Consider the following 127,375-nt stretch of genomic DNA (forward strand, 5'->3'; position numbering starts at 1 on the left):
CCTCTGTGTTTTCTTTCTTCCCCAGTGTGTATATGCTTGTCAGTCTATCTGTCTGCCTTTCTGTGCATGTGTCTGTGTTCGTGTTTAGCTTTGTGTCTGTTTCTGATATAGGATTCTGCCTGAATGTCTGATTATTATGCATAATTATATGTTTAAGTTTGCCGTCTGCAGCTGCTCCCGATGCCAAAGATTTCTTGTCTGAAGTACAAATTATTTTATTTTATATCTCTGTCGTCTTTTACTATGAGAGGAAGACGTTTTATCTTCAATATGGCACAAAGTTAATTTTTACTTAAACCTAATCCTCTAAACCTTGTCTTGTCTGTTTCAGGCACGTTACCACTGCCACCACCCACCTTCCCCCCGCCCCCACCCCCGCCCATTGAAGACATTCCTCAGCGCAGCCCGGCGCCGCTCCGACAGTACTCCTTCGGTCCTTCCATGAGGGGAAACTACACGGAGGCCGAGTTCCGGAGAATGGGGCACCCCCTGTCGGACGGCGAGGTGGAGATGGAGAACCCCTACATGGTGCAGAACAACCCGGGCAGCGCTTTCACGCAGGCCGGTGAGTACGACTTAATGCATATACTATACCAACACATGCACCACCTAGCGGTGCCTTTGCATGTAAAAGCTAAGGTGAACGGATGCCGCTGTCACAAGATCGTTCAATTGCTATTCTATTTTCTGAAACAAAATTGAAAGACCCTAACAAAAATTGGCTATCTTAAAAAAAAAGAGCATCTTACTAGAAATGCGAAACTGTATCTTGTTCGGGGACAGAGAATGTTCCCCTTTTTCTTGGGGGTTTTCCCTTCAGGATGTGGGCGAAGAATCCTGTTTGGTTCAGAGGGATCAGGGTGGTAAATGTTTGTTTAAATATTATTGTGGCCTTGTCTGTTGGAAGCATAATAGGAGCGAAACAAGTAATTTATAGAGTGTTATTTAGCTCAATCCTGCCCCCCTACCCCTCTCGCTGCCCCTCTCCTACTTAGTAACTAAGCTAACTTCAAGCGACGATTTGGTATAAGTTGTTTCTTTTCAAGCTGCTTTTAGCAGCATGGAGCAAGAACCTTCTGTTGTGCTGCACCACCACTCTGGAACTCTCTTCCTTTCTCTGTCAGACACTGCACCTCTCTCAGCTCTTTCAAACAACAGTTGAAAACTTTCTTTTTCACACAATATTACACCAACCCGGCCTAATGTCTTTTCCATTCCATTTCTGCACGTACTCCTCTCCCACAAAGTTGGCATTATTGTTGAAAGTGTTCGCTGGGTATGTGTGTATATCAGGCATGGGAATTGTCCGCCGAAAGGCACATTTCCGCCGAATTTTTTTTCCGCCGAAAAAGCAAAAGTCTCCGCCGAAAAAATAAATGGGGGAGACAAAAATGGTTCTAAAAACTTAATATAATGGCAAACTTAGAGCTAAGATGACACCAAATTACACCAGTTGGGTTCTTTGGAGAAACAAAAATTCCGCCCAAAATGCCCCCAAACCCCCCTAGCAGGGCTAGGCGCTTCGCGCCGTCGACTTTGCTATTACTTACAAATGTTCAGCCTTTTTTACTTTTTTCAATTCTCATGCCTGGTATATATAATGTATATCCCATGACCTCCCTTCTTTGTCTCTGTTACTTCAGTATGGGTATATATGTTGTATTTTTATAGCTCAATAAATACATCATGGACTCCAAAAAATATATGATAGTGCAGATTCCGATTTGGGCAAAGGACTACTTTCCTCCCGACCTTTGACCTCGCGCCGAACAATGTGACACATTTGTATGAAGTTCTAAAATCGTATTGCACGGCTCAGAAAACCATATCAGTTGCACGCAAAAATGAATCTCAGAACTGATCTGATGTATGAGATGCAATAAGCAAAAGTTTCTTTCATTATGAAAGCAATGCATGTCGAAAAAATCGAACATTCAACTTACAAGATAACCAGATGCTAGCGAACCAAAACAAAAACACGAGTGCCCTCCCTTGCATCGTTAGCAGACGACTTTCATGAGAATCTGTCGGTAGTGTGTTTTGGTGTGCGCCTTCAGCTATCAAACATCGGCTGTTTCACGTGTTTTGCGAGGAAGTCTACTCTTTTGCCTGGCTCTGCAGTAAGTCCACATATTTTTCCGTAATCCAGTCATATTCCTTCAAAATGCAATCAATCGGCGGTGACAGACGTGTCGGTCGCGTTTTCCTCACACCCATACCAGTTTAAGTTCATCCATGCAAACACACTCGCAAAACAGTTTATCACGTAGATACATTTCAAATAGGGAGCAAATGGTTAAATCTAAACCTACATATTTGTTCCCTAAAATTTGCTTCTCTGTCAATAAGCCTAATTACACACGTTCGAGAAAAACAACGTGGAATCGATTCTGAATCGAGTAAGCCAAATGGGACCCAAACCCGTTTCGCCCGTTCTGCCGACCTGAAACGCAAAACAAAAGAATTGTGCGCTTCAACTAAATTAATTTCTATTCGACTTCATTACTTTCTTGCAACTTATGAACCTTTACTTAAAGCTTTTAAATGGTCTGAAAGTAGTGTTACCGCGTACTTATCGATGCACTCATTCGTTTTATTTTTTCAGCGACGGTCACTTAGTTTAAAGGTTGCAAAAGGGCTAAGTCTCGCTGGCAACAGTTTTACCCTGCACAGATCGCAACAGTGCCGCTAGTAGTCTACACTTTGTGTTTGATGGTAGAATGGGATATACAGATTACAACACGAGTGGTTTTTTATATGGCTTGTATTTCAGTCAAGACCCAGCGGGAATATCAATCGAGAGCCACTCGCCAGAGGCTCGTGTCTCCCGATGATATTCATCCGCTGGGTCTTGACTGAAATACAAGCCATATAAAAAACCACTCGTGTTGTAACCTATACGTATAGCTTATATGAATTTTGTGAGCAGTACATGTGGTGATTTTTGTCCGTATGGTTAATTGTTTTATGTAGGTTGTACTTTTTATTGTTCTATTCTGTATATGTTCTTTTGTAAAGGGCCTGGAGCCATAGGTTAGACACTTAAATATGTACAGTTATTATTATTATTATTATTATATTTATTGTCCAAGGAAACCAGAAGACTGGTTACGCATTACTCTAGAGGGATAACGGAAATGTTTAGGTATTTCTCCGGTTAAAATCTAGAAACAATGGAAAATACCGGAAACGAAAGGGTCAACCGGTCAGTGCTACCGATTCTTGTGTGTGTTGACAGGTGTTTTTGTGGGGTTTTACTCATGTTTTTCTCCTATAAATTAAACTGAATCAATAATCGAGTTGATATCCTTGTTTCACTTGTCACTGGAAGTGAATAACCGCAATTGTTTACAGCCAGGTTCTGTAGTTGTTCGGCAACTTTTCACCGGTTTGTAAAATTGCTAGCGCGCAATCACTGGCTCTCAGATTACTATTTTCCTAGGTTTTGCGCGCTTACATCCCTTTATCGTTTGATTCTTGATGTGATGCCAGGGTGAATAAAAGAGACAAAGGCCTTCTCATACAGCCCTAATTGATTTACTGACAGACAAGGCCGTAATTTTGTTTTGATAGACTGAAACTGCATGGAAACGCCAGGCTGGCATTTCGATAAGTTATTAACAAAATAAACTGAGCAGGTAGTTTGCGTGTTTGTCTTGTGAAAGCATTGCTCTGCGGTCCTCCATAGAATTGTTACAGTTGCGCTTCATTGGTGACGAAGACATGGCTGCGGTTGGTTGTTAACACAGTGTGAATATTTCATGGTGGCTGGCTTTTCAAAAGCATAGATTCAGTGTTAGATGCCCCCCCCCCCCCCCCCCCCCCCCCCTCCAACAAGTCTAGTTGCCGTGAATAGATTGTTGTTTTAACTTTTGCTGGCTTTCGTCAATAAATCATTTGACAGGCACGAGTGAGGCTAAATAAGTTAGGTTGTGCAAGCGCTGCGTCTTGTGTTGCGTATCTCCATTGTTTCCAAAATGTCAGCTGCATGGAGAGAAGAAGTAGAATGGTGATAAAAGTTCGAATAATGGAATTGCACTTCAGCTCAGACATGAGTAGATTCAGTCCGGTCTAGTGGAATTATAAAACGATACGGTGTTAAAGTTCTGCCTCAGTGTGTTTTCCATTTGTCCCTTTCAGTTTGGAAAAGAAGGTTGAATTCTGAATACGTTCCTTTGCCCTATGGACCATACATTGTCATGATAAGCGTACATTTGAGGTTTTTATTCTGTCCAAAAACCACACCACCCTCTGATCCCCTCCCTTTCTCTCTGTCTCTCTCTGTCTCTGCCTCTCTCTGTCTGTCTGTCTGTCTCTGTCTGTCTGTCTGTCTGTCTCTCTCTCTCTCTCTCTCTCTCTCTCTCTCTCTCTCTCTCTCGCACACATACATAGATACATACATAGACACACACACACACACACACATACACACACACACACACACACACACACACACACACACACACACACACACACACACACACTGTTACTGCCCAACGCCACCCATTTTCATTCATTTATAGAAATGTGAAAACATATTTATATAAGTAGCAGTTGACCTAGGGTTTGAGCTGGTGCGCCGGAGGAAGTTGAGGAAACGTGACGCTGGTAGGGACAGATTGTAGGAAACGTGACGCTGGTAGGGACAGATTGTAGGAAACGTGACGCTGGTAGGGACAGATTGTAGGAAACGTGACGCTGGTAGGGACAGATTGTAGGAAACGTGACGCTGGTAGGGACAGATTGTAGGAAACGTGACGCTGGTAGGGACAGATTGTAGGAAACGTGACGCTGGTAGGGACAGATTGTAGGAAACGTGACGCTGGTAGGGACAGATTGTAGGAAACGTGACGCTGGTAGGGACAGATTGTAGGAAACGTGACGCTGGTAGGGACAGATTGTAGGAAACGTGACGCTGGTAGGGACAGATTGTAGGAAACGTGACGCTGGTAGGGACAGATTGTAGGAAACGTGACGCTGGTAGGGACAGATTGTAGGAAACGTGACGCTGGTAGGGAAAGATTGTAGGAAACGTGACGCTGGTAGGGACAGATTGTAGGAAACGTGACGCTGGTAGGGACAGATTGTAGGAAACGTGACGCTGGTAGGGACAGATTGTAGGAAACGTGACGCTGGTAGGGACAGATTGTAGTAAACGTGACGCTGGTAGGGACAGATTGTAGGAAACGTGACGTTGGTAGGGACAGATTGTAGGAAACGTGACGCTGGTAGGGACAGATTGTAGGGAAACGTGACGCTGGTAGAGACAGATTGTATGGGAAGGGGAAGCGGACAGAATTGTGTTACCGACAAAACCATGAAGATCTACGTCGACAAAAAACAGTTTTCCGCAACAGATAAAACGAGATGTAATATTGCTTCTACACTATTAAAAAAATAAAAGGCAAAATGTCGTACTTAATAATTTTTATTTATTTTATTTATTTACGAGGATTTATATCGCGCACGTATCTCACCACACAAGGCGACTCAAGGCGCATGTTACCTATTAATGCCGTGTGAGATGGAATTATTTACACAATATAATCACGCATTCACATCGGCCATTAGATCGACTGCCTTTAGGCGCTGCATCCACCTTCCACGGCCTATTATTCCAGGTCACACGGGTATTTTGGTGGACATTTTTATCTACGCCAATACAATTTTGCCAGGAAAGACCCTTTTGTCAATCGTGGGATCTTTAACGTGCATACCCCAATGTAGTGTACACGAAGGGACCTCGGTTTATCGTCTCATCCGAAAGACTAGCACTTGAACCCACCACCTAGGTTAGGAAAGGGGGGGAGAAAATTGCTAACGCCCTGACCCAGGGTCGAACACGCAACCTCTCGCTTCCGAGCGCAAGTGCGTTACCACTCGGCCACCCAGACCACTAATGATGACGTAACCTGATGCTGTGCTGCTGTCACAGGATCTTCCAATTGCTATTCAATTTTCTGAAATTAAATCGAAAGACCCTCAAAATTGGGCCATCTTACCAAAAAATTATAAAATAAAAGCATCTTATTAGAAATGCAAAACTGTATCTTGTGCGGGGACAAAGAATCTTCCGTTAAAATCTTTCTTCCAGTTAAACTCTACTACAAGGAAGGCTGTTTACCTCACGTGTCCGCAGAACATGAGAGGTTGGCAGGACGCAACAAAATGAGTTTGCTCTTTTATTTCACAAGAGACCCTTTTTGCACCGCGGTGTTTATTTTCGTTTATTTTATTAAATTCTACAAAGATGGCTTTGGGTTTTTAGCATTATTCCTTTTGCCATGTTTTATATCTCCTTTTTAATTCAATGTTGCTCCCTTTTGAACGACGTTGCAGATTTTGCGTTCGGAGTGTCCCTTCCCTCTCACCGTATAAAAGACAGCTCTGTTTCCCCATGTCTCTCAGAGCAGACAGGATATTGGTGCCGACCACGTGACGTCCTGCCCTTGCGGGATTGGCTCGTTGACACATTGACACGTGATCACGCGTCACACTGACATCCGGTCCCTGGAGGTCACATCCGGGGCATTGTGGCGAGTCTAGTCGGCACCAGAACGGACGTGAAACAATTCGTGCAAACTCAGCGTTGTCGTGCGATGCTGGCATGCCATTTTTGTTTTTGAAGGCATTGTCCATATATAGATTCACTTACGCAAGCTGATGAGTTGTAATATTAAAGGCAAACATCCGTCTCCAGAATTCCAAGTCTTTTCACAGTAGAAAGCCACAGAGCTAAACTAAGCGTTACCAGCACGAGAAACTAAAGCTAGATCTGCTGATGTTAGCCTCTAATGACCAGAACAAAACTATCTTTCATAATCCTCTTGACCCAGGTTTTACTGTGCATTCTACAAGTTTAAAGTTTGGAAAAGTTGTCCCCTAAACACTCCTCTGTCAGGAAATCATTATGCATCGTTAGCGTTTAAATCATGACAGTAATTGAAGACGGGGATCAGACGCTTGTGGCAACAGGAATCAAAAATATCGCGCGACATCGGAGTTGTGTATGCAGCATTTCATCACAACAACCGTGACAGTCACGTTGCTTTGATGCAAATATTGACTTGTATGCGTGGGGGATTTTCTGGCTTAAACTGGAGCTTCTTGTTTGATTTTGACTGCTGCAACTTGGAACTTTCTCTGTCTCTGTATGTCTGCCTCCCTGCCTCCCCCCCTCTCTTTCTCTCCCTTTCTCTCTCATCATCAACATCATCATCATAATTATGTTTGTTTTTTCTCACCTTTTTTTTTTTTTTTTTTTTTTTTGCGTCTCTAGGACAGATTGTAAGAAAAGGCCTAGCCTTTAATCTTACTCCTAGTAAAATAAAGTTCAATTTAATTCTCTCTCTCTCTCTCTCTCGCACTCTCTCTCTCTGTCTCTCTCTCTCTCTGTCTCTCTCTCTCTCTGTCTCTCTGTCTCTGTCTCTCTATGTCTCTCTATCTCTTTGTCTCTCTCTTTCTCTCTCTTTCTCTCTCACTCTCTCTCACTCTCACTCTCACTCACTCTCACTCTCACTCTCACATAACACATCGTTACTCTTGTTTGTGGTGGATGCATATTTCTCTGCGGCGATGTTTATCCACGGACTCCAGTGCACAAAACGCAAATTCGCAGCGACTGTAGCTTCAAGCCATGACGAATCTGTTTGCCCTCTCTTCAGGATGCGTTCATGCCACTTTTTCCCGTCGGTGATCGAGCGATTTCGCTGGTTAGCGCACTGGTCTTTACCTTTTGGATTCTGCAAGTAATCGATACATTTCGTGCAATTCCGCCCATATACTGTACGTCTACATCGTGCGTTTCCGTCAGTGATTGACTGGTTTCGTGTTAATCCGTACATGTACGATATGTTTGAATCCTAATCTGACTGAACGAGTCTGTCTGTTTACGTACTGAATCACATGTGTTCCGTGAGGGTGATGGTTTAAAGGTCCTTGTCTACATTTTTAAACCGAAATCGCCATTTTACCATTAAAATGCAGAGTCTATTATCTACAAATATCAACAATACACCTCCTTTCGATCAGGAAAGACAAAGCCAGTGTAGCCGTTTGAAAATTCATTGTAGTATTCCAGCGCAGTACTCATAGTAGGATATCCTTATTTGGAAAATGCCAAGCGCAAAACTCCTCTCAAATCCCGTGCATTTCGTGCGTTTAAAAAAAAGCGTGGACAGCGCTCCAGTGTCAAACTGTTGCTGCACTTGTTTGGGCGTGGCTATAAGCATAGTGACATGAATTTGATTGGTCAGTATTTTTAGGCAAAGCACATGTTCTCAGCAAACAAAAAACAAAATATTGGAAGCGTGAGTCACGCTACCCAAAAATAAAATCTTTTTGTACATATATTTTTTGTCTATAACTTTTTTCCCCATGGTTCATTCATCATCTGACATAACTTTTTAGCGAAATCTAACCATAAGATTATTGAAAAAAAAGCAAAAATGTAGACGACCACCTTTAAAGTCTGGGATCGTCTTACAAGTATCGGCTGTTTGAGTCTAGACATCGTGGAACTTTTAGGATGACGAATGATGTTGTATTGTGTGTGTTTGTGCCTCTGCATGTCTGGGCGTCTTTTTGACATTTTGCCTCTGTCTTCATGCGTGTATATAATTATATCTAGGTTTATCTGTTGTGAAAACGTTATGCACGGGGGGTTGGGGGGGGGGGGGTGGCGGGTTGGTAGGGAAAAGATAATGAAGAAGAAACAAGTCGCGTAAGGCGAAATTACTACATTTAGTCAAGCTGTGGAACTCACAGAATGAAACTGAACGTTGTCCGCCGCTAGTGCAAAAGGCAATTTTCAGAGCTTGTTTTTAATCCAAATATAACATATGTATATGTTTTTGGAATCAGAAAATGACGAAGAATAAGATGAAATTGTTTTTGGGTCGTTTAATAAAAAAAATAATTTTAATTACAAGTTTCCGATTTTTAATGACCAAACTCAATTACTAGTTTTTAAGCCACCAAGCTGAAATGCAATACCAAACCCCGGGCTTCGTCGAAGATTGCTTTGCCAAAATTTCAATCAATTTAATGGAAAAATGAGGGTGTGACAGTGCCGCCTCAACTTTTACAAAAAGCCGGATATGACGTCATCAAAGATATTTATCGAAAAAAAGAAAAAAACGTCCGGGGATATCATACCCAGGAACTCTCATGTCAAATTTCATAAAGATCGGCCCAGTAGTTTAGTCTGAATCGCTCTACACACACACAGACAGACACACACACACACGCACATACACCACGACCCTCGTCTCGATTCCCCCCTCTACGTTAAAACATTTAGTCAAAACTTGACTAAATGTAAAAAGGGGGAACAAGAGAAGAAGGAGAAAAAGAGAGAGAAAACCTCTTCGTGTTCCGATGCTTATTGGCCAGAAGAAAAAAATAAACACCACGTTGCACATATTTACTGGTTTATCTTTTTGTATGACGGCCTTTCAGCCAATCTCGGAAGCCTAGACCTACTTTTAATTTTTCAAAGAATGGACGCATTATTATGTCTTCGGAGATTTTTTTCCTGGTCAGAACCTTAAGTCTTCGCCTCCTTGCGCGGTTACTGTCACACCAGAATAATTATCTTTATCAGGACTTGTTTGTTCGTTCATGGGCTGAAACTCCCACGGCTTTTACGTGTATGACCGTTTTTACCCCGCCATTTAGGCAGCCATACGCCGCTTTCGGAGGAAGCATGCTGGGTATTTTCGTGTTTCTATAACCCACCGAACTCTGACATGGATTACAGGATCTTTTTCGTCCGCACTTGGTCTTGTGCTTGCGTGTACACACGGGTGTGTTCGGACACCGAGGAGAGTCTGCACACAAAGTTGACTCTGAGAAATAAATCTCTCGCCGAACGTGGGGACGAACTCACGCTGACAGCGGCCAACTGGATACAAATCCAGCGCGCTACGGACTGAGCTACATTCCCGCCTTTATCAGGACTGATATGGAAAACCTTACTCGCACTCATTTGCCTTGGGACTGGTACACTGCCTTACGTTTGTATTGATTGTCATATCCGATGTGGATACCCGTTTCTTGATTTCTGACTTTAAAACTACTAAATAGTTGTGATAAAACAAAATGATGAATTTTTTTGGGTGTGTATCAGGAAAAGATTGCAAGTGAAGTAGGCAGTTTTATTAAAGAAAAAAACGTCATTGTCTTTCGGTCTGTCTGTCTGTCTTTCTTTCTTTTCTCTTTCTTTCTTTCTGTCTTTCTGTCTTTCTTTCTCTCTTTCTTTTCTTTTTCTTTTTCTTTTTTTCTTTCTTCCTTGCTTTCTTTTTTTCTGGCAGTTTCTCTTCTTCCCTTCCTTGCGTCCTTTATTTCTGTTCTTCTTCTTCTTTTTGTTCTTTATTTCTGTTCTTCTTCTTCTTTTCGTTCTTTATTTCCGTTCTTCTTCTTCTTTTCGTTCTTTATTTCTGTTCTTCTTCTTCTTTTCGTTCTTTATTTCCGTTCTTTTTCTTTTTTCTTTTTTTATTTCCGTTCTTTTTCTTCTTTTCGTTCTTTATTTCTGTTCTTTCTCTTTGTTCTTTATTTCCGTTCTTCTTTGTATTCTTTATTCCTGAATTCTTTCTTTATGTCTTTCCTTTCCTTGCAAGACGGGTTCATTAAAAGTGGACGAGACCAGACAACGTCAGGGTTGGTTGAAGCTTCATTGATGTTGTCCCCAGCGCTTGCGTCATTTTCACCCACTGAAACATCAGATTAACTGAACACTAATCCACTCTCAGGCTTGTTCGTTTCCAATTTGTGACGGTCTAGATACCGCCCCGGAGCAAAGGGAGATAAGACGGGAAAGGTTCTGGCGGGATCACGGCAACGAGAAAGGATGGTGGTTATGGGAGGGGATGCAGAACTAAATTAACTTTCCAACTTTGAAGATTATCAAGACATCTGAGACGTACGGTGAATTCACTTTTTTTTTTAAAGAGGGGAGGGGCGAGATGGTTTTTTGTGTTATTCACATTTTGGTTTGTTAGATTTGTTAACCGTAGTTTCTGATTGTAAAATAGAGGATTTTGCACTGAAAAGGCTACATTGTGTTTGTCTGTCTGTCGGCCGGTCTTGTTGGCGGCTGTGCAAAGTTTTGGTTCCAGTGTGCGTACTTGCTGCGGAAAACGAGGGGGTGTGGGTCGGGGGAGATATTCTGTGTATGTGTGTGTGTGTAGGGGGAAGGGTGTGTGTGTGTGTGTGTGTGTGTGTGTGTGTGTGTGTGTGATTCGTACATGGAATTGTTCAACGGAAATTGTAGAGACGCGCACACCACATGTTTGGGGGGAAGGCTGAGGAATGGGATGAGGAAGGGACATTTCTTCCAGTCCAAAAGACGGGAGGAGAGGTAGGAGGGCAATGGGGGGGGGGGGGGGGGCTGTTGGGAAAAGATAACTTCATTAAATACGGACACTTTTACTTTTCTGCCAATCTGATTATCCCGCCGAACACACGTCTGGGGGGAATAGCACAACCCTCACCCCTTTAGCTCTCCGGTGTCACGATTTCATCTTTCGCCTGTGTACATATTTCCCCCTCGACATATACTCAAGACTGAAATGTTGTTTCCTGGTAAAATTAAGAAGTGAAATTATTTATGGACGAAAAGCATGTCAGTTTCTTGCATGTGAAGAAAAGTGGTGGTAACATTTAATAGATTTCACCCCGAAAATCGAATTCTTCGAAAACGTGTACTGAGTGGTTACGTCCCTTGAGTAAGAAGGAAAACATTTTAGGATGAATCAAATTTCTAAGTTAAATAAAACAAATTGGTTGGACAAATTTGGCCCCATGAATGTAAGGTACACAAGGTCGCTCATCAGTACTATCGAAGGGTGTTTTTTTGTTCAGTGTAAAGTTTATACTAGATCAACGAGGCCGAGAAGCGAAATATCAACACGGCGAAAGATGAAAACGTCACACCGGCCCTCCTGTCGGGTCTAGGCTCCCGAGAATCACTGAAAGGCCGTCACGCAAAAAGATAAACCAGTAAATATGTGCAACGTGGTTTTTATTTTTTCTTCTTCTGGCCAATAATAAGCAATGGAACACGAAGAAGTTTTTTTCTTGTTTTCATTCTTTCCTTTTTCCCCTCTTTTTCTTTTTCTCTATTTTCTTCATGAGGAGTTAAACCAGTCAGAGCTGTGAACTGTATCACTGTGTGATAGCTTGATAATCTTGTTGCTTCAAATGAAGCTTGCAGAGAGTATCTCCATTTTTTTATTTTTTTTTATTTGTGTATGTGTGTATTTGCAAAGAGCTAAATCAATCAGAGTTGTCCATTTTTTCAGCTTCTTGATTGAATTACTTCTAGATCTGTCACGTTGTCAGTTATCTTAATCCTGTCAGAGTCTGTTTATGTTTTCGTTGTGTACAGGGCTCGGTCTTGATTTCTTCTGACGCCGTCTTGCACTTATCTCTGTATCTGAGTTACGCCATGTTTTTCCAACTTTAAGAGAGTTGACAAAACAAATAATTTGTATAGTTGTATTGCCATGGGTGTGGGTTTTTTCTTTACTACTCGTCCATTTAATTTGTTTAAAAAACTGTGGATTTGTCTAAGTTTGGGATGTTTTTTCGCAAATCTTTGTTGTAGACAAGATGACAAACTTTCCTTAAATCTGCCTTTTCCTGAAGTGGTTATGGAGAGGAGGGGCAAAGTGTCTATTTGCTTCAAAGAAGAGATCGATGCAGAGCCCGAAGTTGTGATGGGCCCACTGGGGCAGGCCCTAGTTGGGAAGACATGCTGATGAATCCACGTCCCCCGTAACTTGTAGCCGTGACTGTGCAACAACTGATTGTTTTAGACGGGAGCCAAATGGGAAGAGAAGATCCTTGTGTTGATGGAGCAAATATGGCAGCTTATAGTTATCATGCTAAGCATGCGCCGCCAAAACTCGCGAGAACTCGCGAGACTCTTGGGCGCTGACGGGAAAAAAGGTTGATTTGGGGAGAAAACCAACATGGTCGTCTGAGCAGACGTGAGCGCGCAATGCTAAGGAGGCGAGGCGGGACGGGAAATGAGTATTTACTCATTCTAATTTGAATTCCAATATTCTTTTACCGCTGAGGTGTTGATCGAGAGAGGCTGTGAAGTTAGGAGTTTGGAGAGATGTGAGCTTGGTGTTTTTCTGGCAAAATGAAAGTTTGGACTACTGTGAAGTAGAAGTTTCGTGAGAGACTGAAGTCAAAAGTACTTGCTGTGATGATTTTGAAGGCTTTTTGACTCACATGCGAAGCAAAAGTGAGTCTATGTACTCACCCGAGTCGTCCGTCCGTCCGTCCCCCCCGTCCGTCCGGACGTCCGTCCGGACGTCCGTCCGGAAAACTTTAACGTTGGATATTTCTTGGACACTATTCAGTCTATCAGTACCAAATTTGGCAAGATGGTGTATGATGACAAGGCCCCAAAAACCATACATAGCATCTTGACCTTGCTTCAAGGTCAAGGTCGCAGGGGCCATAAATGTTGTCTAAAAAACAGCTATTTTTCACATTTTCCCCATTTTCTCTGAAGTTTTTGAGATTCAATACCTCACCTATATATGATATATAGGGCAAAGTAAGCCCCATCTTTTGATACCAGTTTGGTTTACCTTGCTTCAAGGTCAAGGTCACAGGAGCTCTTCAAAGTTGGATTGTATACATATTTTGAAGTGACCTTGACCCTGAACTATGGAAGATAACTGTTTCAAACTTAAAAATTATGTGGGGCACATGTTATGCTTTCATCATGAGACACATTTGGTCACATATGATCAAGGTCAAGGTCACTTTGACCCTTATGAAATGTGACCAAAATAAGGTAGTGAACCACTAAAAGTGACCATATCTTATGCTTGAAAGAGCCAATAAGCACCATTGTACTTCCTATGTCTTGAATTAACAGCTTTGTGTTGCATGACCTTGGATGACCTTGACCTTGGGTCAAGGTCACATGTATTTTGGTAGGAAAAATGTGTAAAGCAGTTCTTAGTGTATGATGTCATTGCTAGGTTTAGTTATTTGACCTTGACCCTGAAGGTCAAGGTCATGTAAAGGTCAAAGTCAAGCATGTGAGTCGTATGGGCTTTGCCCTTCTTGTTTGAAATTGTTTGACCAGTTTTAAACCATATTGATGGAGAGTGCGGGATAAAAGCAAACGGGGGGAGGTGGGGGGGAGGAAGCGAGAGGCGGTGGTCCAAGGACAGGCTGTTGACGTGTCAAAGAAATTCTAATTATCGAAATATATTGGGGCATTGTAATGATAAGCGTAAGTGTGGAACAGCTAGTCGTCGCGATCATATCTGATTGTATCACCCGTTTCCTTGGTTACAGTGAAATCAAATTACCGGCGTCTAGCCTGCCAACAAGGTCATGTAAGAAAATGAGACCGTGGTGAGGCTGACCGACCTGACCCCTTTATCCTATTTTATTGAATATCCTCATTATAATGAAATAATTAGGGGTAAGATGATTATAGTCATGCGGTGTTTATTGCTCATGTCCAATCCGTTCGTAGTTCTGTTCAGTTCAGTTCGTTGGCATCATTCATTGCGGTTTTTGGTCGGACCAAAGTTATTCGACTGCTAGGCGTCCTTTGTCGGTAGTCTCAGCTTACGTGGAAGAAATAATGCGAAGAAAATAAGGTCAATAGAATCAGATACAATTGCTTAAATTGTTCATATTTTATTAAAAGTTTCTGTCGAAAAAAATCAAGAATAATTTTTTTTAAACGAATAGACTTATTTTGTGAGACAATTAATAATTTCTTTGAAACATGAACTTACTCATTTTCACACAAGTTAAGGTATCGATAGTAAAGGTCTTCTTGGAGAGAACAGTTCTGATTCATGCCTAGAAAGGGAGAGGGAGGAGGTACTCGGTGGTATTGAAGTGGTTTTTATCGGCATACGAAGATTATTGGCATGTGTGTTCTGTGATTGCTTTGATGTTAACCGCATGACTGACTACACTAATAGACCTGAGCTCCCCTGACACAACATACATGAGGAGAGGGGAGGGGGGTGACGGGAAAGGGCGAGGGAGAAGAGAGAAGAGGGGAGGGGGAAGGAGGAAGAGGGAGGAGAGGGGATGGGAGGAAGAAGAGGAGTGGGGGAAGAGGGAACCCGGAAGGAAGAAGAGGAGATCGAGAGAGGATGAAGAAGAGGGGGAAGGGGAAGGATGGTGAGGGAAGATTGGGAAGGAGGGTAGGGGAAACTGATTGCTGCACAGAATGAGCTGTCATGTGGACGGTGTGCACGAGCAGCTCGGCGCTGTGACAGGGCAACAGACCATGCGGGTGTTCCATGTATTGCCAGTGCGTCACTGCCCGTCAATGCTCACGGTAGCGTGAACTACTACGACGTTGTTTGGACATGGAACAGATTGATTTAGGTGGGATGGGAAAGGAGGCGGAGGAGGGGGAGACAATTAGGGATATAATAAGGGATATAATAAGGGATCATTCTCTCTTATTATCACTGTACGAAACCAAGGGCATTGTCCAAGATACCCGGGGAAAACTACAGTAGCATAATACATGATGTGTTGTGAGTCGGTCTTAGTAATAATATCCTTTCAACAAAAAAAGACACTTAAACGCTATCCATTCATCACCCTTTATTTGACAAAAATGTGTAAAGTAAATCCTCACCTCAAATAGCACACATCTCGCGCTCGTAATCAACATACGCAACATATCATTTCGTATGTTCATCGGGCTATACGACACGCCCCTTTCACATGGAATAGCCACGCCCACTGTTTTAACTCTTTCTTTCAAAACCTGACTCACAAAAACTGTAGGCTCTAGCTTGCAAAGATGTGAGTTTGCAACCATAGTCAAGTCGACAAAATGACTCTGTTTAAACATTTACTGAACATCAGATCAAGGAATAAGCACATCAAGGATACGGTTTTCAAAACCTCAGATATACGATATGCCCAAATGCAGGTGTTAAGCAAAACATGCCACGCCTTAAAATTGATGTTTACCAAGACACAGACCACGCATTCAAATTAATGTTTACCAAGTCACAGGCCCCGCCTGCAAATGGATGATTACAAGTATAAGGCAACACCCCATATTGATGTCTACTGAGACGTTGGTCACGCTTTTTGATGGATGTTTACCAAGACATAGGATTAGGCCACGCCTTCAACCAGATGTTTACCTGTACACATACTACGCCCCGAACAGAGTTTCACGGAGACAGGCCATACCTTTACACGGTGGTTTACGAAGACTCAGGCCACACCTTCAAACGGATGTTTACCAAGACACAGGCCAAGCTCCAAGCGATGTTGACCGAGACACAAGGCACGCCCCAAGTGGTGTTTACCGAGACCACCAGGACACGCCCCTTGGAAACAGCAGACAAACAAAGGCCGCGTCACCCCGCCTTCATCAGCCCGGCTCTGTGTTTTACCAGAGCTAATGAGCAAAGACGAAAATCGTGTAGAGCGGCCTTGCGGGGCCCCTGTCCCAACAACGGCCAGTGTGCAGGTGTCAACAGCCGTGTGTGTGGAACCGGTGCACGTGCGTGACTGCTGGTAATTGAGGTCGCCTCCCCTGGACCTTGGGCCCGTGTTCGTGTTCAATATTTAAACTGATAAGGGCCCCGTGCGTCTGAAAGGCCTTTGGAATCAATTGCCTATTGGAGTTTAATTGCCAGGCATTGATTTGTGACGGGGCATCTCCCGATTTCCTGGCCGGACTGGTAGCGGTAGTCATTGTGCTGGTTGTCATGTCAGCCTGTCTCACCTGACCGCAAATTGATAGATGGGGGGAGGGGTGAGAGGGGGGAGGGAGGCACAGAAGAGGGAAACGTGTGTCTGTGAATTGTGTTTGTCCAGGTTTTTTGTTGTTCCTGTCGCGGATGTGGTAGTGCGGAAGTAGATAGGGCTGGACAGTTGGAAGGACGTGCGCATGCATGGGATGAGGCTAGATACCCCCCGCGGGTTAGGGGGAAGAATTTACCCGATGCTCCCCAGCATGTCGTAAGAGGCGACTAACGGATTCTGTTTCTCCTTTTACCCTTGTTAAGTGTTTCTTGTATAGAATATAGTCAATGTTTGTAAAGATTTTAGTCAAGCAGTATGTAAGAAATGTTAAGTCCTTTGTACTGGAAACTTGCATTCTCCCAGTAAGGTATATTGTACTACGTTGCAAGCCCCTGGAGCAATTTTTTGATTAGTGCTTTTGTGAACAAGAAACAATTAACAAGTGGCTCTATCCCATTTCCCCCCTTTCCCCGTCGCGATATAACCTTCGTGGTTGAAAACGACGTTAAACACCAAATAAAGAAAGAAAGGATGAGGCTAGATAATTTGAGTGCTTACATGTTTTATGTTTAAACTAAAAATCACATATGAAAAAAGTGAGCTCCGACGAATCAGTCGCCATTTTCAAATTGAAAGATCCCTCTCCGACACACTTTCCTCCTCGTCTTCTTCTTTCTTTATTCCTCTTCGTTTCAATCTTTCTTCCTTTTTACCTGCCTTACCTCTCTTCTTTCTTTCGTCTTTTTCTGCTTCATCTCTAGCCATATCCTTTCTCTACTTCTATCTATCTCAATGACAATGAACAGAAAAAGAACTTCGCTCAGCTGTGCGTTATCTGGTTCTGCGTTGTCTGTTCGATCTCAAGGATGGCGAGAGTCCCTGCGTTTCTAGGTTTTCCTTCTTACAATATCGACATCCAAAAAAACAAGAAAGGTAGGTTGTTGGAACGTTTGTTATTGACAAAACAATACATTCACAAATATATCGACCCAACGGTCTTTTAAGTGCACAGACAAACAATTAATAACAAAAACTTATCTGGCTGATTGTTTCTTCCGCCTGCCACGAAGCCGCAAGCGAATGAATAATAATACATTCTTACAATAGTTACAAGGACCTTTCAGTTCTCACGACGAATCAATGACCTCACCCTCAGATCATACAACTAAGTATGCCATGTTTTTTGTGTTGCAGGTTTCCCCCGCACAGTGCCAAGGTCAGGGTCAGTGCCGTCATGTCGCGGGCTGGCCATTGACCACATGGGCAGTGTCCACAGCGCGGGCTACAACTCGGACACCTACCCCTACCACTGTCCGAACAACCCGGACCACCCCATGCTGGTCCATCCCGGCAGTGTAGACAGGTGAGCCAGAATTAAATTAAACACAATACAATGTGATACAATCAATCAATCAATCAATATGAGGCTTATATCGCGCGTATTCCGTGGGTACAGTTCTAAGCGCAGGGATTTTTTAATTTTTTTTTTATGCAATTTATATTGCGCACATATTCAAGGCGCAGGGATTTATTTATACAATACAAAATGATACAATACAATGCGATACAATACAATGCAATGCAATGCAATACATTCCAATGCAAAACTGTATCACTTTTTTATTGTCGGATTGTTGATGCAAAACGCATTGTTGTTTTTTTCTTGTTTGTTTTTAGTTCGTTATCTTTTGTTGCCTTCTTTCATCAAGTTGAAGTCCATATTCTACATAAAGTTGTCATGGGTTCAATTAAAGGGTTAAAATACTATTTTTCTTTGTCATGGTGCATGCAATTCTGTGATCTTGTGGCGTGTCGTGTTTTGTCTGGTATCGTCTTTTCTCGTCTCGTCTCGTCTCGTCTTTTCTTGTCTTGTCTTGTCTTGTCTTGTCTTGTCTTGTCTTGCCCGTCTAAGACATTCGTAGTTCTCAAGTTCGAAGAACTGTCTTATTTTGCCTTACTTTCCGATGAAGCAGCAAACGATAAGAAAAAATAATGTCTTTTTAGTGCCATATTCGATTTTAAACAAGAGACCATAGTGGATCAGTTGGATTCAAAGTTCACAAAAAGACTTCTTTCTGCCTTGAACGCAAAACTGTAAATAGATCTCCCACAGACTAAAATGTCGTTTCTGCCAGCAGATGAATTTTGCAAAGTCAGTGTTGTCTTAGTCAGGGGACACCAAGAAGTGTTCAGTTTTGTTTTGGTCACGAAATATCACAAAGTGTTTACAGTCACCATTGTCTAAGTCACGGAACATCACGAAATGTGTGGGTACAATTTTGTCTTTGTCAGGAAAAAAATCACGAAGTGTTTTTCGAACTGCTTCTGTAAATTCATGCCAGCATCGGCTGGTGCGAAAACTGATCCCCAACACCACGCTTCATGCGGGAAATGAATCGCTCGTGAGTCAAAAGGCTAACCCCACACGAAGGAGGGAAGGAATCTTCCTTGCCCCAAAAAGTCCCAAACATCCTAATTTCCGAGAGACATTTTTGTGTCAAGGAGAAAAAAAGTAAGGAATTCTCCAAAAGGATGATGAGAATATTAGAAGACTGGACAAAAATGAATGAAGAAGCAAGGGAGGAGGTGGTGGGATCATGGGGAGGATAGGGGAGGTGGGAGTAATTAGCCAAAGAGACAGCGAGTGGGAGTATTATTGAGCCATAGGAAGTAATAACGCCACGCACACTTCTCTCCACACGACGATAGAGTTCCTCTGGCCGTTTCAACAACCCCTGACCCTGAAGCGTGCGCCTTTGGGAACCGCAGATCTTTGTGTTCTTGGTGGAGATCTTTGTGATTCTGAACCGAGGTCTTTGTGCGAGTGACGGAGACGTTCTGCAGGTTCCGCCTGGCTGGACATAAAAGGCTTGAGAAAAAAGACTTTCCCCGTCGTCTTCTGTAGACCCCTGGTCTTGGCGCGCGTGCTTGCACAGAGAGCTAACTTGCGGGGTGAGTGAGGCTTTGGATCTGCGTGTGCGAGGGGTCAGCAAGCGAGTCGATGTTCATGAATTGAGAGAACCCGAGTCGTCTCAATAGTCGGGGATTATAAAGCTTTCACCGCTCTTTCTCTTCATCTTCTTGTTCTTTCTTTGCCTGTTGACTGGGTGCCTTTTGTGCCTTTTGTCTCGAGAATTGTCGCGAGGAATGAAGAGATCTTGCGGTGACGAGGAGAGCTTTTGAAATGTCCTCTGTCGTCAGAACAGCACTTCAGCCCAGCTGTGTTTGGTCAGAATGAAACTGCAGCATTGTCAGACACTGTCCGTTAACCTGCTTGCAAACTTTGAACAGATCCAGAAATTTCAAGATTTTTTTTTTTACATTTATTTTATCGCTTTTGGTGTAATTTGATCAAACATTGTTGATAGGAATCGAACGTTAGCTATAGCTTTAAAATAGTCATGAAACAAAACTCGATTCTGGCGGATTCTCCGGTAATGAGGGCCTTAAAACAGTTGGTGACCATTGTGACACGTTCGTAAAAGAAGTCGTCTAAACAAGGCATGGACTTGACTGAGAGGGGAAGCAACAGCCTTTCGAAGGAGAGAGAGAGTTTTACAGGGTTAGCTTCAACGAAAGGAGATATTTGTGAAAGACAGAGAGTGAGAAAAAAAAATAACTTTGGCTTTGCTCCTCTTTTCCTGTGTTTTCTGGAAGTAATGACATTTTAGGGAATATTTTTGCCCGCCTCTGCTGGGCGCGAGTGTCTGTCCCGTGTCCAATCTGGTCGCCGCTTTCTGTAATTGGATCCCGATTTCGGTCGAAAGAGGCAAGTAGAAGAAAAGACAAGCGCGCCGCCATTTTTGTGTGTGGCGTTGGCAAGGGGAGAGAAGTTTCAGGGAGCAAAATCAATCTCGCAAAAGCGGGAGACACGGTTTTAATTTCGCTGCTTTGACAGTTTGGGGTATAGAGATTGGAGCCAATAAAACGATGTGCGGGGCCCATGGAATGAAGGTTTGCACTTTGCACAAGAACGACGGAAAGAAAGCGAGGAAGAGACCGGCAGCAGAAGGACACGAAGAAGGACAAGAAGAAGAAGAAGAAAACGGGGACTAACAACTCTGGTGCGGCAGCTGATTAAGTTTACAGTGGCGAGGAGTAAAGGAAGTAAAGGGAAAAAATCACTTTGATGTTGGCCGGTCTGACGTGACGATGAGACGGCGTGTGTGGACACAGGCACACAAGCCAAGGAAATATTGACGCCTGCAAGAAAAACTCAGCAGTGAGCAAGGAGGACGAAGAAACAGAAAGAAGACGACGATTAAAAAAAAAATCAACTATAAGAACAATAATAAAAGCCACCAGAGAAGACGAGGCAGACCAGAACAACAAAACCCTTCAGTAGAGGAGAACCCTACCAGCGACGACAACGATGATGATGATGACGATGACGATGATGATGATGATGATGCCAGAGAAGAAGGCTGAAAACGATGAACATGAATGGATAGCAGAGAAAAAGAAAAAGAACAACAAAAAGAATCAAAAGAAGAAGAGAGAATCTCCACAAAAACGGATCCAGTCTAGTACCCCCCAAAAGAGAAGTCGAAGAAACAGAAGATGATGACCAGTTCCAATCAGAAGTAGAAGACACTCGCTTTGGGATGCAGATGAAGATGCCCAGCAAGACTGGCCTTTATACACAAACCCCAGGGCCGCCAAGACGATTGTTTGCTCACGGTTCAGCGAAGATGTCAAATTCGTACGGAGCTTCGTGGCTGAAAAGCGAGGGGGATCCTCGGTAAATATAACACCTACTGGCTGCCGCCGACTCTGCGAGTTCGATATCATGTTGGCCAGATCCATCATTTCCTTCTCTTGGAAGAAATGAGGGAGAGAGAGGGTTGGGTGAACAGAGAAAGGCTGGATGAGACTGAAGGGTGGGGACGGGAAGGGGCAGGAGGAAGTCGTAGGAAGATAGACTGAGAGGAGGACATGGAAGAATAAGAGCCAAGAAACGGATGTGAAGAGATAGAGAGAATGGGGGAGGGGAGGGGAAGAGGATTTAAGGAGGAAGAGCAGAGGGACGTATAGAGGATGGAGGGAGTGGGGGAGGCAGATGAAGTTGAAAGAGTGGAGAAGTCATAAGGAAGAATGAAAGACGTAAAGAGAGGAAGAGAACATGTGTGTGTCTGAGTGTGTAGCCTAGGTGTACGTGCAAGGGAGAAAATCGACCCCCAGCTCCACCCCTTCACCAGCTCCTCCCTCCACCTCCAAAAGAAAAGTTGATAAACAAACTCACCAAGAAGTGATCGCCACTAAAACACCAGGATTTTGTAGGATTAAATACTTGAGCGAAGTGGCCGACCGGAGCACGACTCTCGAAGCGAAGGAGATTTCTCTACAAGCCTCTACCACTTATCTGACAGACTGGCTTTGGAAGGACTTAGTATCGTATACTTGAAACTGTCTGGTCACCATCAGCCATGGCCACACTCGTCCGACAAAAATGCTTCCGTGTCTGAGTGCTGTCCGAGAGAGGAAACTTTTATAGGGCGAGGACGAACGCCAAGAGGAAAGTCTGAAAACCGCCCAGTATTAGTTGTAGTATCGAGACAGAAATGGTCTGTATGACGTAAAGCAAAAGCTGATGGGAGAGAAATGCGAAGAAGGGGAGAAACTGGTCAGCGAAAGTTTGTGTTGGGGGGATAATTGGGGATGTGCCGATTACAGCGAACAAGATCAATGGTTTAAAAGTGGTAGTTTACTCACATGTTAAAGTAAATACATCTCAAATTTCGTACAACTGCCATTATTTGTTTCTGTTGGTTCGAGGTTTCTGTGTCTTTCAACGTTCGCAGCCTGACTTTTAGATTTTGACCAATTGAATAAGTGATATTTTTAAAGTTGAAAATCAAGGTTAAAAACCAAGAACCAAAGCAAAATGGAAAGGTCTGGGTTTGGGAGACGCCAAAAACAAAACTGATTAAAAAAAAGTAAGCAAACAAAAAAAAATCATAATTAAATCTCATTGGGCAGGACTCTGACACAAGTACGACCTCACACAAACAAAAACAGTAGACTTCGCATGCGGCTCTGCAATTCTGATCGAAACGACCATCGCAACTCTTTGTCGCCGATCGTGACTCTAAAGAAACAAACACTCTCGGCTCAGCTCATCTCCTCCGAGGCGACCGCAGAGCGACCGGAGAAAATTGGCCTCCCCTCGCCCCGAGACCAGAACTGTCGCTGGGCACAGAGATACTCGGCCGATGATGTAGATGCTGGTATATTAAGGGGGTAAGGAGAAGCGGGGGAAAGTAAACACATCGCACACTCCGTCGATTCCTGTAATTCGAGCAAGGAAATTGTATCGAGAAATCGGGCGGAAGCGGTTGTCGCCGGGCTGGCGCATGCGCACGGTTGAAGTCTGGGCTACTCCACTGTGTTTGCCAGTGTTTTTAATTGAAACGAGACTGTTTGGTACAGATAAGCACAAAACGAATACATTTTAAGATGATAGTCAGTGTGGGAAACAATAACAAAAAGAAAACATAATCTATTGAAGTTAAGGAATTCAAACATGTATTTTGATGCCGATATGAGCACACTTATAAGTATTTCATTTGTTTGTCTTTCGTGTGTGTTTGTGACTTGAGGCGAGGAAGCTTTGAGTGTATACTGCTAGTTTTGTGAATGTATTTTTAAACTTATGCTGTCTTGTGTTGTTTTTAAATCAATGTTGTTGATCAGTTTGTATACATGATGCGTGTGTTGGTGTAAATGGCTGGATTGACATGTTTCTTAACCGCAATGTCATCACAAATTCCCAACCTTGGGCAATTAAAGATTCTGTATTCTGTATTCTGTATTTGTTGTGCTCCTTGTAATGATTGCATCATGTATTAGCCTTATCATTTCCGGAATAAACTATTGTCTAAACCAAACAAAATAAATGTGGACTGTGTAAGGGTTATGCAATAAAAAATTAGCTTGTGTGTAAGTCTGCATTTAGAAACGGAGCGCTCTGGCTTGCCGGTTCAGGAGATGCAAGGCCGCAGGTTGGTTTTTTTGTGCAGTATACCAGAATATTCGAAATAGACTACTATTGCACAAAAGTATTCATGGTCCGTTTGTCAAGTTATTTTCAACCTTAATGATGTTAGGCGTTTGACACGTGGAATCCGTAATTTGCCACAAAAATCGCAGCATTACGTTAAAATACATACTTCAAGCCATCTATGATTTAAATCAATTAGGAAAAGCAGAAATACAAATCGCAACAGTTCTTCCTCAACACCACCCTACTACCGCTCATGCTTCAGTTTCCTCCTGCTTTGCTAAATCGGGCGGAAATAGGAAGTTGTGGGACTGGCGCATGCGCAAGATGAGAGTAATCATTTTTTGACGGAACGTTTGAAGAAGACGCATGGTCGCGGCCCGTGGCAGTTTAATATTTCACAACGTGTTGCTCTCTACCAGCTCTGTAAATCTTCATCAATTTCGCTTTATGGAAATGATGCGCGGGAGAGGTCGGCTAACCCCTCTTCCCACACCGAGTGTGAGCCAATGCAACACGCACCCTCCACCCTCATTCTTTTGCAACTTTCCTCTCTCTCCATCCTGCACTCACAGCCAGTCTTGCCCCCCCACCCTCTCTTGTAATATGTACTGGTTTGTCGAAGTTTATGTATATTTTGTTTGTTTGTTTATTTGTGTTTTCGTGGGTGGGTTTTTTTTCTCACACACACTCCTCCCCCTTTTTTTCCCCCCGAACCTTCCGTTCGAGTGTGCATGAATAAAATACTGTCCTTGATTTTGGATAAACTGGCGTTGCTGAGGCAACACATATTGTTGTTGCTTGTTTTCTTTTATGTTAGCTTACATTGTTTGTTTGTTACTTTTTTTTGTTGGTCGGTTGCATATTTCACTTCCCTTCCATCATCGTTGACCGGATATTATACAAATGTACATTTGATAACAAGGTTTCTCCCACAAACCTCTAACTTGTATCTCCCTCGTCCCTTCCCCAATCCCAACACACACACACACACACACACACACACACACACACACCCGCCTTCACACCTCTGCTCTATGATTTTACAGTCGCACGCCAGATGTGCTAAACACTAAAGTTTTTACCAACTTTGACACTTTGGCTTTGACGTGTCAAACGTATTCTTTTATTTTTCAACCATCAACAAAATGCGTCTGGGTGTCTGGATACTTTCAAAGCTTACGCTCAGGCAGAAGAAAATATGAGTAAAGAAAAAAATTGAACTGTCGCTGAAAAATCCGTCTATCCTCAAACCGTATTATTCCAAAAGGGTGATTAATTCGTCTGACGCAAAGTGAAAACTGTTTTGCGGGTGACTTAAAGCTATTATACGTCTGTCACATTTGTTGCATAGTTTATATTCATCTGTCTTGAAGTGGAGACATTTTATTTCACTGAGGTGTCATTAAAAGGGTGCTTTAAAGGCACAGTAAGCCTCCCGTAAACCATCACAGAGCTCCCCGAGCGTCCACATACAGTACAAGCATACTTCCATTTGAACGCTCACCGAACGGGAACATCCTGGCTGCTTTCTGTCGAGCGTGAGAAATTTTCAAAGAATTTATTTTCGTGGACTTGGCCTGCTACAACAATGGCGCCTCGTTTTGGTGCTGGACGGCTGTTATGATACCGGAAATCACGCCCGGGCAGTAAGCCTCCCGTAAACCATCACAGATACTGTCAGGCTTTTACACACAGTACAAACACGCTTCCATTTGAACACTCACCGAACGGGAACATCCTAGGTGCCCTACGTAAAGAGCGAGCAATTTTCAAAGAAATAATTTTTCGGATTGTCTCCATCTCAATCGGACCCATCCTGAACTCAGGTCAAAAATGAGTTACTTCCCTTCAACTGGCGATAGCCGTGGAGCGATGATTATCAGAATGATTCGGACCGTGGTGCGTTTTGGCGCTAGACCTAACTTTTAAAATCTAAATAATAAATTCTCAGCTTGTTACACAAACATTCTTAAATAATAAAAGAACTCTTTTTTCATCAAGACAAGATCAGTACAATTCAAAGTTTTGAAAGTTTGAAAAGCCCGAAAGCAGGGTCACGCAAGGTCGTGATTTTCATAGCAGACGACGGTTTATAGGCAGTCAAAAGCCATCGCTAGAGTTCTTATGAATCACATTCGTTTTTTTCGTGAAAAGTCAGAGGTACATAACGTGCTATTGCAGATAAGCTCACAGCGAGCCCCATTCAAATTACAAACTGACGACTGCATTGTGAAAAAGGGAAACTGGATCACACGGGTTCGCGATGGCTCAGGGGTAAGATAAACCACGCAAAAATAAATTCTTTGAAAATTGCTCGCTCTTTACGTAGGGCACCTAGGATGTTCCCGTTTGGTGAGCGTTCAAATGGAAGGGTGTTTGTACTGTGTGTAAAAGCCTGACAGTATCTGTGATGGTTTACGGGAGGCGTACTGTGCCTTTAATAGAGAAGGGTTTAATGTTTGTGTGAATTGTCAGTTATAAAAGACTTCCATCAATAGTAGATATATTGTGTATCTTTCGTGCCTCCTTTCTCACGGTGGCCTGTTGGTCTGCGAGCCCCTCCCCCCTCCCCCACGCTTAATTCTAAGTAAGGGATTCCGTGGCTGCTTTAGTTGTAATTTATTAATGTGGGGGTGGGGGGGGTTGGAGGTACGGGGCCACTTATATTCATAGTGTCACAGACACCGTTGCAATTCCCTGTACTTTAATGTCATTTGTTTGCTCACGATTTACCGAAGACGTCAGATATGCACGTCTGCATTGTTTTTTGTTGTTAGTTTTTGCGTGTTTGTTTGTTTGTATTTGTTTGTTCGTATCTTCCATTAGACCCTCTTTCTGGTGCTTTTCCTTTACAAATGTCCATTGGTGAGTCATTTATTGCTTTAGAAATATGGGTGACCTCCCTTGGGCGCAATAACTTCCATAAGCTAGCCATAGCCCCCCGCGGGTTAGGGGAGTCCCATATTGGTTGGGACGAGAAAGAATTTACCCGATGCTCCCCAGCATGTCGTAAGAGGCGACTAACGGATTCTGTTTCTCCTTTTACCCTTGTTAAGTGTTTCTTGTATAGAATATAGTCAATGTTTGTAAAGATTTTAGTCAAGCAGTATGTAAGAAATGTTAAGTCCTTTGTACTGGAAACTTGCATTCTCCCAGTATTGTACTACGTTGCAAGCCCCTGGAGCAAAGTGGCTCTATCCCATCTCCCCCCTTACCTCCGTCGCGATATAACCTTGAATGGTTGAAAACGACGTTAAACACCAAATAAAGAAAGAAATAAAGAAAGCTAGCCATAAATGTGATGCAGTGCCCCCTTCTCTATATTTTTCTCATTTTAATGTTTCAGTTTTTGTGTGGGATGTGTCAGTTAAATCTCGTGTCCAAGCCGCTCCGACCCTTACTCGCCATTGTTTCTGCCGCCCGCCCCCTCTCACTCTCTCCGCATCTCTCTCTCTCTCTCTCTCTCTCTCTCTCTCTCTCTCTCTCTCTCTCTGTCTCTCTTCTCTCTCTCTCTCTCTCTCTCTCTCTCTCTCTCTCTCTCTCTCTCTCTCTCTCTCTCTCTCTCTCTCTCTCTCTCTCTCTCTCTCTCTCTCTCTCTCTCTCTCTTTCACCAATTCTTTCCCCTTCCCTAATCTAAGCGATCAGCAGAATGAAATCCCGGGTAATGCTTTGAGGGGCAGGTTGGGCCATTTACTAATTCTCCCCTCGGGTCTACTTGTTGTCGCTGGCCCCGGCTCTACTTCAGCTTTTAATGGACATAAAAACTTCAGGGTGGGCACACAATTTTCAAATATGCTTTTGCAATTCGCCGCGTACGTCGTAATAAATCCCTAGGGTTCGCCGGATCTATTGGCTGCCCCTTATTTTTCAGAATCTGTTTTCTTTCGCCGATTCTGTTATGTTATATGAAGTCTTTTATCGCGCGCGTATCTCCAGACTCGGACTCAAGGCGCAGGGATCTATTTATGCCGTGTGAGATGGAATTTTTTACACAATACATCACGCATTCACATAGACCAGCAGATCGCAGCCATTTCGGCGCATATCCTACTTTTCACGGCCTATTATTCCAAGTCACACGGGTATTTTGGTGGACATTTATTTTTATCTATGCCAATACAATTTTGCCAGGAAAGACCCTTTTGTCAATCGTGGGATCTTTAACGTGCACACCCCAATGTAGTGTACACGAAGGGACCTCGGTTTTTCGTCTCATCCGAAAGACTAGCACTTGAACCCACCTAGGTTAGGAAAGGGGGGAGAAAATTGCTAACGCCCTGACCCAGGGTCGAACTCGCAACCTCTCGCTTCCGAGCGCAAGTGCGTTACCACTCGGCCACCCAGTCCTTCTGTGTCTGAGACCAAATCAACCCGCTGCCGGTACAGCGAAACCCCCACCCCACCCCCTTTCAAGACAACCCGTTTTAAGACTTCTACCTTTGTTAGACCTCAGTATTTCAGATGTTCGTTTTAGACAATCAGTAAGTTTGCCGCCAAGGAGGGACCTACTAGTTGACAAATTTCGGAGGCGGTGAATGATTTTTACTAAGAAAAAATTTAATAGATCCACAAGAAAATTCCACAACACATAAATAGGGAAATGCTAGGTGAAAAAAAGCTATTCTGAGAGCCTCTCTCTCTCTGTCTCTGTCTCTGTCTCTGTCTCTGTCTCTCTCTGTCTCTCTCTCTCTCTCTCTCTCTCTCTCTCTCTCTCTCTCTCTCTCTCTCTCTCTCTCTCTCTCTCTCTCTTGTAACTTTCTTCGACGTTCACAACAACAACAAAACACACACACACACACACCCACACGCACGCGCGCACACACACACACACACACACACACACACACACACACACACACACACACACACACACAAACGACAGAGATTTGTAGAGCACACACAAAAATATACAAAACGTTTCATGGACTTCAGCGGAGGCTTACTCTTTTCTTCTTCGCAACTTTCATCCAAGTTTAGAAGCTGCTAAGGAGAGATAAGACACTAGCGAAAAAAAAATCTTTTTTTCTCTACCCCTCCGCCTTTCTGGCTTTTCTCTTGCGATGGCACAAATTAAACACGTTTTCAGGAAATTTTGTTTCGCTCTCCACTGACAGCTTTTGGAGAGTTGGAAAATGGCGATTAACTTTTTTCTCTCAAAAAGACAGAAGAAAAATTCTCTGCTGTAAATTTTTAAAGCTTTTGCGTGACAAGCTGCCCCTAAAAATGATAGCCCGTTGAATTTGTTTTTGTTTTTGTTGTGCAAAAGACGTTATTTGAGCGGGTATAAAAGACAGAAAAAGGGAGTTGTAGAAACGGAGATTGGTTGACCAAGTCGATAGGGCACGATCCAAGATTGTTGTTGAACCAAGAATTTTCTCGCGCTTTGCGCACGAGATCTGGAATGTATTCTGTTGTTTGAGCGGATTCCATGGCAGGTGCCTTTACAAAAAAAGGAGTTTTGAGTTTGTTTGTTTGTTTGATTGTTTTTTATGTTTGTTTGTGTGTGTGCGTGTGCGTGTGAAATGTACAGAGGCCATGGAAACAAAACCGAAAAATGTAGGAGTAAAACAATTCTTGACTGCAGCCTTTTCTTTGGATTTCTGAGAAAGCAGGGTCTGAATTTGGGGGTTCTTGAAGGGGGGGGTATTTAAGGGGGCTTTCACGGTAACTGTCACGTGAGTGAGTTACCTGTCTTTCATTAGTTTCGGTTTGAACCGAACGCCAAATAAACACTTTGTGTGAAACCTCATTTGATTCCCGTGTCTCTTCTTTGTGATTTCAGACAAGGTTCGAACTACCCGCAGTTCGGTGTGCCCACCATGCCCCCGGGGTCCTACCCGCCCTCCAACGACTACACCTACTACTCCAAGTTCAGCACGGCCAGCCACCGCATGAAGAAGCAGCTCAGCCAGCGATGCACGTGGAAGTGCACGGCGCTCCTACTGCTCATCATGTGTGTCGCGCTGCTCGCCTGCACCGTTTACTTCGCTGGTGAGTGTACATTTTGACTTGTTCGTGTTGAACAAGATAACAATAAAAATGTATTCACCGAAAACACGAACAATAAAAAATACGAATAAGGACCGGTTTCGACGGATGTCTTCATCAGCTAAAATACTATTTGCTTCTTGGACTTAAAATACTTTGTTATTGGTTTAAACATAAGTTTATTTTAACAAAGGTTACAATCATGACATGTATACAAAGTTCACAGAAACAGCAACAAGCTAGAAGCTTATAGTGGTGTTCCTGCATGACAGTACAACTTAAGGCGGTAACGGGTGAAAAATTTGTCTCAATAAACCAAATCTATTAATAACGTAATGAACGTTGCATAATGATGATAAAGAAAGACAGTAAAGGAAGGAAGGAGGGAAAGAAGATGAATAAAAGAAGAGGGATGGGTAGGAGATGTGCAGAAGTTAAAGTTGCTGTCCGGCTTGTAGAGCATTTATTCTGATTTACCCAAAGCGGCCTGAACTTTGTTATTGACTTTTTTTTCTTCTTTCTCTTTCTGTCGTTTCTCCTTTTTATATTGAGTCAAGTTTTGATTTTTTAGTATCTAAGCTGATGAAAACAGCCGTCGAAACCGGCCCTTATTCATATTTTTATTGTTGGTGTTTTTGGTGAGTACATTTTCATTGTGATCTTGTGCTTGTTCTTCTTCTCACCTGCAGTCTCTTGTTTCTATTCTTCGTTTGTTTTTTTTGTTTTTTTTTTTTGCTTAACGCCCAGCCGACCACGAAGGGCCATATCAGGGCGGTGCTGCTTTGACATTTAACGTGCGCCACGCACACGACAGAAGTCGCCGCACAGGCTTCGTGTCTCACCCAGTCACATTATTCTGACACCGGACCAACCAGTCCTAGCACTAACCCCATAATGCCAGACGCCAGGCGGAGCAGCCACTAGATTGCCAATTATAAAGTCTTAGGTATGACCCGGCCGGGGTTCGAACCCACGACCTCCCGCTCACTGGGTGGACGCCTTACCACTAGGCCACCGTGTTGCGGTTCTATTCTTCGTGTTGTGTTTGGAAAATGGTCGTCACTTGATGGTGATGGTTGATTTTGTTGTTGGTGGTTGGTGTTGGTGCTGATGATGAAAGGGGGTCCCGGTAGATCAGGTGGTAGAGCACTGGACTTGCGATCCCTGGGTTAGGAGTTCGAATCCGGGAAGGGATGGACACGGGTCAACTTTGTGTGCAGACTCCGAGACGGTACCCATGTCCTACCCCATGTTCTTGTCTAGTCCAACCATTGCCAATCGAATGATGATCTGAACATTAAAATCAGTTTTTAAAAAAATAACATTTTTTCACGGTAAAGTAAACACTTCCGTCGCTCTCCTGGCCTCCCCCAACACACACACGCACATTTCTCCCTGTTCACACATGCCTGCCTTTAGCCTGGCTTTCAACTCGTCAAGATGTCTGCGTTCGTCCCGAACAACATCTCACTTTGTCGATACACTGTCAATAAATCGAAGACAGTTGCGACGGGCAAAGCTGTTTAAAACGCTGATTCAGCCGCCTTTAACTTCCGCTCTAAACTGCGCCTGCCCAGCATCCCACAGTGCAACGGGGGCTGCGCAATGGCGTGTTTGCGCACTCATCTGCACACTTCCGCCCGTGAGGGCGGTGACAAAAGAGGGCGCTGATGTCGGTCTAAAGGGAGATAAGAGGATTGAAGAGCAGACAACTCCCGTGTAGTCGTGATTGCGTTTGAAACTCACCTCTTCGCCTACTGCTATCGATTTTTTCATCTTTATTTGGAGGAAGGGATGTGATTTTGGAAGGGGGCTTAGCAGAGACAACGGGCATGTTGTGATTATGTGAGCGATATAATGTGAAGAGGAAGAAAGTTACGTTTGGCGAGGAATGGACGTGGATAGACGTGGTAGGACAATGCAGACAGGTAGACAGGCTGATTAGATAGACAAACAAAGAGAGAGAGAGAGAGAGAGAGAGAGAGAGAGAGAAAGTGGCAGTGACAAAAAATACAGATGTGGGTGTCAAATGCGTCAAAGGCTTTCGATGGGTCGGTTTTGAGCTTTAATTAACTCTTCCAACAAGATACGTGTTTTGATCAAGACTCAAAGACTCAAGACTCAAAGATCAGAAAACAATACAAAACTACTTGCATTAAATAGAACGAGTCTTCACTCGATGTGTAATAACCATCACGCAAACTCTTACTCCTCTAATTATATTTTAGCGTCTTAATGCTGGGATGTTTTTTTTAATTTTATTTAGTGTAGTTTCCAGGATTAATTTCGTTCACTTCTTGATAGGGCAAATAATAGCTCTTTGCACCTATTTCTTTTTGTATTTTACTCGTACTGTGGTCACTGACTGCGAAATTGACGGACAGCTAGACTAGTTTTACCTTGAATGCTAACGTTGTCGAGGACATTCATCTGGAACCAACACTGTAAAGATGATGACCTCTTTCCGTCGCCGTTTTAGGGTGTTGCAAAGTACAAGGCAACCCAACCGTAAACTACAGAGACATGTTTGTAATCTTCAGGCCGAGAGTATTAAGGAGGTATCTGGTAAAGACTATGAAATTTCTGAGCCGTAAATCCTAGGAACCTAAATCGTAGAAGCACGTCGCGATCGTCTCCAGGAGTCGACGGAACGTGAGTGACGAGGCAGCTCCTCACAGTAAATTTCGCAGATAACATTTGGAATAGCTGATATACAGTGGGAGGTATCTAATAAAACGAAATGTATCAAGATGGAGTTTTACAGTCGATGTCGTAATTTTAGAAAACATGTTTAAAGAAAATGTGTGCATGCTTCGGATGAGATAGAGGAGGAGGTAAAAAAAAAAAGAAAAAAAAAGAGGAAAGCTTGTTGTAGCAACTTCAAAAACCGTAGGTATTGCCAACACAATTCCTGTTGACAAGAAAGAACAGATGTCATCTGTTAAAACTTCACTTGACCAGTTGCCCAATTCACGTGAGAAGATTTCCTTCGAATCTCTGATGCAATAGAATTAAAGTCCAACATCGGATCTTATGCGAGCTATACGCGATGTGACCTTCTCCTGTAACAAGCTTCTTTGTGCTCGGTTGAAACGTGGGGCTTTAATATGTATTATATTCGGTTGTCAGATTCGAAGGCAACCTCCAGCAGAACATTTTAACAATAACAATCAAATCGTCCAACGGATTCATGTCAGACGTGGGATGTTAGATACAGCAACGGACACGAATGCTAACCTCTAACCATGGAGTTATACACAGCTACGTGTATAACTCATTGCTCATAACTAACCCAAACTGTCCCTTTCCTCACCTTGAAGACCCAATACCTGTCTGTGCTGGGAGCGATGGCGCGAGAAATCGACCGTCCATCTATCTGCCATTGATCCTGTGTCTGGGCTTAGGCGTTACTCGGCGGTTAGCTCCCTTTATGGCTCTCCAGCACGCGTCGCTGCTTCAACTGCCGACAGTGAGAAGAAGCTAAAAAAGAAAATAGTGGGGAAAAGTGTGGATGGAAGAGGGAGAGGTGTGGGCTGATGGAAGGAGGGAGAGAAGAGAATGAGAAAGGCAAGAGGAAGAGGAAGAGGAAGTGTGTGTGTGATACAAAACCGCCACATGTTTTAATCGAGAATTTTTCAAGTGAACTTAAAATATGAAAAATAAAAAACATACTTCAGGCAAATACTGAAACGGCAATGTGGGGGTGAAAGTGCTATACGGAGGACATGCTTAGTCCAGCCAATCTTCAGAACTGAGAAGGTTTCAGTTGAAAGCATAATTTCGAAGGCCACATCTGCGTTAGCATCTAGGCGGGAGACGATGAATTTTGGTCCAAGTCCAAAGGTCAGACTTGTAAAGAAGCATCGTTTCGCGTCAAGGTTTGGGTAGCTATAGAATCTGGCTTTATCCAAGCACAGAAACTTCAAAGTGGCGTCTATGTGAACTATAAACCACGGTTGTCTGCAATAAAATATCCCTACCCCAAAAGCGCGGCGCTCCAGGAATACTGCCTCCCCCCCCCCCCCCCCCCCCCCCCCCCCCCCCCCCCCCCCCCGCATATCCGCGCTTCACATCACGCACCCCCACCCCCTCCCCCTGTTTTTATTTTATTTTATTTTTTACAATTTATTAAAACTTCCAAGGTCTGGCGTCTCACTGGATACGGCTGTTGCTGAGTCGTGATGTTTACGCGTCACGGGCGACGAACAATGAGCCTCACTGTGGCTGCTCTTTGTTGGCAGGATGGCTCAGATGGAAAAAAATGATAATCGTCCGACTGAGGTTTTTATCGCCATCACGTCAAAAAGTTCTGAGCGGGAGGGGGTGTTGAGATGCGTATGCTCTCTTGATTTGACAGGAGAATCTGATTTGATTTGCTTGCGTGGGCAAGTTTTGGGGCTCCTGCACGGGCACACGCACTTGCCAACATGAACTATAGAACTATTACAAGAGCCGGTGTTTCACTATACGAACACACACGCCCGCACGCACGCACGCACACACATACACACACACACACACACACACACACACACACACACACACACACACACACACACACACACCTGTGCATACACGGACACACGCACGCACACACACAGAGATGCGCAGATATGCGCACACACACGCATATACACATTCACACATACGAAAGCTTACACTCACACACACACGCACACACACACACACACACACACACACACACACACACACACACACACACACACACACACACACACACACACACACACACTTTGACACGACAGCGTTAAATTACTTCAAAACTTGTTCAGATAAAGTCAACACAAGCCATCATATCTGATTGTCTTTTCCGCTCAGATGGAAACAGCCATTAGAAGCAACAGTACTTTTTTCGATAGCAAACGAGATAATTTATTCCACTAGATTCGGGCACAAAGACAGAAAGCAGCTACCATGCTTCAGCGAATTTGTGACGCGACAATTGCAAAATGTGGTCCTCTGAGCCAGCGTCGTTTTGTTTATTCGTCGATAGCAATCTTTGCCGTTTGATTAAAAAAAGAAAACCCCGATGGTTTGTTCACATCAATTATTGCCTTTTGTAATCGCCAAATAACACAACTTGAAAGCCATTTGTTTGACAATGAATTGTGATTTTGTTCTGAGGAAGTCTAAGCCAGGTTTTGATGGAAATGTCACTGCCTGTGTGTGTGTCTGTGTCTGTCTGTCTGTCTGTCTGTCTGTCTGTCTGGGTGTGCGTGTGTGTGTGTCTAAGTGAACAAAAGTACATTGGTTGAAAAATGTCAACATACACTAATATATTTCCAGCGTTGCAATTTTCCTGTCTCCCTCCTCCTGTTCATGGTATCTCGTTTTGCTTTTGCTATTGCAATTGCTGTCTGGTAATAGTTTACAAATGCAAATTATCTCTCTCCTCCCTCCTCACAGAACATAGAGAGAGAGGGGGGAGAGAGAGGGGGGGGGAGAGAGAGAGAGAGAGAGAGAGAGAGAGAGAGAGAGAGAGAGAGAGAGAGAGAGAGATTGTTTCTGACGGTCAGCAGTCAAAAACAAATTTGAACGGGAAGATAATAAGATCCATTATTATAGGAGAAGATCAATATTAAAAATAAAATTAAACAGAGTAGAAGAAACTGTTCATAGCTTTTACTGAAAAATGAAAGAATGAAAAGAAGGTTTCACCAGAAAGATCAGAACTAATTAATATGACCTATGGTGGGTAGAGAATTAAAGGTCATAGCCTTGAGGCTGTTCCATCAGCTGGTCATCCCCCTTTTCATGTTGTTGCTTTTCCACTTTGCCACTGTTTCGTTTGACCCCGCCCCTGGGAAATGGGGTAGAATGCCGAATTTACACCTGCAGGTCTGGCGATGTGGTTAATGCTCTCTCGCTCTCTCTCTCTCTCTCTCTCTCTCTCTCTCTCTCTATCTCTGTCTCTCCCTCTCTCTCTCTCTCTCTCTCTCTCTCTCTCTCTCTCTCTCTCTCTCTCTCTCTCTCTCTCTCTCTCTCTCTCTCTCTCTCTCTCTCTGAACCCAGGATTGATTTGTTCAGAACTAGTCAAGCCTTCTCTGGCTCTATGGTGTGGAACTCCATTCTGTCTGTAATAAGATCATTAACCTCACTAAAGAGTTTTAAACAAGCTCTGCATAATTATTATATGTCTACCTAGATGGCAACTAGTCTTAACATGTGCAAGTAGCTGTCAACAATTGGCAAAGCTTTATGAATTACAAAAATATGTTCTTTATTACATGTATTATGTGGAATTTATGTTGCGATTTTCCATCATCATCATCAACATCATTATCATCATCAAATCATCATCATCATCTTCATCATCATCATTTACACCATATAATCATTGTAAGCATTAGTGTAAACGTTGGTATTGTGTGAAATTTACCGTCGATCACTTTACATGTGTAACCTCAATTAACATGTTGCATGTTTCGCTTTTGATTTGTATGTTGCTTACTTTGTCATTTTGTTGTTTGTGTTTATTTGCTTGTTTGCTTACTTGTCGATTGTTTGCTGGGTCGTTCGTTTAATTTGTTTATTTGTCATGTTGCTTTACTTGTTTATCATTTATTAGACATTTGTATTAGAAGTAAGGACCGGTTGTAAGAAAAGGCGTCGCCTTAAACCTCTATCCTTGAAAAATAAAGTTCCATCATCATCTAGAGCTCTCTGTCTTCTCGCTCTCTCTCTCTCTTCTCTCCATTTCCTCGCTCTTGCTCTCTCTCTCGCTCTCTCTCTCGCTCTCTCTCTCTTCTCTCCATTTCCTCGCTCTTGCTCTCTCTCTCTTCTCTCGCTCTCTCGCGCGCTCTCTCTCTCGCTCTCTCTCTCTCTCTCTCTCAACCCCCTCCCCCCCCACCTGATCTCTCACCTGGACAGGGCATGTTCCACCACGTGGTAGCATACGCTTCGTACTGAGGGCCGGTCCTGTGGGGCTGTTTATTGTGGCAGATGGTACACGGATTGTCAGGGACCAAACCACCTTTGTTTTTCCTGGCACAGGTCTTCTTGCGGCCATGGTACCCGTTTATTGCACCCTTCGGAAACTCTTTGCGCACTTAGGGTTGTGATTGATGGTCAAGGATCTCCCCCTCCCTTTCATCTTTCTCTCAGACCCCCCCCCCCCCCCCTTCATTTTCATTATCAGAAGCTCGAACACACTAACGAATAAGTATGCACATACGCACACACAGATACGCCCGACGAATAAGCATATACACATGCGCACACGTACACATGCGCGACCTAAGCAGGACTTCAGTAATAAAGAAAAAAAGCCAGAAAAATAATCTGAAAAAACAAAAACAAAAACGTAGCTGAATTTATTAGGAGCGAGAGATGGAGGCATACCGAGTCAAAGAAAAAAACACCAGAGAAAGTTTGAGAAAGAGAGAGAGAGAGATTCAGATTCAGATTCAGTATCAAAACTTTATTACGAAGGAATGAAGGTTCTAGGCAATGCCTAATCTTCCCACCTGTCCCTTTTAGAGAGAGAGAGAATTTTTCTCGTCTCCGCTTCCTAAAGTACAGCAGCAGAGATCATGGACGTAGAGAAAGCAGACAGATAGGTGAGTAATGTGCTTAGTGGGGTTTACTGTTATGCTTGGCATACCTACGATACTTGTCGCGAGAGGCCATTAGCCATGTTAGTATACTGCTGGCTTTCCATGCATTAGCCTGTCGGGTTCCAGTATTGAGGCCAACGAGGGCTGTACTTTTGTTGTTGCTTTTTCTTTGCGGTTTACCTAAGAGTTCAACACAGATCCAGGTGTTCTGCTGTTCATCCATTTTTCGAAGACGAGATATTAGAGGGTTAGAGCTTAGATGCAGCGTTATGTAAATGGATTCAGGTGTGAATAGGCGCAAGAGTTGTTGAAGATTTCTCGAACAGTTGGACAGGGATGTGGGGAGAAAAGTTAACACAGTTGGGCTCACCATCTCAGATGTGGAAAGGCGTTAACATGGCGTTGACATGGCGTTAACATGGCGTTAACATGGCGTATGACCATCCCTCCACTTGGTCACAAACACAAATAAACAGCCTGTAATTATGCTCTCTGTGTGAAATTTAAAATTCCGTGAAAGCCACTAGTGTGATTAAACAAAAGTTCAACTCACCACAGCAAGTTTGTTTGTTTGTTTGTTTGCTTAACGCCCAGTCCACCACGATGGGTGATATTAGGGCGGTGCTGCTTTGACATTTAACGTGCGCCACACACAAGACAGAAGTCGCAGCACAGGCTTCATGTCTCACCCAGTCACATTATTCTGACACCGGACCAACCAGTCCTAGCACTAACCCCATAATGCCAGACGCCAGGCGGAGCAGCCACTAGATTGCCAATTTTAAAGTCTTAGGTATGACCCGGTGTAACACGAAATTTTTACTCCACGAAAAATTTACTCCGGAGTAAATATTTCGTACGAAATTCTTACTCCGAGTACACTTTTCGTACGAGAAAATAACTCCCCAAGGCACGAAAAAATTACTCCCTCCACGAAATTTTTACTCCCCATTTTTTTTTACTTCCAGTAAAAATCTCGTACGCAAAAATGAGATGCGGGCGAAGGGATAATGCCAATAAGTGATCTCGCGCAAACGAATGTCGCGCTACCCTCCTTCCACCCCTTCCACCACCAAGACTAACAGGGGACAAGGGAGTAAAAATTTCGTACACCTGGCATGGAAAGTTGAATTGCTCGTGTTAGGGTGAAGTAATTTCTTCGTTATTTATTCGTCAGGGGAGTAACATTTGTGTACGAAATGTTTACTCGGAACTCACCTGTCTTGGGGAGTAATTTTCTCGTGCAATGGGGGAGTGCTTTTTGACTCACATGCGAAGCAAAAGTGAGTCTATGTACTCACCCGAGTCGTCCGTCCGTCCGTCCGGACGTCCGTCCGGAAAACTTTAACGTTGGATATTTCTTGGACACTATTCAGTCTATCAGTACCAAATTTGGCAAGATGGTGTATGATGACAAGGCCCCAAAAAACATACATAGCATCTTGACCTTGCTTCAAGGTCAAGGTCGCAGGGGCCATAAATGTTGCCTAAAAAACAGCTATTTTTCACATTTTTCCCATTTTCTCTGAAGTTTTTGAGATTGAATACCTCACCTATATATGATATATAGGGCAAAGTAAGCCCCATCTTTTGATACCAGTTTGGTTTACCTTGCTTCAAGGTCAAGGTCACAGGAGCTCTTCAAAGTTGGATTGTATACATATTTTGAAGTGACCTTGACCCTGAACTATGGAAGATAACTGTTTCAAATTTAAAAATTATGTGGGGCACATGTTATGCTTTCATCATGAGACACATTTGGTCACATATGATCAAGGTCAAGGTCACTTTGACCCTTATGAAATGTGACCAAAATAAGGTAGTGAACCACTAAAAGTGACCATATCTCATGGTAGAAAGAGCCAATAAGCACCATTGTACTTCCTATGTCTTGAATTAACAGCTTTGTGTTGCATGACCTTGGATGACCTTGACCTTGGGTCAAGGTCACATGTATTTTGGTAGGAAAAATGTGTAAAGCAGTTCTTAGTGTATGATGTCATTGCTAGGTCAAGGTCAAGCATGTGAGTCGTATGGGCTTTGCCCTTCTTGTTTCGTAAAGGGAGTAACTTTTTCGTACGAAATGTTTACTCCGGAGTAAAAATATCGTGGGAGTAATTTTCTCGTGTTACACCGGCCGGGGTTCGAACCCACGACCTCCCGCTCACTGGGCGGACGCCTTACCACTAGGCCACCGTGTTGCGGTTACCACAGCAAGTAGTCAGGGAGTTGATTTATGGTGTGTGACCAAGCGGATAGATCGTTTTATCCCATGTACAATCCTAGCCAAATCTGAGATGGCGAGCCGAAATGTTTACATGAGGAGGAGTGTTCTTTTAAGTGTGTGGGTTTTTTTCTGTTGGGGACGGGGTCTGATCTCTTTGTTGACGTCAGTCACTGATCTTTTGGCGACCTCTGTGTCCGAATTGATCTACTTCACTGGTCAGAAAGGTGTCCAACAGGATCCGGTCTGACCCACTTTTTCCTCTTTAGGGTTGCTGCCACAGAGATTGCTAGATATATCTTATTACCGCGCGGTGTGGCTAAAAGCGGAACGGAGGATCAGTTTTATGCGATTGTCTTCTCTGAGGGCAAACAGTTCGAACAAATTATGTCTCAGTGTAAGACATTAGGGGGGTGAAATTGATGACTGAAGGTGTATGTGTTGGTGTTGGTTTGACCTTTTAAATCTGGAGGCTATAAGACAGGAACCATTCAAACTGTGGTATTTACTGAATCCCACTGTCTTTTGCCCTTTTCTTCTTTATTTCAAGCAACACGCTGCCATCACGCCAATAAAGTATCAGTTGTAAAATACAGACTCTTCTCCCAATTATTTTTCAATGTACACATGAATCTTGTTAATCTTGTTGTGAGGCTTGAGGTTGTACCTATTCAATCTGTCTTCCCGTTGAAAGAAAACGCAATGCTTAGTTTTGCCATGAGAATGCTTGTCAAAACTGCCTCCCTAAAAAATGTTTTTGAGTTTGTCTGTCTGTCTGTATGTCGATCTGTCTTCGTTCGTGTGGCAAGTATAACAGCTGTACTGTCAGTTCCATTGTCAGTTAATATATAGATTCAAAAAGAACAAACAGCAGATTCTCCTTGCTTTATGTGGATGTCAAAAAAATACCAGAAAAAGGCTCAATGATCACTCCCCTTCGCATCATTCCACAGAGAAATGGCACAGCCTTTGTTTTCCCCTGACATTTGTCAAGTTTTTACCTGCAGAAAAAGCAGACGATCTCTCCTCTGGGTTCTGCTTTTACCTGAGCACCATACCTGAGTTTAATGATGTAAAGGTAAAACCGCGTGTTCGTTGTGTTTAATGACTCTGCCTGTTAGCGAGACAGGGGCGAGATAAACAGACTCTGGGGGAAAGCTTTGTGTTTATGCCTGACGAGCTTTGGGGGTCGCCTGTTTGGGAGTTTGTTGTATGGAAGCAGCGTCTAACGATGCGTTTCGCTTCTCGTTTGGTTCGGAGGATAGGATGTTGGCTGAAAAAAATGTTGAAAAAAAATGTGGGTTTTGCAGTTAGTTTGTCTTCGTTTCCGGTCCACTGTTTATCTCGGTGTGTGTGTGTGTGTGTGTGTGTGTGTGTGTGTGTGTGTCTGCCAGTCTGTCTGTCTGTCTGTCTGTCTGTCTGTCTGTCTGTCTGTCTGCTTATGTTTCCGTCTCCGTATTTGTTGGCTTGTTATTAGCTCCGTGTCTGTCTCTTTCCCTGTTTCTCTCCCATGTGTGTGTATGTGTCGGTGGGTGGGTGGGGGGAGTATGGGGTCTGTGTCTGTTTCCCTGTTTCTCTCCCATGTGTGTGTATGTGTCGGTGGGTGGGTGGGGGGAGTATGGGGTCTGTGTCTGTCTCTTTCCATGTTTCTCTCCCATGTGTGTGTATGTGTCGGTGGGTGGGTGGGGGGAGTATGGGGTCTGTGTCTGTTTCCCTGTTTCTCTCCCATGTGTGTGTATGTGTCGGTGGGTGGGTGGGGGGAGTATGGGGTCTGTGTCTGTCTCTTTCCATGTTTCTCTCCCATGTGTGTGTATGTGTCGGTGGGTGGGTGGGGGGAGTATGGGGTCTGTGTCTGTTTCCCTGTTTCTCTCCCATGTGTGTGTATGTGTCGGTGGGTGGGTGGGGGGAGTATGGGGTCTGTGTCTGTCTCTTTCTATGTTTCTCTCCCATGTGTGTGTATGTGTCGGTGGGTGGGTGGGGGGAGTACGGGGTCTGTGTCTGTTTCCCTGTTTCTCTCCCATGTGTGTGTATGTGTCGGTGGGTGGGTGGGGGGAGTACGGGGTCTGTGTCTGTATCCCTGTTTCTCTCCCATGTGTGTGTATGTGTCGGTGGGTGGGTGGGGGGAGTATGGGGTCTGTGTCTGTCTCTTTCCATGTTTCTCTCCCATGTGTGTGTATGTGTCGGTGGGTGGGTGGGGGGGAGTACGGGGTCTGTGTCTGTATCCCTGTTTCTCTCCCATGTGTGTGTATGTGTCGGTGGGTGGGTGGGGGGAGTATGGGGTCTGTGTCTGTTTCCCTGTTTCTCTCCCATGTGTGTGTATGTGTCGGTGGGTGGGTGGGGGGAGTATGGGTGTTTCCCTGTCTATTTGCTTGTTGTCTCCTATGTGAGTGCGGGGATGGGTGGGGGTATCTCTGTCCGTCTGTCTGTCTGTCTGTGAGCAAACTGTGCGTGTTCAGCTCAGAGAATGTGATGAAGAGATAGAAACTTTCAGATAGTTGACTGTGTTAGCGGGGAGTTTTTATGGTTAATGTTGATTTTAGCTTACTGTGTGCCCCAATGATTTTTAACTGATAACCTTGTCTTTAGGGGAACACTAAAGATACCGAGATCTGCCGGGAAAAGTCCTCACTGTCACTCAAACTCTGAAATAAGCTGCTGTCTGGGTTAATCACTTTCGCTGCCTTCTGCCCTGGACCGCCGATGACTCAGGGGATAGAAGTATTAGGCTTGATATGTTCAGTTCCGAGTGCGATGGATCGTGTAGATACAGTGAAACCCCCATATTAAGGAACTCTCCCCCTCCCCCCTCCCCCTCCCCCCGTCCCGCAACCCACCTCCATCTATGACCTCAGTTTTATTCGATTTTCTGTTCATACGGTCTGTACATTACCCACTCCCCCACTCCCCCTATAAGATGCACCTACCCACCCACCCATCCCTCTTTATAAAGACGGAATTTTTCTTCGTAGGGGGTTCTCCTTACAGAAATGTGCCCTCTTCGGTCTGCCTTCTACTACCCCCCCCCCCCCCCAGCCCATTTAAGAGTTTGTCGTGTTGCATGCCATTCAGAAAGTGACTTTGCCAAGAAGTCAGACGAACGTGTCAGATAACTTGAGCATGATGTTGATTATTTTAGCTGTCAGATCGACAAGCATGTCGATAGTGAAAAAACCTCTTGGCAGCTTTGAAGCATCTGAAGATTGAAGGGGAAAAAAAGAAAAGCCAAAAGTGAACTTACATCGCTTTATGGGAGTGTGAGAACTTGACTGCTCTCTTGACATTCTGTGATAAGTTAATTCCCAGTGAATCATCCCTGCCTGCCCCTGCTGTTGCTTCGTCTTCCTCTACACAAACTTCAACTTGCCTGTCCTCTCTCTCTCTCTTTCTCTCTCTCTCTCTCTCTCTCTCTCTCTCTCTCTCTCTCTCTCTCTCTCTCTCTCTCTCTCTCTCTTTCCCGCTCCCACCCACAGACAAACATTCGAGTAGGAAACACAATCGCGGTGTTACCGCAAACAGAACAAAAAGTCAAGAAAATGTACATTCTTAGTCTAAATAACTCCCATACCGTGACCGAAATTCAAGATGACAAGAATGCTTTTTTCCCCGACGTCTTTCCAATTCTCCACGAACCCGTTCGGGATTATAAAGTGCTTTTGCTGCCTATGACACTCAGACGATGAATTCGTTCTTTTTCTTTTCTTTCTTTTCTTTCTTTTCTTTTCTTTTCTTTCTTTCTTTCTTTCTTTCTTTCTGTTTACCTTTGACTGGCGTTCGGAAAACAGTCATGGCAAAAATGAACCATGTACTGAAAAGCGCAATCGGGACACCCTTTTCGAAATAGTATTTGACTGAAATTAGAACCACCTCCGCTTATGCTTGCAAGCCCATGTTTCAACTGTCACCGTAATATTATTGTCATCTGAACAGTTGTAGTAACAGTTGAAATCGGCACAAACCCTAACAGTTGCCGCCAAATACATAAACACTAACACGCGCACTTTTCACCTCTCTCAGTCTCTGGTAAGCGTCCAGATTAAAAACTACTTCAGTCTGTCTTTATCTCTTTCCCGTCTTTTTTTCCTTCAAAATATATAACACCATTATTGCCTGCGAAAATCATAAACTTGTTGGAAGTTTTCTAAAATAGATACACACTAAAACTCCAAATCTCCGTTCTCTTTTTACATTTAGTCAAGTTTTGACTAAATGTTTTAACGTAGAGGGGGGAATCGAGACGAGGGTCGTGGTGTATGTGTGTGTGTGTGTGTCTGTCTGTCTGTGCGTGTGTGTGTGTAGAGCGATTCAGACCAAACTACTGGACCGATCGTTATGAAATTTGACATGAGAGTTTCTGGGTATGATATCCCCGAACGTTTTTTTCTTTTTTTTGGATAAATGTCTTTTATGACGTCATATCCGGCTTTTTGTAAAAGTTGAGGCGGCACTGTCACGCCCTCGATTTTCAATAAAATTGATTGAAATTTTGGTTAAGTAATCTTCGACGAAGGCCGGACTTCGGTATTACATTTCAGCATGGAGGCTTAAAAATTAATTAATGACTTTGGTCATTAAAAATCTGAAAATTGTAATTAAAATTATTTTTGTATAAAACGATCCAAATTTACGTTCATCTTATTCTTCATCATGTTCTGATTCCAAAAACATATAAATATGTTATATTCGGATTAAAAACAAGCTCTGAAAATTAAAAATATAAAAATTATGATCAAAATTAAATTTCCGAAATCGTTTTAAAAACTATTTCATCTTATTCCTTGTCGGTTCCTGATTCCAAAAACATATAGATATGATATGTTTGGATTAAAAACACGCTCAGAAAGTTAAAACGAAGAGAGCTACAGAAAAGCGTGCTATCCTTTCTCAGCGCAACCACTACCCCGCCCTTCTTGTCAATTTCACTGCCTTTGCTGTGAGCGGTGGACTGACGATGCTACGAGTATACGGTCTTGCTGCGTTGCATTGCGTTCAGTTTCATTCTGTGAGTTCGACAGCTACTTGACTAAATGTTGTATTTTCGCCTTACGCGACTTTTCCGGCTCCCTAACTCACCTCACCTACGCCTGTGACCCCGTCTGGGGTATAGGCCGCTAAGCTCCCTAACTTACCATACAAAAAAACAAGTGTTCAAAGACTTGATTCTTTGGTTATTCCTGGCTGAAAATTTCACGGTGCAATCTTTTCTTCGCATCTACACCTGTCCCGGGGTCCTGTGTTCCCAGCAGTCGTTGGCACGTGATAGCCGTCAAGTGAAAGCAGCAACTCAACACTAATTGGCTCACAAGCTGGCAAACATGTTAACCAGCTCGCCAATACACTCTTCTACCTCGTTGGCCAACACTTCTGAGGATCAGCCCTTGAAATCTATACTGTATTCTCTTAGGCTCTAAAGCAGGGTTTAGTGTAGTTTTCGGTTTTTAAGTAAGTTTGTTTATTGATTAGAAGGGAGGGTTCACGTCTCCATTGGCATTTTTCGAACAAAGAAGTCCTCCCCAGTCTTATTCAGTTTTTGGTTTGGTGTGGCACGCTTCCACAAGCAACTTGTTAATGATGTTGCCTCTTAAAAACCTCTGTCTGTCTGACTACCCGTCTGTCTATCTGCCTGTCTGTCTCTTTTTCTGTCTCTCTCTCTCTCTGTCACTCTGACTCTGTCTCTGTCTGTCTCTCTGTCTCTCTGTCTCTCTGTCTCTCTCTCTCTCTCTCTCTCTCTCTCTGTCTCCCTGTCACTCTGTCTCTGTCTCTTTGTCTCTCTCTCTCTCTCTCTCTCTCTCTCTCTCTCTCTCATTCTCTCATTTTGTTTGTCTGTGTTTGTTTGTCATGGTGTGTCTGCCTGTCTGTGCGTTCGGGTGTCTGTGCGTTCGGGTGTGTGTGTGTGTGTATGTGTGTGTGTGACAGTGCGCTCGTTCACCAGTGGCAAACGTTATCTCTTCTTTTTTTCTTCTTTTTTTTTAAACTTATTGGCCTTTGAAATTTCGTCAAAAGCTTTGCTATCTAAATTACTGGATAATGAGGTATCACAGATTTGTGTAAGTCATTTAAACACACCAACAGGAAAAACATGTGGGCTGCATCATTATCGACTTATAAAAATATTTGTTGACGACGTTTGTTAATTATTCTTGAACACTGTCAAGAAGAATTATTATCCTTTGCAATCTCAACATGGCTTCTGGAGACCACCGAACTATTCATTTGATTTTTTAAAAAGCAAAAGTTAGGGTCTCCCCGTGTTTCTTCGAGACTTTTCATGCCGAGTAAAGTTAAAGGAAACCAAAAACCATCTGTTGGGAGTATTTTTCCACGACGTATGCCACGTTGTTATGCTCAGTATTCCTTTACTGGAACGTGATAATTACGTCGCTGGCATGCAAGAGGGCATTCTTCTTTGAGCCGCATTGGCACTTTGTCTGCAAGTATGGAATGGTCTGCATTCTAGGGGACAAACGTCAGAAAGAGAAACTCGGTTATGGAGACAGACAAAGGTAATGAAAATGTATCTTGGAAATGAGAAAGTGTGTGTGTTGGGAGACAAAAGACAAAAGGAAAATGTCTTCGAGTCTCGCGTGTGCGGAGACCAAGCGTGGCATGTGAAGATTAATTCAAGGAGAAGGGAGCAGCGAGAGAAAGATGTGGTGTGTTTATTGTGTTGCGACATGATTGGTGATGTGGCGAAGATGAGCTGAAAGACAACATCATTATTGTGGACTGTTTTTGTCCTGGTCTTTTTTTTCTGAGAGTAATAGAAAGCAGGGTCCTACCCGTCTTCTCCACCTCCTTTCCTCCTCCCTTTTTCTCTCCTTCTCTTTCTCTCTCACATAATATCTCTCTCTCTCTCTCTCTCTCTCTGTCTCCCTCTCTCTCTGTCTCTGTCTCTCTCTCTCTCTCTCTCTCTCTCTCTCTCTCTCTCTCTCTCTCTCTCTCGCACACACACATATACACACACACACACACACACACACACACACACACACCAAAACTCACCACACCAGCATCACCTCAGGCTTCCTCTTACCCTTTCGTCCTTCTTTAACACTTTGATGCGTGTGGTCTTCGATGATAGCCTGGGCGCGTTCACCGTTTGATATTTTACGGCCATTCCTGCTTGCTACCCCCTGTCAGGCGAGAGTGGAGATACCTGACCACTACCATTCCAGGCACCCTGTGGTCAATTCTCAACGACCACACAACTTGTTCAAAATGTCAGGAAGAAAACGAAATTTTCTTGTGTTTTTACAGAACTTCTTTTTGTTCAGGTAGAAACAGAAACATTCATCGGTCACGTTTAACTTGACTCTGACATTTACGCTATTCTCGCTTCAAGGCCAGGACATATAGGCTACAATCATGTTCCCCAAAGTAACCAACCTGCATGTCGTTGTAGGGGGTTTCGTTCATGGATGCAGGTTACAATGTTGACCTCTGGGAACATTTGGGAAGAAAATAATCTGAACAGCGGATGGTTTCCAGGGCAAACACTGTTAAAAAGTTTGAACGCGTCGTCATGGTTTTAAACGGCTGACAGGCGCTGACAGTTGCGAGGCGTCAGGCTTTGGCTGTTATTTGGATGCCTTTCGCTTTTCAGTCAAAACTGTTGAAAGAGTTTTGGGTTAGAAGGTGTTGTATCTGGCTCAGTTTTCGGTTTACCGTCCAAGTTGTAACATAACAAGAATAAATACAGAACATCCCGTGCATGAAAAAGTCTGTTCTGTATGCAACCGGCAGCAGGATTAAATCAGTGAAACAATAATAACTAGGATAAGGTTTGATAGTAAAAAGTGGAACATTCTCGGGTTGTTTTTTTATATTTAGTCAAGTTTTGACTAAATATTTTAACATCGAGGGGGAATCGAAACGAGGGTCGTGGTGTATGTGCGTGCGTGTGTGTGTGTGTGCGTGTGTGTGTGTCTGTATGTGTGTGTAGAGCGATTCAGACTAAACTACTGGACCGATCTTTATGAAATTTGACATGAGAGTTCCTGGGTATGAAATCCCCGAACGTTTTTTTCATTTTTTTGATAAATGTCTTTGATGACGTCATATCCGGCTTTTCGTGAAAGTTGAGGCGGCACTGTCACGCCCTCATTTTTCAACCAAATTGGTTGAAATTTTGGTCAAGTAATCTTCGACGAAGCCCGGACTTCGGTATTGCATTTCAGCTTGGTGGCTTAAAAATTAATTAATGACTTTGGTCATTAAAAATCTGAAAATTGTAAAAAAAAATAACAATTTATAAAACGATCCAAATTTACGTTTATCTTATTCTCCATCATTTGCTGATTCCAAAAACATATAAATATGTTATATTCGGATTAAAAACAAGCTCTGAAAATTAAATATATAAAAATTATTATCAAAATTAAATTGTCCAAATCAATTTAAAAACACTTTCATCTTATTCCTTGTCGGTTCCTGATTCCAAAAACATATAGATATGATATGTTTGGATTAAAAACACGCTCAGAAAGTTAAAACAAAGAGAGGTACAGAAAAGCGTGCTATCCTTCTTAGCGCAACTACTACCCCGCTCTTCTTGTCAATTTCACTGCCTTTGCCATGAGCGGTGGACTGACGATGCTACGAGTATACGGTCTTGCTGAAAAATGGCATTGCGTTCAGTTTCATTCTGTGAGTTCGACAGCTACTTGACTAAATATTGTATTTTCGCCTTACGCGACTTGTTTTAGCTTGTACAGAGTAAACGATGGCAATGATAGTTTTCCAAGCCAACATGATTTTTTTGGACATTTTAATATGACACTACGATCTGCATGGAAAAGTAAAAACAATAATGAATGAATTTCACAGAAACATAAACTCTTGTCTTTTGTATACAACAGGAACAAATTCTAAGCTCTCCAATGAATAAGCAATCATCATTCCAAAACTTTGCTTGAAGAACACACATAAAAAAAAACTGCTGCTCAGCAAACATGAGAAATCGAAACCTTGCGTTTAATCAGAGATCTGTTTGCAACACTTGTCATGTGTTTATTTTTTGTCAGCAGAGAAATCGAAACAGTCAAGATGCTCATTCATCTGGCATGAAACGAGTGCGGGTAAAGCTTCCTTGGCTTTTGTTTGTGGTTGTTCTTTTCCACTTATTTATCGGTTTAAACCGTTTCTCTCCATGGAGCGTTGACACCTCTGGCCGGTTTTTCTCTCAAGAAAAATAGACACACTCGCACCTTTGCGAGCGACCCTTCGCATTTCTCAGCGACATATTTTCCCCTTCAGCCCCGCTCGAAAGAGTAACAAACATGGCGTCGGACATTTCACAACTGCCAGAGTCTTGGGTGCTTTGATAAGGGGAGCCTGTTTTCTCGCGTTTTAGCCCGTGACAATTCACCCCTGTTTGGATAAGAAAGAGAGATGCGGTTTCTAAGATGGCATGTCACTGCTGGTCCCGGAGGAGATATTTTTTCGAGGCTCTGGGATCTGGGAACAGTTTGTTTTCCTTGGAGGTTTTGTTTCCAGTTGTCTCCCTTTGTTCTTCTCTTACGACCGCAGTGAGAGGAACACTGAAACCGCTGTTGTCAGAAAGGGAAGAAGATTCTCAAACGGCTGTTCCGTGTAAGAACCGTGTCTTCTGCAGATACCGTATCTTTCCGACATTTTCCCCCCTCGCACACTGAAATTGCGAAGCATATCATTTGTCTTGGCCTGAAAATGAAAAAAGCAGAATTTCGTTTGTAGTGTGTCTTTTACGAGCCATCCGAGGGAAAATTAAAACAGGATAGTGCAGCATTATTCTCTGTCGTATTTCCCTGGGGAACGTAACCCGATTTCCAGCAAGGAAATTCAAATAAAGCAAGAAAGACAAAGATCTATTGGATTTGTTCTAGAAAAGGCAGAGCTTGAAGGTCAGTAAGCCCTGTTCTTTTTTTTAACTAGCGAGAATCTAAGTGCGAACGGATTACTTCCCTTGGATACATGCGTTAGGGAATGTTTTTTAAAGGCAAGCGAGTGGAATCTTTTGACTCTGGCGAAATAGCTTTCTGGATGCTTGCCCAGGTTTTCTGATCCATGTGCATTTTTGTGACCTTGCTTAAGTCATAACAAATTATAATATCTTTCCCCCGGGACAATTCGTGGGACATACACAATAGAGACATTTTCAGCAGTGGAAAAACGAAAACTTTCTCAACAAAGGAGACGATCTCCTACTTTTTTTCAAATACTTAGATTTAAGAAGAAGTGCAACGCCAGTGTTGGGGTGTGTGCTACCAAACTAAGGGAAAGAACGTGTCAAACTTATTAACGCTTGTCCGGCACAGAACTCTTTAAACGCGGATTCTCTTCTTTGACCAACTGACGAAAGAACAGGCATTACTACTCAAACATTCAGAACTGAATGACTTCCGCCATCAGAGCATTGTCATTTTTCTGACTGCGTGATTTGTCTCTCGCGCCCTCTGCCATGAAAAGCCACACGCCACGCGTGGTAATGTTTGGCACGTGCTGCAGCTGCAGTCGGTCAGCTTTCTGGGTGGAGACCGCCCCACCTGATCCCGTTACGTCGAGAGCGCTGTTCTTTCTGATTCACCGCGACAGGCAGGATGATCCCCCATGATGCTGTCACCTTGATACCCGCCACCCTTTCTCTAACACCCTTATATCAAAGGCACGCTCCATTGCCGCTGGCCAAACAGAAGACTCTGGCATCAAAGACCCGCAACAACAGAGGCCGAGAGAAAAGCACGGCAGGCTTCTGATGAAGGGCTTGGCAGGTGGAGCCGTCGTCTTCTCGCCCTCCCTCAGATCTGACGGCGCCTTACGTCAAGCGCTGCCAATTTGCTGCTGGCTTGCAAAGTGGTCGGGTGGTATATGAGGCAGGTACAAGACACCTCGGCGATGACGGCTTATGATCGCTTGCCAGAAGTCGTACTCAACTGTGAGGGTTGCTCGGCTTTTTTGACAGCTTCAAAACATTTCACAACTGGGCAGTTGCCTAACACTTCGTGGCCTTGAGTTTGACCTTGAATGAAATGCAGAGTTCACTTTCGAAGTGGTCGTAGTTGCCACTTAGGGCCATATTTTGTTAATACATAATGTACTATACCTTACGTGGTTGTGGGAGCTTTGTGTCCCGCTGGCCAAGAAATGCAGACTCTCCGTCAGTATGCTCTTTTCACAGCAAAATCTGTACGGTGGTCTTCGCTGTGCAAACTTCCGTAACTTGGCTGTAAGATCAGTTGGCGTGTGTCTGTGTACTGGATGTTTGCAGGTGATGACTGGGTGAGAACGAGCCCGCAAATCCTCGCTTTAGCACCTTGCTTCGCTGGCTTTTCTATGGGTTTGCACCAGCCCTTGTGTAAAGAGCTCACCTAGCTCAACATCTTTTGATGCCTGGAGATGAGGATGCGATGATGATGAGGCTTTTTGGGAGATGGAAAATTTGGTGGAGGAGATTGTTGTTTTGGAGAAGTGTGGGTTTTTTTTTAAAGACGGGATACTATTAGTTGCTTTTTTCACCCAGAGACTCCATGGCTATGCTTAAAGGCTTCGCTGCACGTGCAGTCTTGGTTTATGTGTTGAGTATGAAGTGTGAGTGTTTTTATCTTTTATTTCGGAAACAGTAAGGATAGGCACGTGGGCAGAAGATTGGCGAAGGAAGGGGGAAATGCACAAATGATGTAGCTTAGTGAAAACAAGAAAATAAAATACCTACATTTAAAAAGTAAGTTTTATGGTTTTAGATAGAGTGCTTACTGTCTACAGTTTTCACTGCCGAAAACAGTGAATATATCTGTGAGAACTCCATTCAAGCAACAAAGAGGTAGCTTTGTTTCCAATGTGACAGGAGCTCGCTTCTTAAGATGTGATGCACGACACGCATAACCATCTGTGCATCTTTACTGCCTCATAATGACATTTCTAGCACTCCGATTCCTATCAATGATTGTCTGTCTCTGTCTATCTTTACTGCCCCTAAACGGCATTATACCACCACCTCCATGATTAGTATCACTATCTTCCTCGCGTATATCTTTCCTAACTTAGAATGACTTTACTAGCTCTTTGCGCCGTTATCACCACAATACCAACAGTAACTTGGTTCACATTAACGTCTACTTAACGTATATCTTCGCTGCCTTTTAATGACGTTACTAGCTCTTTAGGCGTATGTCAGAATGGAGACTCCAACAGTGCTTTGATTCCTATCACTGTCTACCTCATGTGTATGCGCACTACCTTGGCCTGACGTTAGAAGGTCCTTGGGTCGTACCGGTGTGTACGTTTTTAAGAACTAAACAGGGCCAGAATGGCGTTTGTAGTTTCCTGACTCGCATCGCTGTCTGCCTCTTCGCGATTTCGAGCCGGTATTGAGATGGAAGTAGTGCTGTACTCTCCATCGGGCCAATGAGAGGAGGGAAAGCCTCTAGTACCTCGTTAAACGCTGACTGAGAGACCCAGGGGACGTCAAGATAGGGAAGCGGGTGTAAGCAAATACTGGTCACTTCTGGCACCCGGGAGAGGGCGCTACAAGCATCTCCTCGGCCAATCAGCTGACGAGACTCTTTCATCGGGCAGCCAATCAGAGAAGAGGTCTCTTATCTGCCAGCCAATCGGGCAGCGACAGGTGGCGAAGGGTTCTCAGGGGGCCATAACTGTCTCCCGGCAACTCCCGTTGTCATAGAAACGTTATCGTGGAGGGTTGGTTACAAGGAGCTGGAAATGACCACCGCCCTGTTGGTCGTAAAAGACCCGGACACTGAGGATAAGAAGGCTACTTAGCAGCGCGGTATATAAGCACAATAAATCTCCATAACGAATAAATGCTTTTTCGACGGGAGTTCTTCCTAAACATATGGTCCACAAACGTAACATTTTTTGGTTTAAACAATGTTTTATACGTGATTTACATGTTCATGAGATTTACATTGTCATAAAGTGACGGCTTATGGTGACTTTCTTTTTTCTTGATCCTTGATAAAAATGTTTAAAAAAAACACAAGATAGGTATGTTACAGGAACGTTAACTTTCATTGTCTCGCTTGTGTCTTCCGAACGAGCTTTGGACAATTTGTCAGATACGTATATGTGGACTGGGTGGCCGAGTGGTAACGCACTTGCGCTCGGAAGCGAGAGGTTGCGAGTTCGACCCTGGGTCAGGGCGTTAGCAATTTTCTCCCCCCCTTTCCTAACCTAGGTGGTGGGTTCAAGTGCTAGTCTTTCGGATGAGACGAAAAATCGAGGTCCCTTCGTTGTACACTACATTGGGGTGTGCACGTTAAAGATCCCACGATTGACAAAAGGGTCTTTCCTGGCAAAATTGTATAGGCATAGATAAAAAATGTCCACCAAAATACCCGTGTGACTTGGAATAATAGGCCGTGAAAAGTAGGATATGCGCCGAAATGGCTGCGATCTGCTGGCCGATGTGAATGCGTGATGTATTGTGTAAAAAAAATTCCATCTCACACGGCCTAAATAAATCCCTGCGCCTTGAATATGTGCGCGATATAAATTGCATAAAAATTAAAAAAATAAATTAAAAAAATCCCTGCGCTTAGAACTGTACCCACGGAATACGCGCGATATAAGCCTCATATTGATTGATTGATTGATTGATATATTTTCTGTATTATAAGTGTTCGTCTGTATGTCCACTTAAAAGACCGCGAGGTCGAAGACCAGTGACCGTAACGTTTCGTTTTGTCACAATTATGCGTACCTACAACATACCTTTCTTATTTTTTTTATTCTGAATTTTGGAACGTTGGCAGTCAATTTGTTTTTGGATTTCTTGATCCTTGAGTTTAAAACGTTGACCGTCAATCTGTTTCTAATGTCTTCCCAAACAGTTATTCTACCTGCTGTCCATGTTGTCCGTCCTCGTTCTTCTTCACGAACAAGTGCGGTTGAAGAAGAAAAGCGCAGTTTTCCCAGCTGAAAGTTCAGAACTAAACATTCGCGGTGTTACAGTTGCAAGGATTGTTTGGAGACTGAGGCAGGGTCATGGTAACCGTTCCCGCAAGATAGTGCGTATCACCCGATAAACATCGGCCATTTTCTGAATTTCTAGAAGCCGTTTAAAGACTGGTGATGGAACACCAGGGAGGCAGTGAATGCAATTTGCAATCCGTGATTGCTGATATTTTCTCCCGTCAGTGATTGTCTTTCCATTTGCTGCAAGGCTTTCCAATTGCCACAACAGCAAACGATAATGATGTAGGCCAGTAGAGTTGATTGGATCTATTGCTGTAGTGCTAGAATGATGCATTGCTTGACGATTGGACATTGCCGATGTACTTTCAGGAGTACACAAAGTGCACGTGCTTACACTGTCTGTGTCCTACTTTCTGATGCTGACGTTGGATTGCAAACAGAGGCGTGATTGTGGGGGTGTGGTTCATTGTGTGTGTGTGTGGGGGGGGGGCATTGTGTGTATGTGTGTGTGTGTGTGTGTGTGTGTGTGTGTGTGTGTGTGTGTGTGTGTGTGTGTGTGTGTGTGTGTGTTACCGTGGGTTTGTATTTTAAAGTTACAGATCCGGTTTCTGTGATGCAATTATCTTCTCTTGTCCGACGCATTCCAAAACGCCTGACTGTCTGTCTGTTTGAGTGCATAACATTCTGTGGGGTTGTTGTTTTTGTTTTTGTTGTTGTGGTTGTAGTTATTGTTCACACATACGGATTCCCATCGAGGTTTTTTTTTATCTCCCTGAGCTCACAAGAAACTTTTGTCGTGTTCATTTGTATTGTTCGGACCCAGGTTAGACACCAGCTGTGCTACTGGATTCTCTGCTTCCTCCGTTCCTATGGTTACTTTAATAATAACAAGAGAAAAGGTTGAGTCGTGCACAAAAGCGGTCTTCTCATGTTCCCACCCCAACCCCGCTCTAACATTGTGCTATATATATACGGTTATGTAACACTCACCCTCTCTGTCTCTCTCTCTCTCTCTCTCTCTGTCTCTCTCTTTCTCTCTCTCTCTCTTTCGTTCTCTATTTCGCTCTCTATTTTCGCTTTCTCTCTCTCTCTCTCTCTCTCTCTCTCTCTCTCTCTCTCTCTCTCTCTCTCTCTATCTCTCTCTCTCATCCCCCCGATAACACTTGCAAAAAATCCACCAGTAATCACCAACCAACAGTTAGGAACCCTTAGACAGTGAGCAGCGAGCGGTGAGCACAGAGAGTGTCGAACAAAACAGCGGAGGGTGACAGGTGCAGGGGAGCTGCACTAACACATCCGGGCCCTTGTCATGTCGTTTCCGCCATGATTCATGCTCCCGTCTGTTGTTTGGGACTCCGAGACTGATTTGTTGTGTCTCTGTCATCCCCTGCATGCTCTCTGTTCTGTTTTTTATTCGTGAAATTTTCGTTTAGTTACGATTGAGGTTATTATTATGTGAGTCAGATAGTGTGTGTCAGTGTGTGTGTGTGTGTGTGTGTGTAGCATTGCCTCCCCCTCCCTAGTCTTATTAAAGAAAACAACCCTATCTCAGTTAGACTACATGAACTTAGGCATTCTTCCTCTGAAGGCAAGGCTAAGTTATATTAAAGGTACCCTTATGCATAAAATTATTCATGGATGTGTACCTCAAACCCTATTTTCCAAATTCACGTTAAAAACTTCACGCCAATTGATTAGACTGAACATGCCTCTGCCTAGGATTGACCTATTCAAATCTAGTTTAGTCTATTCAGGTAGCAGTCTCTGAAACGCTCTTCCGACAATCCTACGGCAAACTAGCAGCACACACGTTTTTAAGACCAGATATACGTCTTATCTCATGAAGTCTAAATAAACATCTGTTGTCGCTAGAATGGTTGTTAAAACCAACAACCGGTGCTTTTTAACAATGTATTATTATTTTTATATACACTGATTTAGTTTCGAATGCAGTGTATGTCAATGGGTATGGCATTTACAGCTTTGTTACGTCAGTGCAATCTACTCTATAATTCTTAACTCATGTCAAATGAACTTACATTTTTCATTTAAGCAATGTATTGTATGTAAATTGATGATATGTTCTTACTTTCATTTTATTATAATCATGTAGCAGTAGTTTTCTTTACTTGCTTATTCTTTAGCAATTTTAGACTAGTCCCTCTTTAGGGCGAGGGCCAGATGTAAAAAAGCAGATCACTGCTTACTCTATTACCCTCGTTAAATAAAGAATTGTTCTTGTTCTTGTTCTTGTTCTCACTTACCCTTTCCTTACCCTCCGTATCCTCTTCCCCCTTGAATATCGCATGGATTAAGAATGGTAGTATTTGACATTTTTACACACACACAAAACTATTGAATAATCCAACAAAGAAGATTATGTTGATTACAGGTTTGTTTTCAGAAGAAGAAGAAGAAGATAATAGTACTTATGTTTGCATATTTCTTTGTGTGTGTTTCAGCGATGTCGATGTTTGAGGAAGGGAAAGTGGCCAAAGCGGATGCAACTCAGGATGAAGCAAACAAAAATGGCGTCTCCGATTCTTCCCATCACTCCACGTCTAGACCAGGTCAAGGTGAGAATCCTTTACTCTCTCTCTCTCTCTCTCTCTCTCTCTCTCTCTCTCTCTCTCTTTCTCTCTCTCTCTCTCTCTCTCTCTCTCTCTCTCTCTCTCTCTCTCTCTCTCTCTCTCTCTCTCTCTCGGCAGTATGCAGTTGTCTGTTGCATCTCCTTGTCTGCCCCCCCCCCCAACCCACACCTTCTCCTCCTCATTCGTTTACTTTCCTCATTCTTCTCGTCGTTAACTTCATGTTTTCTCTTTCGTCATCTTCTCTGTCCCACTCTATTTTGTTCCAGTGCCGGAGTTTTGCCTTTGAACATTGCCACCTTGTTTTAGTGTTTGTAAAACTCGAGGACCTCTCCAAAATTAATAATTGTTCACCCCTTCAAACTGCTGGTCAACTGCTTTCACAACACAGAGGACTGCCGAAGAATACTGTGCACAACTATAATAACTCAATCCATCATTGCCACGCACCACCACCCCCTAGACCCCTTCCCCACCTCCCAACGCCCAAGCCCAAAAAGCGAAATTTGATTGACATGACAGTTCCTGTGACCCCACCATTGACTGAGTCAGTGACTAGTTGAGCGTGTGGATGTTTTAATGCCCTCTGTCTTAGTCCGGCTCAAGGCTACCATTCGTTTTCATTTATCACAGAGAGCCAGTTGTCGTTCTTGATATTGACTGTGACAGCGCCACGATGGCTCCGGGTTTTGTTACTTTTTTTTCTTTCTTTTTCGTTATTTTTTGACAATGATGGATTTTAAATTCCGACAGTAAAGAACGAAATTGTGAAGAAATCCGAAACAAGTTGACTGCAACGTTTCAAAATAATGATTGAAAATAAAAGTAAGAAAGGTTATAGTAATTGGAACGTTGAATCACAGATTCACAGCAAATTGAAACAAGTGCAAACTGTGAGAAATTATTATTCATTGGAACAAGGGATGAAAGCTCAGTTGTTTTATCAAAGTTTCAAATATAATGCGAGAGTATAATTATTCTTACATGAGAAATGAAACGAATGATACATATTACACGAGTAAGCAAAAGTCGAACACATATTTTGGATTTTAGTGGGAATCTCTGATTAGGATCATTTGAACAGACAGAATAATTTTAAGAACCTTATGCCCAAGAATGTAAATGTGACTGTAACCGATTGCACAACTTAAACTTCAAATCGCATTTCAACCCAACTATCTTAACCTCTACCCCACCCACTACCACTCAAAACTCCCTCCTTTTCCTGGGAATTAACTGTGTCATGATGAAGTTGACAGTGTGAAAAACTCATCATGGAAATTCGCGAGACACACGGACCTGTCCGCGCCTTTCACCCCCGCATTCGTCATCATTATCTCCGCCATTTTTTAACGAACTTTTCTCCCTCCCCACAGACGCAGGGCCAATGGGGCGGGTAAATTTTAATTAGATTCAAATTGAGGAGAAAAAGTGTAATTATCCTCCAACCCATGGCGCCTGACGGCATCTTCCGGAAACCGTGTGTTCCTCGCGAGAGGCGGCGAGATTTCACGGTTGGCGAGTCTCGGGGTGCCCTGCCCTAAATGAAGTCTCGGAAACAACGAGTGTGAACGAGTTGATGGCAACTAAAACGATGAAGTCACCCCTACCGCCACTACAACAGCAACGCATTTCTGAGGGAAAACGGAAATGGGGAAATGGGGGAGAACATCGGGGTGAAGGTGGGGGTGTTGGAAGAGAGAAGGACGCGAGAGCTTTGAACAGCCAAGGACATAGAAAGAAAAAGAAGGAATATAGAAAATGGAGAATAAGGACATAAAGATAAATCAAAGTTGGAAAGTTGCCGAAGTAATGAGAATCAGAAAACGATTAAAGTCGAAGAGTTTGAGTACAGAGAGAGACAAAGGGACAGACAGACAGACAGACAGAAAAACAGACAGACAGAGGTGAAGAAAGAGACTAGTGCGCACTACACACACACACACACACTCACACTCGTTGTTTTGTTATATGAAGTATTTAAAGGCCCGGCAGGAGTATATAAGGAGCCTGACCTTCTGCGTTGGCAAATCATTTCAAACCTCTTGCAGGCAACGGACAAATACTGCTCCTACATTTTCTTTAATATCTCAGTTAAGCATGAGTTACGGTGTCAGATTTTTTGTTCACACAGCTGGTTTTCACACATTTACCGCCCTATGCACTTAGATAAGGTTAATTCTCCATAATAAAGAAGATATTTGTAAACAAACATTTCAATGGGGATCTTGTTCAAAGAAAAGGGCGGAGTCAACACTCTCCGACGTCACAGATTTACACCATGCGTTCCAAAAATAGCAAAACACGTGGCATGCGGCAATTTGGTTCCAGAACATGCTGTCTCAGGTGCATGTGTATTTGTTACATCGGATATGAAGAAAGAAATGCAACTAACCTTTACCACCAGTTGTGGCCTTGATAGGGTATTCCTGTGGGGTTGGGATAAAGCTCTCTCACTAATTTGAGCACACAGTCGGGCATCATAAATTTTCTCGGTTAATGTTTACCCGTGTTGGATTGTCTTGATGTAAGGAAGACGTCTTTTTCGCCAAGTACAATGCACAATTCCAAGCACCGCGTCGGTCTAGCATGGACCAATACTTCTTGTAGAGTACTTTTCTAACGCCGGAATTCCTGCGGTGTGGCAATTGGCCTGTACCTAGCCACCTCTGGCGATGCCGGATTTGTCACACAAGGGCTGCAAAAACAAAAGGCACACTGGCCTACCCCAGAGGAGAGCACTGTACTAGGACCCGTGTCTCCGCTTTCACAATTGCCTCCAGGATCAGATAACCAGGTCTGCACCCTAACGGTACTACACACACGAGAGACAGCCTAGCGCCTCTGTATCGAGGTCACACGATGATGGCCCAGCACCTCTTGGTACACAAGTCGAATCTTTTATTACACACCTTCGAGTTTCAAATGGCCACTGATTCTCAGTAAATAGTCTCCTTATTGCGTTCTCCTGGTCACTTAAAAGTTGAGAAGTGTTAAATCAAATTTCGCCATTTATTTCCACAGACAGAAAGAGATGTCAGTGCAATACAGCTTACAGACCGCAGCCTGGCCCTTACTAAGTTACTATCACCATCGGATGTTGGAATGTGAAACACTCAGGTTTTCCCGCCATCTGTCGACAACACTGATTGTGTTAGAGGCTCTCGCTGGGTGGAATAACAGACCGTGTTCCAAAGTATGCGTATACACTACGCAGATTATCACCGTTGACTTCGTCTACATGGTCCCGCTAACTATAATTACTGTCCCTGAAAGTGCCTCACAGGATGGGCAAGTTTACTTTCAAAACAGAAAGGGGTAATCTAAACTCGGTTTGTTCTAAGTGGACATGGGAAACAAAGGGACTCGGATCTTGGGTCGCCCCTGGCAACACAAATGGAAGAATCCAGGATATGCAAATGGTCTTCTGCAGTTTATTCCAAGGTGGTAGGGGGTTGAAAGGGGGAACGAACGGGAGGGGGGAGGGCGGAGGGGACAGTGGTCGGTGGAGCTACTATACTAAGACTGCAGCAATGTAGACTGGTGATGTGAAATCATCACCCACACATTTCGAGGTACCCTCCCCCCTCACCATTCGGTTCACAAGCCTGTTTTTGTCCTTGGTCAGTTTGAAAATGATTGGTTTGTTCAAGTATTCCGCCAAAAAAATGCGCCAAGATTTCCCTCCTCATTTTAGTGGTGTTTGACGCTTGCCCCACTCACTTAGTCAGAGTCTGATGCAAAAATTGACTCCAGAATTCTGTTCATTGACGTTGTGACGTACTAAACTTGTTTATTGTTCTCGGTTTTGGCTGATTCTGTGTTGTTTTTCTGTTAATATCAGCGAAAGTACCATCATAGCGGTGACTGAGTTACAGCAACCAAGACTAAGTTTCATTTTGTCCGTTTGACTAGCCTGACATCTACAGCCTTGACATTGTTATTCTGTTTCTCTCTGTGTGACTGATTTTTTTGACACAAAGGTTCTCTGTGTGAAAGTTCAATTGTATTGTAAATATAAACAAAATACGCAATCAATATGCAAGATATCACAAATGTTCAGAAACGAAAATATGTGAAAAACTCTGAAGAAGCTGAAAAGAAGAAATGCTGCTCGCACAGACAGAAAGCCAGATGGTAAAATTCAGTTTAGCGGTGAGAGAGAGGAAATTAATCTTATTTACGCCCAAGTTCAAAAGGTTAAAACATTTTTGGGAGAAGGAAATCCAAACAAAGAGCTTGTGGACACTATCTTGTGCTTTTTTTTATTGACAAAAACATTGAAGCTGATTTATTAGAGCGCCCTGGTGCCCCCGCGTCCCCAGTGCACTTTGGCCTGTTCGTGTTTACATCGCGTGCCACGCGTTGTGCTATTTTTGCTAAGCCCCGCCCCTTTTTCTGTTGCATTATGGGAGAGGCCGGATCGGCCGTGACGTGTTTAAGTCTGGATAGGTTTGTGTGCAGTTTTCACTCGTTCTCTATCTCATTGAAATAGCAAATTTGGTTTGGTAGATTGATGCCCACGCCAGTAGAGTGCCCATTATTATGCTTGCCTTCTGTGAAGAAATAGTTCACACACACACACACACACACACACATGCACACACACGCACGCACGCACGCACTGTAACACACAGACACACACACTTACACACTACACACGCACGCCCACACACACACACACACACACACACACACACACACACACACACACACACACACAAGCCAGGACACACACACAAGCCAGGATAAAGAACGACCGTTATGTACGCCCTCTCTGCTACTCTGGGTGATTTATTCTTCTAATTTGATACAGGCGGAAGATTAAAAGTAATGGATCCCGAACATAAAAAGAGCAGAAATGATGTGCTTTTGTTAGAGATGAATTGAGAAAATCCCCTTGCATTCATTCCCTCCCCATCCGCCCCCACTTTGCCCACGGTTACTGCTCAGTCCTCATACCCTGTTTTTCATCCACAATATAAAGAAAATCAGCATCTAAGATAAAAATAAGAATTTAAAAATAAAATAAATTTGAATTAAAAAGTTTTCAAAAATCAATTCAAGGGTAGGTAAAAAAAAAAAAAATGTGAGGCTTAGAGTGCGACATTAATCAATAAAATAAGAGAAAAAATGAATAAGCTTAGGATTAAAATACACATAAGCAGCACAATGTTTTTTTAAATGATCTAAATTAGGATGTAAGAGAAGAAGAGCAGACGAACGATAGCTATGTATATAGCAACCTCTTCCTCCCACGATTCTCGCCACACTGCCGCAGTGCGTCCCGTAGCTAGTCTATCAGTAATAGCGTCATATCTCAGGCAGCCTCACGCGGTAAAAGTCTTATCAACCAATTATCTCATGGGTGCGATTAGATGACAGCCCCTACACGGCGCTAAGGGCCTTCCCACGTGATCACCATCCCACCCCCTGCTGCGCTCCTATTGGGTGGATGGCGGGGTTAAATTGCAACCAAGTATCTTCCGTGTTGCTTTCTTTTTTTCTTGTTGTGCCTTTTCTTTCTCGATTTTCTGCGTACTACATAAATGATACATCTTCCACCCCCTATCTTCTATCATTTTGTGAGATGTTGTTCACACACACACACACACACACACACACACACACACACACACACACACACACACACACACACACAGAGGCACGTTAAGAATGTAATACACGTGTAGTGTTTTAAAGCAGAAGTTAATAACACCCAATTCTTACCGATTTACTTATCAACCTACCTCTAGAACCCCCTAAAAGGAAATCGCGTTAAAAGTATGTTGAATGATTTAGTCAGTGCGTCGCATGTCTTTTTACGTTCCAGCAGTCCTGACCTATACTCAAGACGTTCATTATTTCTTGACTGTTTTAGTGAAATTGCTAATCCTCCAAGTCACCCCTTTCTTGCCCATACACATTAAGTACTGACTTCACGGTCGCCTATTCTGTCACAGGTTCTAATTTACCGCCACCACCGACGACGCCCATTCCACAAGAGCTGGTAGCAGGAACACCTATAGAAGGCAAGGTGCCGCCAAAGAGTTTCTGGCTGAACAAGTTCGAACAGGACAAAAGCGGTTTCGTCAAGTTCGACTTCAGCCTGGGCGGGACGGCTATGTTGGGCGTGTACGGACGACAGAGTACGCCTCCTACGTACGTGCAGTTCGACTTCTTCAAGGTCTTGGACGGCGCGAGACTGAGGGCAAGGACACGGAGAGATTTGGTGAGAATCAGTTTCAGTTTTCTTTGTTACAGTACAGAAGTTCGCTGTTAAACGACACTGGCATACACAGAGTCAAATAGGAAACATGAATATGCTGAAAAGAAGTAACTGCGCTCTTTATACCGTTGGTTGAAGAAGGTCATTTTAAAGTATTTCAGTATTTCTAAGTATTTCAAAGTACAACGGCTGTCAAGGGAAATAGTCTTAATTTGCCTTTGGGGTGAGCATGACATGGCATAGCTATATTTTAGCTGTGTGGATCTATCAAAATGAAAGCGAGGACGTTGTTGTTGTTGTAGTTCTTGTCCTTGGTGTTGTTATTGTTCTTGTTTCGAGAGAGAAGAAGATTATAAGTTGGTGCGGACAATTTGATACGCTCGTCTTCGATAGTAACTTGAAAGATAAAAGTCTTGGGGGAATTGTATCAGTGCGTTGCATCATTGTGTTTCCATTGCCTTGTAACATTGCATTGTGTCATTGCAGACCAACCATTTCAACTCTAAGGACACCTCAGTTATGGAGTTCATGAACGCAGGAGTGTGGTTCATCGGGGTCTTCAACGACGGTGAGACGCCTCAGACCGTCAGCTTCGTCCTCAACCATCACGGTGAGTGTACACAGCATTGGACATTGGGTCCTTGAAGGGATTGTATCATTGCGTTGCACAGCATTTCAGCTGTAGTATTACATTGACAGGGATGTTAGTGGAGATTATTTTTATGATTTTAATAATATTGTAATGTCATATTAACATGATGTTGAGACAGACTGAGTTATAAGTAGCAGTAGGATCTATGGGTTCGTGTGAGATACATATCTACTGTCTGTACAATGACTTTGTTTTCCTTTGTACAGCCGTGGAGAGTGAATGCCCCAGTAACTGCAGTGGACGCGGGGAGTGTGTGGGCGGACAGTGCGAGTGCTGGGAAGGATTTCACGGAAAATTCTGCTCTCTTGGTAAGTAGCAATAGACGTTTCCCGGAAATAATTCTTGTCAGGGTTTTCAGCGGCCCCGTAGAGAAAGAGCCCCTTTACCTCAGCAAAGCTTTTCAAAACGAGGCGGAGCATGTTCCACGCTTCCGATCGGCTTCATCTTGCGATCGCGACTAACAATTAACTCTTTCGAAAATCGTCTATTAAACCATATCTCTTTAGGTGGGTTTTTTTCAGCGTTCATGTAAACCTTGAAATTGAATGCAAAGAACTTAGGGACATGTGAATGTTAGCATTCTTCTCGTGGAATGGGTTTATCACACATCTGTTGTTTTCTTCTTCTTTCTTTATTTGGTGTTTAACGTCGTTTTCAACCACGAAGGTTATATCGCGACGGGGAAAGGGGGGAGATGGGATAGAGCCACTTGTCAATTGTTTCTTGTTCACAAAAGCACTAATAAAAAAAATTGCTCTAGGGGCTTGCAACGTAGTACAATATAATTATTACCTTACTGGGAGAATGCAAGTTTCCAGTACAAAGGACTTAACATTTCTTACATACTGCTTGACTAAAATCTTTACAAACATTGACTATATTCTATACAAGAAACACTTAACAAGGGTAAAAGGAGAACAGAATCCGTTAGTCGCCTCTTACTGGGGAGCATCGGGTAAATTCTTCCCCCCAACCCGCGGGAGGGGGGGGGGAGACATCTGTTGTGCTTTACATGGGAAGGAACGAGACAGTTGATTTCGGGTGTCCAAGTGCAGAGATGGTCTTATCTCATTTTAAATTTTTTTAAAAATAGATAAAATTAAAACAAAAGCACCCCCCCCACACACACACACACACACACACACACACACACACACAGATTTGAGGTGGATAGCACAATTATATACACAGGAAGGTTAGTAAGTTTAATATGTGCTTTAATTAGCTGGTCACGGCTTAACGATTGTCCACTACGGCTGGCATTCTGTCTTGTAATACGAGGGTTTCTCCTCCAGACAGAACGCAGTCTCCTTTGCGGTGGATGAATAGAGGCCCAGCAGACATCCATTGTAGCGATCAGTGCTGATAAAAATGTTAGTTTTTAGAAGGGGTAATAACCGTTTCTTATGTCTACATTTTCTCTCTGTAATTTTTGTTCGTATATGTAATTTAAATTTATTGGCATGCCTAAAAAAAAAGGGAAAGCTTAATTTTGTTTAAAAACGATATTTTATTGCGTAGATGCAGCGCACTAATCAGATTATGCACCTTTGCCTTCAAATACAATTAGGGAAAGGCATCTTCTGGAGGAAAAAGACAAAAAATGAAAACAAAGTCAAGGGAAGGGAAAAAATTCGCTGTGAAGAATGAGAACGTTGCAGTCTTGCGGAAAGCCTTCTCATCACCACAAATCACGGAACCTCGCGGGAAGGATCATCTCCCCTGTTGAGGCCCACGCCCAAGATTTATCTCCCTTGTTCTCGCCTCTCGCGAGAATTCGCCCACCACTTCAGTGCACTCTTGTGCACTTTAAAAAAATCAAATTGGAGGGAGAGAGAAAAATCATTAATACAAGCTAGGCTGAGTCGAGCGTCGCTTTTGTGCGGAGGACAGTATTGGTGTGTAATTAATGAACGAGGGAGTGAAATATCGGTCCTGAGTATTTTACCCTGCTGAGGTTTAATTCAGTTTTAAGCCTTTAGGTTTGGGAGCCGTTTTAAAGGCTAAGGAATCTTGGTTTTCATCAATCTTTTTTCGTCCCTCTTTACTTTTTTCTTTTTAGATTTCTTCCTTCTTTTTTCCCCCTCTGCCTTGGTCCCTCCCTGAAAGCTTTTTTTCTTCGATTTTGAGCATGTTTCTTTTCTTTCTCTCTGTTTTCTTTTCTTTTCTTTGTTGAATGGTTTTGCCGAAAGAGTTTCATTCTTCGCCGTTCTTTTGTTTCCATGCCCCACATTTCTTTGTTTCTTGATTTGAAGATGAATATCGTTCGTTCTTGGACAGTTTGTTAAGAAATATTTCTGCACGAGTGTTGTACAACTTGTCGTTAATGAGGTGGAAGTTATAAGTCAGCCCCGACATCAAAATGGTAGGTTACCGTGAATATGCATATTGTAAGCTGATCACGTGCACAGCCTTTAACGAACATTTTGACTCGCCTGTTTTGTCGGAGAGTGGTACTTTATTAACTTACAGAATGCACATTCTTTCGTAGGTTTAGTGGTGGCAGTCATGCAAGTAAGTGCTTTTTATAAGCAGAACAGAATTAACAGAGAACAGCGGGCGAGGATGTAGCTCAGTCGGTAGCGCGCTGGATTTGTATCCAGTTGGCCTCTGTCAGCGTGAGTTCGTCCCCACGTTCGGCGAGAGATTTATTTCTCAGAGTCAACTTTGTGTGCAGACTCTCCCTCGGTGTCGGAACACCCCCCGTGTGTACACGCAAGCACAAGACCAAGTGCGCACGAAAAAGATCCTGTAATCCATGTCAGAGTTCGGTGGGTTATAGAAACACGAAAATACCCAGCATGCTTCCTTCCCGAAAACGGCGTATGGCTGCCTAAATGGCGGGGTAAAAAACGGTCATACACGTAAAATTCCACTCGTGCAAAAAACACGAGTGTACGTGGGAATTTCAGCCCACGAACGCAGAAAAATAAGAAGAACAGAGAACAGCAGACAAGAATTGGCAAAGTTCAGAAAGCAGAACATGATTAACAGAGATCGGAAAGCAGAGAAGAAGACAGACGAGGACACGCGTTGCCTGTGACTGCGTGTGTCCTTGGCAGCTACCAAGACCGATGTCGACTTCACCCTGCTCAGTGACAATGAGGGACGCAACATTAGCACGTCTTGATTGAGACGTGCTTAACTGGACCACAAGGAAAGAACAAAATGACATCGTGAATGGGGTCGAGAGCGCACCAGACTGAGACTGAGTGAGGCGCACAGTTCAAAAGAGAGAGAGGGAGAGTAGATGGGAGGGGGGGGGGGGGTTAAAAAGACAAGAAGGGACGCAAACAGGCATGCAGACTGATAGTTCTTGCAATAGGAGGGATGGTGATAGTGCTAACTAACGTTGGGTGTGGAGATGAGAAGTATTGTCCGTTGAACATAGAACATTGAACACGTCTGTTTTTCTCTGCTCCCTGGCATAGAATGAGAAATATATGAAGTCTGATAATGAATAAAGTAACAAATGTTGTACAATATTAAACATCGTCAAAATGTACATCAGTGACTAAATGTTTGGTCAAGAAAATATATTTAAAAACATTTACAACAACAAAAAAGACCGAGCGTTTGGAGACAGAAAGATAAAGGAAAAATCTCCAAGGGAAATATGGGAGAAACGAACAGCAGTGAACATATGAGACAAATGACAACAGTATATAATATGTTTGATTGAAAGAGCGAGGCATACCAACTGCAGTTGACCTTGAGAAGAAAGGAGGGACAAACAAGTGCGGGCAGTTTGACATTTTACAGATCAACACTGACGAAAATGCAAGAAAAAGACAAACATTTTGCAGATAAAAAAAACCACCCTAAAAATCAAAAGAAGAAAAAAGAAAGATATCCCCAAAGAATGTGAGAATACCAGAACATAGAAAGTGAGTCATCGGCCGGCCGAGTCCACAGAGCTAATTGTTTGAAGGCCCTCTGCACTTGAAAATAATCACCGGCCCAAGCAAAGCGCCGCTAATTCATCGAGGCCCCTCCGCTCCAGGACAGTTCGCTCCGTCTTCCCCTTCCTGCCTCCTCCCTTGGGGACCCCCTAGTTCTGGGAAGACCGTTGTCTTGGTGTGGGTGGGTGTGCCCCGGGGATGGGATGGCTTGGGGTTGGGATGTGGCTAAAGACAACAGCTGATGAAAGACTTGATCGTCTGGTTTTGGTGATGGTATTTTTTTAAGGAGTGTGAGGGAGGGAGGGGGGAAGGGGGGTAGAGATATGATAAAAGATGTTGTCACACTATAGTTGTAGTTGTGGGGGAGGAGGCGGTAGACCTTCAGGGCGAGTGAAACGCTGGGGGGGGGATGTGCCCCGGGTCAGACACGCCTTGGGGTGGGGGATGTTAAGGGGGTAGGGGGTGAGATGTTGAAACAGGGATTGGTGTTTGGGGCAGCAGAGAGGGAGTAAAAGACAACAGTTGCTATTTTTATAGAATCCAGAATTGCTTTTTGTGCAGGGTTGGGGGGGGGGGGGGTAGGGGGGTTGGAGGGAAATATATAGGCAACAGTTAGAATAGGGGACAGGGTCACAGACTGCAGTTGGTGAAAAGGTTTGTCGTGTGGTGGGGGCTTTCCAGGAGAACATGGGAACAGAAGCCCGCACGCTCACACATACACGCAAACGCACCCACGCCCTACACACACACACCTACGTACGCACGCACTCACACACATACACACACATACACAAACAGGCCTTGTTTTGATGATAAAAAAATAAGACGCAGCATCTCAGGGATGGGGGGAGTGAGGTGCCCTTGAGTTCAGAGAAAGAGAGAGGTTGATGTGGGGTTTTCACAGCAGTTGAAAGGGTTTCTTTGTGTAATAAATAGATGATTAAGAGACGTCAGAAGTCAAGAAGTGCATTGCTTTTAGTGCAGGGGGGGGGGGATGATGGAAATATAGGCAACAGTTATAATACTCACAAATTATGAAGGTGGTTTAGAGATAGGAGGGGGGGGGGGGATTGAAGGAAGTCAAGACATGAGCTGTGAAAAGTGTTTTTAGGGGCTAGTGGTTTTGGGAGGAGGGGCGGTGTGTGTGTGTGGGGGGGGGGGGGGCGTCTGTGCTTGTCTGTAAAAGGGGACAGGGAAGGGGAGGTGGCATGACGACAAGAGATGGTGAACGACTTTTACTCTATGGTATGCTGAGGACTGGGTTGTCTGCTTCGTTGATGAGGGGGGCAGAGGGATGTTGAGTGGGTCTGTTGGAATTCGAACGAAGAGTTGTTGGAAGAGAGAGGCAATTGTGGTTGGCTGCAGCACAGATGGCGCGGGCATGATGGGGAAGGAGTTAATTGGAGTGGGGGTGGGGCTTTTAAGACAACAGTTGCCGAAAGGCTCTTGTCTTTCAGAATTCGAACTGAGACTCGTCTTCTAGAAGAGGAACAACTCAGAGTATTTGCAGAGACAGTGGTGGGCTGGGATGGGTTGGATGCCAAACGACGGGTTTTGGTTGTCCTGGGAGAGCGTAGGGGAGAAGGGGGCGAGGGAGAAACAACAGTTGTCAAACGGTTTTCTCCCTGGGAATTCTGGCCGAGACTTGTTGGAAGAATTCGATGTAAAACAATGATGGTGATTTGGGAAGGGGGAGTCGATGGAGGGAGGGGGGCTGTGTTTGCTATGAAAGAAAAAGATGAGTTGAGGGGGCAAGGAAGTTTCAAAGACGACACTTGCTAAAAAAAAAAATTAAAAAAATAATCCCCCCTATGGAGTTGGAGCTGTTTGGCGAAGAAGAACAAGAAAAATAGTCGCAAGAATTGAGCTCTGTCAGAGGACTTTGTGAGAGACTAGGAATTGAGAGTGTATGAAGGGGGGGGGGGTTGAGTCCGAAGACTTGTAGGTTGATTATACGAAATGCATTTATTTGAGTTCGTGGAAGAATCGTATGTGGTATTCATTCAGCAGTGGAGAGAGTGTTGGGATGGAAGGTGAATGGTAGAGGTGAAGGTTGTTGGTCGCACGGGGAAAGAGGAAAAAACTTATTTAGTTGCTGAAAGAGTCTAGGTGCTTTTTGTAGGGCCGGGGGGAGGCTAATAGGGTGTTTTTCTGTAGTTGGAATGGGGGATAAGCAAAGAGAACAGTAGCCCAAGGACCTTCTTGGGAAATCCTGAGCAAGGCGGAAATCCTGAGCGAGGCGGACAAAGGGCCAATAATACCTGGGAGAGGACGGTGTACAGTGAAGAGAGCGCTTTGAGATGGAGTGTGAAGGTTACAACAACATTTATTTACTCGTAAATACAGTTTGTCCAAGAAATCGACCTACGACTTCTGGACTGCAAATCGAGGGCCAATTTCTTGAGGCTGCCAAAGGGTAATGTTTGTAAAAGGGGGTAAGGTCAACTACGCTATGGTCGCTTGTTCAGACGATGCGTTTTGACGGTGCCAGAAGTGGACCTTGAACATTACCAGAAGGGCAAACAGAGACAACAGTGACACACAGTACCAGGGGAAAATTGGATGGTTTGCGGCAACAGAGGGGGAAGCAAAGACAACGGTTGTAGTTTTGGTTTCTCCAAAACCACGAATTGTTGCGGGAGATAGTGGGGGATAGTTAGTTAGTTAGTTGTTGCTTTTTGGGTCCAGCGGACCATATAGGCCAAATCAGGACCCCATAGTGGGGGATGGGCATACAGATCCTCTGGAGGATGACAGGGGGACAGGCAGAGACAACCCTGCCGATCAGTAGTGGAGGCAACATGGGCAGCAGTGAGGGAGTTAAAGACAACAGTTGCTGTTTTCATTGAATCCAAACCGTGAATTGTCACGGGAGATAGAGGGGGAGGACAGACAGACGAACAACAACCGCAGGGTCTAATAATACAGGTGAGGGTACTTTAATGAGTGAGGGTCAGGGAAGCAAGGGTTAAGACAACAGAAAAAGGCAAGCTTTGATTGACTTCCTACGGAAATGAAAGTTTGCTAAGAGAAAACCCAGCCGTAGGAGAGTATCCCCTTGTGAATATCTCTCAAAACTGATAGTTGCCGAGGGAATTAGCTGGTGACGCATTGGTTCCATACTCTCCACTCCGTCCTTAGCACTAGTTTTGAGATTTGACCGAGCAAAGGAAAGAAACCATCATTGCAAAACTTTATCGTGGAGCATCGAAGGTTGACCCAAAGGCCTAGCTAGAAAAGCATCTTGAAAAACCTATTCTTCCTCGAATCTTGCTTCGGCTAATAGAGCTAGGCTCTTCCAAGAGCTGGTGGATACTTTGGAGACGGGAGAAGTTGCTGTTATCCCGAAGACTGTTAAATTAACGGCTTTGTTCGTAGAATTGGAGCTTAAATCGACACGAAATGTAGACTTCCTGTTCTACTCGAAAGATGGTGGATTATTTACATGGATGGATAAAGGATGGGCGCGCTTTGTAGGTGTTGAATGGCAAAACAAAGTCACTCATTTTCAGAGAGTGAAGAAGTAAGACCAGAGAATCGTCATGGAATTCGAGGTTTCTACTTCTCTGGATCCCCCGTAAGAGGGCTAATGTGTCGTCCCTGGGATGGGGGGGGGGGGGTGGGGGGGGGGGGGCTTGCTGATTAGAGGGACCACAATAAAAAAATATTTGAAAAGGAGACGTACTAGGCAAATCAATGGAAAGCTGCGCAACGTAACTGTGACCAGTTAACTTCAGCAGCAGTCTACCAAAGCTGACAATCTCTCTCGATTAGTCCACGACCACGTCAGATCCGATTGTCGACAGCATTTCAGTCTCAGTCAAATGGGAGGTAGCAACAGGAACGAGCTTTTTTTGTGAGTCTGGTAGAACCCAGACTGAAAAGACGACTGGAATCGGGGAGGGGAATTGGAAGCAGAGAATCGGGGGGTGATTGGGTTGGGGGGGGGGGGGGGGGCAGTGCATGGGGGAGGGATGAGTAGAGGCTGAAGGGGGAAGGGGGATAAGGTGGGGAGGGGGGCTTTGTCGCATGTGTTTTGCCGCTAGCGGACAGTGGGGCCCTTTCAGGCTTTGCGCAACTGTTGGAGAAAATTGATTTGAAAGTGTCTGCCACACGCTGACATTGTTCTCCACAATTATGACAGTTTCCCCTCAATCCTTTAGTCTCAACTAAACCGCCCCTGTCCTTGTCTCGTTTTGGTTACAAGTGTCTGTTCTCGTTAGCACGAGAGCTGGGCGAGAGTTACGAGCTCGGTGCGTCCCCCTGTGTCACCATCAGTGACGTGGCTCGTTTTCTTTTCAAATATTTGATTATTTTTTTACTCGAAGGAAAGGAGTAGTAATTGATACGGGTTGAAATTGTAAATAATTATTTCTATCATCTCGCCCGAAGTCCCTGAGTCTTTTGTGAAGGTGTCCTCGTATTTCAGACAAATTAGTTATGTTGCTGCATAGCTATAGTCTGAGGTATGATTCATCCAGCGCCAGGCTTTTCGAATTGATTTTTTTTTTTATCCTCTTTGAATAACGCTTTTTGCATGTTAGAAAGCTTCAAGGTTGTCCTCTCATTGTAATAGGTGTTTGTCACTGACAATCGAACAATTTAAATTCTCTCTCTCTCTCTCTCTCTCTCTCTCTCTCTCTCTCTCTCTCTCTCTCTCTCTCTCTCTCTCTCTCTCTCTCTCTCTCAATCTTAATTTCTCTCCAGAGTCTGTTTTTTTGTGTTTTTGGTTGTTACATTTAGTCAAGTTTTGACTAAATGTTTTAACGTAGAGGGGGGAATCGAGACGAGGGTCGTGATGTGTGTGTGTGTGTGTGTGTGTGTGTGTGTGTGTGTGTGTGTGTGTGTGTGTAGAGCGATTCAGAAAAAACCACTGGACCGATCTTCATGAAACTTGACATGAGAGATCCTGAGTATGGTATCTCCAGACGTTATTTTCATTTTTTTATAAATGTCTTTGATTACGTCATATCCGGCTTTTTGTGAAAGTTGAGGCGGCACTGTCACGCTCTCATTTTTCAACCAAATTGGTTGAAATTTTGGTCAAGTAATCTTCGACGAAGCCCGGACTTTGGTATTGCATTTCAGCTTGGAGGCTTAAAAATAAATTAATGAGTTTGCTCAATAAAGTTGTCATTAAAATCGATTTTTCGCAAACAGATTTAAAATTGATTGCATCGTATTTTTCATCACATTCTGAATCTAAAAATATATACATATGTCATGTTTACTCTTAAAATGTGATCACAATTAACGAAAATAGATTAATTAGTCTTACGATTAAAATTTAAGAATTCGATCCAAAAATGATTTCATCTTATTCGTTATCATTTCCTGATTCCAAAAACATATAGATATGATAGGTTGTATTCAAAACAAGCTCAGAAAGTTAACAAGAATACAGAAAAGCGCGCTTTCCTGCTTAGCACAATACGCTACCGCGCTAATCTGGCGTGTCAATATCACCACGTTTTGCACGTGGGAGGTGAGCGATTTCCTTCACGGGGGGATTGACGAAGCTGTTTTGTCTTGGTGAAAAAATAAAGTGCGTTCAGTTTCATCCCGTGAAATCGACAGCTTGACTAAATGTAGTAATTTCGCCTTACGCGACTTGTTGTTTTTGCTGGGGGGGGGGGGGGGGGGGGGGGTGTTGGTTATATTTCATCCATTATATCCAAATTACGACAGAACAAGCAAAAAAACTTGGATGCACGAACGGTTCTCTGCCAGTTTTGCGTTCACTGTGTCCGTTAATTGTCCTTCTCAAACCCATCCCTTTCCCCACCAGGCCACTAAAGGACCAGCAAGAGGGAAAAGACAGAAAGGACGAAATGCCAATAAAAGACGAAGTTGAAAATGAGGAGAAGGGGGCTGGCGTGTTGGGTATTGGGATTGTCCCAGTTTATGTGGCGTACAAATCCGCCTGATCCATTGTCACGTCACCGTGCAGGTCTAATACGGTTAGCCACCGCCATCTTCTGCCCCCAGGGGCCCATTCCGGGGGACAGGCCCCCCGCCAAATGGCCCCCTTGCACCTCGTAAACACACCCGCAATGGCCTTTGCCTCTGGCACCGCGCGCATCCCAGAGACATAACGTCACCTTTCACGCTTGGCTGATTCTGGGATAGTTGCTGTAGAGAGGAGAGGTAGAGAATCGATGTAGAAGGGTGGGGAAGAGGGGAGGGGGTGGTCAAAGTCTGAAGGCTGGGTAGATTATAGTCCTGCCTGTAACTGTTTTGTGGGATTTAGCTTTCCTTTAGCACGGTTGACTGATTCCGGGACCGTAGCTTTAGCAAGCACAGGATGAGACTCGGTATGGGGGTGGGATTGGGGGGTTGGGAATCGAGTTCGGAAGGCTGGAGGATGGATTCAAGTTCTGCATGTGACTGTTAGGTACGATATAACGCCTCTTTTATGATGTGAACCGATTCCGGGAAAGCTCCGGTCGAAATGAGAGGATGAAACCTGATGTAGGATCTTATTTCAGGATATAAAATGATTACGCCAATTTTTAGTTTGCATGCCCATGTGACCATCTTCCGTATTCTGCACAAGCGCAGTACCGTAAAACGACTATGCGCCATGCGTGTTGTTTTTTCCTCCCAACTATTATATTATATTGCAAACCACGAAAGCTCTTCGCATAAAAAGTTCATAGTTATGTTCATCAGACGAACATCCAGGCGTGAAACGGTCAGGATGGAGATTAGCAATATTCAAACCATTGAAGCTTTTTTGCAACGAAACCTCTTCATTTTGTTCCACAGACCAATGTCCAGAGGTGTGCAACGGCCAGGGGGAGCTGGTGGAGGGCCGGTGCCGGTGCTACAAGGGCTTCAAGGGGGCGGACTGCAGTCTGCGGGAGCACATGTGCGCCGTGCCCAACTGTAACGGCAACGGTCACTGCATCAACGGTCAGTGCGTCTGCTTCCAGGGATTCCAGGGACCCGACTGTGGCATTGGTGAGTCTGGCACTGGGGATTTGTGTTTAAAATGAGTTTACATGTGTCGGTCATTATTGTCATTTCTGTCGTTGTTTCTTCTTGCCCCTTTTCTATCTGATATCCGATGTTGTATCACCATCGTTGTATTTTTTTTAAGGAAGAAGCACTTTTTGGTCACGTGATTGTGTCGCTGCCGAAAGGTCGTCGATTTTGTGTTGTGTCATGTCATGAATATGACTGACGTCATTGAGTGTTTGTGTTGTCACCTGGCTGTCAGGCGTCTTTAAATGTTTGTGTTTTGTTACATAATTATGTTGAAAGGTATTGAACTTTTTTGTGTAATCTTCTTTTAATACACAGCAGTAGTACATGTCCATATTTTTCCAGTCCGTTGGGAAAACAAGGCTGATTTTCTTTTCTCGAATATCGATGTTTCCATGAAGAAACACGCCCGCTTTGCTATACATCGACATCTACCTCTTCCTCTTCGCCTGTTTGTTAGAATTTCTGTGCTTGTCTTATCATTCTCACATCAGCGTGTGTGCGCTATCGCAACGATGTCAACCCACCATTCTGCTCTCACCTTTGAATCACTGAGTGTTTTTCGTTGCCTTTTCTTTTCGTTGTCTTTCTAGCTCTCTGTTTTTCTATGCCGTCTGCCGTCTCTAGATAGACCGGATTCGGCACTCTCCTGTTTTCTGAGAGCTTGTTTTTCTGGCAAAACAGCCGTTTCTCCTAAACTCGTAGACGAATCTCGGTTTAGGAACTGGCTTGTTCCTCTTGTTTTGCTCTTTTCTTTTTCTCTGCAACGTTTTCGTCTTCATTTCGTGTTTTTGCTCTTTCGGTTTTACCTGTACATAGGTGACCCTCCACCACGAAATGAGTCGCATGTCACCTCGCGCGGTTCTGCGCTAGGCTTAATATAAGTCCGGGGGGACTGTGGTAAAAGTGTGAGGGTCACCTTAGTCACAGGCTTATAACTCGAAAAGTTTTCGCTCTTTTCTAAAACGGTTTTTACCACTGGATAGAGCATAAAACACTCTTTAGGAAAATGTAAAAATATTAAAATCATGCAAAGATGACATGCGACTCATCCCGTGGTGGAGGGTCACATAATTAGATTGGTCTGGGTGTGTGTGTGTTTGTCTATTTTGTGTGTCTTTTTTCTTCTTTTTTTTTGTGATTGTCTTTTTTATTTTGCTTCCTTTATGTCTTATCTGATTGCTTTTTCCTTCTTTTTTTTAATTTGAGTGGTACGTTGTCACTGACTCCAGTTGCTAGCTGGTATTGAAATGCAAATTTGTGTTGTCATAATTTGTCTTTTTGTGTTGTAACGGCAAAACTGTCCTTAAGCATTAAAGGCTCGTACTGTACTAGTACTGATTTCTTTGAGAGGGAAAAATATATTGTTTTGTGTTCTTCTCTCCTTGTTTTAGTGACTGCATTTCCAAATGATGGTAGTGTATTTCCTTGTGCCTTTTCCTGTGTCTCTGAAAAAAAACTGTCTGAGTGAACTAATCCGGCGCTCACACACAAACACTCTCACCGTTTCAAACTGAAACGTGCACCCTTTGCGTAAAAATAGTAACTAATCTTAGTTTGTTGGTGTTGTAGAGTGGAGTGCTTTGCAAAAACCGCTGATCCTTTTGTAGACACAACCCCCAAAAAAGCTGCGACTGAGGGAAAGCTGTTTGAAATTGTTTGGAACTAAACTATTCTCGAATTTCTCTTTTTCCGTTTTTTGATGTCTGTTTTTGCTTTTGGTGTATTAACGTTATAAAATGGCTAGATTCCTGCGCTTGCCTCTTTTCTTTGGGTGTTTGGTGTAGCTGAAGCACATATATAGTTTCTGGCACTAGAAAGAAAATATTCCAGAGCTTTAGGACTGAATCGAATAGAGGATGGCTGTTGTGATGTCTCTGTCGTTTGTCGTTTTGTACAGCGAATAGACACTTGCTATAGTACTAATCTGGAGTTGGGATGATGGTTCCTGCTTTTTATCGGCGGTGTTTATGTTCAAACGGGTAGCCTAGCAAACGTTTAAATGTCGGCTTTGCCAAAGAATGCCTGTTTATGTTGTCATTGGAGTAGTTTAGTAGAGGTTACATGCCGAGTCTCAGTGATTATCAAAAATAATGGTCGAAGTTAGCGGATCATGAAAAATGCGAGCTTTAGCGAGCTTTTTCATGACCGCGAACTGAGACCATTATTTTTGATAATCACTGAGACGAGGTGTGTAACCTCTTTATTCCTCCTTTCTTCAGTTATTCAAAGAAAAGAGGAGTTTTTTTGCGAAAGTTTGATCGAATCCTATTCACTCAACCAGTCAACCTGCGCAGGCGATCGATTAATGCGCGGTTGTATAGTTCCGTGCAAATCATTCCATTCTGTTAACACTTCTTGTCAGTTTTCCTATTTTGGACTAAAATCAAGTACACAGATATGCTGTTATTCTGCTGTGGCGGCAAAGGCAGATATTGTGTGTTCTGTATATGTTTTGGTATCGGATAGGATAATGTTCTTTCGTCAAATGGGACTAGCAGACGAACTTTTGCACCCGTGTTCCAACGTTAAAAACTGTATGAAGTTAAGTTTTCTGGGGAAAATAGTGTATGAAACCGCTTTATGTTGTTTAAATTGATGAGATGTGTGCATTTGGTTGCGTGTGATCTGTTTATTAAATGAAATATTGTTGAAAACTGACCGTCGGATTGCAGTCTGTTGTCGAAGAAACTGAGTGAAAAGAAGGGGAACTACTCTTGTCGCTAGACAAAGTATGAGTTACTTGCCTTGGGAAATTGCTTGTGATGAACGTCTGATCTAGATTCAGAAAACAACCGAACTCATGGATTTTATATGGAGATTCATGTGTTCAGGCCTGTAGTTGTTAATTTAAATGCAGTATGTTTGTATTGTTTGCTCCAGAGATGTATACTTCGTACATTAGAGCGTTCGGAACTTTTCAGTCGCAAAAAGTAGTTCCGAAACAGAACAGCTTCTCAACCCATTGCACTATCGAGGATTCAGGCTGTTGCTGGGTCGTTATTTGTTTGGTTGCTGGGTCATTATCGAAAAATAACTACCCCTACAAGTTTACAGAGGTAAAGAAGCAGAGGGGGGAATAATTCTTTCTTGTGTCCCTCTGCGTGCTGTCAGATGGACCTACTCATTTACCGCTTTGCTTGTAGCGATTAAAACAGTTGAATTACTCTCTGTTCAAGATTATGTTCCGTATTTTTGTATTTTCCATATTTTTACCGTTTTTGTTGTATGTGTCTGTATTTTTGAGTTTCTGGCAAGATTGTTTGTATTTTTGTCTTAGAATCAGAAATCTTGTGTGTGTCGCATATTATATGTCAAAGCAGCACCGCCCTGATATGGCCCTTCGTGGTCGGCTGGGCGTTAAGCAAACAAACAAACAAACAAACAAACAAAAGCCTTCTGATGGCCGGATGTCTGCTGGTCTCTTTTCTTGTTGTCAATGTTGTGTTTGTTGGGTTGTTTGGTTTTTGTTCTTTTGATCACTCTTGCTTCTGTTTCCGCTTGAGCAAATGAGTTTATTTTAATTTTTCGTCTGGACTACATTTTTTCATAAACTTTGCTGTTTATTCTGTGTTCTATTTCATCAGCTTCGCTCCAGAAAATGTTCCAGTAATCTTCAAATAATGTGTTCTTTTTATTATGTGTTATTCTGTTCAATACAAAACTGTATTAGGCTTGTTTATATATTTTCATCTTATACACCCTGAAGTAGTTTTTGACATTGAAAGCTGGCATTTGTATCAGATTTCTTTTTCCCCTCATTATTCCCTACTCTTTCTATTCCTGTTCTGCGTTGTGTGTGTGTTTTGTCAATGTTGTTCTCTGTGAGCAAAACTTGTTGGGTCAATTTTTCAACCCAGGAGAAAATGAACAGTTGTCAAGAATGCGACGCATGGAAATAAAGCACCTGCCAAAATCCATCATAGGAACACTCGAAAATGGTTACAAAAGCTTCCGTTTATCATAAGAAATAGGAAATAAATAAACTGACAAGGACAGACAAAGAAGTGCTTAAAATGTAGTTGTTAAGCGGCGTTGCGTGCAAGAGAGGCAGGAATATGCAGGATTGTGCTAAAACTCATCTGTTCTCACTTAACAGGCTAATGCCCAAACAGATTGCAAGTTTGCGTGTGCGATGTACGTGCAGCTTATTGAGAGGAATTTTGGGAGAAAAATGTGACATGCCACTAAGCTTTACACATCGTGTCGGTTTGGTGTAAGAAGATGCGTGAAGTTTTTGCGCTTACGCTGCTAAAATTATGCCTCCTATTTTTCTGTTCTTTTGTTTTCTTTCTTTTTGGTATTTTTAGACTCCGGTAGTTTTGCTCACACAAGATGTTTTGTACAAACTGTTGCTCAACTTCTGTTATATGCTTTTTTGTGCAATACATTTTGATGAAGTTCACTTGCTGGTACTTTTTTCGAATCAAACTCTGCCAAACGCTTTATGATCTTATCCACGCATTCCCACATCCCCCAAAAAGGAAAGAAAATCAAAGCAAATTTTAACTTCTTGGGCACGGTTTTTGCTTTTTATATCCTCTTTGTATCAGAAGCAGTTGGTCTCTTCTTTGGCTTTTAAAAACGATGCTTTCGTCGTCTTTACGTATTTGAAATGTACAACGATTTCTCCATCGATCAAAGTTTTAACTAATGGAACAACCCGCCTCCTTCAGAGTCGGGAAAGCCATTGACACTTTGCAAATCCGTTATTTTTGCAATCTCGGAATAGGAAACTGAGTTTTTTGTTAAGAAAGAGCAAGTAACAAAAAAGCATGCTTCGAATAGATTGATCACTTGCAGGGCAGGGTAGGAAATCTACAGCGATGATTCACTTGACTTTTGGTCATTAAAATGAATTTCAATAAACAATTCTCTGTGGAAACCAGCTGGTATCAGACTTCCCAGCTGTTGCTTTTCTTGTCTGTATTCCAGAAGTAGTTTTAATTACCCTTTTTTTTCAATACTTCCCAAATGCTGAAGTTTTGTAAAAGCTTTTTTTTATTTTTGTTAAAATACTACCCAAATGCTGAAGTTTTGTAAAGCTTTTTTTGCAATCGAAAGCTCTCTTTTTTTGTCAATCGAAAGCTCTCTTTGTTGTCTTATGCAACGAAAATGACTAAACAATGAAACCAGAGATATGTTACCTCCTATAATCGTAGGTCAGTTGGTTTTAATACTCGGGGCTTAGTATTATATTGTATGTGTCGTTTCCAGTCTTCCGCTTTTATTTATTCACACTTCTCGTCCTCGTCTGCGTGCACTGATTTTTCTTTTTTCGCTTGTTTGTACATGTTTTATACAAAGCTTTCTTTTTTCTTACCTTCGGTTTCTTGTTTTTGTTTCTTTTGTCCGTTCTCTCCCCCCTTGTTCAACGTGTACCACCATCACCACCACCAGTCGACTGCCTCCTGCCTAACTGCTCCGGGCAGGGACTGTGTATCCATGGCCAGTGCCGGTGTTTTAACGGCTTCAAAGGCAGCGACTGTAGCCTGCCGGACAAAATAAATGTCACGCTTGTGTGTGCCCAAAACTGCTCAGGCCACGGCATCTTTGACCCGGACGTTGGCTCGTGTGTTTGCGAGCGACACTTTACGGGCCCTGATTGTGAAACAGGTAAAGATACTGGAGTGAGTCGCTATAGCGCACTTACCTGGTCCTTCAGGAGCGTTGAATTCAAAGTGTTGATATGTTTCTATACTACACTACTACACTTAAGGTTTTGGAATGAATTAACAACCTGTGTAGACAGTGGCTTTTGGAGATGAGTTTGTAACGTGTAGAGGAGGAGGTTTGGGAATGAGTTTGTTCAGCTTAGAAACAAAATCACAGTTTTCAGAATGTTTCCATCGAACGTGGGTGAGCCGTTCAGGCAGAATAGTTCTTCGTTTTTTTAGGGAGGCCATGTGATGAATGATTTCAGACTAAATATTTTTTTATTTAAGCTTGCCAGCAAAGTTAGATCGAGTCAAAGGTCAGCTTTAGGTAGTCTTAAAGATTTGTTGGCAAAAACATTGTAATGTAGAATATTCAAGAACCTCGGCTTATTTATTGCTGGAAAGACTGGCATTGATAGTTTAGCTGCAGAAGAAATGTAGGTGCTCGTTTGAAGTATGCTCATATCAAAAGGTAAAGAAATTATTTCATCAATCAAATCGGTTGAAAAAGTTTATTAGTCTTCACTTGGTGCAAATAGTTAATGCGGTCAGATTATTGAAGTTCTAATGAGCCAAGTTTGTTGGTCAACCCTTTAGAGAATGTGAACATCATTATGTGCAAGGTTATTGTCTGAGGAATAAAAGTTATTAAGCCTAGGCAATACTAGTACAGATTTGGGAAATATTAGTGTGAATTAAGCAGCATGGTTTCGTGCATCTTGAAGTATTCTCGGGATTGAGTCCCAACAAAAAGAACACACATTTCTGTAAATCTGACAACCAAAAGGATTTTTGAAAAGGAAATTGGAATCCTCCAAATTTTTCAGACTGGAAGAACAGTGATTTGTGTTCTTTTCCAAGTACGACAAGAACGGCATGGTTTGACTTACCTGTGTTTTCCTCTTCTTCTTTGAATCCCTTCTTCATCTTCCAACCAAATTTCCTTTTATCCTGTAGGATTTCCCAGATTGCACACTTAACCACGCATGTTCCAGTTTTCGTTGTTTGTTGTTGTAGTTTTTGTGTTGTTGTCGCCGCTTGCTTGTTGCATGCCGGGAGCAATAATTCAAGTGATGCTGACAGCTTGCATGCTTGTTTGCTTGTCTTTGCGTAGTCTGACTGTAGTACGTACTCGTTCACTACTAACTCGTTACTTTGTGTGTTTGTTGTGTTGTGTGGTTTGCATTGATCCCATTCATTGATTTGCAGTGCTCCTGGTGTTTGGTTCCTTGTCTTTTCCAGGGTATATTTATCTTTCCGGACGGAATTTGGTGACAATTGATCCACCGCAAGAAGAAAAAAATGGGTGGATAAATACGCTAAATATCCGCGGCTCAACCCCTCCCCACACTTATAACCCGTTTATCCCTCGCCAAGCCAAACATGAGATTCGTAGCCAACATGTAGCGATTTGATTAGAGGAGGGGTAGGCGGACTAGACGGTCCTGGAGTGGATGTGTGGAGGGGCCTGTTGAGCGTTACTTTTGTAACGTCACTGTCAATTGACTTGACGCTGTCACTTGTGCGCCAATCACTGTCTGCCCTGACTACCGTTTCGCCCCTTCTCTCGTCTGTGTACTGCGATTTTCTTCCCCTTTTAGGGCTTTTAAGAGTAGTAGGTATTTTCCCCAACGTATAGCCTTGGGATTGTGTTGGGACGGATTCCTTTCTCTACCTAGCTCTTTCCTTCGGTCCTACCCTTGCCTCCTCTGTGCCCTATTCAACCCACTCTCCTCACCCTCCAGCTCTCCCCCACCCACCCACACCCTCCCCCATTCCACCCGCCCCCATCTCCTTATCTGCTCGTGTCAGGTGAATTTTTCTGCGACGAAGGCCTGCTGCTTACTTAACAAAGCAGCATTAAACAGAATACTCGATTATTCAAGATCCCAGCCTTTTATTTAACCCAAACTGAATTTTGAAAGTACACTCCATCTCGTGTAAAACATCTTGTCAATCACCATAGATACTTTAGGTCTAACAAGGATTAAGAGCAACCTCCACTTGGACATATACCAAAAATCAACAACCTGGCTGATTTCTGTGTATGATGTGATTATTGTGTGTGTGTGTGTGTGTGTGTGTGTGTGTGTGTGTGTGTGTGTGTGTGTGTGTGTGTGTGTGTGTGCGCGCGTGCGTGCGTGCGAGCGTTTGTGTGTGTGTGCCCGCGCGCGTGTGTGTGTGTGTGTGTGTGTGTGTGTGTGTGTGCGTGCGTGCGTGTGTGCGTGCGTGCGTGTGTTGAATTAGGCTGGCAGATTGGCAAAGGCGTCACTTACAGGATCAGTTAAGCCAAAAATGCACAGGAAGTAGGCCGCTACGCTGTTTATTTTAAGTATGTGTCCAAATAGAAGGTTTTTTAACCCCATGTAAAAAAAAAAAAATTAAAAAGCCGGCAGGGATCTGTGGTGATTTTCAAGGGTAATGTATAAGATATGTATAGAGATATCATGATTTTACTTTTTGCAGCGTTTTGTTTATTCTGTGTATGCTTTTGAATCGTGGATACAACGCAGATCTTTTACAGAAGTCATAATATGCATTGTCAATTATTATTTCGCCCACATATACCCTTAACTGCGAATCTTATGTATTGAAAACACAGCAATTGCCATGTGTAATGGAGTTTCTAATATTCATGAGTCTTGCCCACCTTTATATTTAAGACAATAATTGATATACACATGGATTGGACAGCTAAGAACTTTTTGCATTTGATTTGTTTTGAGATTATTAATCATTCTACAGCATGAAAATTACTACTTACACTTAATTAAAGCTGTATGACTTATGTTTTATTTGAATACTTTTATTCATGATATTGGAAGGGGATATTGCATGGTTTGGGTGAAATGTGTTTTATAAGTTACAAAAACGTAAGGTGCAGGCATTATCATTTTTGGAACTAGAAATCAGAAGTGGCGCTCAATATGTGACCAAATAAAGTTGAACCATCATTTTTTGTATAGAACTTACTCGCCTTTAGCAGATTGGTGTGAGGTTAAATTGAAGTATTGTGACAAAAGATGTAAATTTAAATATATTTCTTTCAGTAAAACATGAACTATTTCTGTCCCGTTTGTTTCTGTTTTGTATTTGCTGCTTTGTTACGAAGCGTTTATGGGTAAGAGATTTTAAGTCTCAGTTGCCACACATATAAAGTTGAAAACGCAACAAAATAAACAGCAATTGCAATTCCAATTCTGAATCTCAAATATCGTTAAGTTTGCATTCAAATATCTCAAACGTACATCAGTGATCAATCTGTAATTTAGGATTTTAAATTGCAACGGTATTCAGTCACAGTCTAAGCTCTGAAATCGTGGCACTGTGTTGTGTCCACAACGATCAGTCACATAACCATGACCTACTTTTTTCCCACCACTAACGTCGTATTGCACGTGTTGCCCTTGACAGAGGTGTGCCGACTGGAGTGTGTGCACGGCCACTGTCGCAGCCAGAGGTGTGTGTGCGACAAGGGATGGACAGGGGCGCTGTGCGACCAGCTGCAGTGCGACCATCGCTGTCACACGCACGGCTTCTGCTCCAACGGTTCCTGCGTCTGCGACAAAGGCTGGAATGGAAAGCACTGCACCATCAGTAAGCATGATGAGTATGAATGAGTAGGGGGGGGGACAGGGAGTCGGAGAGTACTCTCAGTCGTTTATCATTTACTTGTATATTAATGAGAAAGAGTGAGTGTGAATGACTAGGAGTCAGTATAAATAAGTATGGGTGAGCATGGTGACAGCGAGCACTTGTAATTGTCTATTTATTTACTGGTGGAGTGACTAGTGAGTATGGATGAGTAGGAGTGAATATGAATGAAGAGTGAGTATGAATTAGTATGAAGGAGTATGAATGAGTAGGGGTGCATATCAATGAGTATCAATGAGTTTTAATGAGTAGGACACACACTCTCCGCATCTGTTCGAACAGCTTTCGCGTCTGTGATGGGCTTGTACAATTTCTGTCGAAATATCTCCAGTCTTGCGGTGCCCACAGACAAAAATGATTTGCAGGAGCAACAAAAACAAGCTATGCTCATTTCGTTGAGTACCAATAAAAACAAATCCGGAAGAAGTAGACTGCTAACGTTCTTGGGGGGAAAAAGAGTATCTTTGACAATGTTTTTGTGTGTGGTTTTGTTGTTGTGTTTTTCGATTGTTAAATACCAGCGATGTACATTTGTCTGCCTTTTTTCAGACGGGTGTCCCAATGAGTGCAGCGCTCACGGGGAGTGCCAGCGCTACAAGGACACGTGGCAGTGTGACTGCAGGGATGGCTGGAAGGGCGAGGACTGCAACCTGGCACGTGAAACCAAGTGCTCCGACGACTCCGATAATGACAATGGTGTGTATAGTCTTTGTTTGTTTGTTTATTTGTTTTTGTCTTTCTTTCTTTATTTATTTACTCATTTTTCTGTTGCGCTGTCTTTCTTGCTTTCTTTCTCTCTTTCTTTCTTTTCTTTCTTTCTTTCTTTTCTTTCTTTCTTTCTTTCTTTCTTTCTTTCTTTCTTTCTTTCTTTCTTTCTTTCTTTCTTTCTTTCTTTCTTTCTTTCTTTCTGTATGTCTTTCTTTCTTTCTTTCTTTCTCTCTTTCTTTCTTTCTTTCTTTCTTTCTTTCTTTCTTTCTTTCTGTATGTCTTTCTTTCTTTCTTTCTTTCTTTCTTTCTGTATGTCTTTCTTTCTTTCTTTCTGTATGTCTTTCTTTCTTTCTTTCTTTCTTTCTTTCTTTCTTTCTTTCTGTATGTCTTTCTTTCTTTCTTTCTTTCTCTCTTTCTTTCTTTCTTTCTTTCTTTCTTTCTTTCTTTCTTTCTTTCTTTCTTTCTGTATGTCTTTCTTTCTTTCTTTCTGTATGTCTTTCTTTCTGTATGTCTTTCTTTCTTTCTTTCTTTCTTTCTTTCTGTATGTCTTTCTTTCTTTCTTTCTGTATGTCTTTCTTTCTTTCTTTCTTTCTGTATGTCTTTCTTTCTTTCTCTCTTTCTTTCTTTCTTTCTTTCTTTCTTTCTGTATGTCTTTCTTTCTTTCTTTCTTTCTGTATGTCTTTCTTTCTTTCTTTCTTTCTGTATGTCTTTCTTTCTTTCTTTCTTTCTGTATGTCTTTCTTTCTCTCTTTCTTTCTTTCTTTCTTTCTTTCTTTCTTTCTTTCTGTATGTCTTTCTTTCTGTATGTCTTTCTTTCTTTCTCTCTTTCTTTCTTTCTTTCTTTCTTTCTTTCTTTCTGTATGTCTTTCTTTCTTTCTTTCTTTCTTTCTTTCTGTATGTCTTTCTTTCTGTATGTCTTTCTTTCTTTCTCTCTTTCTTTCTTTCTTTCTTTCTTTCTTTCTTTCTTTCTGTATGTCTTTCTTTCTTTCTTTCTTTCTTTCTTTCTCTCTTTCTTTCTTTCTCTCTTTCTTTCTTTCTTTCTTTCTGTATGTCTTTCTTTCTTTCTCTCTTTCTTTCTTTCTTTCTTTCTTTCTCTCTCTCTTTCTGTCTTGTTTCCTTTTTGTCTTTGAGGGAACGGGGAAATCGAAAGTCTCATGAATGGTGTGTAGTGTGAATGTAGAGACTTGTGCGCATATGTTTAAGTGCATGTCCTACTGTCATCTTGGCGTCTTATGTTACGCGGGCATATTTGGATTTAAATTTCGTTTTAACGAAGGATAAATGGTTGTTTTCACATACCTTTATCGGGTTTTTTCCAGATGGCCTGCAGGACTGTTATGACCCAGACTGCTGCGAGAGCATTGCGTGTCGCAACAGCGTGTTCTGTCGCACTGCCCCGGAGCCCAACGACATTCTGCTGAGCAAGGACGCCCCCTCCCCCACCGCCTCTTTCTTCGAGCGCATGAGGTTCCTCATCGAGGAGAACAGCGTGCAGATGGACGCTACCAGGAACTCCTTCAACGAAACGTGAGTCTTTGGGACAGTCTTTTTATATTTAGTCAAGTTTTGACTAAATATTTTAACATCGAGGGGGAATCGAAACGAGGGTCGTGGTGTATGTGCGTGTGTCTGTGTGTGTGTCTGTGTGTGTGTGTAGAGCGATTCAGACTAAACTACTGGACCGATCTTTATGAAATTTGACATGAGAGTTCCTGGGTATGAAATCCCCGAACGTTTTTTTCATTTTTTTGATAAATGTCTTTGATGACGTCATATCCGGCTTTTCGTGAAAGTTGAGGCGGCACTGTCACGCCCTCATTTTTCAACCAAATTGGTTGAAATTTTGGTCAAGTACTCTTCGACGAAGCCCGGGGTTCGGTATTGCATTTCAGCTTGGTGGCTTAAAAATTAATTAATGACTTTGGTCATTAAAAATCTGAAAATTGTAAAAAAAAATAAAAATTTATAAAACGATCCACATTTACGTTTATCTTATTCTCCATTATTTGCTGATTCCAAAAACATATAAATATGTTATATTCGGATTAAAAACAAGCTCTGAAAATTAAATATATAAAAATTATTATCAAAATGTTTTTTTCGAAATCATTTTAAAAACACTTTCATCTTATTCCTTGTCGGTTCCTGATTCTAAAAATATATAGATATGATATGTTTGGATTAAAAACATGCTCAGAAAGTTAAAACGAAGAGAGGTACAGAAAAGCGTGCTATGCAGCATAGCGTAACCACTACCCCGCTCTTCTTGTCAATTTCACTGCCTATGCCGTGAGCGGTAGACCACGAGTATACGGTCTTGCTGCGTTGCATTGCGTTCAGTTTCATTCTGTGAGTTCGACAGCTACTTGACTAAATATTGTATTTTCGCCTTACGCGACTTGTTTTTTTTACAGAGAGAGTGAGTGAGAGACAGGGAGTCTTTATGACAGTCTGTTTTACAGAGAGAGTGAGTGAGTGAGAGAGACAGAGAACTCAGAACTTTATTTCAAAAGGCTTTAGGTTTGGCATAATAATCCAAACTGGCACGTACATAGTATAGACACAGAGAGGGGAGAAGGTAAGACGGGAGGGGGGGGGATGCAGACACAACTACAACGTCCAGATGAAAACAGCGAACACCAGACGAGGTTTCATTGGAAGGATGGATAAGTAGAGTTGACCTTTCTGTGTTATGATAACCTGCTGCATGCGTTGGCTGATTGGTTGGTTGGTTCAGTCAGTGATGATCGACGCGAGTTCCTGGGATCTCTGTGTCGCCTGGTTTGTGCTGATCGTGTGTGTTTGTGCTGTGGTCAAGTTGGTTCATTGGTTGGTTATGGTTGGATTTGATGGCCTGATGTGTGACCCAAAGATTTTTATTTCATGTATTTATTTATCATGTTGCTGTACAGCTCCTTTCCCCTCTCTTGGCTTTTCCCGCCTTCTTCACATCCGGGACTTTCTGCTCGATTTATTTTGTGGATGATGATAGGATGATAATACTATTTTGCGAGCTGAGAACTAACTCTCTCTCTCTCTCTCTCTCTCTCTCTCTCTCTCTCTCTCTCTCTCTCTCTCTCTCGCCTCTCCCTCTCCCCCCTCTCCCTCCTCCCTCCCTCCTCCCTCCCTCCCAGATTCCTCTTCTTCACCCTTCCTCATCAGTTTTCCAACACGCAGAAACAGAAGTTTAAACTTTGAAAAACGACGCAGGATGTAGAGACCTGCCGACTTTGAAAGCGTGTTTGTGTCTCTGCCTCTGTTTTCCCCTCTCTCTGTCTGCCCCCCCTCTCTCTCTCTCTCTCTCTCTCTCTCTCTCTCTCTCTCTCTCTCTCTCTCTCTCTCTCTCTCTCTCTCTCTCTCTCTCTCTCCCTCTCCCTCCCTCTCTCTCCCCCTCTCTCCCCGTCTCCCTCTCTCCGTCTCCCTCTCTTCCTCCAAACTTTCCCACCCTCTCTCTCTCTCTCTCTCCCTCTTTGTCTCTTTTTCTCTTTCTCTCTCTGCCTCCCATCTCTCTCTCTCTCTCTCTCTCTCTCTCTCCCTCTTCCTCTCTCTCCCTCTCTCTCTCTCCCTCCCATCTCTCTCCCCCCCTCACTCTCTCTCTCCCACTCTCCCTCTCTCAACCTCTCTCTCTCTCCCTTACAGCTGTTTGTTGGCCATTCAGCGGTAAAATACCTGCAACACCTGACTCCTTTTTTGTCTTCAGCCCAGTCTCCTCTCCACAAAGCCAGGCGTGTTTGTCATAATCGTATTACCGGCGCTTCCCTCTTTTGTGGGCTTGCTTATTCTCTACACCAGTTTTGGAACACAGAGAGAGAGCAAAAATGCGCTAATTACCTGGAGATAAGAGTGGAAGAAAGTGAAAAGAGAGTGCAAGAAAAAGAGAATTAGGTTGGACGGGGCGTGAGGATGGGGGCTACAGAAGGAGTAAGGAGCACTAAGGCCAAAAAAAAATAGGTCTGTTTACGGTAACATAGGCCCAAAAAATAGGGTCGGTAGGTCGGGATTTGTTTTTTTTTTTTTCCAAAAAACCATATTTTTACGTTATTTTGCAAAACAAAACAAAAAACTTTTTTTTTTTTTTTTTTTCCCAAATGCCAAAAAAGAGTCTTGGGTCGCGCGAAAAAAATAGGGTCGGTCGGGTTACCGTAAACAGACTATTTTTTTTGTGCCTAACAACCCTTGCCTAAAATCGGCAAGAAGAGAGGAAGAGCTATTCCTTTAACTTCTCCTTAATTACCAGCAACTTGAAGCTTTTAAACTCGATCCAGTATACCCAGATTGGGGAGACAAAAAATCAACAGGATGCTCAGTTTCTATCAACAGAGATTTCGTTATATTCGAAACTAGAAACCTGTGCTGATCCACATCTCCGTGAAATAAAAAATTAAAAAAATTGCAAGTTGAAAACATTTTACGACAAGCGATGAGTTTTTTGCTATCTGCAGCTTAAAAGAAAACATGCAGTGTTTGTGGTTCTAAGAGCTGTGCACGTCAGTTTTAATTTGACGCCGCTTGCAGTTAGCTCCCTTGCGCATAGATAACCTCTCTTACTCTAGTCGGCTGCGCAAGAGAAACAGGAAACAGTAATCGAAAACAACTTCTCATGGGGGTTCTGTGATGTCGAGAACAAGAAAAAGCTTGTTCGTAAGCTTGTTCGTAAACTCTCTCTCTCTCTCTCTCTCTCTCTCTCTCTCTCTCTCTCTCTCTCTCTCTCTCTCTCTCTCTCTCTCTCTCTCTCTCTCTCTCTCTCTCTCTCTCTCTCTTTTTGGAACAATTAGCCCACATTAAAAACGTTGACAAGGAAAGGGAAATTACAGAAGAAGAAAAGCAGACTTGAAGAAAACAGACACGGTAGACATTTTCCTCCCTCGATCTTGTGGGCATGAAAACTATACAGTCTAGAGACATAGTGCTTGCTGCCGCGCGAGCCGAATTTTTTTTCCCTCTTTATCTATGCTCCGCTGGTTGCAAAACCCCTCAGCGCGGAGGTGTTTCCAGACACATCGGACGTAGGGTGTTTAGCCTTTAGAGGCTAGTTTTACGGTGATTAGGGTTGACATGAGTGAAGGTAATGAAATTCCCCACAGGGGGGAGAGAGAGAGATAAGTAAAGAAACGAAAAGCAGATTCCCTCTCCGGTCTCTTTGCCAGTCCTGTCTCCTTGACGCCAGAACAGCTCGATTGTATTCATCCGCCTCCACCTCTGTGGTAGCGTGTTGCCTGCCTTTCTGCACGTTGGAGAAGAATAAATAAGCATGTTGGAGACAATTGCTGACGATGGGTGAAACTAGACTGATGAAAGTTTTTGTCAGGGGATGGCGAGAGGGGAGATACAAGGAGGGGGGGGGGGGGGGGGGTTATAGACTGTTAGGGCTAACGAGGACGGGAGTCTTGCATGTAAGCCAGAAATGATTTCTTTCACAACATAACGCAGGTCTGTTACACTCAAAGAAATTGGAGGGGGGAGGGGGGTGTAAAAGGGATATAATTTGGGTTTGGTTTGGAAACTGCCTTCTGAAGTGTTGGAAGCGATCGAATGACTCAGATGCGGAAGCACTTGAACTTTGCACTGTACTAGCGAAATCATAGGTTTTTGATTCTAATAACTGATGTCCAACTTTCCGCATTCAAACGGATCATTACATTCGGTGGATACTTTAAAAGCCTTTTAAACGCTGGTTGGGTTTTCTCATCTGAGGACTAGGATGTTTAATACAGCGTGTCAGCTTGCTGTTAATTTGACGGAGGAAGTTACACGATACACATAGAAAATATTTTAAGGCGAATGAACATGGCATAATTGATTTTACAGATTAAATGTTTTTCCCACGCCTCTTCCTCAACCCCTTGTTAAGCCCCCATGATTGTCTGTGCTAAAAAAAAAAATTAAAAAAGTGTTGTTGTTGTTGTTGTTTTACCAAAGGATAATGACAGGCACGGTTGGCCTAGTGGTAAGGCGTCCGCCCCGTGATCGGGAGGTCGTGGGTTCGAACCCCGGCCGGGTCATACCTAAGACTTTAAAATTGGCAATCTAGTGGCTGCTCCGCCTGGCGTCTGGCATTATGGGGTTAGTGCTAGGACTGGTTGGTCCGGTGTCAGAATAATGTGACTGGGTGAGACATGAAGCCTGTGCTGCGACTTCTGTCTTGTGTGTGGCGCACGTTATATGTCAAAGCAACACTGCCCTGATATGGCCCTTCGTGGTCGGCTGGGCGTTAAGCAAACAAACAAACAAACAAAATAAGTGTCTCTACCCCAATATCTTGCTCCCATCTCCAATTCCTGATCTTCCAGTGTGCCCGACAGCAATTGTTTAGGTCGATTCTGTCATCTCCACCCCCCCCCCCCCCCCCCCCCTTCCCCCAACCGTCCCTCGCCCCATGCACAGGAAAACACACACACACCTCCCCCCCCCCCCTTCTTTCCTCACCCCCGACATGCTTTGATGTGTTTTTTTGGGGAGGCAGGAGGCATGGTGTAGTGTTGAGGGGAGTTGTAGTGCCAGCTGTGTTGTTGCAGTCTGCACCTCTCACCGCCCGTGTCTCCTGTCCCGTCTGCATTGCACCAAAGAGTGTACCCCTACTCTTTGATTGCACCCACCTGGGGAGATATGCACTTAAAAGTGCCCAAGTGGGTGGAAACAAGCGCCGGGTCGGATTGGTTGAGATTTTCAACACATCCCAAATTTAACCAATCAGACACTGAGCTTGGTTTCCACCCATTAAAATGCTTATAACTCCTTAACTACTACAGCAATTTACCAAATTGTTGTTCCTCTTCTTCTTCTTCTTCTTCAAGGAGTCGACAGTCTGTACAAAAATGTCTCAAGGAGGCAGTGTCCAGGCAAATATATTCTAAGCACTACGCTGTAGAAGATGTTAGGTGCCGGTTACAGTGTGGAGGGGCAGTGTGGCCCAGGTGTGTTGGTGCCATTCTCAGCTCTCACCATCCCTCGTGTTGTCTTCTGTGCAGCCCGCTGTTGTTCCACCTGAGCTGCTGACGGGGCTTGTAGCAAGAGAAACTTGTCAGTGATGAGAGAGATGGGCTTTGGGAGAGGGAGGGGGTCGTGTGGGGATGGGGGGTGGGGAGAAAAAAGAGGGGTGGAGGGAGTGATTGGGAACTGGGAGAGCTGGATAGTGTATGGCTCCGACTGAAAGGGTGAGACAGACTAGAGAGATTGAGAGACAACGTGAGAGAGGGGGAGAGAGGGGGGAAACAGAGGAGAGACACACACAGAGATAGAGAGAGATTTTACAGGGATTCAAAACTAGCAAAAACAGTATGTTTTGTCGAGTTGGTGTTATTAAGTAAAGACACACCATTTCAAGATTTGCAATTCAAGAAACCTGATCAGAGAAGATGAAAGGCCAAATGGAAATAATAGTTACCCAAGCGACATTCAATAGAAAAAAGAAAAAAAAATGTGTATCTCATATTTTGTCACCTATACATATTTATGAACTGCAAGATGCAGAATTTAGAGTTGTAATTCGAAAGTAATCCAATGCATTCTTATGTTTCTAACAACTACATGATTGTATAAACTTGCAACAAACGGACAAAATGGCATAATGTGCTGTAAATATCCTCGAGGCTCTCTCTTCTGAACCTCCTCTACAATCGTTCAACTCCTTCTTCCTCCTCCTCGATTTCTTCTTTTTCACCTCCTCCGTTTCATCATAGACCAAATGGTCTATGGTTTCATCAAGCACTTCTTTTCTTTTTGACCTAAGATCCGCTGGAAGCTGTTTCTCCTCAAAGGAACTTCTTGGTCTTGATGAGCCGGAGTCATTCGTTTGAAACTTGTCACACAAAAAGCAGACTGTTGTGACATGTGTGTGAAATACGGGCCTGGTGGTGAACCTGTAGATGTTTGTTCTCTGCCATGTGGTAAACTGTTTGCGTGATGGTTGTACTCTGGGGTCGGGATAGTTTTTTGCGCACGTGCTAAGCTTTCACTCTCTGGTGTCCTGATTGAGATATTAGTGTTCTTGTTAGGGCACGAGCATGTTTCGTTGTCCAGGTTTTCTTTGTGTTTGTTTAGTGTATCTGTCTGTAGTATTTCTTCCACATGTGGGTCTTTCTGTTCAGTGTGACGCCTGTCGATTTCTCTCTCTCTCTCTCTCTCTCTCTCTCTCTCTCTCTCTCTCTCTCTCTCTCTCTCTCTCTCTCTCTCTCTCTCTCTCTCTCTCTCTCTCTCTCTCTCTCTCTCTCTCTCTCTCTCTCTCTCTCTCTCTCTCTCTCTCTCTCTCTAGCGGAATAGTCTTTTAATGATGTTCCTTGGCTTTCACTTTACTCGGAGCCATAGGTTTACTAATGATATGACAGAAGTCATTTCCGCTTCCGTGTTTATGCTAAGATGTGTGTGATGTAGCCGCCTCATGTTTTGTGTTGTTGTTTTTTTCAGTGAAAAAAACTATGCATTTCATGTGACATCTGCTCTCTCTGTCTCTCTGTCTCTGTCTCTGTCTCTCTCTCTCTCTCTGTCTCTGTCTCTCTCTGTCTCTCTCTGTGTCTCTCCCTCCCTCCCTCCCTCTCTCTCTCTCTCTCTCTCTCTCTCTCTCTCTCTCTCTCTCTCTCTCTCTCTCTCTCTCGCTCTCTCTCTCTAGCGGAATAGTCTTTTAATGATGTTCCTTGGCTTTCACTTTACTCGGAGCCATAGGTTTACTAATGATATGACAGAAGTCATTTCCGCTTCCGTGTTTATGCTAAGATGTGTGTGATGTAGCCGCCTCATGTTTTGTGTTGTTGTTTTTTTCAGTGAAAAAAACTATGCATTTCATGTGACATCTGCTCTCTCTGTCTCTCTGTCTCTGTCTCTGTCTCTCTCTCTCTCTCTCTCTCTCTCTCTCTCTCTCTCTCTCTCTCTCTCTCTGTCCCTCTCTCTGTCTCTGTCTCTCTCTCTTTCTGTCTCTGTCTCTCGCTCTCTCTCTCTCTCTCTCTCTCTCTCTCTCTCTCTCTCTCTCTCTCTCTCTCTCTCTCTCTCTCTCTCTCTCTCTCTCTCTCTCTCTCTCTTTCTTGTTGTCTGTTTGATCTGTTTGGATGTCTTGCGTTGTTTTGGGGTGGAACTTGTTCAGGGTAACTGCAGTTACTGTTCTCATTGATTCAAATGGGAAGTGCCTGTTATCATTTCCATTACAGGCAAATATCTGTGTTGCAGGCTGCCAGTTGCCAGAGACTGAATATATCAATATTGTTTTTTTAGTCAAAATATGTTGTGATTGTGCTGCTCTCTTTTGTAACTAATCAGATGATAGAAAATTGTTTTGTGTGTTACAGTCAGATAACAGCTACATGTTTTGTGTGTTACAATCAGATGACAGAGAAATGTTTTGTGTGTTACAGCCAGGTTTCGGTGATCAGAGGGCGGGTCAAGACGCTGGACGGCACGCCATTGGCTGGAGTGAAAGTGGGCGTGGTCACTCAGCCCATGTATGGCTTCACTCTCTCCAGGAAGGAAGGACAGTAAGTGGTCATTGCTTTCGTCCATTCTGCTCAACATTTTTATTCTACAACTGAGAAAGGAGTGTGAACCGTGGGCAAATGAAGTGATCACTTGAAGTATTTGGTATACTCTAATGTCCTTGGGGAATCACCTCATAAAAATTGGGGCTGTTATCCCTGGGGATAGGGTGCACTGGCGGGGTTTGCATTACACAGTCTTTTGTCTTCCTAATTGCAGGTATAAATGTGTTCCAAGCCCTCAGACTTTCGCTGAGGTGGGAGGGGGTGGAAGGCGGTCTGGAGAGGGAGGGCTCTCCTGTGATAAAGAGCCATCCCCCTCCCTGCCTAACTAGTTTGTTCCTTGAATATGGGTAAGAGAGGAACAAAAGTCAAGGTCGCAAGCACGGAGATTTAGCGTGAAGACTGGCACTGGACTAAATGACTACAACAGCTATGCTGCCAAGAGTGAAGTGAAGCTCAAGCTTGGCTGCAGTGGTGCAAGGGGAATGACTCTGTATCAGACGTCTGTCAATCAGGTTGCTTCCCTTGCAGTGGAAGAGTGTTACTGTTGGGAAAGGAGCATATCTCTCTCTCTCTCTCTCTCTCTCTCTCTCTCTCTCTCTCTCTCTCTCTCTCTCTCTCTCTCTCTCTCTCTCTCTCTCTCTCTCTCTCTCTCTCTCACTCTGCACTGCACTTAATGTATCATGTAATATCCAAACAAATAATGTTCTCATTCATACAAATTGATAAGTAACATAAAATATCAACAATTAAATTTTTCTCGCCAGGTTTGACATTCTGGTCAACGGTGGTGGTTCGGTCAAACTGGAGCTGATGCGTGACCCCTTCCGCTCCGTGACTGCCAGCGTGCTGGTGCCCTGGAACCAGATCATCACCATGGATACAGTGTACATGGCGCTGGACCAGACCACGCCTCCCATCACCCCTAACGACTGCACGGCAGAGCACCCCCACTATCACCTGCGCCCTGTGGTTTTGTCTACCTGGCAACACACGCAGCTTGGAGCTTGCCCCGATCACAGCACCATCATACCTGAGTCACAGGTAGGGTTATTATGATAAAGCTGGCATTATGTTGAATGGATGCATGTTTTCCGACAGGCAGTGTGCTTGCAGAGAAATGATCTGAACCAAGGGAGAGTAGCTGTCATCGTGTGGTATTGGTGGCTCTGAAAAAATGTGGAGGCAAAGTTTGCACTGTGCCACTGTATTTAAACATCAAAGTAAAAATGTTATTGAAAATAGTAAAGCAATATAAAACGTCTGTATTACATGTACTACCTTCTTCTCCCTGCAAGAAGCAGTAATACTTTAATATGAACCTTATATGTGACAGTGAAACCCACTTTTAAGACCTTCATTTTAAGCCCCCCCCCCCTTTTTTAAGACTGTATTTTCACAGATTTTTGAAGGTTTTAAAAGGAGGGTTCAATTGTACTTCAATTGCACTTCAATGATCGACACAGTGCCGCACATCTAAACAGTGAACTGAACTTATTCGTTTTTTCCTGTCGAAGCTTACAGAGGTGTACTATTTTTCCAACAGGTACTGCAAGAGAGCATCCCCCTGCCTGGCACAGACGTGCACCTGGTCTACCACAGCAGTGAGGCTGCTGGCTACATGTCGCTGGTGCGCATCCAGATGACGCCAGACACGGTTCCTCGCGCTCTGCGACTGGTTCACCTGCGTGCGGCAGTGGAGGGGGTGGTGCTGGAGAAAGTCTTTGAGGCGGATCCCAACCTCAAGTACACCTTTGCCTGGAACCGCCTCAATGCTTACAAGCAGAAGGTGTACGGCATCGTCACTGCTAGAGGTGAGTGGTGAAAAGATCCCCTGAAATTGGCGTATGGCCACCTAGATGACGGGGTAAAAATGTTCATGCACATAAAAATTCACTCATGCAAGAAAAACATGAGTGTCCATCATGGGATATGCAGAAGAAGTGGCCAAAAATGAAACGGACAAAAAAGTAGTGTGATGCATCTTTTTAGTTAGAAAATAGACTTGAGGCTGAAGATCACTTGTTCATCGAATGCTTTGGATTACCCAAGGCACCAGGAGAGTGGTTTCCTATAATTCTCATTTATTATTGAGTATTCTGAGGTTTCAATCTTTTCTTTTCAGATTTTGAATCCCGAGTCTTAAATTTTTCTTCCTAAAAAGTACTGTTCAAAGTTTGCCAGGAGTCGGGTATGAAGAACCTGATTGTGATGAGTTTAAGAATTTAAATAATCAGTAAGATTTCTTTCAGAGTAAGGAATCAGCAGGTATGATAAGAACTGAGGATAAAAGTTTCAAAACCAAGAAAGATAAGAGTGTCACTCACGTCTGTTGAACTTGTATTCCAGTGTACGTGGGCTACCAGTACCAAGGCTGTGAATACACGTTCTGGGAGACACGCAGCACCACGGTCAACGGCTACGATCTGACAGCATCTCACATCGGGGGATGGAACCTGGACATCCATCACATGTACAACTACCAGGAAGGTGAGACAGAAGCTGCCAGACTTATTTATTCTGACATATGAACGGAGACCATTATCTCGCATTGACAAGCTAGAAAAACGGACTGCAAGTCAACAAGAGTAAACGAAGCCAAACGTGTTTCTCACGGATGGAACCAGTGTAATTTGTATTTTTCAGGATATCCAGATTAAAGGTCCTTGTCTACATTTTTATACCGAAATCGCCATTTGACCATTAAAATGCAGTCTATTATCTACAAATATCAACAATACACCCCCTTTCGATCAGGAAAGACGAAGCCAGTGTAGCCGTTTGAAAATTCATGGTAGTATTCCAGCGTAGTACTCATAGTAGGATATCCTTATTTGGAAAATGCCAAGCGCAAAACTCCTCTCAAATCCCGTGCATTTCGTGCGTTTAAAAAAAAGCGTGGACAGCGCTCCAGTGTCAAACTGTTGCTGCACTTGTTTGGGCGTGGCTATAAGCATAGTGACATGAATTTGATTGGTCAGTATTTTTAGGCAAAGCACATGTTCTCAGCAAACAGAAAAAAAATATTGGAAGCGTGAGTCACGCTACCCAAAAATAAAATCTTTTTTTACATAATTATTTTTTTTTTTTCTATAACTTTTTTCCCCATGGTTCATTCATCATCTGACATAACTTTTTAGCGAAATCTAACCATAAGATTATTGAAAAAAAGCAAAAATGTAGACGACCACCTTTAAAGATGGTAGTTGTCTCGAAAAGTGAATATTAAAGCTTCCTCCTATTTGGTTAAGGTTTGAAATATATTGGCACCTGCACCCGGTGAGTAGACACGTCCAAATGCAGGACATTTATTATCCAGACCAAAATCTACCTGACGTGACATGCCACCTGCAATGTAGGGATACACTTTCGGCTGGTCCCACAGGCATATCTCCATCACAGAAAGTACTTATACGTACAGCTAGCTTCCCTTTTTACAGCCTTCTTTCACTTGTCAAACAGGTATTCTGCACAAGGGAGATGGGACCAACATCTACCTGAAGGAGAAACCCAAAACACTGGTCAACATTCTGGGTAACGGAGAGCGGCGCAAGCTGAACTGTGATGGCTGCAATGGGCCGGCGCAGGACAACAGTCTCCTGGCTCCAGTGGCTCTGGCCAGCGGCTTGGACGGCTCGCTCTACCTGGGGGACTACAACTTTATCCGTAAACTCTCTCCGGATAGGGAGGAGATTGCCAGTATCCTGGAAATGAGGTGAGTGTTGGAGTTGTTGAAATATTGTGGGTTTAGTAATTGTTTGGTAGTATAGTTTTATGAGATTGCTGATTACTGCTGAAATAGTTTCTGATGTAGGCTGTACATTGCTTAGGTAGATGAATGATTTCTATTCCGTTGTTTGAATTAAATGGTGTGTTTTACCATTTCTTTTTGTTACTTTTAAAGATGTTCTGTAATTTGTAGACGTCTAATTCTAGCTTTTTTTTAAGCAATTGTTGGGCTTTTAATTCCTGCCACAAAAGATCAGTTTAATTGTTGTGTAGTCACGTTAGCCTATCTTGCAGGTTGCAATATCTTGTCTAACGTATCTGAAACAGTCATTTCAACAGAAACATCTTTAAAAAAAAAAAAAATTAAATCTCATTTCAATTTTTACTCATGTCCCTCTTACTAGCACAAAAACGACGCCCTACAAGTTCCACATGACGGTGAGCCCAGTGGACGGTCGCCTGTACATCTCCGACTTCATGTCGCACAAGATCATCCGGGTCAAGACCATGGGCCCCGTGCGGTCGTTGCTGGACAACTACGAGGACGTGGCGGGCAACGGAGAAGAGTGCACGCCAGGCGAGGAGGATCTGTGTGGAGATGGTGGACCTGCCATTCAGGCCAAGCTCAGATACCCCAAAGGTAAGTGTACTGGTCAAATTCTCTGGGACAATCGAGGAGAGTAGAAACAGGGTAGTCGTGTTGTCGATAGTGAAGAAAAGTGGATGCCGCTGAGACTGAGAGAAGGATAAGGTACTATGGAGGCGTTAAGATTGGTGTGTGAGATCAGTGTCAGGGAGGGAAATTAGTAACTTATATTGGTGAAGTTGTGTTGCACCAGATAAGAAGAAACTGTGAAATGATTTTATAACCTGCGACTGCCTGTTTCAATTAGGCTTAGATACCTCAGATGTGAGACCAGGACCACAGAATCAGTCCCAGGGATGGAAATTCTACTATCATTATTGGGTGCATTCATGTTTACATGTATAAACCTTCTCGCTCATTAATGCATTGGTTACCGGCACGGTTGGCCAAGTGGTAAGGCGTCCGCCCCGTGATCGGGAGGTCGTGGGTTCGAACCCCGGCCGGGTCATACCTAAGACTTTAAAATTGGCAATCTAGTGGCTGCTCCGCCTGGCGTCTGGCATTATGGGGTTAGTGCTAGGACTGGTTGGTCCGGTGTCAGAATAATGTGACTGGGTGAGACATGAAGCCTGTGCTGCGACTTCTGTCTTGTGTGTGGCGCACGTTATATGTCAAAACAGCACCGCCCTGATATGGCCCTTCGTGGTCGGCTGTGCGTTAAGCAAACAAACAAACAAAAATGCATTGGTTATATTGCTCAAATTAACCTATGAGAAATGTTGCTTGGGATCAGGTATCGCTATCAGCAAGGATGGAGTGATCTACGTGGCTGACGGACCCAACATTCGTCGCATCACTCCCGACGGAATCATCAGCACTCTGATTGGCTCCCAGGAGCAACCACGCGACTGGACGCCAATGCCTTGCGATGACATCCTGTCTGCAGAGCGGGTCAGTAGTTGAACATCTTTTCCACATCTTGAGAAAAAATTAAATATCAGTAATAATTGTCATAAATCATTTGATTGAAGGATGTAAATGTTATTTTTCTAAGTTCATGGCGGCAGTCTGTAAAAAACCCATGATGGAACTACTAGGGCAGGAATGGTGATGGTTATTTTTTTGTTATCGACCAGAGCAGGAGGCCCTCAGGAAACATTTAACACCTTGATGATCACAACATTTCTTGGCATCTATATGTACTATCACTAGACCGTACTGAGTTATCACAGCACGGACTAAAAAATGACTGTCGTGAAATGGACTTCTGTTGCTGAAGATGAAATCAGTGAAAGAGTGGCTGAGTATTTGTAATTATTTCTTTTTGTGACAGGTAAGCTTAAAGTGGCCAACGGCTTTAGCCATCAACCCCCTGGATGACAGCCTTCACATCCTTGACCACAGCATTGTGCTCAAACTGACCTCTGACTTCAAGCTGGTCACGGTGGCTGGACGGCCCTTCTACTGTCCCCTCAGGCACACCAGCTTCCTGCCACAGGTAGGTGTTAGACTTTTTCACTAGATCTGTATCTGACGTGTGTGTGTGTGTGTGTGTGTGTGTGTGTGTGTGTGTCTGTGTGTGTGTGTGTGTGTGTGTGTGTGTGTGTGTGTGTGTGCTTGAATGCGTGTGTGTGGAAGGTTCATTTGCCAGTACATTGCACAGAATCTTGACATTATATAAAGCTAGCCAGTTCAACAAGTGTAGCCGTCATTGTAACTGATCCTTCATACAACAGGTAATTACAGATAACATTTACATACACTCATAATGCAATTGTTTAACACTAAACGTAGGATTATGTGCTTGAATACATGTAACGTCGATAAACATGTTGCTAAATAAACTATAGATCAAGGAAAGTTTCGTCAGAACTTATTTTGAATGGCACAGTCCAGAGAAAAAAATACAGCCAAAGTTTTCTGATGTGCATGCATGCACTCGTGTATGATATAATACTGAATTGTTTCTTCTAGGGAGTGTTAGCCGACGACGAACAGGCATCCAGCATCGCAGACCATGTCACACTAGTCTCACCAGAAAGTATCACTTTTGGTCCTCACGGCGACCTATACATCGTGGAGAGCGACACGCACCACATTAACCGTGTCCGCGTGGTCTCCACTGACGGTCACATCCACCACTTCGCTGGAGCCAAGTCCAAGTGTGACTGCAGGCAGACCGACCGGTGTAAGTGCTACGACCCCAGAGAGCTTCTGGCCGCTCAGGCTTTGTTCAGCGACCCTACCTCCATCACTGTGACGCCCGACGGGGTCCTTCACCTGGCCGACATGGGCAATCTGAGGGTGTTCTCCATCGTGTCCCAGCTCCCCACACTGCAGGCACGCAGCTATGAGGTGGTGTCTCCAGAAACCCAGGAGATCTACGTCTTCAACTATTTCGGCCAGCACAAGCACACCATCAACATCCTGACCAACCAGTACATGTACAACTTCACCTACAACGTCTTCTCCTCCTACGGGAGGCTGGTGGCCACGGAGGACAGCGCCACCAACAAGATCCAGATCAAGCGTGACTACCAGTCCCTGGCCAAGACCATCATCACCCCTAACAACGCCACCTGTCAGCTCATCATGGACAACCGACGACGGCTGTACCGCTTCCACGCCCCGGACAACCTGACGGCGACCTTCACCTACATGGACAACACGGAGCTGCTGGAGTCCAAGCACCTGGCCAACGGGCAGACGTTCAACTACCAGTACGACGCCATGGGCAGGCTGCAACGCATCTCACAGCCCACCGGAGCCGTCACGCTACTGGAGACGGACGTGAACGCCACAGGTTCCATAGTTCATGTCACTACTGATAGGAGCGATGTGGTGGCCATGGCGACCTATGGGAGCGTGCAATCAGTCATGCATGGCAAGTTTGGCTTGCGACTCCACCTTCTGTGTTTTTATCACCGCAAGCCCTTTTCCCTTCCTTGAGCGTCCGTCCCTAGGTTTTAACCATAAAAAGACTTAGGTCTGGTGGTGGGTTTCCCCGATTTGTGAGGATGAGAAAGCTTGAGTAGTTTCATGAAATGGTAAAAGTTCACTGTTGAGACTGACTCAAATAAAAATGTTACAACTTTGATGGAACAAGCAGTGACATTTCACTGCACAGATTGCCTCCACCATTTTAGGAACACTGCCTTTTAGAATCTCTTTATCACAATAAAAATGTCTCAGCATCTGCTTTGATCCTTTCAAAACCTGCAACATCCAGTTGTTGCAGTCTTTTCCCCCACTAAAAATCAAAATTTTAAAGACATTATTGTGGAATTATTTTAAATTTTGGTTGACTTCGAACAGGGCATTGTGAAACAATTCCGGAATTGCCCTTTAAGAAAGTAAATGCTTTTCTTTATTTCAAGTAAATTTGTCCCCAGTAAGGCAGTGTTTTCAAATTTGGAAAAAATTGAATTTCAAACTTTAATCCATCCTCACAAAGATTTGGACGCTGGGGAAGAGGGCTTTGACATGTAAACTCCAACCTTGGTACATCTTAAAAATAAGTCATTGAGACAGAATTGACTTCAAAAAACAGTTTTATTGTATTTAACTGAATTGTTCATGATTTAGTAATGCCAAATGATAAAAATATGCTTTAAGCCCATCATATATATTGAAGAGCAAAATTTATGCTGGAATGTGTATGTTAGAGTAAAATTGATCTAGAAATATGTATGTACATTGTACATAATTTGGTTTTCAGTTCATTACCAGCAAGTATAAAGTGCTGTTTTAATAGTATTGTAATGTCATATCTGTAAAAAGTGTAATGGATGGTTCTGTTTTGTTCATTTCTTTTGTTTAAAGAATCTTCTACTAAAAGTATTTACTTTGCATGACCAAGGTTGCAGTTTGATTGTCCTTTTTTCACTCCTTTTATCATGATTTCTTTGCAGTTCAGAGTTCAATTTTGAGAATCATTCAGTTTTGCTAGTTAAATACCACATTAAATGTAATGATTGAAGTTTATTTGATTTCTAGACAATGCCTTCAGATTAGAAATAAATGTGTTTGTTTGATTGAAAGTTTATGCAGTAATTAAGAGAGTAAAGCGATGTTAAATTTGTTGTGAATGTTTTGCTTTCATGATATATGTAGCAATGGTTCAGGGCAATTGTAGTTAAACGTGTTTTAGCACCATTAAAGCTTTTGATATTGAAAAAATGTGATGGTCTGTTTGGTAGCCCTAGCCATCTGGTAAATATTTCATTTGCTTTAGAAAAAAAAAATCGTCTCTCAGCTCCTAGATAAGCCTAGCCCTATGTCACATGACTAACCAATATGCGTAATTTTTCCTAGCATGCAACTTTGAGTGAGAGTTTGTCGGCTTCGTTTCTCAGCATGAGCGTGATCTCTTTTACATTTAGAAGAATGGCTTCAACTTCTTTCATTGCATAACTCTCTGTATCCAACATATATACTCCTTTGAGTTAATTGTTTACGACTCCTTCTTGCATGGTTTGGACTTGGTTTTTCATAACATTTAACTTCTTGGTGACTTTTGGCTTTGAATGGCGAACTCATACATAACCTTACTAACTGCTTGCAGACTTACATATAATCATTGCCGCTCCTTGAGATTGCATCAAAACTTCTCTGGTTTTACTTCACTGTTTCTTTGGGTGTTACTCATTTTCTCTCGTTTCTGTTTACCGAACATCATATACGGTAATCTAGTGGAATTTATTTTTTTCCGTCTATCTCTCTTTTGATTGCTAACAAATGCTTGGCCACCACAGTTCCGAATATATTTATTTTTTTCTTAAGTCTCATATATTTTCTACTGAGTCTTGTCAAGATTATTTTGTTGACAGTATGCATATAGTCTGAATGCAAGAGTTGCTTTAGATTGTCATGAAAACTTAGGCTTCTGACGACAAAGCTTGATGACATTTAAATCTAAACCAGGATGTTCTACAAATGCTTTACACAGGTTGATCAACTTGACTGAAAGTTTATTTAACAGCAAAAGGCATAATTGTTTCAGTTTGGTGGCAAAAGCAGGAAAAGAAGCTCTTGCAATTGTGAATGAGTGTGGTTTTCTATGGCAATAACAGTGTTCTGGTTTAGATAGCCGGTAGTTCTGTTTCATCCTTTGTTCCAGTCTTTAACCCTAAATGCTACTCTTTGTCTTCATGTCAGCCGTCACTTTGGCAGGGAGGGCTGCAAACAAGAAAAGTCCGAACAGCTTTTGGTGTCCTAAACATACTATTGCCTGTGTTAAGTTTTGTGTAGTTGTAGACATGACAGATGATGCTGTTAAAGCTATGTTCGGTGTGCTTCTAAAATGAATAATCTAATTGGATGTAGCTTTCGTTGGAAATGTGGAAGAAAACAACAGCAGAGCTAGTATCTGGCATAGGGATGGGCTTATCGCGAGCATGTTATGTAGGGGTAGTTCATATTTGTCTTTGCTGAGTGTTTTAGAACATAACAAAAAGTCAAATTTCTTCTTTTGTTTTGTTTTTCTGTGGACGAATTTCCCTCAATCTTTTTTTTTTTTTTTCCTGGAAAATTGTACATTAAAATTGAGAAATTGTTAAAGAGTTTCTCCAGTTTGGTTGTCTTTGTCCGCCTGTTTTTGTTTTTTAGTAAATGAATTTTTCATTCTGATAATACTGTCTTTTCTTTCTACTTTTCCCCATTAAAAAAGGGCAGTATAAGGATACTCAATCGTTGACAACTATGAACTGCCCAACTGAAAAGAACAAATAAGAAAATAATTAATTGGTTACGCTGTAAAAACTAACAAAAACTCTTCAACTTTCTCCTCCAAATAACAGGCACCACTCAGACCAAGGTGACATACCTGCCTGACGGCGCCGTGGTGGTGGTATTCCCTAGCAACCTGACTGTTGCCATAGAGACGGGGGGTCATCCCATCATGGAGAATGAGCACCGCATGCACTACAAGCGCAAGGTGATCGTCCCCGATCATTACATGCACCGTCTGGAGTGGCGCTTCTACCTGCGACGCAAGAGGCGAACACGCCAGAGCCGCATCGTTGAGAAGATAGGTCACCGTATGCGGGTAGGCGCGCTGTCTCGCTTGCATGACTCGCATGAAGAAGGCATCAAGGAGAAAGCCCTGTTGGTATGTGTGAGTCTGCAAGACCTTACCCACGCAGTCAGTTACACTTCAACCTCATTGACTCTAAATTGGCCAATATGTTTGTCAAAGAAATCAAGAAACAAGTCGCGTAAGGCGAAATAACAACATTTAGTCAAGCTGTCGAACTCACAGAATGAAACTGAACGCACTGCTTTTTTCACCAAGACCACATACTCATAGTTTTGTCAGTCCACCGCTCGTGGCAAAGGCAGTGAAATCGACAAGCCATGCAGAATAGTGCGGTAGTGGTCGCACTGAGCAGGATAACACGCTTTTCTGTATGTCTATTCTTTTTAGCTTACTGAGTTTGTTTTTAATCCAAACATATAATATCTATGTTTTTGGAATCTGGAACCGACAAGGAATAAGATGAAATTGTTTTTAAATCGATTTCGAAAAATTGATTTTAATCATAATTTTCATATTTTTAAATTTCAGAGCTTGTTTGTAATCCAAATATAACATATGTATAAGTTTTTGGAATCAGAAAATGACGAAGAATAAGTTGAAATTGTTTTTGGATCGTTTAATAAAAAAATAATTTTAATTACAAGTTTCCGACTTTTAATGACCAAACTCATTCATTAGGTTTTAAGCCACCAAGCTGAAATGCAATACCAAAGTCCGGCCTTCGTCGAAGATTGCTTGGCCAAAATTTCAATCAATTTGATTGAAAAATGAGGGTGTGTCAGTGCCGCCTCAACTTTTATAAAAAGCCGGATATCACGTCATCAAAGGTATTTATCGAAAAAAAGAAAAAAACGTCCGGGGATATTATTCCCAGGAACTCTCATGTCAAATTTCATAAAGATCGGTCCAGTAGTTTAGTCTGAATCGCTCTACACGCACAGACACACACACACACACACACACACACACACACATACACCACGACCCTCGTCTCGATTTCCCCCCTCTATGTTAAAACATTTAGTCAAAACTTGACTAAATGTAAAAACACATAAATATAGATGTTAGACTTTCTTGATTGTCTTTGGGTTGAAGAATTAGGGAGAGAAATCCGTATACATAATTCCATGTTCAAATTTGAAAGAAGAAAAAAAGATTTAAGGTTGACAAATAGCAGATTTAAGAAAGTTATAACTGTTAACTTGTTCACACATTAATTTTGAGAAAAAACGCAAGCAAATCTAGGGCCTGAGCATTGACAGTTTCATATTGTAAAAGAAGTCATAAATTTAACAAATGTTTGGCATGATAAATGAATGTCAGTTAAATTGAATGCCATCACATTTGTTAGTGATACATCATTACTAAAAAGTGTCATTTCCTGAGATCATGTCATTTTGCTAACTTCATCCATGTATGGATTTAGAATTTCATTGTTCATTTTGGCTTACCTAGCAGTTGCTTGCAGTAAACGGATCCATTATAGCGATTGTACACTTGACAAATCATCAGGGCATCGTAGCAAAATGAAGATCATGCCATGGTTCAGTTGGCTAGCTTGCAATGAGGTTGATGTGAGGCTGCGATTATTGTTGTTATTTTGCTTGAGTAATCCTACTCTCAGAGATGGTAGATTTGCTTCCGCTGTCATGTGTTTGGTGCGTTTGGATGCAAAAACGCACATACTGGTTCATAGACACTCACAAAACAATGTAATTTTTCTGGGATATTTGACCCAAAAAAACATCTCTGAGAGCAAGGTGTAAAAAGTAAAGTGACTAATCAAATGATATTGCATGGTTTTGTTTGAGTTAGCTTTTCTGCTACATTTAATTACCTTAAGTTCTAGGTATTTTGGGTAAAAGATTAAAATCAAAGGCTGTCTACTGATATATTGCCATTCATAACTTTGTTGTGCCGTTGCCTGATGAGTCTCTTATTAGTACAGTGACGTAGTTCCTAGTTTTAACATTTTAACTGACATGCAGTAGCATTTAAACGGCTGATGTAATAAAGATTAACCACTTTTTAGTTTGGTAACTTTTTCATCTGTTTCATTTATTTTTAGTCAGCGACTATTCTTGCTGAGAATGTGCAATCTTTGCTGCTGCTGAAGGTGGTTAGTGTTGTATTTGGCCCAGTCAAACAAACATATGTATTGTTTCAATTGAAAGAAAAAATTGATTTAGAAAATTGCACTGATGAATTAAAGCATTGTATTAATTAATAGCTACCGTCTACTGAGACCATTATAATGGATTGTATATACACTACAAATAATATCAGAAATGGTCGGGGAAGGGGTGGATGAATGCACATTTTGGCCATCATGCATTCTTCATTTCATGGTCATTAAAATCATTGCATCCAATTATTTAACCAAACATTGGTTTTGCTTTGTTCTGTGAAATCATCAAGTTTGCTCTTTTGTTGAGTTATTAAAAGACTTTTAATGTTTTTGTTTTATTTTGGGTACTGGTAGCTTTAAGTGTAACAATAATCACGTGAAAATACAGTAGCATGCATCATCCTATGCATTGTGAAGTACATGTACAAGTTATTTTTAAAGTGTGATAGTCGATGTTGACTAACAAATACGTCATCAGATGTAGTGGCATGATGTCGAAGTAGTCGTTTAAAATTCTAGAATTTACAGAACTAGAGAAATTAACACAGAAACTTTGATTTTTGAGTATTTTTTATTTTATTTTATAGCAAGACAGAATTAAACTTTATGCTCATGTTGTTGCTTTAGTTTAGTCAACAGTTTCATAAACATCAGTTACCAACACAACTTTTTCAAAGAAAATAGTTGCAAACATGACAGTGTGAAAGAAAACAATTCCGAACATGACAGATTTATACTAGACAACAGTTGTGAACATGGCAGATTCAGACTAGACGTACGACAGCTTCCAACATGACAGATGTATTACAGGAAAATATCTGCAAACGTGACAGATTCATATTAGACATCATCTGCAAACAAAACAGATTTGCACAAGACAACATCTATGAACACATCAACGCAGATTAGGTAGAATCGGTGTTTGAAAATTAAAGATCTTTTATGGCTGTATAATCACGGAAATCTGCTGGGGAGGAGGAAACGCAGAAGTGTGCAAGTAATTATTGCACCATTCTTTACTTCAGGTTTTAACTCTCTAGCTGTTCCCAACAAACCCTGCTTGCACAGATCAACTGAGAGAAGTGTGCAAGTAATTACACCCTTTGTTACTTCAGGTTCTAACTCTCTCTGTTCCCTACAAATCCTGCTTGCACAGATCAACGGTGAGAACCTGCTGACCGTGGAGTATGACCGCCGTAACCACATGGAGACAGTCCTGGACCACGAGCTCCGTGAGATCATCACGGTCATCTACAACGACGCTGGCCTCCCCACCCACTTCCTGCCGGCCTCCAACCACCACGGCATGAACGTGACGTACAGCGCGCAGGGCGACATTCTCACCTGGCAGTACGGGGAGCTGATGGAACAGCGTGATTACCTAGACCACGGTCTCATCAAGGAGCGTGTCTTGAAGCCTGCTGGTGTCCAGTATCGCTACTTCTACAGGCATGGTTCTAAAAAGGTGAGAGTAAAGAGGAGGGGATTATAGAGGAAGACAGATTATCTGCTGTGCTGTTAGGGAGGAACAGGGGTTGTGTGTATGCATGTGTGTGTTCTAATGCACTTGTGCTTGCATCACTTTTTTAGGACGTCAGAAAGAGGTAACAAAATAAAGGTCAGGTATATGGCGCTGCCTCTCTGTCTGTCTCTTTCTCTGTTTGTCTCTCTCTCTTTCTCTCTCTCTCTCTCTCTCTCTCTCTCTCTCGCGCTCTCTCTCTCTCTCTCTCTCTCTCTGTAACAGGTAAAAATGAATTTTTACACACACACACACGCATACACATTAGCACATAATCGGACTGACTGACTGACACTTCAAATAACAAACCCAACTTATAAACCCTCTATTCCCCACAGCCCACGGACGTGTTCCTACCGAGCGGCAAGCAGTACCTGTTCCACCGTGACACCAGTGGCCGACTGCAGTTTGTGGAGACCATGGTGCTGGGTCACCATCACTTCCGTACGCTGCTGACCATCGGCAAACTGCGGCACCTGTACACGGCGCCCGGCATGACGCAGCCATACATCACCGACTACGACACCAATGGCAAACTGCTGCAGGTCCTGCACCCTAGCCAGCAGAGACGTGTGGTATTCCGATACAACCACCACTTCCAGGTCAGGAGCGTTCTTTGATGAATATGATTTTTATCGGATTTATGTGTGGAGCTTTTGGTCAGCTCCTATCTCCATACACTCCTCCACCTCCCCCCAACCCCACCATGCACCCTTATCTTTTCTTTCTATTTCTTTCACAAACACTCGCACGCACGCACACACACACACACCTTCCCACACATAACTTATCTCAGTCTCCCCCACACATGTACTCATTTTTGGGGGAAAATGCATATATGTAGCATTCAAAGACAGTTGAAATGTAGACCATTGGTCGATATAACATGCCCTAGACATTCCGAGTTCATATTTCGAACTATGCTACATTTTTATGTGCACATTGGCAGGTTTAAGGCCAACAGCCTAGATATTCGACCGGATCTTTTCAACTAACAATGCTACATTTTTATGTGTATGTGGCAGGCCTACAGCCTATACATTCAACCTCATATTTTCAACTATGATATCTTTTATGTATTCAATATTCCTCCGAAAGCGGCGGGGTACACATAAAAACTTACTCGTGCAAAAACATGAGGGAACGTGGGAGTTTCAGCCCATGAACAAAGAAGAAACTCAAAGAAGAAGATGAATTCAATATTACTTTCCTATACGTGTGCAGGTGTCGCTGATCCTGTTTGACCAGACTCAGATCCTGCACGAGTACCAGCCCCAGGCCCAGCGCCTGTCCACCACGGAGCTGATCAGCCCAGACTATGAGTACCGCCAGACCTTCTCCTACCTGGCCTCCCTGGTGCGCAACACCGTCGTCACCTTCCCCCACGACCAGCACCTCGTGGGCGCCAGCATGACCTTCGACTACGACGACAACTTCCGTCTGACCTCCAGCAGCGTGGTGCTGTCCAACAACCAGACCATGAACTACAACATGACCTTCGACGTGCGCACGGGCCAGCTGAAGCAGCTGAAGAACCTCAAGGTCACTTGGCTGACGCCGGACAACCAGACCTTCTCCGACGGCTTTGTGCGCGTCACGCGGGAGTTTGACGGCTATGGTCGGCTGACGGACGTCAAGATTCACTTTGACAGCAGCACGCGCTTCATGCTGCAGATCAACTATGACCAGACGGGCCGCGTTCACCAATGGCGGCGCAGGATCGGCCAGACAGACTCCCAGGCCGTGGAGTACATCTACGACATCGATAGCCACCTGACGGAGGTGCTGGTGGAGGGGCAGACCATGTGGGCCTACGCCTACGACCCCAACGGCAACATCAAGAAGATCACCGAGAACGGGAAGACGCGCCACATGGAGTTTGACGTGGGAGACAAGATCACCGTGTTCGGCGAGCTCTCCTACAAGTACGATGACGACGGACTGACAGCTCAGCGGGGTCTCGATCACGTGGCTTTCAACTCCATCGGTCACCTGACCACCGTGTCACGGGCCGGCGGAGCGGTCAAGTTCACCTTCCAGTACAACGTTGACGGGCGACTGTCGGTGCAGAGAGACCAGTGGGGCAACGTGATTCAGTTCTTCTACGGCAACCCGCAGGACACCGCCCTCGTCACCCACACCTACAACCACACCATGGGTGAGGCAACAGTCTACCTGTATGACACGCAGAGAACACTCATAGCCATGCAGCGCTCTGGAAAAACCTACTACATTGCCACCGACCCCAACCACACTCCTCTGGTGGTATTTGACGAACGTGGCTACGTGGTCAAGCAGTGCAGCTACACGCCTCTAGGCCTGCGCATTCTGGACTCAAACCCCAACTTTGACCTGCCGTTTGGCTTCCAGGGTGCAGTGTACAACGACATGGTGAAGCTGTCGTTCATGGATCGCCGCGTGTACGACACACGCCTGGGCCGATTCCTGGCGCCAGACTACGTGGGGGCGTTTGAGAAACTGAAGGAGGTGGTGGAAGACCCGGAAGTGTTGAACCTCTACCAGTACCGCACTGTCGTCAACCTGCACCTCAAGGAGCTGCAGAAACCACGCATGGGTATGTCTTGGTGATGGTGGTGTGTGTGTTTGTGTGTGTGTGTGTGTGTGTGTGTGTGTGTTTGAATGTCTGCAAGGATGTTATGGATATTTACCAATTTCCATCTTACCTACTTCTTTGAGTGCTAATCTGAATTTGAGATTGACTGGAATAACTTTCCCAATGTGAGTGGCATGTGTAAGTGTCTGTATGTGGGTGCCTGTGTGTATGTGTGTGTGATTGTGTGTATGTTCTTGTTATCTCACCTTGTTCAAAGTCTTTTTAGAGTACTGCTTCTCTGATTATTTCAGTATAAGCGGCTACATTGCATGCCGTATCCTGCCACAGTCTATTTTAAGTACATGCCTTTTACACCTGCCGCCATTTATTTTCAGATCTGACACAGTGGCTGACGGCACTTGGCTACGATATTGCCAGCATTGCCCCGGACGTGTCCTACACAGGAGATCTGAACCCCAAAGCGTCAGGGACCAATCACCAACTCCTGACCTCATCCTCTGCCTTCGAGTGCACCTTCCGACGAGACATGCACAACCTGCTGATGATGTCCGCAGTGCCACGCTCCAAAGTGACCCCTCTGCATCACTTGCCCAAAGAAACTGCCTCTCCTTTGGAACCTATCTTCGGTGACGGTGTGACCGTGTCCAACATGGATGGCAAAGCTCTGGTCAACATTGCCGACATCGCCGCAGAGTGGGCGAGGAACTTGGCAACGGTGTTGCTCAACGGGTCGGAGATTATCGACGTCAGCTTCACCATCAACGGCAAGGACGTGCACTACTTCGTGCGAAGCGACTCCTCCAAAGCTGACCTTGACCTTCGCTCACTGGGCATCCACAGCTCGCTGGTGACCTACGAGAACGGGGTGAACGTGTCCGTGCACAGAGTTCAGCACGGCCGACGCAGCGAGATCGACGTCAGGGTACACTCCAACCACACCGTGATCAACGTTCGCTACGGCACATCCCCGGAACACGAGAAGAAACGGGTCTTGCACCACGCCTTTGAACGCGCAGTGAGGCACGCCTGGCAGAGGGAGAGACACCTGCTGCAGCATTCCCTGCCCTCCCAGCACAAGTGGGGTCAGTCGGAGGTCAAGGAGCTGGCGGAGACGGGCAAGGTCGCCGGCTTTTCCGGCGTCTACATCCTCACCCCTGACCACTACCCGGAGCTGGCCGATGACTGCAACAACATTCGCTTCGTTAAGCAGGCTAGGTAGTATCCAAGACTGATAGTGACGAATACTTCTGGAGCTGAAAACATTGTTCACTTTGTGACATAAACGATCACATTTGCTACGTCAAACAAACCTTCAAAATAGCACTGGTAATACAGAGATGAAGCACACTGTTCACTTTATGAGATGCATGATCACATATGCTTCATCAAGCAAATGAATTGCACTGGACCCTCCGTGAGGTGAATAACAAGGTGTGAATTTTGTAAAGTAGGACAGCACAAATCTTCAAGAAAGGTACACATCAATACTTGCCTCTGAGAAGCAGACTATATAGGTTTCTCGACTCTTCAGAACTTGAAGAAAAGAAGTAGACACCTGCATTCACTTCTTTTACTTTTCAAGGTAGGAGAGGTCTGCAATGGAACCAAAATAAAAGAAGCTGCCTGCTATTTTTTACAGTGGAAGACGACATGGCTGGTTTTCACTGCGAGGAAAACTTGACCTTTTTCACCGCCTCTTACTGATGTTGCAACACCTCAGCTCATCTTGGGGGGTGTTTTTATCGGAGTTAACTTAGCATTACGTGGTGACTTGATGTGCTAAGAAACTGCTCATTATCTGTGATCACGCTGACAGCAAACTAGGCATAAGTGCCCGTCATGGCTGGACGATTGAGCAAGCATTTCGGGAAGGTGCTTCCAAGGAGGTGGAGTTTGGACATACGTGCGAAAGAAGCGGCCAGTGAGTTAAAGTGGGGCAAAGCTCGTGTGTGAAGGCGCATGCATTTTTACTCTAATCTTGGAGAGGATATATGCACCCGGATTTTATATCAAACAGAACCATCTTTTGCAGACTCAAAAACAGGGATGAAGTGGAACACAACAATTAAAATAGACTGCGCTTGTTTCCTGAACAGAAACTTGAACACTTTTTACGTACTTTTTAAACACTGCATGATGCTGCACCTGTGTCAAAGTAACTGTACATTGCATGTACACTCTTTTAATTGTGAAGTGTGCATGCTATATGGGAAAGTTTACTCTGCATGGAGGGGACACTAAGACTATTCCTTGAGCAACCCTTCGGGATTCATATCTGACTCTTACATGTCAACAGCCTGTTTTATACAACTGATGTGGTGCTGCCAGTCTGTGTGCAGAAACAATGCCATCGCTCTTATTGGGACGAAGCTACCAGGCGTTATGGCCACTGTTATATATGGCTGCAAGTCTGGATGATGAGAGAAACAATTGTAGAATATGCAACCTCACGAAACTCCACTTGCAGGGTACGTACTCTGGCAACTGGAATTAGGACTGAGAAAATGGAATCATGCTTGCTTAATCAAAAGTCTGGAGCTGAAGACTTATATGACCAGCAACTGAGGCTATAGGTGTGTTGTTGGAGAATATAGCACTAACCCAATCACAGGCATTATTTTGGAAGACAAAACTTGACGACTTAAGATGCATCCTCCTTTAATGCGACACCATTTTGTATTCTGTTACTTATGGCACAGTGCAATTATTTTGTGATCACTATACCAGCTGACAGTAATGTACAACTTGGTTAAAATTTTGTAAGTGAAAAAAGCGTGCCGTAAGACTGGAGGTTTTCTCCAGTCAAAACTCCCTCTGAACTGTCTGAAATCCCATTTTATTGCATGTGCAGTTTCTCCGAGAAACTTTTCTCCAGTCCAAATCAAAACTTGTTTTGAAATCCATTTTGTTTTAAACTTGATGCAACATTAGTACTTTAGGCTCTGCTGAACTCAGTTTACTGAACTCAGTGCATCTGTTGGTTGGAGGCATAATCTTATGACATGGTGTGCTGCAGTTATTGAAAACCGTTTTATTTTTCTTTCCTCTGTGTGTGTGTGCATGTGTGTGACCGTTTGGTCTGAATTTGAAGTTGTTTTTGATGTCATAACTTTTGCTGTTGCCCAATGGAACCGTTTGGCACATTCCACATGTCGGCCGTCTCTTTCTTCCCCCTCTTCCAACACTTCACCCTACACCGGCACAGTGGCCTATAGTGGTAAGGCGTCCTCCCCGTGATCGGGAGGTCGTGGGTTCGAACCCCGGCCGGGTCATACCTAAGACTTTAAAATTGGCAATCTAGTGGCTGCTCCGCCTGGCGTCTGGCATTATGGGGTTAGTGCTAGGACTGGTTGGTCCGGTGTCAGAATAATGTGACTGCAGACATGAAGCCTGTGCTGCGACTTCTGTCTTGTGTGTGGCGCACGTTATATGTCAAAGCAGCACCGCCCTGATATGGCCCTTCGTGGTCGGCTGGGCGTTAAGCAAACAAACAAACAAACACTGCACCCTAGTTTTCAGAATTGTCAATTTAATGTTTTTAGTTCCAAACTGACATCAGGCGTCTTGGGTGTGCAGCAAGAGTTTGAAAATTTTTCTGTGAAAGACGCGGGCTTCTAAACGTTTGTGGTAGACCGGACACTGGCATCTTTTATAGGCATGAATGTAAAACTGTGCTGTCTCTGTGTCCTCAGTTACAGTAACCAAATGATATTATTGTATATCAGCGTTTGCTGTATGACGGTTAGGGTTTATCCCTAAATTTCATGCAATTGTAATGTTGTCTGTATCCCTTTGTACATAGGCGACAGTTGTACAGTTACTGTGCAGTGAAGGCATAACTAATCAAAATGGTGTGCAAGTTTGTACATCCTCAGACAATTGGCATGCAATTATCTGCCGGTTGTGTGCTATTAGTATCATGTAATTTTATTGTGATGGCAGGTATCCAGTGTTGATAGCTAGGACAACCGGTTGAAATCGGTTGTCTCTCCTGCTACCACCCCCTGAGATATCAGAAATTACCAGAACGTTTTCGTACACAGTGTTCAGATGTTTTATAGCCACTTATGCTAAGATTTGTTTTGACACTAAATTATGAATTGACAATTTAAGAAAAGGGATGAAAAGATCTTTTCAAGTTTCAAGATGTATGATTTACACAACCAAGCGATCTTACTGCTAGACACGTCCCTCGACCCACCACACGCCTTCCATCACCTCCCTCCTCCAGAATGTTAATGACGACACTTATAAGGCGCAAATCGTAAAAAGTTCAAATCTGCATCCGAATTCTTTCCCAAGGGAATCTTGTTGAATTAGGCGTTGACTGCATTAGAAATATTTGTAAAACAATTGCTTCAGTTTTCTATTTATGCCACTCATATTTACAACTACACGTACACATTAAATTCTTCTTACCACTCCATTTTACAAGGGAGGACTAAATAGCTGATATTGTGGTATCAGAACTGATAGCCTTCTGCTGACTGGGACACTGGAAGATAAGATTATCAACAAACTTTTTGGTATGTTTTTGTTTTTGTTTTTTTTAATCTTTCTTATAGTTTTGATCTTTCCTCCCATTCCGAAATCCTGGGCTGCGATCATTGATGGACGATTGCTGTATTGACACACGGTCTTGCTGATCTTTGGTGTATCCAACAATCATTTCCTGTCATGTCACTGATTCATCTCATACCCAGCGCCTGCTGCTGTAAAGAGAATCTAGTGCAACTGGAACAGAGAGAAAGTGTTTGATTAAATTAATATGCATATGCGCGCACACATCCGCACTGCCTGCTGTTTGCAATGAATCTAAGAGAAAGTCGTATCACAGTGCAATGTACTTTTCATGTCGACAGTGTGCAATATGATAGTATTTTGGGTTGATGCTTACTTTTTCCATCCACATTTCATCTGTTTCACAATGCTGCATTTGATGGGACAATTTTTGTTGTTTTCGTGACCTGCAAGGCATGTACAGTGGATCCCCTCTTTTGAGACCCCCCAATTTAAGACCCCCCCCCCCCCCCCCACCAATTTAAGACCCACCCCCCGCGGGATAGGGGGAAGAATTTATCCGATGCTCCCCAGCATGTCGTAAGAGGCGACTAACGGATTCTGTTTCTCCTTTTACCCTTGTTAAGTGTTTCTTGTATAGAATATAGTCAATTTTTGTAAAGATTTTAGTCAAGCAGTATGTAAGAAATGTTAAGTCCTTTGTACTGAAAACTTGCATTCTCCCAGTAAGGTAATATATTGTACTACGTTGCAAGCCCCTGGAGCAATTTTTTTATTAGTGCTTTTGTGAACAAGAAACAATTAACAAGTGGCTCTATCCCATCTCCCCCCCTTTCCCCGTCGCGATATAACCTTCATGGTTGAAAACGACGTTAAACACCAAATAAACAAACAAACAAACAAATTTAAGACCCCCAATTTAAGACTCCCCCAAGTCAAGCTTTGTTTTTCAGATTTTCTGTTCATATGATCTGTAAATTTAACCCCATTTTAAGAATCACTCCTTTTTTAGTCCTGATTTTCTCAGATTTGTAGTGGTCTTAAAAGGGAGGTTTCAATGTATTGCAGCAGTGTGGTGACTCTGTGGAATCATAGCGGGGGGAGCATTTGAAACCAACCCAACATGGATACCTCCGATTTTAAAAAGGAAATTGCGTGCAGTGACTGGCAAAGAAAAATTGTGACTTTTGGAATAGCTTCTTGTGAAGTCTTGTCTGAAAAGGAAAGGATGGTTCCAGAGTTCAAAGTATCATGATACATGTACTGATCTGTTTTAATTTGTGTTTTATCTGCAGAGACTTCAATTTTATAGCAATGTATAATATGTCAAATATTTGTTAAAACATACACAAATTGTGTATCAATCTTACCGTCAACTGCTTAAAACATTTTAGATTTTGTGGCTGTATGTATAGTTCTGTGTGTGTGCAATCAGATTGTTCATTATGATGTCCTAACAATGTTGAAAAGAGCGGTTTAATCCATAGTGTATCATTTCGGTATTCACACGGCATGTGTACATTTTTGTTTTAGTTGTATTGTTTTAATTCATGCAAATGAGAAGTGTGTGCAAGTCATCTGGTGCTAAGTTGGTTCAGTCCATTCATTCAATTGTGTTCAGTTATGTGATTATGAATTATAATTTCTTCTCTTCTAGCTGTCTTGTATCATAATTGACAGGACTATAATTAATCTGTTTCAGTATAGTATTAGCTTTAAATAAACCGGCCCATACTTCATTTCAAAGAACAGTGGTGATCGAAGTATTGATTTCAAGGCAAATATAATTTTGAAAAATATTTCAACATGTTAATCCCAGTTCTTTTTGATCAGGAGGTTTTTTTTAGTCTTTTTTAAAAAAAATTTATTTCTTACTTTAAGAGATTTAGATGAAAAACATTTCTTTTAAATATTTTATCATGAGTTTCAACAAAATGCAAGTCAAGCCAATCAGTAAAAAAAAACCTCAATTCATCAGCTTAAATTGGTGAAGCAGCCCTGCTCACATCTCTAAATTAGGATTCCTATCATTTCTCATGTACGCACATGTATAGCAGTGACTCAATGTGTGAAATTGTTCAGACTTTAGGTTGTTTCATGTTTCACTGTTTGAGATCTAAACTGAAAACTCTGAACTTTCAGAGCAAGAGTTGATTAGCTATGCTTTGCCAGACACAAGCAATTTAAACTCAAGAATTGGCGAAGAACAGAAATTCGGCAGATGAACAGTTATGAGTTTTTCCTTCTGGTATACATTAAGTTCTGAGGTAAGATATCTAATATGATTTTCACTCTCCAACAGCATTTTCGTTTGTGTCATGGTGGTCCGAGAATGATTCTTTCTTACTTGCACTTTAAAAAAAAATGTTTACAGGATGTATCATGTTGGCTAGGCAGAAATCTAGCTCTATTTTGCTGTTCAGTAAGAACAGTAACAGGCATATCACTGAAAAGCACAATACTCAGTTGTTGTTTTTTTGTTCTGCAGATCATCTTTTTTTTCCCTATTCCTAGTCCTGCCCTGCCGTGCGTGGCTAACTTGTCATTAATTTTTTTCCCCCTTCAAAATTCACAATCGGAACGTTCGAAATGAAAGCTGAGAAATGTATTGATTCTAAATTTTTCATTTTCCTTAATTATTGCCCTGTCTCAATAAAAAGGTTTTATTTTTATTTTTATTTTTATTTTTTGTTATGCCAAAAAGCAGATAGACTTCATTGTCCTGTCCCATGATTATCAAACCATGTTTGTTCAGAGAAAAAAATTCAAGAACATGAGGCAAAATTTTCAGTTCACAATTTGTAATTTCCATTGTTTTTAAATAAAATGTGCCAAATCTGTTTACATGTAATCCTTATGTTCCTTTCTTAAGATGAGTACTTTCATGTTTCTTTGGGTAGGTTCATTTTACTTACCACAAAACATGGAGACATCCTTTTTGTATTATTTTATCCCCAGTTTGAAACCAAAAAGAATATCATCAAACTTGTGTGTAAATATGTACAGGACGGGCCATGGCTTTCTTCACATGTGTAGTCACTAGGTGTGCAAAAGATGAGTGTTTGACTGTTACTGTATCAGTTGATCTTGGGCCTGTTGCTATGTCCATTCATGCAATTTGAACGCGAGGATATTTGTGTTGTAAGTTTGTTGAGAGGAAAAAACAAAATAAGAAAGCACATGTATCATCATCTGTTCTATTTTAAGGTTGTATTTATTTTCTGGAGGTGGAATGCCTTCTGGTTATTTACTCTTTTGCAACTATTGTGTGATCAGAAAAGATTAAAACAAGACATTTCTTCATAACCTCTGTTCTTGAAATGTATGTGTGGAGCAAGAGTTTTTCGTCTCTATTATTTTAGACCTTCGCCGGCGGTCGTGGGTCCGTGTGGACCCAGAAGGGTGTTTAATTGCAAATATCTCTGAAACTAGTTCGAATTTTTTAATGAGCTTTTAAGAATGCCTCAGGCATCTAAAAAGCTCTTATGTCCTAAAATTTCAGCGAGAAGTAATTGGAAAAAAAAAAATACCAGTCATGTAGTGGTTTTTTTTATTTTCAAAGACTTGTCTCCCTTGAAGAAATGCTTTTCATGTTCACAAAGGGAAGTAGCAACCTTCATGAAAATAGTAGTTTCAAAAGGATTTATATCCCTTGATTGAAATATTGTTATTGTTCCCATTATTACACGGGGTGACTGAGTAATCTAGCTTAATTTATGTTCTTGCAAATTGGAGAGAGAAAAATAAGTTCTAGTGTGGGGTGGTATTTTTTCATTATCATTTCTCTTTGATGAACTTTTTTTGTTTTACATACACGAAGGGAGATTATACTGGTTTTTACTACATACGTTATGCTGACAGCATTTATCTGCCTTTAAAGGAAATTAAGAATTTCCTTTTTTTCTTGTGAAGGATAAATCAGACTCCAGTTTCCTTTTTTATCGACAATAGTCACCTTCCAATACAAAGAAAACACGTTACATAAGTTTCTTGGTTTTATTATTATTCTCTAAGACAACATTTTACATACATTGTACATCAAATCTGAAGAGAGATACAGAAAAGGAATTACAGGTAGTTACTTCCTTTACCTATGGCTAATGTCTCCAGGTGCATTTTGTGTTCTTACTGTTTGTTTCATGTGCAAATGCAATATTTATCGATGAATGCAACATCTACTTCTTCTTTGTATATGAATACCATAATAAAGATGATGACAAATGAATGTTTTGAAGATATATATTGTGTGTGTGCCTGCTCTGTTGGTTGGTACATCCCTTGGTACGTATGTATAGAGAGTAACTGGTTCAAGTATTCAGGGGGGGATCGCCTAACCACGTGGTAAGGATACTCACGTGTTGCATCTTCATTCCCACTCAAACTCTACTGAATCAGATACTTCCATGTTCCCTAAATAAAACGCTTATTTAACGTTTATAAACTAATACAATTCCTGAGAATGGCTAACAAATAAATTGTACCTTCTTTCGTCTTATTAAACAAAAACTGGTGTTAAGAGGAACTGTTGTCTGCATGCTTAAAAATCTAGGCAGTGTTGCCTTAAATATTTGCACAAGGACAGAGTTACTGTAGGAAATGTGCAATGCAAATAGAGGTCAACATTTATCTGTTGGTCATACAGTGTATTTTTCAATAGACACTTAATTTCAAAGGCTTAATTATGCAGACATTTACATAAACAAGCTACAAAATTTCAAAATATTCCAAGCTTGCATCAGATCTGAACGTTTAGGTGCAACTGATCACATAGCTGATTATCTTATGGTAGTCGTAACTGGGAGTTTCTTCAGATTGTACAAAAAAGTTAACAACACAAACACAACATTCTTGGAACTTTGGGTGATAATGACAGGTGAATATAAAGAAAATAAGTACAGAAATATGTTTTTAAATCATTCATGGTGACTGCCATTCCTTAGTGCATCTAGGCAATCTCCCCGTAATCAGACGTAGTATTCAATATTGCAATTTCAAAAGCATCAAACAATAATACAACAGCCTACTTATGTGATTGATTAAACGTCCCACAATGATGTGCTTGGCAACTTAACAAAAAAACAACCTCTTTCTCATTCAAGCAAGAACCTAAATACACTGGCACACACACACACCCGCATAACAACTTATCCACTTTATGAAATAAACACTTGAAAGGAAATTGGAAGAGATCGAAAAAGGCAAGTAACAAATACTGAGAGTGAGAGAGAGCGAGACTGAGAGAGAGAGAGCCGGAGAGCGCGCGAGAGAGAGAGAGAGAACCGTTGTCACGAACTGAAATCTCTTGCCTGAACAATCCTTCTCATTGCGGTCAATGCGCATGCGCTAACATGGGGAGAATAATCAGGTTGTGAACAACCTAACCCTAACCCTAACCCTAACCCCTTGTCCAAGATTGACGCATGCGCATTGACCGACCGCAATGAGAAGGATTGTTCAGCAGAGGTTTCAGTTCGTGACACCGTACTGAGAAACATGCACACATTGAAGAAAATCAATAACAGCAAATAGGTAAGAAAGAAAGCCACACAAAAAAAAAGCGGGTTACATATCAATCAATCAGAATTTTTTTCCAAATATCTTTAAACTTGGAAAGAAAAGCAAAAGACAAACAATATTATTTACACACAAAAATTGTATGTAAATATGGAAAATAAAAGAGAAAATATTATACCATAGTGGATAGGAGAAATTGGCCTCACGCATGATCTTAATGTTGAGTGTTGCATTGTGCACTATTGATTTGTTTGTTTCTTTGGTGTTTAACGTCGTTTTCAACCACGAAGGTTATATCGCGACGGCACTATTGATTGATTAAAAACAACTTTGGTCATACCAAGTGTGATACTGTATACCAATGACAAACCAAGACAAGTGTTTTTTTCAGTTTTCATTTGTATAAAATGAATACATGAATAAATGAGAAATACTGAATCAGTTATGATTTTGAATATACCTTCACTATGAGTGTGATGACTGACAGGTCAGTGAGTGTGTGTGTGTGTGTGTGTGTGTGTGTGTGTGTCTGTCTGTCTGTCTGTCTGTGTCTGTGTGACTGAATTGCAACCATGAGCAGAGGCATCTGGGCAGTGAAATAAATGTTATAATCTCTCCGATGTCCACGGTTTGATCCATGTTTGTTTTGTCTGTCTTTAGCGAACATTCGCTCAGTTATAACGTTATTCTGATGGACACGTGGGGGAATTCGGGGGCTGTGAATGGATGGTCTCTTCCGATCATCAAAGCATAATGCTACGGAAGTCGGCCATTTTTGCCAATATCCAAAAGCATATTGGCAATAACAAAGACGCATGGTTCCGGTTTACTCATCTGTACTACACAACTGTAATCGGCGACAACAGCATACACTGACAACTTGAAATTCTTCTCATGAATGTTTTTCAGCTTTAAAAATGTCGATAGCATACCCTTTTCTGCTAACTTCCCGATGAAACAGGACTAAATCAATTATTTTCTGTCCCTAAACACCACAAAATGCCCAAAGTCGAAAGGATGTAGTACAAACAGGGGAGTAAAACGGAACAGCCGTTTTTGTGTGCCTGTGTCAGTTGCCGACTGACACAAACTTTCGCATTCGGCTTTTCTTATCTCGTAACTCCACACTAAATACCCCACTTCCCCTCTGAAGTATTGATGTACAACCCATGGCATTAACATTCATGTAGTCGTTTATAACTGAGGTTGAAAAATTCGCTTCATGACGAGACAAGTATAAATGCCATTCACCCAAACTGAAAACTTCGCTGCCGTCTGCTCGCGATTAGCTGTTCTCTTCTCCTCCCCTTGTTGCATCCTAGTTCTTCAGTTGTTTCTAGTTTTCCGTTTATGTTGTGTTTTGGTCTTCTTCATAAGTAGTCTTGTTCAAAATTAAAAAAACTCAAACTTCTTTTTGTTGTATTCGAATGAACTAATAGAAAGCTGTTTAACAGCTGTGTTGTCAAATCGAGTTTTTTTCCAAAGTCAGTGTGGCGCCTGCGCAAAACTAATGCGCATAAGAAACGGCGTCTGCTATCAAAACCTGAAATCAACGCATCGACGCAAAAACTGTCATTTTGTAAGTTTGGAACAACAAATCAAGGTTAGAACAGCTATATAATCGCTATTGTGTTTTTAGCGTAGCAATAGGGTCCGATATTTAGACTCGAACAAGTATAATGCGATTCATATTCGACTCGTCGGCAAGGCTACTTGTCTCGTCTAAATATCGGACCCTATTGCTACGCTGAAAACACAATAGCTGTTAATATTTGCTAAATTTGCCTCAACCTTTCAAGCGAGCAGAGTGGCTGCGGGGATAGGAGCTACAGTATTCAAACACGGTTAACTCCGATGTCGTCGGTTCGAATCCCACTCCCACCAATATTTTTGTGTGTGTTTGTGTACGTATCTGTCCCGGCTGTGCTGCAAATCTGGTGCCAGGTTGAGAATGGTGGTGCCAGATCGATGTCATGGTAGGAATGGTGGTGCTAAGTAAGAATGGTCATGCCAGACCGGTGCCAGGGTAGGAATAGTGGTGCCAGACCGGTGCCAGGGTAAGAATAGTGGTGCCAGACCGTGCCAGGGTAGGAATGGTAGTGCCAGACCGCTGTCAGATAGGAATGGTGGTGCCAGACAGATGGCAGGGTAGGAATGGTGGTGCCAAAGAGATGGCAGGATAGGAATGGTGGTGCCAGACAGATGGCAGGGTAGGAATGGTAGTGCCAGACAGATGTCAGGATAGGAATGATGGTGCCAGACAGACATCAGGGTAGGAATTGTGGTGCCAGACACATAGCAGAATAGGAATGGTGGTGCCAGATAGATGGCAGGATAGGAATGGTGGTGCCAGACAGATGTCAGAGTAGGAATGGCGATGCCAGGATAGGAATGGTATGTGGTGCCAGCCTGATAGGGTAGGAATGGTGGTGCCAGACAGACATAATAGGTGCCAGACAGACATCAGGGTAGGAATGGTGGTGCCAGACAGATGGCAGGATAGGAATGGTGGTGCTAGACAGATACCATGGAAGGAATGGCGGTGCCTGACAGACATCAGGGTAGGATTGGTGGTACCAGATAGATGGCAGGATAGGAGTGTTGGTGCCAGACAGATGTCAGAGTAGGAATGGCGATGCCAGGATAGGAATTGGATGGTGCCAGACCTATGGCAGGGTAGGAATGGTGGTGCCAGACAGACATCAGGGTAGGAATGGTGGTGCCAGACAGATGGCAGGATAGGAATGGTGGTGCTAGACAGATACCATGGAAGGAATGGCGGTGCCTGACAGACATCAGGGTAGGATTGGTGGTGCCAGACTTATAGCAGGGTAGGAATGGTGGTACCAGATAGATGGCAGAATAGGAATGATGGTGCCAGACAGATGGCAGGATAGGAATGTTGGTGCCAGACAGATGCCAGAGTAGGAATGGCGATGCCAGGATAGGAATTGGATGGTGCCAGACCTATGGCAGGATAGGAATGGTGGTGCTAGACAGATACCATGGAAGGAATGGCGGTGCCTGACAGACATCAGGGTAGGATTGGTGGTGCCAGACTTATAGCAGGGTAGGAATGGTGGTGCCAGAGAGATGGCAGGATAGGAATGGTGGTGCCAGACAGATACCATGGAAGGAATGGTGGTGCCAGACATATAGCAGGGTAGGAATGGTGGTGCCACAGAGATAGCAGGATAGGAATGGTGGTGCCAGACAGATGTCAGGATAGGAATGGTGGTGCCAGACAGATGTCAGAATAGGAATGGTGATGCCAGACAGATGGTAGGGTAGGAATGGTGGTGCCAGAGAGATAGCAGGATAGGAATGGTGGTGCCAGCCTGATAGCAGGGTAGGAATGGTGGTGCCAGACAGACATCGGGGTAGGATTGGTGGTGCCAGACAGAAAGCAGGATAGGAATGGTGGTGCCAGACAGATGTCAGAGTAGGAATGGTGGTGCCAAACAGATTCCATGCAAGGAATGGTGGTGCCAGACAGATGTCAGGGTAGGAATGGTGGTGCTAGACAGATATTATGGAAGGAATGGTGGTGCCAGACAGACATCAGGACAGGAATGGTGGTGCCAGACAGATGGCAGGATAGGAATGGTGATGCCAGACAGATGTCAGAGTAGGAATTGTGGTGCCAAACAGATTCCATGGAAGGAATGGTAATGCCAGACAGATGTCAGGGTAGGAATGGTGGTCCCAGACAGATACCATGGAAGGAATGGTGGTGCCAGACATACTGCAGGGTAGGAATGGTGGTGCCAGACAGATGCCGTGCTAGAAATGGTGGTGCCAGACAGATACCATAGAAGGAATGGTGGTGCCAGACATATGGCAGGGTAGGAATGGTGGTGCCAGAGAGATGGCAGGATAGGAGTGATGGTGCCAGAGAGATGGCAGGATAGGAATGGTGGTGCCAGACTTATAGCAGGGTAGGAACGGTGGTGCCAAACAGATTCCATGGAAGGAATGGTGGTGCCAGACAGATGTCAGGGTAGGAATGGTGGTGCCAGAGAGATGGCAGGATAGGAATGGTGGTGCCAGACTTATAGCAGGGTAGGAACGGTGGTGCCAAACAGATTCCATGGAAGGAATGGTGGTGCCAGACAGATGTCAGGGTAGGAATGGGGGTGACAGACAGATACCATGGAAGGAATGGGGGTGCCAGACATATAGCTGGGTAGGAGTGGTGGTACCAGACAGATGCCATTGCTAGGAATGGTGGTGCCAGACAGATACCATGGAAGGAATGGTGGTGCCAGACATATAGCAGGGTAGGAATGGTGGTGCCAGAGAGATGGCAGGATAGGAATGGTGGTGCCAGACAGATGGCAGGTAAGGAATGGTGGTGCTCGACAGATGGCATGGTGAGAATGGTGGTGCCAGACAGATACCATGGAAGGAATGGTGGTGCCAGAGAGATGGCAGGATAGGAATGTTGGTGCCAGACAGATGTAAGGATAGGAATGGTGGTGCCAGAGATGGCAGGGTATGAATGGTGGTGCCAGACAGATGTCAGGATAGGAATGGTGGTGCCAGAGATGGCAGGATAGGAATGGTGGTGCCAGACAGATGTCAGGATAGGAATGGTGGTGCCAGACAGATGACAGGGTAGGAATGGTGGTGCCAGACAGATGTCAGGATAGGAATGGTGGTGCCAGAGATGGCAGGGTAGGAATGGTGGTGCCAGACAGATGTCAGGATAGGAATGGTGGTGCCAGACAGATGTCAGAATAGGAATGGTGGTGCCAGAGATGGCAGGATAGGAATGGTAGTGCTCGACAGATGTCAGGCTAGGAATGGTGGTGCCAGACAGATGACAGGGTAGGAATGGTGGTGCCAGACAGATGTCAGGATAGGAATGGTGGTGCCAGAGATGGCAGGGTAGGAATGGTGGTGCCAGACAGATGTCAGGATAGGAATGGTGGTGCCAGACAGATGTCAGGATAGGAATGGTGGTGCCAGACAGATACCATGGAAGGAATGGTGGTGCCAGAGAGATGTCAGGATAGGAATGATGGTGCCAGACAGATGTCAGGATAGGAATGGTAGTGCCAGAGATGGCAGGGTATGAATGGTGGTGCCAGACAGATGTCAGGATAGGAATGGTGGTGCCAGAGATGGCAGGATAGGAATGGTAGTGCTCGACAGATGTCATGATAGGAATGGTGGTGCCAGACAGATGACAGGGTAGGAATGGTGGTGCCAGACAGATGTCAGGATAGGAATGGTGGTGCCACACAGATGTCAGAATAGGAATGGTGGTGCCAGACAGATGTCAGGATAGGAATGGTGGTGCCACACAGATGTCAGAATAGGAATGGTGGTGCCAGAGATGGCAGGATAGGAATGGTAGTGCTCAACAGATGTCAGGATAGGAATGGTGGTGCCACACAGATGACAGGGTAGGAATGGTGGTGCCAGACAGATGTCAGGATAGGAATGGTGGTGCCAGAGATGGCAGGGTAGGAATGGTGGTGCCAGACAGATGTCAGGATAGGAATGGTGGTGCCAGACAGATGTCAGGATAGGAATGGTGGTGCCAGACAGATGTCAGGATAGGAATGGTGGTGCCAGACAGATGTCAGGATAGGAATGGTGGTGCCAGACAGATGTCAGGATAGGAATGGTTGTGCCAGACAGATGTCAGGATAGGAATGGTAGTGGCAGACAGATGTCAGAATAGGAATGGCGTTACCAAGATAGGAATGGGCGTGGTTTTCGATGAGTGTGTGTGTATTTGTGTGAGTGTTTGTCTGTTCGTGTGTGTGTGTGTGTCTGTGCGTTTGTGTATACTCGTATAGGCGTACGTGCATCCGTACGAGCGTGCGTGTCTGTTCGTCCTTTTCTGTTTGCATGTGTGTGAATCTCCGTTTGTTAGCATGAGTGTAAATGAGAGTGTGTGCATGCGTCTGTATTTGTGTGTGTGTGTGCGTGCGTGCGTGTGCGCAAGTGTTTCTGAGTGTTCTTGTCTCTCTTTGTCTCACTCTCTATCTTATGTGTGTGTGTGTTTCTTTCTTTATTTATTTGGTGTTTAACGTCGTTTTCAACCGTTCAAGGTTATATCGCGACGGGTGTGTGTGTTTGTGTGTGTGCTTGCATATATACTGTTCAAAAAAAGAAACGCATAGCTTGTAATATTTGGTTAATTTAGTTATATGGCTACAAGGATATCCACCAAACTGCAGAAAATGTTTATCTGGTCGTCGACCTTTCGTCCATTGCCACAAGTGAGCTCTGCACGTGACGCATGCGTTATCAGTGGCTACAATGTCAAAATTGCTCATTTGGCATGACCACTCGTCATGTTTCAGTGTAATCTCGTGAAACTCGGGGAATATTGAGCTCTCACCATGTCTTCAAAAACCCATAAAAGCGGATTGTTCGCCACAAAGAAATCAGACGACAATTCAGCGACGAAAGATGGCCCGATTGAGCAGAGAAGACCGCCAAATTGCATTGGGTCGTTTACAAGCAGGCCAAAGTCAAAGTGCAATCGCCAGGCACTTCCACGTGTCCCAGAGCACCATCAGTAGACTGTGGGTCAGGTTTCAAGCCACTGGCTCCGTTGCTGACTTGCCACGAGCGGGAAGACCAAGGGCGACAACTGCTGCTCACGACCGCTTCATACGGCTCCGCCACCTCCGGAATCGTTTCCTGTCGGCCTCATCTTCTGTCCAGGCTCTCCCCGGACCACACCGATTATCGGACCAGACCGTGCGGAACCGCCTGCATGAAGCTGGTTTGAGAGCTCGCAGACCTCACAGAGGAGCTGTCCTCACCCGCCGCCATCGCCAGAACCGAGTGCAGTGGGGCAACCAGCACCTTCGCTGGACCGTCCGGAATCACTGGAGACACGTGTGGTTCAGCGACGAGTCCTACTTCCTGCTCCAGCGACATGATGGTCGGAGGAGGGTCTACCGGAGAGTAAACGAACGTTACGCGCCCAACTGTGTGGATGAGGCACCCGTTCATGGTAGTGGAGGCGTCATGGTGTGGGGGGCGATCAATACCGCTGGAAGGAGCACCCTGGTGCACGTCCAAGGGCGCATAACTGCCCAGCGATACGTGGAGGAAATTCTGCGTCCACACGCCCTTCCTCTTCTGGCTGACCAGGATGCCATATTCCAGCAGGACAACGCTCGCCCGCACACAGCACGACTCACCACCCAGTTCCTCACCGACCACCATGTCCAGGTGCTTCCCTGGCCATCCATGTCGCAAGACATGAACCCGATAGAACACCTCTGGGATGAATTGGACAGACGTGTGCGCAGGCGAGAAGAAGCGCCGGCAAATCACCGCGATCTATTGCAGGCACTTCAGGAGGAGTGGGACACCATCCCACAGCAAGATATCCGGCATCTGATCCAGTCCATGCCCAGAAGGTGCCGGGCAGTTGTTGCTGCTCAAGGCAGTCACACCCCCTACTGACTTGACAGCCTCG

At 43.3% G+C, this 127,375-nt stretch overlaps 1 protein-coding gene across 2 annotated transcripts; it reads left to right on the plus strand.

Annotated features, from left to right (window-relative positions):
• The first annotated feature begins 379 nt into the window (after positions 1-379).
• LOC138968961 (teneurin-m-like) lies at positions 380-118,633 on the plus strand. 2 transcript variants are annotated; one of them, XM_070341643.1, is made up of 26 exons: positions 380-565; positions 17,971-18,139; positions 29,562-29,770; positions 55,939-56,052; positions 62,028-62,296; positions 62,780-62,903; positions 63,152-63,253; positions 73,616-73,810; positions 79,235-79,450; positions 82,906-83,088; positions 83,695-83,841; positions 85,172-85,379; positions 93,194-93,313; positions 94,081-94,357; positions 94,860-95,127; positions 95,663-95,803; positions 96,776-97,028; positions 97,447-97,682; positions 98,422-98,579; positions 98,962-99,126; positions 99,603-100,431; positions 103,427-103,737; positions 106,950-107,258; positions 107,651-107,914; positions 108,537-109,887; positions 110,262-118,633. In XM_070341643.1, the coding sequence occupies exons 1-26, from the start codon at positions 442-444 to the stop codon at positions 111,104-111,106; spliced, it is 7,587 nt and encodes a 2,528-aa protein (XP_070197744.1). In that variant the 5' UTR covers positions 380-441; the 3' UTR covers positions 111,107-118,633. The 2 variants fall into 2 exon arrangements, with proteins under 2 accessions (XP_070197744.1, XP_070197746.1); XM_070341645.1 differs by lacking the exon at positions 79,235-79,450.
• The last annotated feature ends 8,742 nt before the right edge of the window (positions 118,634-127,375 follow it).

This window comes from Littorina saxatilis, linkage group LG6 (assembly GCF_037325665.1).
Source record: "Littorina saxatilis isolate snail1 linkage group LG6, US_GU_Lsax_2.0, whole genome shotgun sequence".
NCBI lineage: Eukaryota > Metazoa > Mollusca > Gastropoda > Littorinimorpha > Littorinidae > Littorina > Littorina saxatilis.

Coding starts and splice junctions, on each gene's coding strand:
- LOC138968961 (XM_070341643.1), top strand. CDS start 442: ATGAGGGGAAACTACACGGAGGCCGAGTTCCGGAGAATGGGGCACCCC. Junction 566..17,970: donor CAGCGCTTTCACGCAGGCCG/GTGAGTACGACT, acceptor TTTGTGTTGCAG/GTTTCCCCCGCACAGTGCCA. Junction 63,254..73,615: donor CGGAAAATTCTGCTCTCTTG/GTAAGTAGCAAT, acceptor TTTGTTCCACAG/ACCAATGTCCAGAGGTGTGC.